Source organism: Cinclus cinclus, chromosome 3 (assembly GCF_963662255.1).
Source record: "Cinclus cinclus chromosome 3, bCinCin1.1, whole genome shotgun sequence".
Taxonomy (NCBI): Eukaryota; Metazoa; Chordata; class Aves; order Passeriformes; family Cinclidae; genus Cinclus; species Cinclus cinclus.
The window spans coordinates 9525159-9669337 of record NC_085048.1 but is presented as its reverse complement, the minus strand read 5'-3'; the positions used below and the strand labels follow the sequence as shown (position 1 = coordinate 9669337).

Here is a 144179-nt window from a genome sequence, read left to right as displayed (position 1 = left end):
CAGAACACCTTCCAGCAGCTGCTCAAAACAGGATGAGAGCTCTTAGGATCTATTCCACTATGGGCAGAACAAAACAGACTGTAGACTGCCCACTGTTCACTAGGCTTTGATTCTCCTTTTCTTCAAGCTGTAGGAGCATACCCTGATCCTTTGCACAAGATGCACTGGCCAAGGATGAGCATCCAGCTACTCCACAGGCAGAGCAGCCAGTGTCACAATGCTTCCAGAGGCTCCACACTATTGCCCAATCAGCTTCACATTTTCTCCTGAGAGTGACAGGGCAAGTTTTTTAATTAAGTAGGGCAGAAACACAGTAATCAACATGCCAAGAGCAAAAATGAACCAGCCTGTCGCCATCAGGTTGAGTTTCACACTGTACAGAAGGGCCCTTTTAACTCCCACCTCCCACAAGAACATGTCACTTCATGCTTCCTGGACCATCCCCTGCACATCTGTTTGTGCATTCTCATGGTGAACCAGATCAGGGAACTTGTGTTGTTAAAGGAAAAGGAAAAAAAAGCAAAGAAGCTAAAAAACAAACAAACAAACAAACAAGCAAAAATAAATAAAAACTACAAAAAACCCCAAAACAACAAAAAAATAAAACCAAAACCAAAAGAACACTCCAAAGAAAGTAAAAAGAGGATAAAATATCATGCAAAGAATTTTCCAGCAGGACCAGTTATCCCAATCTACTCAGTGCATGAATGCACAAGTGTTTGTGTTGGCACAGGGCAGAGTGTGGCAGCCAAGGCTACTCAAGCATTCACACGGGCTCCCAGCCTGCGTCCTGGGATGCTGACACTCATTCCCCAGCCCGCCATGCATTATGGAAATGCACATCACCAGACTGCAGGCAACATGCAAATCACAGGCTGACTCAGAGGGCCACACAGGTTCATACAAAAACGAGCAAGGACAGGGGCTGTGGGGAGAGTTCTCCTCTGCAGTGTTTGCTCACGATGGATGTCTGTTCCAAGGTCTGACAGCAGTGCTTTTGAGTCCTCCCACCCCTCCTGGGAGTAAGAATACACAGTACCAAAGGCTAGACAGAATGGGAGCAGTTCCGCTTTCATCCTGGGCAACCTTAACTTTACAGGAGGCCCAGTGAAATTGCCATCTATTCCTGACAAAGAATACACTGAACATCCTTTATCAGAGAGGGCTGAGCAAAGCTGGAGTAGCTGGAGTCCCAGAGGGCTGTGGATTCCTCAGCTGGGGAAGCTCATGGCCCTTCACGTGGCAGCAGGGACAACACCCCAGCTGTGCATGGGAGTCCTCTGTGCCAGATGTGATGCAGAAGAGCTCAGCTGCATCTCAACTCCCTCTCAGCCAGCTCCACTAGAAGCCTGCTCAGTCCCTCAGCAATACAGAGAAGCAAGTTAGAGCCTGTGCTCCTGCTTTTCCACCTGGACAATATATCAAACAATTACTGCACACTTCTTTCACTCACACCAACCTGCTCCCTCCAGCCAAGCAATGCAGTCCAGGCCAAAGACTGAACCTCACAGCAGATCAACACATCCACAGACATGGCACACTAAAGGCACAACTTAACTCTGTATCAGTGACAGGCTGTCACAATATAGCCACAAGTGGGGTCCCTTTTGTCTCCCACGTTCAAGGCAGCCCATGCTTTGAAGATGCAGACTAATGAGAAAGCTCGTTTCCCTGCAGCTAATCTCATGAGAAGCAGCCAGTTCAATTTTATAGTATAAACCACTTTTCTTTAAAGATCCTTCCCTGCAGCTCTTTACCATATTTGATAGCTCAGGCATTTGTTTCTTGAGCTAGCACAAGCAAGCCACAGCCATTGTATAAGCCCAAAGGGTTGTGCAAAGTAGGTGCAGCTCACTGAGGCCATCTATCCTGGGAACTTAATTTCAATCTATTTAAGATGGCTTGAGAGATAGAGCAGTGACCTGCCTAAGTTAAGACTGGGCAAACCTAGCTTGTCTTAAAATCCTCTGACTGAAAGTCACCAGCACTTCTTACTTCCTAGTGTAGCAAAACCAGCAGAGAAGATAATCAGATAACTCAGATAACCAGAGAATTCTTACAGCAACAGCCACTTCCTCTGCTTGTTTAGTAAGGAACAGACCAAGAATTGCTTGGTTTCAGCAGAGGCTAGAGTTGGGCCACCAATCCCTGAAACCTGACAAAGTAAGGCTAAAGAGGGGAACATGCTGGCAGGCAGAAAATCTTTATGAAATGGAAACCTATTCAGCAGAGGAATCCAGCAGCCCAAACCACATTACCCATGCATACTGGTAACTACAGCACAGATAAACTTGACCCTCTTGCCAGCAGAAGAAATTACAAGTGACAGTATCTAAATACCTGTTGCCTCCTGCTGTGGAATTCAGGTGAGAAAGAGCAACTCACCTCACACAAGGTATCAGCAGACACAGCCACTTTAAATAAGAGACTGGAGTTTATATGTGCTGGAGATAACACTGCAAACACTCTGAGCTTATGGCTTCGGCATTCTTTGCCAATTATTTCCAACCAGCTGACCTGTGGTGGAGGCAAATTCCTTTCCTTGCCTCATGTCTTGACACCCACTCACCCTGTTTAGTGATCAGCTGAACAGCTGAGGATGTCATTGCAGTTAAACCTGCCACAGAACCAGAGTTTCTGACAAGTGCAACAGTGGGCTTCAGATTGCCTGATGATCCTTAACAGCATGTGTGGGCTAGAGAAGCCAGTGTCCTCTCTGCACACACCTCAGAAACCACCCAGCTCCCAGTGAAGCAGACCAGCTGGCACTGCAGCCCTAAGGCTGCTGAACGGAGTCCAAAGCTGGGTTTGGGAAGAGCTGCAAGTGGTGAGTGCCCCCATTTGTTCCATTTGGGACTGGCCTCTCTCTCCCTGAGAGCTCCACATGGCCAGTGTGGGGCTGTCAGCCACATGCCAGGACACCAAGAGGCTCCTGCACCTATACAGGTGTGGCTATAGGAGAGCAAGATGTGGTCTGTGGCATCTCCCATCTTCAAATTAAGGTGGTGGCACCCTGTGCATCGCTGATGCCTCTCAGCAGCACTAGAATATGTGTTCCTCTGGTCCAGGGAAGCTGTTTCCTGGAGACAAATGCTGTGCAATTAAGCTGGTGGAACTACTACCCATTTCAAATGGCCTCCATGCCAGCTTCTATGTGATCAGCAAACTACCACAAGCAGTGCTACAGCTGCACAAGTGCTGTGACCTGAGCAGATGTGGTCCCAGAAGTCAAAAACCACCTCATCATTATGCTACACAGTATTCTGAGGGGGAAAGAAGCTGTTCTGCTTTGCCTGAGGATGGGAAGCCAACATGCTGCCAGAACAATTGTCAGAGAAGAGTAAATGCAGCAACCTTCAGTGTCCAAATACACAGATAGGAAAAGACTCAGGTTCTTACCTCAAGAGCTTCCCTCTTCTCCACCCTGAAGTCCAGCAATTACTTAATGTGAGATATGCCAAGGAGCCAGGAGACAAAGCTCTAAGACTTCTTGAAGGACCACAGAAGCATTTTCAGTCTATTACTGATACATACATGTTTCTAATTTGAGCAAATTGCTTGCAGTACTATACTAAATTAGTGAAATCCAAGTTTCAGACAAAAGTCCCTAGTGTACCAAACTAAGAGCTTGTACTTAGAGCAGGACTTGTGGTTCCTAGCAGCTAGGATGTTGTTTAAACCTCAGCAAAAAACTGAGCTTGCAACCCTGGAGTACCAAAGGTCTCAGCTAAAGCCATTGGTAAACTTAAGAGAGACTACTTAGTCTTACAAATACTTGGCCTTACAACAACAAAACAGCTGATCAGGTGTTCCAATTAGTTACACAGAGTTACAGTGGAACTACCCAGATAATGTTTTATAAGAGGAAATATCCTACAGCAACCGGATATGCACAAGACAACAGAAGTTACTTTCTATTTGCTTACACCACAGTGACAGAAACACCTGCCAGCTGCAAGGCCTGTTGCTATCAAACTCTGCTTTATCTTCCCAGCTGATCTGCTCACAGCCTAATTTACAGAACTTACATCAGCTTCTTCATATCATAACAGCCCAAGACAAGGCCTTCTTGACTACTTTTGTGAAAATTCCACATTTTCTTCAGAGGGATGCACAATGAAGTCACCAATGCTTGTGAAATTGTTTTTTGCTAACAATCTGTGTTTTCCATACACACATCCCAGACATGTGTTCCCTTGGAATGCTGCATTTCACTATAAATCTCACACTCAACTTCTCAGTTGCAGCATCACCACCAGCCCTTCCAACCCCCACTGAAGAGCTGATGGATCAGGGAATTGGAAGCCTGTCTTGAACAGGCACCAATGCAATCTCTCTCATATATGCACACCAGATGGCAGGACCAGGAACATCCCAAAGCCTGATCCCTTGGCGCTGCTACTTGTCAGTCTGGTACAAGACCTTGACTATTTGCAAGGGAGCTACAGAAGCGAAACTTGGGCAGCAAAATGAGCCAAGAGCTGGCATTCCACAGCACCCTTCTGATCTGGTCATAGCTAAGCTCCAGCCAGTTCTAAGGCACTCTGTTCTTGCACAGCAGGGCTCACCAGTCTGTTAAGAATGAACTCAATCAACAGCCAGTGGCTGGACTCACACAGACCATGCAGGCAACTTTAATTTTGGGTTTGACCCAATGCAAGGCAGTTCCTGCATCTTGGCAGGTTCTTACACTAGCACACAGCAGACTCAATGATCCTTGTGGGGCTCCAACTCGGTATATTCTACAACTCTTGGTGTTCTTTTCATGGTTGTTTCTAAGGCTAACCATTGCCAGCTCAGATCTGATGAAATCAAGTCTCTCCCCACATTATGAGGCATGCTATCACATTTGTTTTATCCACAGGATCTCAGTGTTGACTAACCCAAGGTGGTTTATAATGCAGAAGTCATCCCTGCTAACAGATGCAGTTATGCCACCATAATTAAGCCATTCACTGAAGGACTGAAACATCTCCACCACATGCAGGAGGCACATTTCAGATCAGGAATACCCTGTTCCCCTATCCCAAGAATCTTCCCAAAGACACACACTCACCATTACCCCCTCCTTCCACAACAGTCTAGCATCTCCTAAAGAAAAGCATAATGCAAGTTTTGGGTGCTACTGGTCTCCTTGGAATAAGCAGCAGTATCTCAGATGGTCTTTGGGCACAGGCTGGACCACACTTCACTGAGTTATTCTAAAGCAGAACACAGTTCAGACTGCATGGATTCCCTTTGATACATGCTCACAACCATTGGAGCACACAGCCAAGGATCTGCCCACACGAAATGGCACAGATCAAACTCACAGTGCTTCCTACTCTGACACTAATGGTCTCTGTGCTCAGGTTTACAAAAGCACTGCTAATCCTGCACTTACTACAAAGTTCTAACAGCAGTTGCTTACTGACAGTAGCTGCCCCATTCACAGTTAAATTATGCAACACCTCAGTGAGATTATGAGAGCTTCCATGCTGAGTCACAAGGGTGTTGAAGTATCATTTCAGTGATGAAGCACCAAATTAAATCCTCCCATCAGAAACAGACTTAAAAAAACCTGCCACTTCAATTGTGCTCCAGTCACCTATTGTTCCACTCATTTAATTAATGGACATTAGGCATTTCTTTATCAAACACCTACTGGATTAAACTCTGACCTAGTCACCCAGTTAACACAGTTTCATATCACATCTGTACAGCAGAGCCCTGAATAATGGACTGTTACAAAGGCAAGACAAATCAGAGCTTCTTTTTGATCTCAGCCGTTATCCAAGTCTCACCTGATGCTGTCATTTTTGGGTATACAGCTTGTTCACTTGCCTTCTCCATGGCCTTCTTTCAGAGCATCCACCAAATCAGTTGGGGAGGTTTAAGTTTAGTGGGAGATGCTACCATGTTTGTGCACTCTGGAAGCTCTCCTGCCTCCAATGGGTGACTGTAAGATTTTAAGTTGTGATTTGGACACTCCTATGTTTTACACATCTATATTGTGAAGAGACACCACTAATGCCACTGCTGATAGATTGACAGGCACCACAACAAGTCAATAAAACAGTGCTAAAATTGCAAGGCAAGGTGAATGCCTTACTACCAAGTTACTAGGGGACAGCATGTCCCCTAGTTCAAACCATTTTCTGTCAAGAGGTACCATCAGCCTAGCCAAGATGTGACATAACAGATAAAACTTGTGAGACACTACTCAAACATCATTAGCTTGAAGATATTCCATATATATTAATAAACTTCTGGGTTTACTCACTGACTACCTACTCTAGACAGCACATTATCCCTCTAAATAAAACAGTGCTTGAAATGCTGAAGGGTCACTTTATGGGCCAAGTCTAAAAGCACAGGCTGAACCACTGGCATGTACCAGCACCATCACAACACTACTGAATGCTGTCTCAGGTATGTAGTATTCACCTTGTAATCCTCAGATGATGGCTTACACAGGACTTCTCACACAACTCTACTGGCTCATCTCTCTGAAGTATCCAAAACAGGCTCAGTTTCCAACAGAAGAGTTGTGATCTTCTATGGTGAACTTTCACTTTCTTTGACTGGATACTGCAGTTTTCTCAACTACATTATATTCTGGGCCTGCAGCCAGAGACCCACTGGCTACATTATACTAGTAAATCAATTAATATCAGAGAACATCCCCAGGCACTAGAACACAACCAATACCATCACACTATTAGAATAAGGTATGGCATGGTTGTGAGCCTTGACAACCAGTATGCCCCCAAATAAGCACAGGAAGGCTCTCAACAAGCAGTCTAGTGAGGGGGGTATATTACAGAATAGGCCAGAAAATTAGATTTCCTACACAAATGTGACTCTAGCATTTAAGCTGGTTTCAAGACACCTGGTGTCTAACGTGCTTTACTGTACTGGGTTTGTGTGGTAAGGTTTTGGTAGCAGGGGAACTACAGGGGAGGCTTCTCTAACAAGACAGAACTTCTCCCATGCCTGACAGAGCCAGTGCTAGCCAGCCAGAACAGATCCACTGCTGGCCAAGGCTGAGACCATCAGTGACAGTAGCAGTGCCTCTGGGAAAACACAGTCTAGAAGGGGAAAGAAGTTATTGCACAGGAGGAAGAGAAAGGGAAGAGGAAGAGTGAGAATATGTGAGAGTAGCAACCCTGCAGACCCCAGGGTCAGTGCAGAAGGAGGGGCAGGAGATGCTCCAGGCACTGGAGCAGAGATTCCCCTGGTGCAGCCCCTGCAGCCCACAGAGGTCCACAGTGGAGGAGAGATCCACCTGCAGCCCGTAGAGGATCCCATGGCAGAGCAGGGAAGCTGTGACCCCATGGGAAGCCCACACTGGAAGAAGCTCCTGGCAGGACCTCTAGCCCCCATTGAGAGAGGAGCCCACAGTAGACCAAGTTTGCTGACAGGACCTGTGACCCGGTGGGGGACCCAAGCTGGAGCAGACTGTTCCTGAAGGACTGCACCCCATGGAAAGGATCCAGACCGGAGCAGTTGATTCAGATCTGCAGCCCATGGGAAGGACTCATCACACTGGAGAAGTTTGTGGAGACTATCAATTGTTCAAGAGACTCCACACTGGAGCAGGGGAAGACTGTGAGGAATCCTTACTCTGAGGAGGGAGGAGCAGCAGAGACAACGTGTGATGAACTGACCACAGTCCCCATTCCCCATCCCCTTGAACTCCTGGGGAGAAAAGCTGGAGGATTTGGATTAAAGTTAAGCCAAAAAAGGAGGGGAAAATGAGGACAAAGTGTTTTTCAGATTTGGGTTTACTTCTCACTATCCTACTCTGAGTTGACTGGTAATAAATTCAATTCATTTCTCCAAGCCAAGTCTGTTTTGCCTGCCATGGTCACTGGCGAGGGATCTCTCCCTGTCCTTATCTCAACCCACAAGTCTTTTGTTATAACAATTTTCTCTCCCTGCCCAGCTGAGAAGGGCAATGACAGAGCAACTTCAGTGGGCACCTGGTGCCCTGCCAGGGTCAACCCACCACATTTACTTACAAGCACCAGTTTAGGAACATTTGGTCAATCTTTTTATCCCCTTCTGGCTGCAAGCTGGGTGAGGGGAGGGCACACTGAGCATTTAGCACTTTTCAGCTACTAAAGTAATAACTTCTAATTATCCTTAATCGTATCTTGCAACTTGTATAGAAAGAAGCTCACCAGAGTTTCACAGCTCAGTGCAACTACAGATGCAGACTGGGGAACTTTTTGCAGGTTGAACACACTTCAGAGGGAGCCGGTGCTGCTGCAGGATTAAGCCAGCAGCTTTCTTCTGCAGGCCATGAGTCAGGCGATGCGAGCACTCGATAGCACAGCACTCCTTGCCACTGCCCAGACATGCCAGAGTCAGCCTCTTTTGTTCTGTGCTTTGTTCACTGATGGGAAAGCAGTCACGATCTAGATGATTCCTCCTCCGTTAGGACAGAAAGAGATTTAGAAGTCAAAGCTGTCTAGCTGCAGGCTGTTAGGCAAGTTTCGATGCAAGCCTCACCACCACTTTTCCACTGCACGTAGGTGCCACTCACATGCTGCTAGAGCCAGTAAGGTGGACAAATCTCATTTGTCCATCAAATCTGCTGGTGTGAGAGTCTCTATCACAGTTTGATAAGCAACAGAGCACAGAGTGAAGAACATTGCATATATTGGCATCGGTGTTGGACATGAATTCAAGCAAGCTTTGTGGTTCCTCTAGTTCGGACTTTTACCCATCAGCTTCCCGACTGAAGAAAACCTGGACTCTGCCCCTAAAGAAGATTCCTATCAGCTGGTCAGTGGGATAACAGGTTCTGTCCTCTGCAGATGCTTTTACCAGAGACTGATGTTTTGGTAGATCAACAGGCTGCTCTGAGCTCCTGTGCTTGTGCAGAGCCTAGGTATCAAATCTCCCAGATCACCCTGCTAGGGCCAGGGCACACAGCCTCCAAACTCTGCTGTCAGCTGGATAGCAAGTAGCACATGACAACTACAGATGTCTCTCTCTATAAATATATACATACCTATATTTGTATTTCTCCTCTCTTCTGGTCTCAAAGCACAGAAAAAGGCAGCATGGGATCCTGTTCTGGGACAGGAAAGAGCCAGGTAGTCTCTTCCTACAGCACTGTAGCTGCCAGCTCTGATCCCCAGAGAATATACAAAGGCTTCCTACTAGCACAGCCACAGCAGCACCACTGCTAGGACATGGAGCTTCACAAGAGCTCTCATCTGGAACTCATTACATTAATCACCACTTGCTCTCTAGAAAGCAGACTGGCTCCACTCACCCCTGCCCACCTCTGGCTTCAATCTACAGTCTGCTCCTCCAATAATCCCTGTATGCAAGGGGCTGGACCTGAGCTGATGCCTGGCTCTGACCAGGATGCATACAGCCACCAGCATTGGAAACTAATTAGCAAGAGCTTTCCTTCGTAACAGCACAGGACAATCATGCCCAGAAAGCATTCAGCACGCTCCCCTTCCAAGTGGAATGGAGTTCAAGTTTCCTTACATTTTAAAGAGGCAATAAGCTCCTCATCACGTGGCAGAGGCAGACAAAGAGCAACCCCCCATCCCCAGCCATGGTTTGTGTGTGCTCAGGTGATGGAGCCAGGGCACTCTGAGGAGTCCTGTGAACTGGCTGTACACTGCAGAAGGTTGGCTGACAGGACTGCGTGCCTGGGACTGCCCACAGCCAAAAATCAACACTGTCAGCCTTTGCTTCTATGAGTGGCAACCAAGGTATTGACATTACTGGACAGGCAGTGTAGAAAAGCTACACAGAGGAGTATGACAGCACAGAGCCCCTGTGCTAGGCAGGATACCATGAGTATTTTAAACTGGTTGGCAGGCAGTTTCCTATGTTATATCAGCAGCATTGATTTAGTCAGGAGTTGTTCTGCAAGAGCAATCCAGAAGACCTTTCAGTAATTAGAAAAACTTGAACACCAAGACACAAAATGAGTGGCCATTAAAGAGAACCACGTAGCAAAAATACAGGGTATGGAGAAGATAGTTCTGCCAGACAGCAGAGCAGCAAGACACAGAGGTGAGAAGCAGTGAGAGTTCTTCAACTGATAATACCCCAAGGAGTTTCTAAGCAGAAGTCTAGCAGGGAAAGCCGTGACTTACAACACCTCCATGACTCAGTTGTTACTGCAGCTCCAGTGACTCAACGGGAAGTTCTATTGCCAACTCCATCCAAATCCCACTAACACACTGGTTCCCATCCAGCAGAGCAAGCCTCACTGGTGAGACTGGTCTCAGCAGCAAGATACAAACATTACAGTCAAGCATGGCAAGGAGCCCAAGCTAACAGACTCCATTGGACCCGTGCCGGTTCCACAAGACCCAGAACACCAACTGCAGCCAAGCACTGCTTGAGAAACAGAGAGCTTGGGAAACCACCACATTAGAAGATGCTGCCCCACAAGAGCTGCTTGTAGGAGGTCCAAACGTTATCTCACCTTGAGGTGAGGCTTCACAGAGCGGTAACTCTTCCATTAGCATCCCAGCATTTCCACAGCAGACAGTGCACTGTCCCAGGTTTCTCACCAGGCCACATGAGGCTCCTTGCTGCGGTACACCAGTAGCCAGCAGAGCAGAAGTTCAAGTGAAGTACACTCATCAGCCCCAACTTAGAGACCTGTTAACAGAGCTGACACTCAGCACTCCAAAAGAGGCACCACATGCCTTCTGCATTTAAGAGTACCTTCTCAGCTCAGAAGCACATCTGTAAGAAACATCAGAAGTCCTTGCACTGTTGGTGAAAACAACTTCCCCACTCTAAGTTCATTGCCTATATCAAAGCCTAGGGAGTAACAATAGCTCCTCATGTCTAATCCACAAATAAACAGTGTCTTTAAATACTACAACACTCTGATGCCTACTCAATAGCTCACAACCATCCCCCCAAATACAATCACTTACGTTTCCACTCATATATATTCTGCTCACTTCAGAATGCTGAGACAGGACCCAGCTATAATCCCTAATTTCTTCCACAACCTTTAGCAGAGCAAGGCTACAGTTACACTAGAACAGGAGAGAGCTGCTGTTCTAGCCAACAGCTGATGCTCCCCACTGCTTTGCTAGTTCTCTTGGCAGGAACAACACCGGTCCAGTCTGTTTATTTATAGAGAGAGTTACCATCAATTTCCACAGATAAGAAGTCCATCACTGTGAGCTAAATCACTTTCAGATAAAGGCACCAGAAAAAGGTGTCTGTGTTCCTCTTATAGACAACTTGGGATCTAACCAATAAAGCCCTGACAAAGCAACTCACATAGGAGCAGACATGCAGGGGCTGGTCAGATAATCACACCTTGACTCTAATGAGGGCTTAAGCACCCAGCATACACAGACACCTACATTTAGGTGCCTCAGCATCAACTGAACGCTGTCCTGAGGGACTAGTGCCATTTGAACACATCAATATTCAGCTGTCATGGAGTGCTGTATTAGATGTGTTCTACTCTTTATTATCTCAAAGCTATTAGGATGAAAATACTAACGCTGCAATGCTGAAGCACTGCAATTTTATAATTGGCAGCACCTACACAGGAAAAGGCTCTATCTTCTCTCTCCCAAGAGCTCCCTCCTCCCTGTAAGGAGGGCCTAAAAATCCCAGCTCCTCAGACGCCAGAAACAAGCGTGGAATGTCCCTCTCAGGGGTATTTGCATGGTTCTTGGACACAGGAATCACTTCAAACAAAGTTAGGGCAAAGTGCTGATATACAGACCACCTGGAAACATCTGAGTACAGGCAATGCAAAACACATACTTAAAATGGACCAATTTTGCTGCTAAAACAGCAGCCTACATTTCAGGTTTGTGCACTAACTTAATTTTAGAAGGCTTACAGGTTTCTTGCACTTGCTGTAACTTGTCTCAGGTTGTTAAGAAAGGATTGTTTGTTTCCAGAAATTTCAGAGCGCTGCCATTAAAAATGTTAGCTCTTCTCACCACTTGAAACTGAGAGAAACGTGGAACAAAGACTACAAAACTGCACCAGAGCCCCCTTACACCATACAAACCCCAGCTCATGTGCCAGTGCTCTACTCAGAACTGACCAGTTACAGCAGTCACCATTTCACCGGGAGATGGCCACCAGCAAGTCAGTGTTCAGACAGAGAAGCTCTGTTTACAATGCTACATGAATATTGTGACACTGCTCTGTGCATACTTTAGAAGAAAGTGTTTCCTCCTTATCCACTGCCTGCATGTTTACTTAACAAGCAAGCTGGACTACCTAATTTCTTCTAATTAGTTTACATTCAGATAGGAATGAGATCACCCTTGGAAAAAGGGTTGGCCTGCTCTGCTAAGCTTGTGTCAACCACCAGCATGCACCTACACCAGAGCTAACAATTAGAACCCTCCTTCTCTCACCATGCAGGCTGGACTGCCCACTGCCCTCCTGGAGCGGGACATGCACCTTAGCTCAGCTGGCTTCAGGCAGAGTTATACTGTGTAAAAGTTTCTATTTTAGAGAACAACAAGGTTAAACTGTTAAAATGGTAAGGTGTATCAGCCTTCTTATTTCAAGGAAGTCCATGCCCCCATCATAACAGAGGGCAATTACTCTCTTAAAGAGTGTTTCAAGCAATAAAGCGTCACCTTGAAGGACACCCAGTCATTCCTGCAGACAAGAGTACTCAGGAAGAAAACAACTATTGTTTGAACACTTTCTTGCTGCTGCTTATTATTCCAATGACAATATGCATAGGTGAGTCAAGTTACACAGCAAGAACCAAGGACCAAGCCATGTGCCAGCAGCAGTGGCATCCATCCCAATGATCGGACCACCAAGAACCCAACAGAGCCATGGCAATGCCCACAGCACTGTAGTCTGGCAGATTCAAAGTACTGAACAAGGTCACTCTGTTTCTGTGCCCAACACAAGAGGTTTTCAGCCACACAATGCAAAAATCATAATTATTCCAGATGGGTGGGAAAGGCAGATTAATCCCTGATATTTTGACAAGGGGAAAAAAAGCCATGTGATCACCAGAAGGGGAACAGCCTCAGTGCTGAGTAACCCCGGAGAGTCCCAAGGACTTCTGCTCCTCTGTGTGCTCACCCTTGAAACCCCTGTATCCACAGTGCCACAGAAGCCTGAGTGTCTCATAGGCACAGGGGAACTCCAGACAAGCATTTGCTCCATGTCCTTATCATTTCTAGTAAGGAATATTCATCACAAGGATATTTATCAATTTTATCCAAATACAGCACAGAGGCTGCAAATTAACTGCAGTTTTCCCACTTCATTAAGCAGGAGCTTACTCGGAAGTTGAGAGCAGAGCCCTCCTCCCATGGAACAGTGCTGCCTACACTCACATGTTTGCAATTTTTAGCTCTCTCATAACGACTCACTGCCATGTGGGCTAGGAGGGTCCACGTCCAGAGCTACAGGCAAAGTTTGCAGACAGAATGGTACAGCAAAAGCAGAGGCATTTTAAGCAGCTCCAATCCCACTGTGCACTTTGTTCTGCCACTCCTTATCCGACTACTGCTGCAGTTCATCCCTAGGCAAGTTTTAAATCAATCATTCCAGAAAGAGAAGAACCTGCCAGTTTTACTTTGATGGCCCTGTCTGCTCAAATTACCTCATGCTCCACTTTTTCCTCCTAACTCATCCAAAGGGGAAGACTCCACAACCGGTGCATGCTCAGGTCTCATGGGGGGAACGTGGGAAGCCAAGAAGCGCATCCCTCATCTCAGAAGAAAGGGATGGGGCTTTGTGCCCCTCGAGGGGCAGCCACAAGGCCTCCTGCCCCGCAGCCTCCGACCGCACACGGGGCTCGACGGCGCCCAGGCTGCGAGCACAGACCCGAAGCAGCGAGCACAGCACTTCAGGGGCTGCGGAGCCAGGTTTCCGCGGAGAGGCGCTGGCAGGCGGGGCGGGAGCGGGAGCAAGGAGCAGAGCCATCATCCCCTGTCCGCGGATGACACCTGGCGGCTGCTGCTGCTGCCGCGGGACCACGGCTCCGGGCTGTCCCGAGAGCCGCTCCCGGGACACGGCGACGGGACGAGCCTCGCCGCCGCGGGGTCACCACGCTCCGGGGAGCGGAGCGCCGGCACCGGGGCGGCCCGGTACGCCCAGCCGGGCAGCACGGGGACCTTTGTTTCAGCGGGCAGAAAGCATAGTCCGGGCGTACCCCGCACGGGGGGCTGGGGGCTCTCAGGCATAAAGGCGGCGGGGTGATACCGACCCGCGCTCCCCGGGGCCGCGCCGGGGCACGGCAGGAGCGTCCCCGCTTCAGGAGTCCCCGTGACTTCGGCCACGGCCGAACCACAAAGGGCCGCACGCCAGCGCTCACCCGGACCCGCGGCTCACCGACACGCCGGAGGGACGGCGGGAGCATCCTCCCCCCCCCCGGCCCTCCCGGGAGCACCGCGGGGTCCCGCGACCGACGGGGGGTGCGGGGAGCGCGGCCCGCCCGCCCCGCGGGCCCCGGGGCGGAGCCGCCGGCGGGTCGGGAGCCGCCGCGGCGGGTCTGGTTTGAATTAAGGCTGCCGGGGCAGCCGGGCTGGAGCCCGCCGCCAGCACAAAGGCCACCGCAGCCCTCCACCCCGGGCAGGGCTGGGCACCGCTGCGCTCCCCTGCGGAAACCCGTCGAAGCGGGGAGCCGGACGGTCCCCCCAGCCCGGCCCGGCCCGGCCCACCCCACCCCACCCGGGCCCCACCGCCCCACGTGCGCCGCGCCCGCCGCGCTCCGCTCGGCTCACCGGGACAGCAGCCTGGAAGCAAAGGGCCACCAGCCACACGGACACCACGTTCATCATCCTTCCTCCTCGCCGGGCCTCGGGAGCGCGTAGCCTGCCCCTGCTTCCCGCCGTCTCCAACGCCGCTCCTGCTCCACTCCTCTTAGAATTGTTTTAAGTAGCTGCGAGTTCGCTCTCTTTTCTGTTTAGTTTTTTTTATTTTTTGCTTGTTTCTTTTTGTTTGGTTTTTTTTTTTAATATCCCTCCTTTTCCCCCTTCGCACGCAGCCGAACCAACCTCCAAGCAGCGTTCTGCGATGGCGAGGAGTTGAACTCTGTCTTTTAATGAACCCACTGCAACAACCTTCACCTTACGGCCACCCCCCGGCCGGCCCCGCCTCCGCTCCCCTCCCCTCGGCTCGGCTCAGCCCGGCCCGGATCCCCAGCCCCAGCTCGGCACGCCCTGCCCCGCCGCCCGCCCCCGCTTCCTGCCCGGTACCTGCGCCGGTGCCCCCTCCCCGGCCGCTCTCCCCCGCTCCTCCGGCGGCCGCCGCTTCCCTTCCACTGCATTCCCAGATTTCCTCTCTGACCGAGGCATTGCTCCCGCCGAGCTTCCTTCCCTTTCTCTAAAAATAATAATTCTAAATAATAATAATAATAATGATACTGTTAAAAGCCCTCCCTTCCCGTTTCACTGTGGGAAAAGCCCGGCCGTCTCCCCGCGGCGCCGCTCCGGAGAGAGGGGCGGGAGCGCTCCCCGGTGGCCCCGCACCCGGGGCATCCCTCCGAGCTCCCGGTCACCTCCGGAAAATACGTGTTTAGGGAAGTGAGGTGTCTTCCCTCCTGCCCGCGGGTCCCCCGGGACCGGCCCCATAGCCTCTGCCCGTGCCTTCGTGCACACGTTTTTCGGCCTCTCGGAACAGCATTTTTGGCAGCGTAAAATGCTGCGAGAGGTTTGCGGCAAAAAATGCCGCTTTGAAAGAAGCGCCCTCCTACAACTCGCCTTTTTTTTTTTTTTTTTTTTTACTTCTCGAGTTAAAAGCGACTTCAGCGCTGCTGCGGCTTGGTCTTCGCACGTCCCGCCGAGGATGGCAAAAATGAGGCAACAACCATCCAGCAAAAACACACCGCGGGACGAATTGTATCACCCTTCCACAGGGTCAGGGCTGGAGTGCCTGTTCCAGTCCATTCATTTGTCTTATTTTATTTTCTCTGCTTGTGCCAGCACATGTTGAAATGTTTGCTATAAACAATGAAGCTGAATGTGTGTGCAAATGTTATTTAAAAAAAAAAAAAAAGGCATTTTTTAGGAATTTTTGCAGCTGCTGGAAGCTGTAGCAGCACACATACTGACCACATGGCCATGGGCACAGCATGGTCGTGGGGCAGCTGGATGGATGAGGGATGTGGTTAAGGCTCCAGCCATTGGGCCCTGCTGCCCTGGAGCTGCTTGGGACAGGGGTAACCAGAAAAGAGCCTTCACTGCTGTTTCTGGGTTGCTCTGGAGACTCTCAGTGGGTGTTGGTCAATCTGTGCCAGACCCAGGATCCTTTCCCACAGCTGTGGCCTGAAGGCTTCATAGACCTAATTGGATATTCAATGTGGCTAAAACTGTTGAGATTTTATCACGTATTTAATTAGCTTGCTTTCTTTCCCTCTCTCTTAAATTACTCATGCAGCTCCTACCACCCCGCCTTTCCCTCACATGAGCCGTGGCCACCATGTTCTTCTTCCTGCCGTGTCTTGAACCTGGTGCAACCAGAACATTGGAGATGAGACTTTTAGGACAGGGCTTGGGCCAGAGGAGCTCGGTGCTGGGGCCTGCAGAACACGAGGCTGAAAATGTCACCCAGACTCGGTGGGCAGGTGGTGACATGCATCTGCATGGTCATCACTGGGAATCAGGAAATGCATGCCAGGCACAGCCAGCCGTCTCAGCAGATTTTGATGGAGCAGGGGTCAGTTTGGCCAAGGCTGCATCTGGTGGACCCTGGCAGCACGGAGGAGGGAGGGAACACTTCCACAGCACTCCTGGGAGCAGTGGCGAGGCACTGCTGGGGTTGAGTGCCTCATGGGTTTCATGCCAGTGTGGGCCTGTGTGCATCTTCGATCAAATAGAGCTGTGGTGCTTCTTGTTGGATTGGCCAGAAAACGTTTAGAGCTTGATCAGGATGTTCTGGTCGGGATCTGTGAATGGGGTGAGAGAAGAACAATGCAGCGTTTGGGAGCCAAGCGTTTTCAGTGACATTCCAGTGCCCTCCGCTTGATCACTGAAGCATGTTAAGTATTGTGGTTTCAGTCAAAAGAACTCCATGCTGAAAAGCCAGATGAGACTTGTATGGAGAGGAGTTTCTTGGCAGCCCGGAGCTCAGAGGATCGCAGGAGTTGGTTGCCTCTGCCCAGTGCAGTGGAGCTGTGGGGATTTCCCAGAATTGGATCAAGGGCTTCCAGCAGTGCAGCCCAATTGAACTCAGTCTCCTTGGGGAAGAGGAGCTGGTTTGAGCTGTGTGTTGCCGTAGGAAGAGGGGAAACACAGCCACGGGAGGAATCCAGCCCACTGCTTCCTCTACCACCAGAGGCGAGCTGGAGCACGGATGGCAACTGTTGCTTTTGGGCAACCACCACCCTTCTGCACCAGGTCATGGAACAGAAGCCATCGTTCCCTGCCCTCGATGAATGCGAGTATCACAGCAGCAGGAGCTGCCTGCCTGGCTTTCCAGGTGTCAGACCCACCCACAGCAGTGTGTGAGGATGTGCCACTGTCACTCTGTGTCCATCAGCAGCAGTGCAGCCTGCAGACCAGATAAACCATCGATTACTCCTGAAGCCTGGTGCCATGTGTCCTTAAAGGGTTCATTAATGGACTGTGACCAGGTGGGGTAGAGTTAGCAAAAGGGTTAGATTCTGCTTTGAGTTCCTTAACAAGGGCTGGATTGTACTTGTGGCATCAAGCTGGACAGACTCACACATCACATCTCAATGATTTCATCAGCTGACAAACTTGTTTATGTATGCTACAGCCTGATATCCTGAGATGGAGAAGAGAAATATATTCCCTAACACACAGTGGGAGGTTAGAGTAGGTGCAAATATTGATTTTGCTCTAAGTGTCCAGGCTGCCCACCTATGGGGTTGACAGCTCACTGCTCACATGTGCTATTTCTGGTTGGCTCCTGGTAGCTGGCTTCCAAGGTGATAATTACCATTTTCTCGGTTATTTCTTTCATGACAGAGAAAAAAGTCTGTTTTTCCCCCTATGTGGTAGCTCAGTTGTCTAAAGGTGGTTTGTAAGAACAGGAAACCCACAGCTCTTGTGTATCACTTCTCAGGCATAATGTACAGGCAAGGCTTTAAGTGAAACCCTTAAGTGAAAGTGTGTGGTCTTTACTGAACAGGACAGAGAGGAAAGAGGGTGCTTCTGGACACATGGGGCAGTAACAGGATATTAAATATATTTAGTTAAATGCATTCAGATTCAATCTGCCCTAGAAACTTCTTGGAATTAGGTGGGAGATGCACCCAAAAAATAAAAGGGATGGTGTCTGGAAGAGGTGAAGTACTGTCACTGACAGTCCCTTTGACTTCAGGGTTTTCCCCGTGGATGGTGCCTCAGATTGGTGAGCTGACAACAAGAAGCTTTGATCAGTGAGCTCAAACCTGCAGATGGAAGAGGAAGGATTGTCCTGACAGGAGTAGTTTAGGACAGTAGTTAGAGTGGCTGGTGGCCTACTTAGAGACTGTGTAGACCAGGAAGATTTGCAAAGTTTCATTTGCTGCTAGCCTGGAGCTTCTCTTCTTCCCCTTTCAAGTTCCTCAGGCCAGTGCCTCTGTTATCCATGGCCCACACCACATCATTCTCTTCCTAACTCCATGCAGTAACAAAGGAGCAATCTGCCCACTCATTAAACCAATACAAGTATTAAGAATGAGTTTGAAGAGGAAGCAAGCTGGACCTTCAGCCTCAGATTACCAAGTGCTTGTCTGTCAGCATGCAACATTTGGCATCCAGCCACTGTGCTACTCATCTTTTGGGTCCCCAGACACAGGGCTTCCCTATTCACCAGGCCATTTCTCTTTTTTCAGGTTGGTGGCACCAAACACTTTTCCTAACTCCTTGCATGCCTTGGCAAATCCTTTGCGGTTTGATTTAGGTGTCCTTTTGTACTGATGTAGAAATAATTGATTCTGACCCTTTCACATGCAGCTGTGACTTGCAGCAGGATCACCTGAACACACCCAGTTTGCTTGCACAGTGATATCTGATTTTGCTTGTTCTGTCCAGCCACCTTTGCAGTGAGTCAGACATCTCTGAGTAACTCCATCTGCCTCCTGGCTTTCAGTCCCAGGAAGTGAGAGACCAAAGGAGACTCCCCTGTGGCCCACCCTAAGGTGTGGAATGTGAAGTTAGCCCGAGGCAATGTCTGCTCTCATCTCCTTTCTTCTCCCCAGTGTAATGCTCCCATGGAAAGGATGGCCTTGCTTCCTTGGAAGACTAAGACAAGACTAAGCCTTCCTGTAAAAAATCGGAGGTTGGGTTTTTTTTCCCACTTAACAATTCGAAGTGTAATGGTCCAGGTGTCAGGGTATCTGTAGGCTTTATAGTTGCTAAGTGAATCAACTTGGCTGCCTCTCCCAGGACTTTGGTGACCTTTTTCCTCTATCCCCTTTCCTTGTGTTTTGCTAGTGAGAGCTTCTGTGTGGACACCAAAAACTACATATAAATATGTCTGTGCCACTAACCAAGTAATTCTTGACCTAATTAAGCAGGGCTTCCTTTGGCAAAAGCTCAGCTGGCAGTGGCATGCCGCTTTTGTGATAGTTTTCATAAACAGCTGTAATAAAAGCAGCTACATTGCTTTGATGCTGCGTGTGGGGGCCTGGTAGAATCCTGCATGCTCATTACAGGGAGCCTCAGAGCTGGATTTTGGGGGCTGGTGCACGGAAACCTACGGAGGGGTTTCCCATTAGCCTGAAGTTCCACAGGTGCTGCCCACAAGAAAAGACTGACTCGCTGTCTCTTAGCGAGGCCTTTTCCTGTAGTACTGCTTTCACTGTTCAACAATTTTGGCCCACCACTTTCAGAGCTTGTGGACTAGGCAGGTATTTCTGAAAGCATTCACCTGAATAACCACCTTTTTGTTGTTGTTCTTTCCCTTGCCCAGGGAGGTGCTCTGCTGCTTTTCTGTGATGCACTTACCCCGTGGTCAGCCCAGGGCAGCTCAGTCATGGTGACTCATGCTGGCTTGCAGTGTGTGATCCCTCGACCTGTGTGACCCTAAATAATTTGAGCACAGAGTGGGATTTGCCCTGGCATGAAAATGAGCATGGAGAGAAGGGTATCGCGACTCCCAGGAACATACAGGCAGGGTCTGCTGGAAGCTTTGGAGAAAAGGCAAGCAGCACAGGGAGGACAGATCTATCCTGTTTCCACAGCACTCCCTGCTTGGTGCCTGATGCCTTGCCCTCTGGCAGCCACCCCGCTCCTCCAGGGGAGGTTTCCATTGATCCTCTGGTCCCCCTGGAGACAGCAGCTTTCTTCAGTGCATTCAGTGGGAAGTGCTGAAAAGTTTTGTGGATTGCCTGAGTTGCAAACCCTCTGACCATGTACTCTGCATGGCTGCCTGCCACCCTGCAAAATAGGAACTATGATACTTGGTGCCTTTAGAGTACCTCAGTATGTGGTGTGACAATAAAATGTATATATTTTTAATCCTACATCTGGCTCTGCCAGTGTCACAGAGACCCATTATTTGCTTGGGAGAGATGGGCATTCAGACTGAATGAGGTATAATCACTTGTCAAAGGCCTCCTATATTTTCTCTGTATTCCTTTATTGTCCTGATTTGTGATAGAGGATTATGCTCTATCTTATGATAGGTTATGCTTGGATAACTTGCACAAAACTTTAATAACAGTTTTCCTTGTGGAATGTAGTCCCTGCTCCTCTCTGACCATACCCGATATACAACATAATCCTGGATGTCAACTAGCAGTGTTTGCATAAACCAGAGCTCTACTGCTGATTAAAAGGTTCCAAACGAAGGAGAAAATGGAAGTGTTTTAACCAAAATACAGAAGTATTCAGTCCACATGAAACATGTTGACTGTAAGTTTCAAGACTGTCACCTTTAAACAGCCAAGTGTCTTGAGTTAGGTGTTTCTGCTACATGGAGAATTTGAGTAAGCACATCTAACTCCAGGAATTCTGCCAAAGCAGGTTTAATACTCCTACATATGCAAAAAAGCTGGTCTTGGGAGAAGCAGATGCTGCAGCAGAGCAGTTGTGAGAGCAGGGCTAGGCTGCATCAGAGATTTTAGTTCCATGTCAGTAACAGCTGCTTAGAACAGATATTTGGAACATTGTTAAAAATAGTGGGGGTTTTTTTATGTATTAATCAAGCTGAGGTGATCTGGACCCCAGACTGGCTGAGGGTCTTTGAGGAATGATGGCTGTGGGGCCAGCCACAGTTTTTACCATTTCCTCTTGCTAGCAATTGTGACTATGCTGTGAAGTTGATATGACACAATGTACAGGTTTTCTTCCTGATTAACCAAACGGATGCATTTTGCTGCAATTACCACCCTTCATTAAGCATTTCAAGGCCACTTACCCCCTTCCGCAGCCATTGATGGCTCAGTGCAGTCACTCCTGGCCGAACCCTCCAGGAGGTGCAAGTGCCTCCCAGCCCAGCTGTCAGAGCCTTGATTCACCCACCGATCCCACCCATCGTGTCTCATCCCTCACCCTGGCCCTTCTCACGCATTCATTAGGAGAACGCCTTTCCCCAGCTCCTGGGAGTGGGGATGCCCCCGCCCCGGGTGGGTTGGTGCTCGTGTGCCCAGGGCTGAAGCAGAGACCAAGCTGTGCTCCAGGGTCTGCCTGTCAGCACCTTCCTGGTGGTGAACCACCCCCATGGGAGCATCTGCCCCCGTGGGAGGCACAGCACCAGAGGGAGGAGGGCAGGGGCACAGCAAGGCACATACATGGGTGAGGAGCTGGAGGGAAGGAGGGGAGCAGGGACTGTGACCCTGCTTGGGCAGTGGGGGTTCCTGTGCTGCTGATCTACATGTCTGTGGGCAAGAGAAAGCTGAGTGTTTAAACTTACTGTGGCATGTGTGCCTGATGCCTGCTCCACTTTGGCAGGGTAAACACAGGTATTTTAATTGCTTCATATTTTATGCTCTTTTGTTTCCTTTTTTCTTAGTTTGATTTCTTTTTAGGTGACTGTGAAATTAGCTATACTTCACAGGGAGGCCTGAAATGAAGGTTTTGCAATGCATCAAGCACCTTTTTAGTATTACTACTGCATTATGGACTTTTTAAAAACACCATTTAGTTTTCAAGGTGCTCCTTCTGCCTTCCCCTCCCCTTCTTCCATTATTTGTAATCCAAAAGGTCCTTATGGTTGTTCATTGCACTGTGGTTACCATAGCTTTATGTGTGTGTGCATGTAGGTGATTTATTTTGCCCCATCCCATCCCATCCCATCCCATCCCATCCCATCCCATCCCATCCCATCCCATCCCATCCCATCCCATCCCATCCCATCCCATCCCATCCCATTCTTCAGTATAAAGTTGTTCTCACTCCCACCCCGAACAAAGCCTTTGGGCCTAGTCTTCCCTTCCCTTCCCTTCCCTTCCCTTCCCTTCCCTTCCCTTCCCTTCCCTTCCCTTCCCTTCCCTTCCCTTCCCTTCCCTTCCCTTCCCTTCCCTTCCCTTCCCTTCCCTTCCCTTCCCTTCCCTTCCCTTCCCTTCCCTTCCCTTCCCTTCCCTTCCCTTCCCTTCCCTTCCCTTCCCTTCCCTTCCCTTCCCACCACTGATTTATAAAATGTTGCTTTCTGGTACCTGCTAGCTGAAGAGACCACTGTGTCTGTTAAGGTGTTCAGTGCCATTTAAGACAAATTCTGGAATAGAAAGTTTGGCTGAGGCAGGCTCCTAGGGAATGTTTCCCTGCTCTGCCCAGGTGTCCTGGATGCTCAAGGGTCCCTCCAATGGTACCAGATCCCTAAGTATGCAACAAGATCTCTTCTCAGTGTATGAGTCTGCCTGGATATGTCCACATTTAAACAGAAGGTTTTAAACTGGGATGGCATTTCCCCCATAGCCTCGCTGGTGGGGTGTAGCTGCATGGCCCTTGTGGGGCTATCCCTTCTCCAAGTGGCCAGGGGGGGCTGTGCAGCACTTCACAGAAATGTGGGGTGGGTCACCTTGAACACCCTGATCAGACCTCTGGACTTTTGGTTCCCTGCATGTGGAGGGGGTGGCACGTGGGGTAGAGCTGCATGATAGACCCTTTCCCAGCAGGATGTGAACTTGTATGACTCCCAAACTGAGATGAATAATCAAACCCTCAGTTTTCATGAGACACATGATGTTTCAAGGAAACAGGAGGTATCATGTGAATTTTGGAATACTTAAGATGGTGAGTTTTCATACAAAAAGGCTTTTTAGAGCCAAATGGCCCACTTGAAAGAGATCAGTGTATAGCTTGGAGCTCTGATAGGGTTGAACTCTGCTCCACTCATCCCATCCTTCCATGGAAGGGGTTGGAATTGACTGTGATTTTCACAGAGTTTGCCTATCTTCAGCTCCACAGCCCAGGTTCAGCCCTCTGATTCTTGTATACTGAGTGATTGCTCTGACTGTTGAACCAGCCTCTGGATCCAGTTCACACACAGGTGTGGAGCAAGGAACAGCATCTCGGAAGACCCACCAAACCCGAGCCCAGGCAACGGGGCTGAATCATTCTCCAAGATCCAGCCTGTATGAGCAGATGGCCTCCCAAAATCTCTCCTCCTGAACTGATCCTGTGTGAGGAGAAATGGAAGTACTTTCTTATGCTGTATTTTAGCTCTCTTAGAGAAAGGGAGGTAAGAATTACACAGGGGAGGAAAGAGAGGTCTTCATTCCCACCAGGGAGCCTCTAATTTTTGATCCTCCAGTTTAGACAAGGAATAGGATGCCTATATTTGGGAGACAATAATATAATATGGCTGTGAAATGTGCTGTCGTCATCTCCCTTGCTAGCCAGGCTGGCTAGTGCCTTCTGCCATCACCCACGTGCTTCTGCCACCACCTGTGTGTGTTCCCTTGCTACAACGCTTCCCTTCTTAGTTTCCATTAGCCCTCAGTAAGCACTTGTATGTCTTTGGAGGTCTTTACTTTGGGACCTGACACCTGCAGCTCTCTGATTCCCCAGCACTGAGGAAAGCCCTTTGAGAGGAGCAGACAGTGGCCTTGCAGCCTGAGAAGGCACAGACATGACCTGGAAGGAGAGGCACCTCAGCAGGCTTGGCCAATCCCTCCCCAGTCCCCACCAGTGACATTCCTCTGTGGCAGTCGGGTACTGGGAGAGCTCTGTGCTTCTGTGGGCACGATCTGGAGCCAGTCCTTGGAGCGAGTGTTTGTGAAGCTGAAGTGTGTGAACCTGCCCTGTGATCAGCAGACAAGAAGGCAGCCTTCCCCACAGCCTCCATCTCCTGAGCACTGCTGTGCTGGGGAAGGGCTGCCTCGCTCCCTGAGGCTGGCCTGGGAAAAGATCCAGCAGCCAGGCTGAGGAAGGGCTGTGGTGCTGTGCGGCTGCCAGGAAATCTGAACCCTCCAGGCAGGTCTGAAGCTCAAACGAAGCTCATTAGGGCTCAGCTATATAAGGGGTTTCTCCCTGTCTGATGGTCTTGTACACCAGCTGTACACCTGCAATGTGCCCTGGCTCTTGTTTGTAGATCTGAGGAGTTTAGGGTTGGGTAGGCACTGTGCAAGCAGAAGAGGAAGAGCCAGACAACCTCCTGTGTCCAGAGTACTGATGCTGGTGAGACGGTGAACATTTCATTCCAGTGTTTGCTCTTATTAATGAAAGGAAGAGGGTCTTTAGAATAGGTCTTCCTGCATTTCAGCTGCTTTTTAGAAAACCTCTGGAAAATTTCCAGTCTGATACGATGGGGGAATGCTGCTCCCAAGATGTATTTTGCATAAGTGAGTCTGGGAGAATCGAGGTGGAGACAAGGATCTCAGGTGCAGAACCTGCCAACTCCCACCTGCGTGCTTTAGGAGTCATGCTCCATCTTGTGCTCTTTGTGATGCAGTGAATGGCTCAAGCTGTGCTTAAAGCCCAGCCCAAATTCAGGAGTAGAAAGTAAACCCGCCCAGCTCCCTGCGGTTAGGAAAATGCCTGTGAGGTGAGGGGGGTGGGTTCAAAACCCTGAGGCTGGTAATGGAAACTAATTCAAGCATCTCGTTTGCTGGGCAAGTTCCCTAACCACAGAGGGAAGCTGCAGAGGGAGCAGGCTCCGTCCAACAGAGGAAATGCTCGTGCACCACCTCACTAAGGAGCACCAGCAGCTCAGTTAAATCCCTAAGCTTGGTCTTCCCTACCCCTCCCTGCCTCGATGCAGGGTCGCTCCCCTACCCCACAGCCTCTGTGTTCTGACACCTAACGTGTGATGTTGTGAATGTCTGGTTCATTCTCCTGGCTAAAGCAGTTACCTCCTTTCCTGTACCAGCTCAGGAAAGCCCATGTCCTGTATCGGCTCTGGAGTACTATCAACACTGGATGGACTGACATCCCTTCATCCTTTCCATGTGTGACTCTCCGTGGCAACGGGGCTGGTTTTTAACCCCTTCTGATGACGGAGTTGGGGAGGCTTCGGCTGCTCTGCCGCACAGGAGAGCAAACACCCCAGGCTCACTCTGCAGCATCTCAGATTGCCTCTTCCTGGGTGGCAGGGTCCACACTTGCCAAGTTCTCCCACACCTCCCTAGCCCAACATCAGGAACCACGCAGAGCCCCAAGAGGGATATAGCCCTGACAGGAACCAAGCTTCCTCATTCCCAAGCCAGGAGGTGCTTGAATCAGTATCCTTTGGGCACAAATAGTGCTTGTGTATCCGAAACCATTTGGGCCGAGTAAAGCAAAGCCTGTAGCTCGTCACAACATCGGTGCTGCCCACGGACGGATGACTGCAGGTGGTACCGGCAGCTTGGTACGATGTGAATGGCTGCGTTAACAAACTAACAGCCACTCCTGCCCTGCCTGGGCTGCGACAGCCCAGCTCAGACCGCTCATGGTGCTCCCCTTTCCTTCCTCAAGCAGCAGCAGAGGACTATCACCACGTGGGCAGGATGTGTAGCTCTCAGGACAAGCAATGTTCAGGCACCGCTCCATGCAGAATTCCGCGCTGGAGCACTGTGGCTGCCCTGACTGCAGGGGCAATGTGCTGCTCTCTACTTCGCCCCGAGTTTCCCCCCCAGATACATGACTTATGTGCAATCTGCACTTTCAATGACCAGTTGGGTAGGTATTAAAATACTTTTGCATTCTCTCAGCTTTACCTCCCCAAATGACGTGGTGGGAGTTGCCACCCCACTGTTAACCCACTTTCCAAGTTACTGGAATGCTGAGCATCAGTCTGATGGAGCCCAACCCCACTGCTGTGCTACTATGCCGTGGTGAGCCATAAGCATCTCTTCAAACGCATGTTCCTTAGCAAAGAGAGAACAGTGACGAAATTGGTTTCTGAATTTGTATCAGCACTTGAAAACGTCTAAGCATTATGACCCCAATGCTCTGATGGAAAAGTCAAGGATGGAGGGATGGGCATTATGACTGTTCTATCCACAGGGGCCCCTTAGGTGAGTTATTTCCCACTAGGCTCATTTCCTGTGCTGTCAGTCCGCTTCACTCCACACCTTCAGCTAAAAACGGTCTTTTGAAAAACCTCCTGGGCAGTAACAGAAATGAGTGTGGATCCAGGGATGCCACAGAGAGCTAACAATTTCTTCTCTCATTTGAAAGCTAACCCTCTCAAATGCTCCAGGACTCATCCTGGATCCAAGGATGTACAAAAAAACCCCTGTCACCGTGCTGTAGCCTTAACTAGTCATAAGTAAAGGGCTTGTACAAACCAGAAAGGTTTAGCTGCTCAAAACTGCCCTCCAAAAATTTAATAATCTAAGCCAGGGTTCTTCAATAATTGCCCAATTCCCATTAGAACAAGTGAGTGAGCACCTTCCCAAAACTGAGCTCCACAGACAAGTAAGTCACATAACTGAGAATATAGCTGGTTTCCTACAGGAAAAACACAAGACCAGATATATTTCACACAGTGTTATTCACACATTTTCATTTTGATTTTTACAGTATATACACGTGAACATTACATTATTCAATACGAGCCACCTGGAGTCAAACCTAATCAAACTGGTCCGTAAACAATCTATATCAAAAAGCAATACTTGAGCAAAAAGTCTAGTGGTTCTACCCAAACCCTAAAATAGTTGAAAGGAAATCCAGTGATTTTCATGTTCCTGGATAGAATTTGTGCACAAATGACCTCAGGAGAGCAAGTGGAAGATTATACTCAAGATATTGAAAGCACCAAAGATGACAGTTACAGGACTGTTTAAATTCAACCATGGCATGAGTGCTGCAGGGACAAAGTACAGGGACATGAAGAGTTTGTGCCTGGACATCCCCGAAAGCCTGACGTACTGTCTTACACGTTGAAGGAATGACGGCTCTGTGGATTGTAACACACAGCACAGGTACACAGGGTAAAGACAAAGATAGTCACTGAGGAGAATTGATGTGTCCAAGGAAGTGGCTCAAAGTCATCCTTTGGGTGACTAGGGGAAAGCTCTGGCTCCAATGACAGGGCTGGTACCTCTGGGGAGGAATTCTGTGAACTGCCATGCAAAAACTACTTGGCAATTAGAATTGTGCTTACTCAAAATAACGAGGCCTACTACTTCACTTCATGCAGGCACTGGAAGTAGGCCAGAAGAAACTTTCCCATTTGCCTATTAAAGTTATCACTACCATTAGAAACGCAGCGCCTCAGATGTCTGCTTCAGTAACAGTTATGTAACCCTGGTATCAACAGTAACATGACAGAATTCCTCATACAAGTTTATACCACTACTATTTTCTTTCTCATGATCACACCCCTACCAAAACAGCCTTTTATTTGATCAATGCTCAAGACGTCGTTTCCAAACTACCACGTTGATCAAAACTTTAGGTTAAGCCATCCAAATGAACATTTTACACAAAATACTTACTTCAACAACATACAAAGCACTTTCTTTATCTTTCAGAAACTGAATATACAAAGTAAGCTTTTTCCAAAATATTTCCATAGGCAAAGGATTAAAAAGGATTTTAATTATACACATATGGTCACAATTCTGCCTTAAAAAGATCATTGGGAAATGTACATAAGGCCGCTTGTATATGTACATCATCTTTATGTTACTGTTACAATGTCTTATGTCCAGAGAAAAAAATCGACAGTATCATACATATTTGCTTTATGCTGCGAGAAGGCTATTCAAAAATACAGTACTCTTCTGTACAAAAAATTCATGCCACATTTATTAAGATGGAAGAAGCATTGGTTTCTGTGATAACCAAGTATTTCAGTCCACTTCTTACTATGCTTATTTATCCTGATTTAAAATTTGAACAGATTGATTTCCCAAAGTGTCCATATGAACAGATTCAACAGCTATGTTATAAACAAAACATAATGTTTCTCACAATAGATAAAAAGAAAACCGGTTCATATTTTTGAAACCATATAAAGATAGAATTTTAAAAAAATCACTCTTGATTTGCTGAAATAAATTTACATTATACAACACTATATGCCAGGGGGAAAGGAGGGAATGGGGATATGAATATACACTAAAATGCAAATTTTTGTCCCAAAAAGGAGTAAAACAAATTACATTTACAGCATGAAGGTTTACAAATGTACATCTGTACAACCAAGGTAAGCATCACTACTAAATTAGCAAGGCTTTGTAATAAACATCGAAACGAGAGATTTGTTTTCAAACTGTAAACTTACACCTATTAACTACACGTATACAATGCATATATTTATAGGAAGCAAAAAGCTATCTGAATATTTAATCAATCATGCTTAAATGTTGAGCTATCAAGTTTACCTTTCAGTGGCCCCTTCTCTGTATCATTACCTATTTTTTGCATCTACAGTGAGAAAGCAAAATAAATGCTCAACACTTTCAAATCCTTACAATTCTATATGCAAAATAAAAAAATACATATCTCTACTCTTCCTGCATTGTAAAACTGACTGTAAAGTTAATACAGGGTTCACTCCTTCTGCAACAGAGTACTTTGCTGAATGGAAGTACCACCACCATTTTAATCCCTCTACCTTGTACAACAATTAAATATATAAGTATATACAGCACTTTATTTTTAATACATCGCTAGAGAAAAACTTAGGGCATGATTTAAAAAAACCTGTATCCACAGCAAGTGCCAAAAGCTAGTCTTTTAAAGTTTCCATCGTTTTGTTCTTCCCTACTTTAATTTGCTGTGCCCTGTTTGTTATTTGGATAGGATGTTGTGAACCACCAAAATACAACTTAACTTTTCAACATGTTAAATAATGTTTATGCAGTTGATCAATTTTAATCTGGTATAAAAGACTTCACACAAAAGGGAAAAATAAGGATTAATTCTATATACAACTCTATAAACCTGTTGTGCTATGATGCTGGGTAGACCTACCAGATTGCAAGCCAGGGTTTTAAAAGAATACTGTACTTTTTCCCTTTAAAAACTATTTCAGTGACTTTACAAGGTAAAAATTTACAAAATATGTGACAGCTATTTTGATACAATTACATCATATACAGGCATTCTGTGCTTTGCCAGCCATCCAATCTGATAGGTCTCTGGATCAGGGCTGGAGATATTTTTTTCTTTTTTTTTTTAACAATTCACTCCCCAAAAATATACACAAGAATAAAAATTTTACAAATGGATGAACAAAGTCAATAAATAGATTTAAAAAAATCAGAACATTTAGAGTTAAGTTGTAGGTTTTGATAATTCACAATTTCATTTTTCTTCCATTGCTCTTTGTCTTTTACAGCATCCCATTTGGTGGTCCACCAATTGGCCCCAGATCAGCACTGTTCTTCAGGTAATACTTTTCCAGCTTGGCCAGAATGTGTTTGCCATAGGTGTATTTACGCAGAGTCGTGATGTGGGGTCGAATCTGTAATAAGAAACACGTTTGGGTTTTTTTTAACATCCACACTTTTAAACAGAGGTGACTACGCTTTGAAAAAATTACGCAAAGAGATGCCAGAAGCCTGTATTTCATAGCGCTGGAAGTTTCTAGAAAGATGTAAAACTGGTGATCTTGACTCATCAAATAACTGATGTTCCTGTTGCAGGAAAAGTGAGGCAGTACTTTGTGGGAGAGCCCTGTTGGTGAGCGGGGGAAGCAGAGCTCCTGCAGGAGTAACCTGGGCCCTGTGTTAAATAGCCTCGGGCCATTACAGCAACAGCACATTTCTTCGTGTCTGGATATTCTTAAGTAGAAATGTGCCTGCATGCTAGGAAGCGTGGGAATGTCTTTTGAGGGAACTGCAGAGTGGATTTATACCCACAACCAGGAAACAAAAAGAGAAACCCATAATTCTTCTGTTATATTAATACTGATGACAGATACTACATTTTCCTGTTAAAAGTATTTTCACATAAAAGCTGGCACAAAGACAGGAGATGAAATCCAACTATTGAAACCTTCCCTTTTTAGCTGAACGCTCAGAGACCTGAATGTTTCCTGCTTTACCAAGCCCCAGCGAATGTCATGGTTATACATCAAGTTCTGGATGACAGAAGTGTTGAGTTTTACATCTGCAGGGAAAGGTGCTCTGGAGAGCAGCTCGCACAGACACATTTTCGAATGACTACAGTATGCACACACATACCTTGTGCATTATGATCTTCCTCTGGGCGGGCTCGGCCATGTCGATCATCTTCTGCACGACGTAGTTGGCGTACTGGTCCTTCATCATGGTGTATAAGGCACTGTGAGGGCCGTCGTTCTGGCAGCACACCTCATCGATCAGCAGCGCTCGCTCCGCGCGCGACGCGTGGGTCACGCACTTCTCTACCACGTTGCTGAAAAATAAGGCAGGTCCGTGATGGGACTGGAGGTGTAACATTCCTTCAGGTAACAATTATCAATTTATCTGGAAGCTTATCAGTTCTTCAGGGTTCTCAACGCCAGTAAAAAGCATATTGGAAACCAAGAATTTCTCATTTCCAAATCTCCAGTCTAATGACTGAGGAAGTTACAGAATTATATATCCCTATTACTTCACCCATGTGAAAAGGTTATCTTCTGATTATTTTGTAGGAAAGACTTTTCCACCGAACCCACAGAGGTATAGTGGACTTCAGGCTGCAGATGTGTTCTAGCACATCTATTTTGGTAGTGGGCCCTTTGAAGACACAACGGAGAAAGCCAGATACGATGATTCTTGTGTTTTGAATAAATGCACTTTTGAGGAGTATGCCTACATCAGAGATTCCATCAAATATTATCTTGTAGAGCAAGTCTCTGACTTTCCAGTTTATTTCAGAAGCTGGAAAGGCCATCAAAGCTTGTAACACAGCAAAATGATCCTGGTCCTAAATTTGTGCTTTAGAAATTAAGGAAGTTAGAGAGTTACAAAGAGCTCTATTCAGGCAAAGAAAAATAAAATTCAAATAAACAAGTTTGCTAGCAACTTTAAAAAAAATGCCCCCATAATGTCACTGCCTTTCTACTTCATTTTGATGACAAGCTAAGTCTCACTGCATCACCTAGAATGAATTTAGAGGTGCATTTTTCCTTTGCAAGAGGCACATAAAACATATTTCAGCAAAAAACATGAAAAGCAGAGTTTTAGGTTCTAATTTCAGAATAGTTCATGCTTCCTACAGCAGTCTTTCAGACTTCCTAAGGCAGAAAAATCTTTGTCACACTGAACTACTTTTTTTTAAAGCTAGCCTTGTTATACTTGCAAATTGCTAGACTGGATTCAGAGTCAGCAAGTCCCATCTTACTGTCATCAGCACATCACTCAAGTTCCAGCAGAGCTTTTCACCTGGCTCTGGGCATCTTCAGAAGAAAACTTGGAACCTGCTCCCTGCACTTGCACAAAGTGAACAAAAGCCATCCCATAAACCAACAGAACCTCCTTTGTTTTGCTACAGAACATATATGTCTTCAATTCCTCAAATCTAGTATAAAATATCACTATCATTCATCTCTATGAAAATATGGAATTTCAGGAGGTAAGATAACAAGAAAAAAAATTACTGTATCCCTTTTATAAGACAAAAAACTACAACTTCACAAGGTTTATGAGTCTTTAGTATATCAAAGTTAGGCAATACCTGGCAAATTTGTGCTGACTCAAAGCTAGAACTTTTCCTCTTATTTCTGAAACGATTTTGCTTTTGTCTTCAGGACGACCATGCTCCAGTACGTGTTGAATAACGTAATTTCCATACTGATCCTGAAAATAAGATGACTTCAATTTTCTTCTGTGTTCATACCAAGTGATAAATACAGACAGCTCTTGTACATCAGCATAAAGTATGAAATGACTGTTTGCATGGATGTAAGGAAAATACAATAATGGCAACATTACAGAAACAAAGCGATGCAAGAAATACTCAGTCAAGAATTACTTAATGGACCACAAATTTTACATGAAAAATGTAAATAATCTGCAAAACCAGTGCTTGGCTAGAGTAGCTTTTATCCTCTTAATGAAGTCCTCAAATGTAAGATCATACTTTTTTAACAGCTGTAATATTCCCCTGAACACCAAGCTACAGTCAAAAGTGTAAGAAAAACGCTTTTTATATCTTCTTTGCCTCCCAACTTCCAAATTCATTTTCATTAAAACTATGGAAGGAAAGAAAAACAAAAGATCAATGTCTACAAAACTAAAAAGAGGCAAATGCATTTAAACTAGGATACAGGAGTAAACGACGGTAACAACAAAAACCTCTAAAGTGCATTAAAAATGAGCATACATGCACTAACCTGCACTAGCTGTTCTGTGTGTTGGTGCAGTTCTTCTAAGATTGGCAAAGTCTGCTCAGCAGTGCAGTGCTCCAGAATGCGCTGAATTACTCTACAACCATATGGATGAGTTGAAAGCACAAATACCTTGAAAACAGGATTTCAAACTGAAGTTAAACCAACTGAAGCTCACATCTATTGCAGTATTGCTGCATTCAAAATGGAACTGAACATACCAACTACTATTAAAAAAAAGTTTTGCCTGCCAAGACCAGAATTCCATTTCTAGCAAAAGCAAGAAAATATGAAAAAGCAGGTTTTTGTGTGTCAAGGACTTCAGAAAAATATACAACTAAGAACCCAAGCGTTCATTACGTTTCTAGCCCACATAGCTGCAAAGGAAAGCCTGGAAGTATGACCCTTAGTTAAGTGCTGTTCAATTTCCAAGCTTTCCTTTTTACTTTATTTTCAAATTTTAAGACTTTGACACTTCTAAAAAGGAATTCAATAACGGTGGGTGATTTTCATCAATTTCATGTTCCAGCATATATAATTGGCTTCCAATTACAGATACAAAGTTTGTAAATAACTACTCAAAACATACAACGAAATCTTGCTTATTCCTTCTGCTTGCTTCTCCTGAAGCTACATTTATCGTTTGGGGATTAATTCCAGAAATTTCAGTGTTGGTCAGGACTGAACACAGAATCTTCTATGATTAGGCATCAACTCAAATGATGCAGGCAGTAGAAAATAAGTATTATCAAAGTGTGTAGTTTTTCATTTGCCATTTCATATTACCTACTATTTTCTATACGTAATTACTTGGTGCTTGGGATGGATGTTCAGTAAATAAAAAAACCCTCACTTTAGTCAAGGGGCTCTATTTACAGATTAAAAAATGCATCTCATGTACTTCATACACACTTTGTGGTGTAAAGAGACTGAACTCTAGAAACCTTGGTATGCAGTTTAGTACTGTGGGCAACAATAATTCAGGTATTGCTGTTGTGCAAAATGAGAAAGATATTGTAGATTTTATTAGGAAATACATTTGGCCATCCATTAAAATCTTATAGCCAAGTTAGTAAGACTTTTACAATTCTTCTCAAGACGATAAAAGTATGCGCTTGTCTCAGAGGATTAAAATGTTATTTAGCTGCAGCACATTCACTAGCCTGCAGCACAATATTAATCTTACAGTAAAAAAATAAAGTTTGGAAACAAAACAAAAACTCTTATCTGAAGTAAACAAATTCCACACCCCCTTCACTCCACTCTAGTCCATATGTAGGGAACAGACTAGTGAATTTCATCACTGCAGTTCCTTAAGGACTGACAGTCATTGGGAAACACTGAAAGACACATGTGCAACACAAGAAACAGGAGAAAAAGTAATTTTTAATGAAAAATACATACTATAGAGCACATACTTTATTATATATCAAAAATGGCCCTGCCAAGGGTTGTGAAGGAAATGTGAAATGATGTTATCACAAAACACAAAGCCTGGGCATGCAAAGTCCCTTTTATGTATCTATATTCCATAAATATTTATTATTGTTTATAATACATCCAAACATGTCTTTCTAGAGCCTCCTCTCCAACAAATTAATCTTTTTACAGCATATTAACTGTCTCTCCAACAGCTTTTCCTTGTCATCAGCCCCTTTTTCATTCTATCTAATATAAGCTGAGTGCAAAGTGGCAAAGGCTATCCTGTACATGCTAATGATGGACAAAGACCTGCAAATCTTTTTCTGTGAAACCTAAGCAACCTGCAAAGACGAAATGAACCACTGACACTACCTGTCCTTTGAATGCATCAATGATGAACTGGAGTGACTGGGGCTGAACACACTCAATGCATTTTTGTACGACGTGGTTTCCATTTTGATCCTTCACGCATTTCAGAACATGGCCATCCAGCTCTTTCACCATTTCATTCTGGAAAAACAAAGGTTATCCTTGTCTTTATTATGATATTCCCCCCCATCTTAAACAGGAAAAAATTTCATTTCATCCTGACTCCAACCTTCATACTCACTGGTGTTAATTATGTACCTCAGTACTTTCATTTAAACAACTATTTTAGTCCCTAGGATATTTCATGATGAAGGGAATAATCAACAATTTAATTGAGTAAAAAGAGGGATACAATAAAAATAAATTTTAAAAGTTTAAAAAGCATTGCTCTGACTTACAATTACCTGCTGGTCAGGTGAGATTGACTCAAGTGCTTTCTGGATAACACGGCAGCCATACATCTGGAGGGCCAATGGCAGAACATGACCACGGATGCGTGTTGCTAGGGCTAACTTTTGATCCAGGCTTCCAAACTAAAAGAAAATAAATATGCTGTTAAAAATGAAAATATATTGCAGCATGCTGGAATTTACATGTCAGAGTAAGCATTTTCAAGATATTTGCAATATATCTTGACTGTAATAATTGAATAATTTTTCACCGCTTTGTATTTTGGTGGGGATATTTACCAGAAGCTTTTCTTTTCTAAACACAACATTTTGTAATATTGCACATCCAGTTCACATACCTGCTATCAAACGCATGACCTTGAAAGACAACAGAAGAAATCAATATAGTTTATATTTGTCTATCTGTAGGAATATTTAAGTGCAATAAACCACTTTTTCAAATAAATTATACCAGCAAAATGATCACAGGTCACTATTATGTGTGAATCCAAATCAGATTTTCCATCTCAAAACTTATACAGTGTAGCTCACATCTTGTAAGAGAGGACACAGAAGTGACCACCTGGACAATCACCTATATAGTGAACTGAGGTCCCCTATTACACACAAGGCCTTGTGCACTTTTTTCTTGAGAACTGTTCTACAGAATTTAGATGAAAACATTAAACTAACAACGATTAACTGTATATTCATCCAGCTTAACATTACAGAAAAAATAGCGACTGTTAAGCAATATCAAGATCTGATAGATATTATATGTTGGTGACACTTTACAGAAGATATTTTGATTGGTTAATAAAAAAGAAGTAAAAAAGTGAGCACATTGTTTTAGATTATTAAATATGACATTCTTCTTTACAGCAAGTATCTAATTTCTTACTAGACATTTTGCAGTGTCACCCTCTCTCCGCCACTTTGACATAGCCCTTGATTTAAAGTACACTACACTAGATACCCTTCCTACATGAAAATTTTCCCAGGGCACAGGTATTTTTTCTTCTCTCTGCAGCCAAATCTTGTAATTCTTTGATAAAGCCTTCTTTCTTTTTTTGTTAACTATAGAGTTTTTAAGAGAAAACAAATCTGTTTTAAATACTGGTTGCAGAAGTATTGGATGTATCTTATGATAGATACCCCTTACTCAAAATTCTTCTGCCTCAATAAATTTTATGGGAATATCCTCATAGCACCACATGAAGTCCACACAGCTCTCCGAGTGCAAAGGCATTTTCCAGACCCACTCTGTACCATGATGCAGTAACCAATAAAAAGCATCTTTCAAATATTTATGCTTCCCTTCATCTGCTGAAAGTCTCTGTAAGTTATGCTCAGAGGTTTGTGAAGCCTCAATGTGCAGCCTGTGCATTCACTAGTGTTCACCAACACATGCACCACCAACATAAGGAGAAACGTGTCCATTATGGCAAAAAACACTGGGTACAGAACAGAAAACGTCTATGCAGAGTTGCACACTTGGGTTCTGTGGAAGTCATGTAGAATTCTGATATGGTGCTAAGGAAAAGACCAGTTAAATTTAACCAGATTTACAGCACTTCATTTACATGTCCATCCATACATTTAGTGCTATGCTTACCTCAAAGAACTTCTGTATTACATAGTTTCCAAACACATCAGTCATCAATTGATAGGCTGCTTGCAGGATCTCATTAAATACCATCTGGCGCTCAGCTGGAGTAGCTCGCTCAAGCTTTTGCTGTATAAATCTAAGTGCAAAAAAAGGTATATAATGCTTTGCATTAACAACAGGAAAACCTCTTAAACACTGTTTCCATAAGACACCTCAACACTCTAAAGAAAGCAGTCAACATTTATAAAATTTATTAAAATGAAAGCAGTGCCTTTGCATATAAAATAATATATTTTAGTAAAATTAAGACTTGCAAACTTTCATTTGAAAAGTATTAAAGATTAAAAGAATAACAGTAACTAAGTACCTGATGATGTACTGACAAAAAATAGTTCTACATTCCAGATGCCACATATTTTATTTTCTTAAGCAACACTTCTTTGATACTTTAATACTAGAGTTTACAGATGTAGTTATGAGCTATTTCTACACTAAGAACTTCTACAGGCAGCTAAATTAATACTACTTTTACGATGAAATTTCCTAGAGAATGTCAGCCTAAGAGTGTGTGCTCCAATTAAGATGCTTTGAATCAAGACGACAAGCACCTCATCCAAAAGTTTGACGTTAATAAAACAGTACCAAAGCAGTGAAATATTACTAACTACTCCTATAATAATTACCTAGAACCATGCTGGTCTTGGGAAAATTCAACGATATGTCCAACAAGGTCCCTTAGTTGAAGATTAGGGAAACGATTGTTTCTGAAATCCTCCAGCAACCGGCTGCGTCCGGAAGGCATAATGTCAGACCTGCTGTAGCGGAGGCGCGAGGGAGGGAAGAGCTGGCTGGTGGAGCTAAAGAGACTGGAGGTGCTCGCTGCACTGCGGTACTTGGCTTCGGCTCCGGGGGCTGCAGAAATATAGCGACCACTACCATTTGTCAGTCCTCCTACAAGGAAGCAGCTCTGTCAGTATCAGCCGTGAGGAAAATAAGCAACAGCAAAACAGCAAGTGAAACTAAAACTACGGATACACCCTGGAGCCAAAGAAAACAACAGTGTTGTCTCGTTATTTTTATTTACCTCGTTATGGTTGGAGGAGTTAGATAGCTTTATCTTGCAATAAGTAAACCCATTCTCCTCCATATTTTATCTGAAGGGCACCAGGAAAAGAAATGTCATTAGAAGAATATCAAGGCAGGTAAAGTGAGCACCCACTCAGCCTTACAGAAACTTTAGAACTGGGTGGGCCTTAAGCTTAGTGGGCAAATTTCCACTTCACGAGTCATACTGGCTTATACCCTTGTTAGTAGTCTTGAAGTTAGCCAATTGTGTCAAAATAGACCATGAAATCTGAACTACCCTTCAGTCCCTAGTGAGATACCTTTCCAGCTCACAGCATGTTAAGGGCATTGCTGGGGAGGCACGTGTAGTGCCTCTTGTCAAGCTGTACCTGTCCTGCAGGTTACTTGATGACTTCAGCATCCCAAGCTTTCAGTCCGGTACCTCTCCTCTTCTCAGCACTAAATATGTCAAATTTCAAACCAGGTAACTAAGAATGCTCTATTTAATTATCAATAAACCACAGATATATCAAACTGAAGCTCCTTTTAGAAACATGAAGTCCCTTCCTTGCTGCACACTCATCGTTCTCACTTCATCCTTCCTTACTTTCTAAGAACTGAAGTGCCTTCCTGTGTTTAGGTCATACTCCTGTTTGCTAGTGATTCCACCTACAGCTCCTGTCACTCTACAGTCCTGTGCATTTGTCCTCACACCCTGCTCTCTGATCAGTTTGTGTCACTCTGAACTCCTCCAGCAGGCCTCTCCCCTCAACTTTACAACAGGCAGCAATTATCATAAAAAGCATCCAAAGCATCTTTCCCAACTGCTGTATGATTTTTTAAAGGGATACTCTTACTATACTGCAAGCAGAAATACTCAAAGACCATTTCCACATAGAAACCTCAATTCTATTACTAAAACCAAACTAAGAAAAAAAACAAACTACAGAAAGAAAAAAACAAACGCTTCCTAAAAGTATTGACTATGAATTGGAAAAGGAAAGCATTTTTTCTCCCTGTCTAGAAAGTGACATTGCAATTAAAGCCCGTTCAAAGTCAACAGAATAAACATCTACATTTGAATTTGAAACAAATTGCAGTATGTGCTGTTTGAATGATGCTCTATTACAAACTTAAGAAAAAAAAAGGGGGGGGGAACCCAAACCAAACAAAAAAAACCCCAAAAAACAAAACAAAGCAAAATTAAAAAAAAAAAAAAAAAAAAAAAAACAAAAACAATCAAAAACCCCAAAACAGCTGACTGTGCCCCAGCCAAGCTTTCCTTTGGTTCCCAGTATTTATAAGGCCAGGCAACAAGTGTTACAGTGGACTGGCAGTGTTTTAATGGCAAAGTTATTTTTCTCAAAAGGTCAAATTCTAGTACCAGAATCTGAGATGTTAGTGCTCTGCAAGACACATCAAGCATCACATTTATTGCACTGTATAGTATTATGCTCTAAAATAGAAATAATATTTACTTTATAATTAGTCTTCAAAATTTTGTGATAAACATCAATAAATACCTTATGCCCCACAATACCTTTTAAAAAACCCCGAGTTTTATTTTAAATTAAAGACTCTTAATTCTCTACAGCCAAGAAAATCAAAGTTTTGTAACTATCATTTTTAGTTTCTATTAACAAACACTATGGTACTAACAAACAAAAGGAAAAAACAAACCCCAACATTCTGCAGGTGAAGCAGAATGATGCTCTGCCATGATTTCTCCTTTAGGAATGGACTTCTAAAGAACAAAATGCAGGTGAAATGATGGTATTTCTCATCTGGACTATGTAAATACAACAGTGGAACCCTGGTTTCCCTGTACTGTGCAGTAACACAATTTGACATCACGAGAGGGCACCAGAGCCCATCTGAATGGAAATCTAGGCTAGTTTCCTGCTTCAACATCTCTACAACTCCACTGATCACATGCTCAATTCTGTGCCAAAAACTAATAGGGCAGTTTTGATCATATGCTCACAGTCAACACACACAGTCATAGAATTGCACATGTGAATCAGGAATTGTCTCAGCTTTTTTTTTTTTTTTTTAACTGAGCCTTCATCTCTATAAATTAAATGCAACAATTCATCCAGCAACTAAAATAGAAATTAAGAAACTTGGTAGCTTTTAACAAATACGCTATATATGTGTAATATACATTTCCTGCTCAGAATTATTAAGTCTTTTTTCAGTTTAATTTGGGAACCATCACTTTTTTTAAGACTTGTAAGACAACTATGCTGCAACTGGGAGGCTCCTGTCTAGCCTGTGAGCCTATTTCAGACAATCATGTTCAGCAGGAATACAGGAAGGCTGTATTAAGAAAGCACATCCACTGTGCCTAGAAGAACCTGTGGTACTCAGAACCTTGTAAAACACTGGACACTATTATATATAAAAAAGATTAATTTAATTAGTAATTAGCTTTTATTTTCACACAAGCTTTAATTACATCAATGTTATGGCTCAGTGGCAACTCTGCAGATTTGAAAAACGGTAAAACTCCCAAAATAAAGGCATATTGTCTTAGGTACTTGTTACGTGCAGCCATAATTGTGAGTACAGTGGCCTATTTTCTTCACCAAACTAGGAAAGTAACAACCTATGTCTTGAAAGTTATTTGGGGAACATACCCTACTGAATAAAGTACTGAAAAATTAAAGTACTTATTAGACATCAGTATAGCCACACAATTCCAAACTCTTGGTGAATGAAGTGTTCTTCATTCTTCAGATAATCAATTAGCTATCACTTCTGATCTCATAAAACAAAGACCTCCAAAGCACTGAGAAATATTAAAGTTGTTTCACAGTTTAATCAAACCTAAACCCCATGGCTAATCCATAAGGAGGATAAGGTAGAGATATGAAGGGGCTATAGATCATCTAAATCAGAGCCTAAGTTTCAAGAACACAAAGCATGTTAAATTAATGACTCCTTAAGATATTTAATATTAAGGAGAACATGAAAAAACATTAAAAACTAAATCCAGGTACATTTATTTTGACAGCATTAGTCTGTTAGTATTTATCAAAGTATTTTTTCAATTATTTCTAATAAAGACAAAAACTTATCTACTGCAGAGTTACTTATTTACATGTGTCAGCAGTATTTTCTAGTCACACACACATACATGTATATAAATCCTTTAAACTTAACTTCTATGAAGTACTTGTTCATCTGTAAAAAAGTAGCTTCATCTCATCCTAAACTAAATGCTTCAACTCTGTATATTTTAGGAATCAATGCATGTGTTTATTATGACCGGGTTACTGCAGCCCTACAGAGGAGGGACACAGCACAGGCAATGCAAAGTTCCCCATACTGCCTTGCCAAGGGGCCTTTACTCTTACCCACAATGACCATCTCTGAAGGTGAAACATCAATCCCAACTGCTAACAAGCTTGGCTCACAACACTCAGGAAATAAGTACCTCCAAAGCCCAGATTTTAGAAATCCTTCTCTACACCAAAACTCTACTCTTAAAATGCTGCAATGTACCATCAAATAGGGTAAGGACTACCAATCTCAAAGGATTTTTTTATGACAATGGAAAAACACTTCCTCTTGCAGCTCCTTGTACTCGGGAGTGAAAGGGTAGTTCAAATTCATGACCTTACTGCTCCAACTGATTACAGTAAAGAAGCAGTTATAGACAACTGACAAATCCCTTCAAATACAGGAAAACTGAAACTAGCACAAAGTCATCAACACATTCCTATTTTAGGATGTTGGATAGAAGTTGGTGAGAAGAGATAAAAGCAGTAAAATATCACAAATTTCTTGTAAAAGGGAAATTGTTCTTTTAAGCTACAAATTGCAGCAGTGTCTGACAAAGGGGTTATAAAACCATGCACCCTTTTCCCAGTGTTGTGCTCTAGATTCTGGTGGCTGAAACAGGAGCAACTGAGTTTGATGCCCATTTTAAAACAAGAGTTAAACTTAGCTGCACCTGTTGATACGAGCAGGCAGGACAAGTTTGGAAGGTGGAGGGAGAGCTGCATTTGACAGGCATTATCAGAATACCAATGGAAACTGCATGCAGACATGATCTTACAATGTTGTTCTACTCTGAAAAGTGACTATATGATAACCATACCCTTCTTAAAATACACTCCCTGTTTGATTTCAGTTATAACTTCTCACTTGGTGAGAAAGGCTTGATTTTTTTTTTTATTTTTATTTTTTGTATGTGAGAACAAAACAAGAGTAGTTGATGAACACACCAGAATAAATATAACAAGACAGACAATTAACTGAAGAAATAGTCTTAAACTCTGAGATGATGCACTTAGAATGCAACTGTGCAAAAATATGGCACAGGGCAGAAAGGCTGAAAAAAAAATACTGTATTTTTCTGCCTTTTTTGTGGAAGCAAGTGTCCCAAAGACCTCCATTTCCAAATTTCAGGCTGATTTTGTAAAATAACAAAAAGTTTATCAGTAATCAAGGTCCACTTCACTTGGAGGATGAAGAGGACACATGGAAGCCAACAAAGTTGTGTCAATTTTCAGAGTACAACTGTATATTTTGGCAGTTACACACTGATCTAGTACATGATTTTAACAAGCTATTGGCTTAGTTCACACTGCCAAACAGTTCAAAATGGGTCAAAATCAGTATTTAGCAATTTCTGTAGATAGAGGCAATCCTCTATACTGATCAAAGCCTATTTTCTCAGAACTGAAAAAAAAAAAAAGTCTTAAACATTTATTAAATGTGAAACAAACAAAACTTTGAATGCTTTAAATTTTAGATAATGCCTTCCAAAATTTGGTTTAAGTATAGTTTTCAGCAATATGAAAACTATGGTGAGAGTACTTTGAAAAGAAAGAAAGAAAAAGATTTCCATGATAACCCCATTGTCAGATGTTCAGAACTTTCTCAAAAGCCTCCATTTGGGCTGAAACTTTCCATGCTTGGTCTCAGCCCAAAGGTGCACTTTGTAGACCTGAAAAAGGAAAAAAGGTAAGTAAAAAAAAATAAAATGTGCTGAAACATCCCCTTGCCCAGTTTTATTTCGGGTATTCAGCACTTAACCTTGAAGGGGATACTGTACTGCAAATGTAATATATTTTATTTAACCTTGTTATACAAATCACTCACACATTTCTCACACAAGGTGTATCCTAGTAGGCATTTAATTTTTTTTTCCTTTTTTATTTAATTTTTTTTTCCCTACACTAAGGAGTCTAGGGGATTATGCTGCCTATTGCAAGCATGGAACTGGAGCAGCTGGCAACTCGATCTTGAATTACATCCAGTTTCACTGTATGATTTTAGCATCCAAATTAAATGACTGCAAATATTTGCAGCAGAAAAGAAAAACTGTATTAGTTAACCTCAGGTTAGAGGCATTATCTTCTAAATATACTGTATACTCTCGTGAGGTTTCTTTAGATCGTTTATTTTAATTTTTTTTTAAGAAAGGTTGAGCTCCCATGTCATCTTATTGGCCAAAAATTCTGAGAAATTATTTTCAGCATTCCTGAAAAAATACTTCCAATAACAGAGAGCCACCACTAACAATGCCTTTGCTACTTTTTTGACAAATGCTTTTCTTTTGTCTCCTTCCATCAGCCTGGTGATAAACTACTGTTTTCCTGGCAAAGCATCTGGGCCATGAGATTGACCGATTCAAAAATGACCCTTTAATACATTTTGCATTGAGAGAGAGCACTGCTCACTTTTCTACTTTATCATGGCAAGGGGCATTAATGAAAGTCACTTCACTGTTAAACACATTATCTAAAATGTCCTTAAAGTGGAGGAGAAACAAAAATAATGCACCTTTGCTTGTCCTACTGTGGAAATATTAATAGAAAAAAGGACCAATAATTCTTACTGGGCTTTTTACTGGGCTTCTGCAAGGGAAGAAAAATCAGTTGTAGGCCCAATACTGCCAAAAGCTGAATGCCCTCCACTGTCACATCAGTGAGCATCTGAACATGCTCTTCACCTTTCAGGAATGGCCCCTCTTCATTACAAAACTGTTTAACAGCAAAGGTAATGTGACATCTCTTATGCAACATATATTTTACACATAGAAATACATACACACATACAAACAAAAAGTGTTTTTTTGGTTTTTTGTTTTTGTTTTTTTTACCTAAATGCAAACTGGATGAGGATCCATGTGATGAAAGTGATGGCGGTGGCGTAAGTGAATGTCCTGGCGTTTGGCTTGGCAGAGGCATGCCTATTGGACTTGGAGAGGAGGAAAATCCCAGACTATTGTAAAATGGCTGCCCTATGGGTGCTAGGCTGCTACTAGATCTTTTGTACAAGTCAGAGCTAGTAGATAGAGAATCTCTCCTTGTGGCACTACTACTTGAAGAACTGCCAACTGAAGAAGAAATAAAAAGACCCTAATTACACAGTGTCAACTGAATAAAACCTATCCCAAACTACAGCTGGGCAACAACAGATGCGATCACAATAATTACAGCAATCGTTATGACAAAGACAATTACTGCGATAACCATACATGCTTTTAAGTAAATCTAAGTGGGTATAAACATACCACTGGCAAGTAATTTCACCAACATCCGTGTCTTTCAACATTTCACACTAGACTTCTCACAGTAACATTACAGTACTCTGTTTTAAATGCCTGACTTCAGGCTTTGGGACAAATATGGAATTTATAAGATTAGATTACACTGTCACTTTATAGAAATAAATGATTCTAAAAATATTGCCACTAAATTATTTGATAATTTTTTTCCACCATAAATTATTAGTCAGACAGTGACACTCATTTCAGGAAAAACTCTAGAGGAAATTAGTTGTTCTTTAAGGGTTCACAAAATAATTTATATTGCTGTTCAGCTGTTTCTGAACTTCCTCGTTTGTGAACCCCTCACCTGTAGGGAAGAAATTACTACTTTAAATTCCCTGTGAGAATTATGGCTCTCAAAGAAGTGTTTTGAAAAGATATAAAGAGGGAATAGGTCAAGAAAGAAGATGAGCAGCACAGCAGAGATAGGAAAATTAGGTGAGAATTAAAAACGTGCTTTTACTGCTATCAGTGTAAATACTTGCTAGTATTTCTGCAAGTCAAATTAGACTAGAGGCTTTGGATAACAGTATATTAGTGAAGGACTGGTTATCCTGCACCGCATCGTTGAGCAGGGCGATGAGCAGTCTAGGACAAATTAGGAGAACAATAAAAAGTTTTTAGAAATGTTAAATTCTAATATCTGCTGCATACTAGTGAAGTATTAAACTAGAGTGCCTGTTTTAAACTCTGAACATTATTACATTCATGAACCAAAACAAGATTATGGGTATTTTAATAACAAGTATCTTAGGCTGAATTTGGGAAATTGATTACTACTACTGACTACTTCAACTTAAAAAGGTCAGAATTTTTACTTCCATCACCTTTATCCTTTTCAAGTACCTTCCTATTAAAGCTGGCAGCATGGCACAATATAAAGGCCGCCTGAAACTTCCCATTTTAAGACACTAATTTGTTTTCTCATAACATTAACAACTTAGCTAATATTTTTCATGGCAGGAAGTTGCTTGGCCAAATTTTTTAATACAAGTCCTGTATGAACACTGCCATTTCAGAAATACTGGTAAAGAAAGATGCTTTATCCTTACCAAAATAATTTAGCTACCTCTTTGTGAGGTTGATGCTTTCATGTACTCAAGACCAAATATGCCAGCAACAGGAGACCTTTATTTTCACACCCTCAGACTGAATTAAAAATCTTTGTAAAATCACAGTTCATCCAAGGCCAGCACAGATCTGCTACAGACTCATAGCTGGAAACTTAAACTCCTGACCATACTCAGCAATGAGTAACAACTGCGATGGTTGATTTAGGTTGTGCCTGCAATTGAACTTCAGTGTGCCATGTCAAAAACAGACTTTGAAACTGCTGTCCAAGATTTCATCTTGTGTTGGAAACGGCCATGAGGCAATGCAGAAAGGAAGTTTTCTATTTCAAGTGCAGGGGAGACAAAAGCCAAACACAAGAAGTAGACTACTAGGTGGGGGGGGAAGAGAAAAAAAGAAGCCAGAAGGAAGAAGAAAGAAAGGTAAGACAAAGGAGCCAACAAAGAGACTGCAAGAAAAACTGGCAAGCACTTTCAGTGGGACTGAGGATGAGAAGAAAGCAGATCTGAAGAAAAGTTAGGCTGTAGAAGGTGTATGTGACTGTGGGGCAAAAAGACTGGAATAGTAAGCTGATGATAAGAACATCACACAGTACAAGTAGAAACAGAAACATACTTAGGAGGGGGAGGAAAGTGGGAGATAAATGTTGCCTAGAAACTGGGAAGGAAGACATACTAGAGGAGAAACCAGAAGGAAAAGATACTGAACTAACTAGGCAAGGAGATTGAGAATAAGAAACCAGAAGAGCAAATTAAGGCAACAGTTAAAAGAAATCTCAAGCTTTGAGACCAGCTCTACAGGCTCTGGCTCAGTGAACCATATAAACGTTAATACAATGCTACACAATGGATTGTTATTTTTCCATCTTTCAGGGTTTCTTACTCAGCTAAATTACTGCAGCTTAACAAGTTACCACAAACCAGCTGAGCTGCATTTTCACACACGCAAGCAAATCTCCCAAAACCCAGAAGGTAATTTGCATTAGCTTACTTCTCTTCTCCCCTCTCTAAACTAATCCGATTCCTTCACAGTCATTACAAGCCAGAAGGCAGCATCTGGAAAGCAGCCATAGTTGATCTAATTCTTGGCTACCTGTTAAGCTGCAGTAACTTATCATCATGTACCTAAACCTTTAAAATTGAGTATGAATAACTTTATTATAAAAGAACAGAGACTGTAAGCACATAGTCATTTATATGGTATGTTTGCTGCTTTCAGTTGTTACTTTGTTCAGTCATTCAAGCTAGAACATGCTCACCTTTGAATTTTTTCAACTATTTTTGCCCCCTGCAAAAAACTGAAGATGTAAGGGCAAAATGTGTTTTACCATCTATAAGTCTTCATGGCTATATTTTAACTGAAATTCAACCTTTTCAACACAGTGATGGGAGTCACAAATAAGTTGAAACCTTGGCACATAAAAAAATCAACTTGTTTTCAATTTGCCTCAATATGCATGAATACCACTTGTTTAAGTGCTCATCTGTGTAATTCAATTCATATATACATACAGGTCAGAACTCTAAAAAAATAAATAAATAACCAGGAAACATTTTTAAAGTGGCTATTAGAGCAAATACAGTTTATACTTGGCAGAAGGGCACTTTCAATGTACTTTTATTCCAATAATACTACTAAAAAATATTTCAGGTTTAGATAGCACCTTTCATCAGCACTACTCAAACTGCAAAAGCATAGGGTTGCTGCTTTCCTGTGCAAACTACCATACTAATTAAATCACCCTGGATACTGCTGCAAGATTTCAGCATGTGCTCTCTGTGCTGAGGGCTTTAGACAAAGCACTGGAACTGACCTTTGCTACAAGAAAAAGGCTTTATCTCCTGTGCCAGAAAAACCAATGCTGATTGTCTTAAATAGATACACAACTAAAATTTGTGTTCTATGGAGGTTCTTCAGATAATGCAGGATAAAAACTTTTATGACTTAAACCTATTCTAACTAGAGACCTTAAATAGTTGCACTGTATTATATGTATTTATTATCACTATCTACCACTGCAATGAAACTATCTAGAGTGAAGCACAGCTGCTAAGGATTCACTGAAATCCTACAAAGAGCTCAGGACAAGTTGTATTACATAATAAACGCTTGGATAGCAAATTTCGTAAATAAAATTTACTTGCTGTGGCATTAATGAAAATTAAGAAAACCTAAGCTACTGAGCAGCCTTGATTTTATTTATTTTTTTTTATTTGAACACGGGATGTTTTGAGTGTCCTCTTTAAAATCAAATACTGGACAGGATCAAGTGTAAAAACATGGTTTTGGACTTCCTAGCCTAAGTTTTGTGGAATTAAATAGTTTTTCTGATCATTGTATGCAAAACACAGAAGAACTGTGTTGATATGCAGTATATTTGATGCCACTACTCACCCTTAGTAACCAAATAACAACTACCATGTCTTAACATTGAAGGGTGTGCTTTTCCTTCTGTTTTTTCTCCCCCATATAATTAAGCCATTTTGTAATTTTTTTTTAAAATTACTTTCTTTAGCGCTGATTTCCTTAATTTTGAAAAGAATACCATTAGAGCATACAATTCCCCCAGTTTCTACCCATCTGCAAGATATGCAAGATTAAACATGCTCCCCTGATTTCATTAAAATAATATTAGTAATAAGTAATTCAGTGCCATAAACTTAGAGATTAATAGCAAAAAGGAAATACGCTTTAAAAAAATGTTTCTCTTGCCTTACTAAAACTGAATCTGAAATACAAGAAAACCTACCTTGCATGTTTAAAAACTGCAAATATGAAATTTGCTTTAGAGCAGAAATGTGACAGAATTATTTTATTTTTTTTAATACAAACAGGTTTGTAATATTTAGGAGTATCTGCTGAAATAATTAAAGGCCCCAGACGTGCACAAAACTATTTAGGCTTAAGTATATCTAAGATTAAACCTGACAGAGTTAACAAGGACAGTTCTTGGGTATTAAGTATTTTTGTTTTATAAATCCTTTAAAAATGTTACGGAAACAAGCACTTCAATATTAGATCAAATTTAGAAAGTCATATGCTGTTTAATTTGTTTGAAAAAAATAGGGTTTTTTTTCTGATATGATAATTAAAACCAAAGAATGTGTATCTTCATTATCATCAACTGTTACTTTAATGACAGAATGAAGACTTCCCTGAAAACAACAGCAGCTAATTGAAAAACAGTTACAAACTCCTGGGGCAGAGTAGAGTGATCAGTATGGAAAAGTATTTTGGAGATACCTGTGACTACAGGATATTGCTAAAAAATGCATCTCGTATACAGAAACCCAAGCGAATTTTAAAAACTTTATTCCCCTACAATTTGTTTTAAACTTGAATAACCTAATTTTACACTCTTTCTGGAAATGTACGTCTATATATGATGCCTGACACAGATACATTTTTTTGCTTAGCACAAACGTCTCACAGAATGTCCTCACTATATTAACAACCTACCTGATGAGCCAAATCCACCAAGTGCAGAGCCGATAGCTGCTCCTAAAGAGCTGCTACTTCCAAAGCCAAGAGATGTGCTTCCTGGTTGGCCAGGACCATGTGAAAAAAGGGAACTGCTCTGGGAGTTATTGGTCAAAGAATTACTGCCATAAAATGAATTGGATTGTAGGCTACTATTTGTTTGCTGTTGCTGTTGTTGTGGCTGGGCACCAAGTGGCCGAAATAGACCGTTCGTGGCTCCCGCGAGATTGTTTGCTGTTCCTCCAGCTGAAGCAGCTGCAGCTGTAAAACACATGTTTTCAATCATAATTACTCTCTCAAACATTTCTGACTGAAAATGGATTATTCAGCACTAAATTGTATTTTCTTGAAGCCCTCTTAAAACAAGCAGAAATTCACGTATTCCAAGACTAAGAGACTTAGTACTATTACACAATTACTCAAGGAAGAAAGGTGAAGAGAGCACATGTTTTAGGCTAATCAAGGCTGCAGCATTGTTAATGTCATTGAGGGAATTTTCAGTGCACACATGTAAGACATTACTGTTTACTGAACTTTTTATATCCAAAGTTGCAGTAGCAGAGTTGCAGGTAAGAGTCATTCAAAGACATCTTCAGCTACTGCCAGAAGTGAGTTTTGCATAGAGAAAGAAGCTAACAGATTAACTTAAAATCTAATTTTCTGAACAGATCAAGTTAATTAATCCAGGGTTAATATTCTGGATTTTAATTTAAAAAATGCAATAAATGGTTCAGTAAAGTAATACTAGATCTGACAACTGGTAAAAAAGGAAGAAACTAGAGCTATAACTTTTGATATAACTAATTCTCTTCTTTTACTTTCCGTTCTATACATAACTTTCTCCTTGCCACATATTTCAGGAGAAAATAAGTTTAATGAGTAAAGCATAGCAAGGCTCCAGAGCAGTCCATCTTCTGCCAGGCCGAAGCAATGAAATGATGCTTCCTAGAGGACACCATTTAGGGGACTGATGAGAAGTGCATGTTACAATGCATGGGGAGAGGAAGGAGAAAATGTTCCTATCTGACAAGTAACATTTGCAGAAACATGCTCGTGTATGTATGGGAAGAAGACTGTAAATTCCAATTAATAATGGAAAACCCCATCTGTGAGAAAGAACAGCCTCAGAGAACAGGAGGAGAGAGAATAATAAAGCAAGCATGCACACTATATCCTTCGTAACTAGAAAATTTCACGGATGCACAGAAAACATTCAATGATGTCAAATAGTAATCAACATTACTGTTAAGATTCAGCAGAGAAGTGAAAGAAACCTCTGTGCAGGATTAAATATTTACCTGCTTGTGCTGCTGCAGAACTGATTAGAACAGGAGTTGAGGCCACCAATCTGACTGGTGCACCAAGGCCAGTTCTTGCTCCAGGGCCTACTACTAAGGCACCAGTCTGATCATAATAGGCAGTGGGAGCCAGCACTTGGTAGCCTACACAACACAGGAGACAAGGATTAGTGGCACAGAGAGTCTCACACAGTCAGCATTTCCTCTCTCCTTGAAATACTCTAACCACAAACTGCAAACCAGTATTTCTGCCACAGTCTTTGAACATCAATTGGACATCAAAGAAAAAGCAGTAAACATCATAAAACACTGGAACAAAATCAGATTTAGAAATGCTTCAAGTAATTTTTTTTACAACTAAAATAACTTCAAAAATCAGTTGTCTAAAGTAGAACTTACTGTCAAGGTAGAAGTTTCTAACACCATAGTGAGAAGGTACAGGTACAGCACAACAACAGCAGTACTTCGATCATTACAAAACCAATTTCTTTCAGGAGTTTTAAATACTCTACATTTCTCTTGTACTCCTTTGTGCAGGGAGAAGCTATTGAGACGTGCACAATTAAAGGGCTGAGTTAATGCAAGTCTGGTAATTCCACACATTACCTAGCCACACTTAAAAGTCCATCTGCAAAAAACACATTAGGAAAGGAATGCTGTGTGTGCAGGAATACCTTGGACCAGTCAGTTTCACAGGAATAAAAAAAAAAGACTGTAATCCAAGCGTAACACTTCATTCAGTTGAGAATTGGAATTGATGCAGAAAAGGAGGAGTTGAAAAAGGAGAAAAGCAAGCAGTAGGAAGGAATACAGGATACAATATATGAATGAAGAACAGCAGAAAATACAAATCCAAGCAAAAACCCCCTTTATTTAGAACAAGAGCAAGAGAATTAATTTTAAAGCTCTTGACATGTTACAGTGAAGTAGATGAACTGGAATCCCTAAAGAAGAATCCCTAAAAATGGAAGACAAGCTACGATAATCTAAGAAAGGGTGCTGATATTTAAAACATAATGATTTCTAATTGTTAGGTTGACTGCTCTTATGAAGCAATAAAACAAAACCCAATGGAATTTCAATATTCCTCCCATGTTCAAATATAAACTAACACTATTACGAAAAAAGACAAGATTGCAAAAGTCACACATCTATTTTTGTACATGTAAGAACAAAAATTTTGCATTCTGTTTTAAGTCAGTTGTTCCAATTAGTTGCCTTGTATGTTCAGAACTAGGTCTAGCAGAGATCTCGCTGAAATACATATGGACCTGAACATAACTGGACCTCTGATTTAAGCTAAGTACCACAATCACCAGCCTTCTCAGTCATATTTTCTCCTCCTCAATTTCTAAAACATCTCTGTAATCTCTTCTGCCTAGATACACTCCAAAAAAAGAGCTGGAAACATCATCTGCCTTCTGGCCTGGTGGATACAGTGCTCTGCAGAGAAGCTGGTTTCACAGGTCCAAATTCTCACATACTAAGAAAACATGAAGATACAAAGGAGACTCAGGTAGCACTGAAGAGAATATGAACAATGGAAATCCAGATCTTTAGGTTCAATTCACAGTTCTGGAGGTATTCACCTCCATTATACTTATGAAACATCATCACTGCTATCATTCTAAACTTGTTTTTTTCTCACTGCTCTTCATTCCAGACACATTTACCTTCTCTTTCCCACCAACAGCACAAGAATACAGTTGTACTCTACATAATTTGTCTGAAAATCTGGCTAGTTAAAACCAACCAAAACAGGCTCTTACACTTGAACTGGTTAGAAAACATTTGCTAGAGGTGCCACTGCCTCTTTGACCTACAAAAATGTGCTCTGCTCTACCCCTTTACCAGTAAGAAAGGTTGCTACGTTCCCAAGGCAGGGAAAGGAGACAAACTGTTATCTGTTTTACTGTAGTTCTGTAGATAACAAAGAAGATTAATTAGTGACACAATAGGAAAGCTCATTATAACAACATGTGTTCCTGTACACATTAACAATGTTTAATTACTAGTACCTACATAATTCCTGCTTTTATTCATAGCAGGTTCAACTGATAATACCATGTTGGTTCTGTGGTTTGTTCCTGCTGTATCATATAAACCCACTTTTTCAGAATTCAGAATTGGCTAATGCTTACCAGTATTAACTCTGCCCACCCACCCTCTTCAAATGCACAAACCCATGGATAATACTGTAACTGTTAAATATAACTGCATAAAACCCCCACTGATTCCATGTTTACACCCTTGTGCTCATCTAAAACTAATACACCATTTTTTATATGACATAAGGCCCACGATGTAAACAAATTTATTTTCCAATGCAAAATACTTGGAGGGGGGCAGGTGAGATAACTTACATTTTGCATAAATTAAATTTCCCAAAATTAATACTAATGCAGTTGAATACATTAATATTAGATTTTCTAAAATAATTTACTCATATGACTGCTAAACTTAAAAAAGAAGCAAATTGTCCTTGCTCTTTACATTACAAGATGCCCAAGCCCTCTTGACACTTCCCTGACATTACCCAAACCTGTGATCCACCCATAGACAGTACATTTAAAATAAGTAATGATAAGCTAGGTCAATAGAATCCAGATATTGTCACAGAAGGTTCAAGCTATGAATGAGAACTGATGGGTTCATCCCTGTTTCCAATTTCTGAAATACATTCCGAGCCAAAATAGGCTCAGCCTTCTACTTAAATCACTACAACAAAATAACATAGGACTGACAATTTGTGAAATTGCTAAAACCTTGATAAGTGCATCTACAGCCTCAAAGGTATAAAATATTTTGGGTTTATGTCAAAAATAAAATTTCAAAGAAACCATCTAAGATGAGCTTGTATAACTGAAGAACAGCTCTCACAGCAAAACTTAAATCTTCTCCTTTCCATTATTCCACAAATTGTGCCTCATGCCTGAAAGGTGAGCACAAATCCAGAAACTACCTCTACCTTCTCTCTTATGAGAGAGCAGGTGGGGACTTGGAAGATTTCTCTAATTCCCTCTCTTCCTGTTTCAGTTTTTATTACCTTCCATCACATCGTCTCTCTCTGTGGCTCCTCAAAAATTAACAATTATCAAAGCTCACTTCAGTGCCTTCACATTCAAGTTCACTGTGGTGTTCCCATACAGTCAGAAAACTAAAACATACTGTTTCCTAATCAGTTCCTAGTCACACCTTTTATTTTAAGAGTTCAATTGCTCTATCTACACTTACTGTCTTGGTATCATCGGGGAATGTGAAAGTAAACAATCTAGTTTACCAATATGGTGTTTTGCTGAAATTATTTCTAAATGTCTCTAAAAACCAGACTCTGAAAAACTTTCTGATTCTTACCGCACAAACCTTGAATATACCTAAAGAATGAGAGGAAATGAAACCTGTTCTCTTGGCTTATGCAGCTCATCCTTAGCATTGCACTTACCCATCCAGTAATGCAACTTCCCTCAGTGATGACATCTGAATGTATGCCTCTTTGCCACTTCTCTCTACACAATTTAACAGATGTGACACTCCTTACTGCCAACTCAATTATCTGCCTCTTTTAAAAATGCCATCCTCTCCCCTCCCCAACTTTCTCCAAAACCTGACCCCTACAACTTCGTGCATGTTGTGCTGAAGACATGCTCAGTCTTATCTCTGCACATCCTCTCACAAATCAAAGTTCAGAACTTACTATCCAGGCAGTAGCCCATTTATACTTTCTATAACCACTTTAACTTTACCTATACTCTGTATCTGTCATAATGAAATTTGATTGCTATTTCATACTACCCACTGCAATGTCACAGTTCAAATTCATCTAGGTAATAAAACCAAAAGCCAGTGGGTAGAAATTGTTGATTTTAATGCTTTATACATGGGCATTTTTTCCAGAGTACTCAGTTTACATGTCCACCTGCAAGCCAGATGCACCGTGACAGCTTTATTGTGTGAGCTCCATAAAACTAAGTTGTATTTGACCTAGTCAGTGCAGTCAGTGGAGCCTCTGGAGGGATTTGGCTGACCTGCTGCTATAGACATCTATTTTAGGGTAACCTGAGGAGCTCTGCAGTCGCTTTACAGAACTGCACAAGGGAGATCTCCACTGAGCACAATCACTCCTTAGATCACTGAAGTCTCAAGTAGACTCCAGACTTTGGATGATTTAGCCAAGCCCAGAAGTTGCCTATGATGAGTACTGGTTTTATTCTTAAGAAGAATGTATACTGATTATCCTATGAAATTGGGAAAACCCTTTGACACTCTCTTGCACATATATTCAGGCACAAACACTCTGTTTTCAAAGAATCTTTGTTACTGAATGACTTGCTCAATTAGGATAGGAAGAACTTAAAATGGAATTGCATAACTCCAATGCAAAATGCTTTTCACATTCAGTGGTTTTAAAAAAGAACCCAAAATTTTATCAGCCTTCCAGTACCCAGAGGGGCCTACAGGAAGGCTGAAGACTTTTTACAAGAGCACAGAACAAGATGGAATGGCATCCAACTGAAAGAGTGTAGCTTTGCATTGGATATTAGGAACAAATTCTTTACTATGAGAGTGGTGAGTCACTGGAACAAGTTGCCCAGAGAGGCTGTTGCCACCTCACCCCTGGAGGTGTCCAAGACCAGGGTGGATGGGCTCCGAGAAACCTGGTCTAGTGGAAGATTCCCTGTCCATGTCAAGGGGTTAGAATGAGATGATCTGTAAGGCCAAGCCAAACCATTCTATTATTCTATGATTTTCTGAAAGGAGACTTAACACTCTTATGTGAAGAGTAACCTGGATTTCAGGCACTTTCTCTCTGCATGTAGAATGACATATGTATCTTAAGCAACACAGGAATATACCTTCCTAAACAGGTAACAAAGAAACACCTGAAATAGCAAATTTCAAAATAAAGCCATGAAATAGTTGGGATAACATAATTATATCCAACACGAAGGCTATGACAAGAAGAAAGCAGCTCAAATAATTTCAGGACAGCAGCATGGACAAGCTGAACAATATCCTCTCACTTACTAGCTCACAGTGAAGCCAAACTACAAACACTGTAAAGAGAATTTAAAACCTTGAAACTCAAGCTTTTGGACCTTCACTTTGTCTTATAGAACATCTTAGTCCATTGAAACATGAATTCCACACTTCTTAATCTTGCTAATTACTTTACATGTGTTACTCAGTGGTTGCTGTCTGGGATTCACTGAATGACATCTTGGTATCTAGATATTATTTAGTCATCTTGACTCAATTTTATAGTAAGGTAATAAAAAAAGACATCTCTAAAGCCAAACTCGCTTTATCCCAAATCAGGAAACTAAAATAGAGGTGGACAAATCAAGAGTAAATTGAACAAATCAAGTTCTTATTTCTCTTTGCTTGCTATAAATGGAGCCCAAGTATCCCTCTCAAATACAGATACCAAATCCAGTAACAAGATTCCTATATAGAAAGACATGCATTCATTTCCTCAGCCTAAATTCTTCTTACTCTAAAAAGAGGAATCACCAGCACTCCCTATGACTCACTACAAACCCATATGATGATGGCTGAAAAAATAAATTTCTTTCCTTATATTTTGAGCCTTATTCCCTGTTATAGTGTGGTTGGTAAAGCTGAAGTCAGTTGCACACAATTCCTATTACAGAACAGTTTGAAATATATTCACAAGAATCAAGCTCTTCTCTGATGATGCAGGTTTGCAGCATCAGATGGGATAAACCAAGAACTTATAATGGAAACTGAATAAAAAGGCTCCTGCCCTCCTGGAAAACCTTTTGGGACTTGTGGAAGAGGAAAAGAATGTCTTCAAGTACCTTCTTCAAAGGACAGGCTCTTGCACTGCTGAGGTTATGTATTTGACCACTCAGTATTACTTTCCATCAGCCACCTGGAGGGTGGGGGAAGAGTGGATGGGCTCTATGGGTTTTAAGAGCTAGTCTTAAGATAGCTACTCCAGATCCAAAGAACTGATATATAACTATAAACAAATGTACATCACACCCCCTCCCAAAAAACCCAAAACAAAAAACAAAAAAAAAAACAAAAAAAAAAAACAAAAAAACCCACCAAAAACAAACAAACAAACAAAAAAAACAACAAAAAACCCCAACAACAACAAAAAACCCACACAAACAAAACAAAAAAACCAAGAAACAAAAAACCAAAAGCTGAAGTTAAGCCTTTGAGACTTGTGCAAAGATGCTTATAACATCTCTCACATGCCTCACTGTTTGTAAGCCTTATCCACTGCTTTGGTGAGGTGCAGAAGTACAGCTTGGCAGGTGCCAGGACAGCACCTTGCTGATTCCTCATTTTAGGAGAAAGATGTTAAAAGCTGAAGATAACTACTGCATGAGAAGAAATAGAAACTGCAGTTATAAAAGAAAATAGACAAGAAAAACACAATAGCTAGTCAGCTCTGCAGATTTCGAATCTAAAATGTGCTCATGGGAAGCAAAGTGCACAGTACAGCCCCAGAACATGCAGCAAACAACTCTGGCTCCAGACTGCAAGGCATCTCACAGTGGTGTTGACCAAGGAGAGAACTTGTACTGGTCTAAGGAATACATCAACATTATCTAACTTAACTATGTAAAAACTCTAACTTTCATACTGCAAAACAGCCAAGTACACTGAAATTCCTCTTGCTCAGGTAACTGTACCAAAGACTTAGAACTTCAAAGACGTTGAACTTCAAGCTAACCACTCCCCAACACATAAACCATTTCTCAGGAAGTCAGAAGCCATGTACACTGAAAGAATCTGAGGCTCCAAACTCTGGAGTGCTTCCAAGCATTTTGTGATCTTCAGATATGCTCAAGCAGTAATTTTATTTTAAATGTCTTAATTTTGGATTCTGAATTTTAGATATTATTATGTCCCAAATAGAAGTCATTCTAGTAAAACTTAATACCTCCTGTTGCAGAGGAACCAGAGAACACATGATTTTTAAAGACAGCATGTAGTTGCTTTATTATATATGAAATTATCTTGAAAAATCCATCATATTCCTTGTGCATACATTTGTAACAGCAAATACAGAGAAAATGCTCCCAATAATACATGTTACAGGAGTTTCTTGTGCTCTAAAAATATTGTGCCAGTATTTTAAACCAACTGAATAACATAAAACTAGAAAACTCAATTCTAAGCAGCTTATCATAAATGTAACAGGACCTTGTTAATCTGTTACCTAGTAACACCAATACTATTACTTTCAGTGAATCTCTTAATCCACTGGTAACATACATACCTGGCATGCCTGTAGCAAGACCCTGACCAAAAGCCAAAGCTGGATTTGCTGCTGCAGCTGCTGCAAGTGACTCTGCCTGTTGCCCTTGCTGCCCCTGGTTGGGAGTGAGCGGGCGCTGAGTTGCTCCAGCTCGCAGGACCTGCAAAAGGCCAACACAACACCCCTTCTTTAAAAGGTAAGGAAGCCAATCTATTATGTGCTAACAAAGGTCTAGAACAGTTGCTGTAATTATTTTATGTCTCTCTGCCCTGATTTTCATTTTGAGAATTCTGCACTGTAGCAGAGATGAATCCCTCTGCAAACAGCCCTGGACGGCCCCCTGGAACCTCCTCTGAGATAAGAAAAACTACTTGCTTTGAATGACTCATGTTAGAAAAATGTAAGCTCTTCTTATCCTTTTAGAACATTATTGGTTAGGTTTGGTTCTTTATAATTGGTTGTCCCAAACAAAGAAAGATAATGTAACCTGTTTTCCATTGGTTTACTTGTGATCCCCCCAAACCCTACAAAAGTACATGTGTGATCCCCCATCTTTAGATTTGTAGCCTGACCCCTTCACAGACAATAATAAAGCCTGTGGAAAAAGTAAAAAGAAAGTTACACTGCACCTTGTTGGTCTCAAGAATAGACACATATAAAGAATAAAAGGTAGATACCATTTTGCTGACAAACATGACCATAAAATATCTGCCATGCTCTGGACAGCAGGGCTGATGTATGTTCCATCAACGGTAATGAGTATAAAGGAAGGAAGAAAATCTGTAAGTGATACATTTTATGCTCTACATTACTTATTAACTGAACACCTGACCTTCAAATGTGTTCATAAACACATTTGTTTACATTACTTAAAGGCAGCTGAATGATGTAAATCTGAGTCTCTCAGCACTTGTAGTAACTTGTCTAAATAATTAACATTCCACTGCCAACAGTGCTGTAAATAATGCACCCACTGAGTTTTAAACATTCACATAACACTCCATCACCATGCAATGCAGGTGTATTTTATTATGTTCTGACAGCGAATCTCTGGGAATCTGACTGAAAAGCAATCTAAATTCTTGCAACTACTCTATTTCTCTTGGTTAAAATCAACTTTTTCAAGTCTGAAATAAGGGAGAAATACAGCTCACAATATATTCCCACAAAGAACTGTATATGTTATTTGCATAAATCAGTATTAATTTTACAGAGAAAACAAAAAGACACTGCAGAGACAATACACATTCAGTTACCAATGCAGGTCACTGATAAAAACAACCAGCAGAAAGAAATATCCACCTGAATATAAAAAACAGCGATGAAACCCCTCGAACTACATGGCATATTAGACTTATAATATTACATTTCTAAGAATGGCATTGAAATTAACCACACTGCTGGTAAGAAATTTGAAATGCTTACATTCATTCAAGTATAAAGTTATTGTAAAATTTGGGCTTTTCCTTTGTCAAAATTGCCATTCATTTATATTGAAAACGCATACAATAGTTTAAAAATGTATCCAGAGCAACAATAGAAAATTAGCATTTTTTTTTAAAAGTACTTAAATGGAATTTTCAACAAGTTCTTAATAACGCTTCACCAAAGGCAAAACACCATATGGCACATGGTGATGTTGTAACACAACAATGTCAAAGAAAAATAAGTTGGGCATTCCTTCCTGTGAAGCAACAAAACTACTGCTAACACCTTTATTTTCCCACTTTTCCCCCTACTTTTTGAAGGGATGGAAAAATGTGACAGCTAATTTATGAAAACACAGATGGATTTTTTTCCCAAGCTTAAAAGAAAAAAATATCCTCCTAAAATTGCCTGAGTGTATCTTTTCATTCCCTTATGTCAGTTTTCCAGATTAAACTTGACAATAATTTACTACACAGGAAGCAGTACCTACACACACAATAGCATAGCAACCTGAAAAAAGAACAATTTTTAATGCTTATTATCTTAAGAGATGAGACTGTAAAATAACAGGGTGTGAGACAGTGACAATCAGTAAGGAAATAGAGAGTTTTTAACATTAATTTATTATACAGTAAAACGCAATATCTGAATTATGTAACATTTTCTGGCAGCTGACCATCACACACTGGAATGTTAAGGTAAGGCACCTCTGCTTTTCATGCTGAACATACCGGTTGCTGTCCCTGCTGTGCCTGGGAAGCTGCTTGCTGATTTGCTGTGGTATTTGCTGCTGCAGCTTGCTGCTGGAATAAATTGGCTGGATACACCCCCCACGGAACACCATAATACTGAGGTGGAACCACAGCAGGACCTAAAACCAGAAAGCAGGATTATTCCATCTAGTGCAGCTGCTTAAAACACTGTTTGTAGCATCCCTCATTGATCCATCTTCTCAGTTTCAGAAGAGAAATTGGTATTAAAAGAGAGAATTCCCATATTTTTTAATATGACACATGAATACAAATGGGTTAATTTAAAAAATTCACACCCTATCTTCTCTCTGAAAAAAAATGAATACCCTTTCTGAGACTCAGATGACAAAGAAAAAACCTTAAAGCATTCTGCATTTAAAGAGTCTGTGTACCAAAGAACATTCAAAATCAGTTTTCATGTGTGGAAGAAAGATCATTTCAGAATATCATAGAATGAACAAAATTTATCCTCCTGATAGTGATGTGCTGAGACTTTGATCATCTGTGATTCCTCCTTTCCGTATGATGCCCCTGCTCATAAACACAGCTATTGCCTGTGCCTCCCCTGCATATACGTGATGCTCTTCAAAGAGGGCACACTTAACTCTTCTGGTCTAGTGATGAAAAACCTGTAGAAGAATAATCTCTCTGTATCATGGCATTGTACATACAAACCATTATGTATACATGTCTTACTTTTTTCTACTGCCTTCCCTGTGAAATACCATACGGAAGCAAAGGAGATGCTTTTTTAAATGTTATATTCAAGCCTGAGCACTAGCTGGGACTTGAATACTCAGTCATGTTGTTTCACAGTGATATCTAGTAACTATTTAAGAGATTTTCCTGGGTTTCTCTGTTGTCTAGGCCTTTTAACATGCTGAAGACCATCTTTATTCTCATACCCACTGGGAATGAAAAAAGCTGGAATTTGAAAATTAATGCACTGAGTAAAAACATACAAGGAAAGGTTAGCTGTTTCATCTTTTCAAAATAAAACATACTGTCAATGTCAGATGCACCTCATTAAACACTTTCAGAACAGATAAAAAGGCCTAATTTTTGTATATGAAAGTCCAGTGACAAGAGAAACTTGGAATCCATATATAACAAAGTGAAATCCTTTTTCCTTGAGTAAAGATTTTCAGAATGGCAGTATTAATTTTCCCACAAGTCTCTCCTTCCTAGAACTACATGTGCATAGAATAAACAGGACCAATTTCCCTTTTTCTTCTCTTTTCATTTGGTGGAACTATCAAGACAGACATTTCCAGTGTTGAGTTACCTGCTAGGGTAGCTGCTGCAGCTAATCCAGCTGCAGTGTACGGGTCAGTCCCTGGAGGAGCAGCACTGATAATATACGGGTTTGGCACAAAAGCAGCTGGGGCCAAGCCTGCAGAGAATACGCCTGCTGCAGTAACAAACAGAGTTTCATTACAGCCAACATTCTTAGCAAGCATCATCATTTTCACAACACCCAAATCATACAGTCTATCTGTTAAAATCAGAACTGTTTGTACATTGGAACCTCTTAAGAGCAGGTAATTACAGAAATCAACACTTCAGTGTCTTCTCATCAGTCCTTCCTTACTAATCCCAAGGCCTAACAGCTTTGTTTTGTTGGATCTATGGACTCCAAGGAGATTTACCTCATATGTGTCTATCCATCCTTACACAGAAGGGATTATTCAAAGTGGAATGTATCTTGCCCAATTTCAACAATCTGAAAGCTAAACTAGTCTTGCAAGGAAATCTGTAGCAGACAAGTCATCAAGTGTCTGAAGTGAATTAGCCAGATGAAATGAACCACCCGCTAGAGACAAAAATCTCTCTTCACTGACAATTAAGAAAATATTTAACCAGTTTCAGTCAGATACCTAGCTTTTAAACAACCAGTTATGAGATGCTAACTTTACTTCCCAAGAATCCGAATTTGATATAAGAATTGCAATGGAAGGAGACAACTGCAGAAATTCTGGCAAACAAAGCATCGCTACCCAGAGTTCCCCCTGTCAGCTGGGTTCTCGTGCTTTATCCAACACTGAGTCAGCACCTGTTGCAGCAAGTAAAGCACATCAACCTATGTCCCTCCTTCCAAATATTTCTTGATAAATTTCTATTAATGTGCACATGAGAAGGGACTGCATTTTAATGAGGAAAATTTAAGTCAGCACTTCATACAAAGTAGAGGCTTCTCCAAAGTTCAGAAGTCAAAGACAGGACCTGTGGACTCACACAAACATCTCAATCTGCCATCCTTCCAGCTCTCAGCCTGTATTTGTAAGCTGTAACACTAAAGACCTGTTACTTTTCAATCCCAGCTATAGGCTGCTGATCCCTGTCTGAGTGGACATCCCAACCTATCTAAACAAGCTGGCAGAAAAACTTATTTGCAGGAAAGCACTGACACAAGTCACTGGAGATGCTTACTTCTGCCTGCCTGAGAATCCTTCTTCTCTCACAGAGGAAAGACATTTGTGCACACACAGCCCAACAGCCCAGTGGAACTGGAGAGGAATCCCGATTATCTCCCTTCCTTAAACAAGGAATTGCTTCCATTGTGTTCCAACCTCCCTCCCCTAAACACCGACAGCTTCCTCAGACTGGAAGATAAAATCGTTGCCACTGAAATAAAGGCTCCTTGTTGGGTTGCAGCACACAAAGAACTTGATGTAGTTAAGTAACTCACTGAACTAAAGGCACTGAAAAAATGCATGCTAAAGAATTAGCTCTATGACAGGGGCACCTGCAAGTAGAAAGAGCTGTTTAAATAGTGCCATTAACAAAGAAAAATTAAAACTTAGTCAACGCAACAATAGGATTTCAAAATTATACTCTACAATGGTTTTTAACTGGATTACTAAAATACTAACCTGCAACAGAATCTTACAACTGCATATTGGTTTTCAGTATATAAAGCTAGTGTTTCTATTACTGCTTATAACAGTAAGCATTTTTAACTCTTATGCCCATCAACATTCAACTACTATGCTACAGAAGCAAATATAAGTTTTATTTCTTTGTATACAGCTGCCCAAAGGGGAAAATTTACAACAGAAAACCTCCACACTAAGGACAGTACAGACACAGACAGTCATTCTGAGTTTTCATGAGAACCACTGCAACGGGCCAAGTGATCAGTATCTATTTGAATGAGAAGACTAGGTAAATTGAAAGGATTCTATCAAAGCAACACACCCACTTTTGCCAGGGACACTTACTGTACTGTACAGAAACCTCACCTATGTGTGGCTGCTGAGCTGCAGCCAGTGCATATTGCTGCTGCTGGGCTGCTGTCAACTGCTGAACAGTCAGAGCATTAGTCCTCTGGAAAAGCTATTTGAAAAAAAAAAAAAGCATTTCAGTTTTCAAAAGTCAGAGCTATAATATACTTGGATTTGCTTACAAAACAAGGAAGTCAAACCAAGCTTCTGTAATAGCAAGTTACTAAACCAGAAAATTATGCAAAAATATTCTTTTAGATTAATTATACAATTATTTGCCCTTGACTAAGTCACAGACAAAATAATATTGGAGTGCATGTTGAAATGACTGATTATCAAGAGGATAATCAACTTAAAGGATCAATTTGCCACAGTCCATTACTAACCTGCTGCTGAGAATTGTAGTCAAAAAGTCCTACAGTAGCTCCTGAAGAGTCCATTTGTACCTGATTGCCAGGATAGTCAAACTGGAGAGAATCAAGACCAACTTGTTCCATGGCATCTAGATTCTGATTTTCTGGATTTGAAAATTCTTCTACCAGAGGCTTATGGGCTGTAGGATTGGGAAGTGGACCTAATCCTTCTGTGGTGCTAGGATTGGGGCCCAGGCGTTCAGCTACTTCTGTTGGGGAGGCTTGTCGACTTCCAGGGGTACGACTGTTCAGAAGAAATTTAAGACAGACTCTTCAATCTTAAATAAAGCTGTCCACAGGCATAGCATAGGATTTCTACTTTCAAAGCAGCTCTGAACTCAAGAGACTTTACAAAGGGAAGCAGACTCATTTTAACATTTTCAACCAGCATGCACTGATGGTTCAAGACAAAGAATGCATTTAACTCTAAAGCATAATTTTGGGGTTTTTTTTTTAAGTTTAAGACTGACTAGAGAGCCCTTCAAATCACTTGTGAGGAAAATAAACTGATCTGTGAGGCTGTTTTGAGTGGAGTGACTTGTGGTCACCTATGAATTTTGGGATGTCTCTATTGTATTTTGGTAGTGACATGAAACATACTCAAGAGAAAACTTAAAAAGAAGCAATGGCTAAGGGCATTTTACGCCAAAGAACAGAATCACACAGCAACATTTCAACTGCAAAAGACAAACATACACTATAGTAACAATTTTTGATATCTGAAAAGCAAGCAATATATTTTTACCTTGAGTAAAATTAACCACTTGATTTAGCATGTGACTAAAACATTTCCTACACAACTCATTTAATAGACTATCCTACACTGATGATTGGTGGGGAAAAAGTGCTCCTAACATAACCCTGAATAGAATATACAATATCATAGATACAGTATTATAGATAAAAGCTGGATTGCTCTCTCATTTGGCAGTATTAGTCACACTCCCACTGACTAGAGGGGACTTTCTGTACACCTATAAACACCTACAGGCAAACAGATGAAGTGAGGTGTCAACAGAGTGACATCCTAAAGATATTCCCAACACTATTTGGTTAGATTTAGGATACCTTAATTTGGAATGCTACCTCACACACTGGGGGAGGCCATATTGTTTAGACTATCAATTTTTACTAGCAAAAATCAAAAACTACTAGGAAAGAGTTGTGTGAGAAAATAACATTATTGCATTGGCAGAACTTTATGATTATATATTGTTTCTCAGGAAATGTAAAACTTCTAGTTAAGTTTGCTTCACTTGTGAGAACTGGGCTCAAATACCAAATGCTATCTTGAGGGAAGAACCTATGTTTATTCCAGCAGTACAGTGCCAGACCAGTATGCTGTACTGCTACTTCTAGGTCAGACACACAGCCTTAGTACTACCTGTTCTGCTTCCTCTTCAGGGCTCCAAAGCCAAAGTATCTGCTCCTCACTGAAGCACATGACTAATGCAAAGAAATCTACTAGTACTTATGTCATGGCTGATAACAACACTTAAGTCTGTACAGCTAGAAATCAGCCTTTTAGGGAGTTAAATGTATGATTTATTACTCTGGACAAAATATGTCTAGGAAAGGAGGAGTGTTTCGACTAGAGGTTTTTTTAATGTAACAAGCAACCTCATGGTGATTGCATATAAAACACTGGCTTACCATCTAAATAACCTAGCAAGCAACCATGTCTTATTCAAAACGTGAGTTTAAAGCAGTTTAATATTCCTTATTTTTCCCAAGTGAAATACAGCATCAACAAAGTGAAGAACAAAAGGAAAAAAGGCAGTTATTTTAGTACATACTTAGTTTAAAAATGCTACAAGTACAATAAAAATACAAGGAGGAGGACAGGATGAAGTTCCTTTGTTAATACTTATGGTTAGCTAACACAGGTTGCTGTTCTAGTGCTGTTCTGTTGCTATAGTTAAAGTTGTGTCAATACTTCAATTATAAACCTCTGTTTGGAGGGCTCTATACCACCACTTTATATGGCCCATTCCATTTAGATGGCCTTATTTTTTTTTTTTTGAGAGGTTTACTGGCTTTGGATGCTTTTTTGCATTTGTTTATTTTTTAATAACTTCTCTCTTTAAACAATATAGAGGGTACTTTACAAACACCTATTTCAAAATTGAAATAGATACTGGTAAAGAAAAGCAGGACACAAGTTATTCTGTATTTGTGATGGGTAACAATGAAGGTAACTTTGTTTATTGTGCTTATTGCAGCAGGCATCCCAGAGGAGCCAATGTGAGCTCTCTGGTATGCTTGGTATTGTATTATTTTCAATGATACATCTTGAAAAACAGACTTGAAGAATCCCTCCTTAGCCTCAGGTAAATACATTTTTTTAAGGGTAGGAAATACTTACATATGGGATTCAAACATGCATTTTAATATACTTGTTCAGTAATGAACTAATGAAACCACAACTATCTAGTAGTCATGTTCATCACATTAATACAAATTTATGTGCAGCACTCTAGTTCTCTTTTTAATTCTTCTTTATGACACTTACAAATGCATTGCAGTCATTCAAGAAAGAAGGATCAGCCCTTTAAAAATACCCAATTTAAAATGCAGTTTAGTATTAGGAAAAAAAAACCAGACTGGCTGTGCTGTCATATAAGAAGGGTTCACTGTTCAAAAGCTTAAGCTTGGTCCAATCTGTTTTTCCCTACAAAAACAACCAAACCACAACACCATTCCATAGGTGACATTTAATTATATGAGTAAGAAAATACCTTGCTCCACCTTAGTCAAAGATATGGCTTCTATAAAGACTTATGGGGAAATGATTAGCTGTGTTAGGCTGTGGTATCCACTAGCAAAATCAGAAGGAAAGTTAAAATTCTGTAGGACTTACTCTCTACAAGAACACTCAGGTGCAAAAGAGCATTAAAAAGAAGCAGAGAGAGAAAGAAATTTAGTTTGACATTAAAAGGGTTAAAGTTTTCATCCCTTTTTAATTCACCACACTCAGAAAGTACCCATTTACTTTTAATAGTTACTATGTTAAGATGAATTTGTCTCATGAGAAGTGACACACACATTAATGACATCCTAAGAAACATGTGGCACGGTGGGAAAGGGAGGACTTGAGAGGGAAGAATCAGTCTGCAGCTGGTAATGTTTAAAGCTGACACACAAACCAGAACTGTAATAATGCCCTTAAGAGACATGCTCGTCTTCTTGAGAAACAGTTAAAAGCTTACTTAAAATCTTTGCAATCGGCATCCATTCCATTTGGCAAACCTCTGCCATTTATTTTAGTAACATCCTCATCATCTCCTTGTTTAAGATCTCTGTTTTTGTCCTCCTCAAATGGAGAAGCCTTGCCTTTCTGATCTCCTTTCTCAGGTCCATCTGTTTCAGCATCTCTAGTGCCCTGAGGAAAAAGAATCTGTTTGATTCTGAATATTGAACAGAACACAATAGGAGCACCACAAGGTGACCTAATTCTACACTACAGTGCACGTAAACAATACAAACAGTTTGTTGTCAATGAAATTGCATTTGGTGGGTAACTTGGTTATCAAGTTTCAACCACATGCAATTAATAACTGCCAAAATGTGAAAAGGAATGCCAAGATTTATAATGGAAGAGCTAACTCAACCTTAACTATAGCGGTGCTGTTAAAGCAGTAACACTTTGAATTAGATAAAAGTTTATTTTATACAATTAAAACATCCAGTTACAAAACAAACCCGCATGAAAACATACAACAGGAAGATCTACAATAAAACTCACCACACATTTTAAATTAAGCTATTTGCAGTCTTTTTCCTACCTTTAAATAAAGTTTTTAGGAAAGCACTTTAAGACAGCTATTCAGTTAAGATTCCCAAACCACTCCCCTCTTTTGCCCCTCCAACCAAGGAAGACAGACAAACAGCAACTACACACTTCCTTCTAAAGAAAAGAATTAAACAATAAAAACTGATTAAGAGAACAGAAAATAAAACCATGTAACAAAGACCATAGCAGGTAACCAGGCAAGCTTAACACACTGCATTACTTACAAAAGCTCCCTTCCTAAACCGGGAATCCAATTTATCAGCTGGAGAGGAACTTAACACATATTCTACCATGCTCACTCCAAGGCCACCACTTTCTGATCGTGGAGACAATACAGCATTTACTTCACTGTTTCCATGAAAACCCTGTCCAGGCTTTCTCTGTACCATAATAGGCTGGGACATAGAATGGTCTGTTAAAAACAAATAAATAAATAAAACTATGGTATTTTTAAAAATACAACTTGCAGTGTTATCGCATTTCATTACAACAGCAATATGAAGACAAAAATTTAATTAAATAAAAAATTCCAAATCACAGTTTAAAAAAGCGTTATGAAAACACAATCACAACGCAGTATACATTTTCACAACTAAAATGAAAGGAAAATAAAATTCAATATACAGTTTAAAATTTGCTTTGAAATAACATTCAGTAATCATGACTGATTTTTCAGTAAATATACAACAACCACTTACGAGGAGTTCCCCATGCAGTCTCTCTCCACTCGTCACCAAGGAATATCCCTTTTTGTCCATCTTTTGCAGAATCATCAGGTTCCCAAAACTTTTTGGCAGGTAAAAGCTGTTAGAAAAGATGATGATGGTTTTATTTAAATATGCTTAGAGATGAGCAAAAATAGCAATACTTTTAAGAGGATATGCAAGTAATTAGTTTTACATCATGGAATCATAGAATGGTTTGTGGTGGAAGGGATCTTAAAGATCATTTAATTCCAACTTCCCTGCCATGGGCAGGATCGCCACTTACTAGAGCAGGTTACTCAGGGCCTCATCCAACCTGGTCTTGAACACTTCCATGGATAGGCAGCACAACTTCTCTGAACAACCTGTTCCAGTGCCTCACCACCCACACAGTAAGGAATTTCTTCCTTGTATCTAATCAAAAATCTCTCCTCTTTTAATTTAAAACCACTTCCCCTCATTCTACCACCATCTGCCCTTGTAAAAATCTGCTCTGCCTTTTTTTTTGTAAGCCTCCTTCAAGTACCATAAGGCTGCAATGAGTTCTCTTTTCCATGCTGAACCACATCAGCTCTCTTTGTCTATCCTCTCCATTGCACCAGCAGAGCTGTTCCAGCCCTCTGATCGTTGTGGCTTCCTCTGGACCCACTCTAACAAGTTCACATCTTTCCTATGCTGAGGACTGATACAAAACTCAGCTTTCACTAAAGCAATGCACATTGCTGAGGAAATCCTAACACTTGAAGTCTGCTTTCTGTTACTGAAGTTAATGTTGTAAAAAGGGGTTACTAAAACGACTCAAACAGGATTGAGATTCTGAAGTCATGAGGAAGAAATACAGAATATAGAAGCAGCTGTGAAAAAAAGCAAGTTAAATTAATCCCTGTGTTAAATCAAGACAATCTTCTCAGAAACTTTAACAAACAGGGCCTTCCTGCCAAAGACTCAGAAGCTTGGCTGTTAACTAATACTGTGATAACCAGAAAGAGCAGCAGCTCATTTGTAAAGTTTCCTTCACTTGGAAATGCATCATGTTCCAAATTTTAGGAAGTGACTAATACACATGGTAGCAAGTCAGCTCCTTTCGACCATAGAGCTGTTAAAAATCTGTGACATTCATATGTGAAGTTTCACATACCAACACTGTTATTTAGATGTATGTTTTTTTTCATTCCTACTTGTAAAACAGGAAGTGTCATGTTAGATCAGTATCACTTTTTGTACTGTCTTCAAGGACAGACAGACTTAAGTGTGACATGACAGATGTACCACACAAACAAGAAATCCTCAAATACTAGCATCCCTTTTGCTTTGATTTTACTACTTTATTCCTGTACCTTTTCCCATCAGTAACAATACAACTGCCAAACTCTACAGGTCATATTTTCTCTATATGTAACTTAAAAAAAAAATAACAAAATGTATTCTCAGACAGAATAGGTACTTCACAAGGCACATCAACAGAAACTAAAGTGAAAACAACTTGCAAAATTTAGGGAAGAAGAGCGCTGCACAATCCATCAGATTTATCAGATTCTGCAAAATGAAATGCTGTATTTATAATTTTAAATTTTGCAAAATTAGGAAAAGGCAAACATAATTTGATGAAGCTGTTTGCAATAAATGAGTACATTCTGGAAATTTGCTTCATCTGTAATTTAAGCGACTAAAAAATGCTTCTGAACTTCACAGTTGGTTAGTATGAGTCTTGATGAAACCACTAACAGGAGTGAGTATATAATATAGATATTAGTGTGACACTGAAAGCACTTGTGAAAAAAGCCTCAAGAGGAGGTGGCTAAGATTGCCACTGGTAGGCCCCAGTATTAACACTGCAACAGAGGTGACAAGAACTCCCCTGGACAAACTTAAGGATTGTTGGGTGTTTTGTGTTGCCCAGAGCGCTTACCAGAAATGAAGGCATTTGACTGGTTAACCTCAAATCTCTGGCTTCCTTATAGAAATTCATTAACAGAGAAGGGTTCAGGTGGGAGGATGATAAACAACCAAAGCTCAATAGGACATACAGGAAAATGTTATGCTTGCAAGAGGTGCTGTACTGTTGTGATCTGCCCTGACAGAGATGCCCACTCTCAAATGTATTGTAGAATCACCACCAGGTGTCAACCAAACATACTTTGTGAGCAGCAGGATATTAAGTTTACCCCAAATTTAAGGGTTGATATTAGCCATCTGAAGGCAGAGAAATAGATTAATGGAATCTTACAACTGCATTTCAACTGAAAGCAGAGGATGTCAAAAATCAGATCTGCCTACGCACGTAATTTTTAGCTTTCTATTTGTAACAGGTTTGCAATACTAAATTTTCATTTTATAGGAGAGTGGTAGAACAGAAACCAATGACTTAATGTTATCTACAAAATCCTGGTTTAGAGAATCACACTTTATTTTAAATGCTGTCTAAGTCAATTTCAAATATGTGTCCAGCTGAGGGGTTTGAAACATGTAAGGGAATGTGTCACCACCTAACACAACCTTGTCAGAATAAAACAGATCTAATAATGTCTTGGGTGTCATAAAATGAGAATTACCTGAAGTATGCTTACCCTGAAATTAGTAAATTCCACTATGGGACAGGTGTGTTCACACAACTCAGTGTTAGGAATAAGCAAATTCAGAGCAGAACACACTCTAATACTGGTTTTGATATCAAAACTCATTCAAGCTATCTGTATAAGAAGGAAAACTCTGGTAGTTAGAAGCACTAATCCTCACTGCAAAAATGCAAGTTGTTTTTGGGGGGATTTTACTGCTGTGATGCTTTAAGGTTTGTTCTGGTTTTTTTTGGTTTTCCTTTTTTTGAGGTTAGCTCTTTTTTTTAAACTACTTACTCTCAAACTGCAAACAGATAAATTCAACTGCTTTCTGTCTTCATGTACTTTGGTACACAAAGAATATAAAATATCTTTAATGCAAAACAATGCATCATCCATACCGAAAGGCTAAATTTAAACTACTGAAGATTAAACAGATTTACTGAAATCGTTTTTGTATATTTTCTACACAACAAAATCTATCAAATAAATAAATGCAATTTTACAAAGCTAACACTAGTGCAGTTCCCTGAGAGCCACTGATTTAGATTCATTATTTACTTTGACAGATGGATATGACATACACTATGGTCTTTTCAAATGAATATATTAGCTCTTGGATTGTCAAATAAGCAGCCCTATCAATTGCCAAATCTTTTAATTGTAGAATTCAAATAAAATAATTACTTTTCAGAAAAACAAAACACGTATTCTTCTTTGACAGGCAGGAAAAACAATGTGCTTGATTAGTTCTACCAAAAAAGACTTCACCTAGAAGTCATCTCAAATCAATACAGGTGCTTTAAATCATTCTGATTTCCTCAATATTCTCTGCATTTAGTGTAACAAAACACAAACTTTACAAAGACACATCCAATTGTAAGTAAAAATAATGGAGAAGGTTGTCGTATTTCTTACTAAACTCTCCCAAAAGCTCATTAAGTGCATCATTTTCAGTATCAGCACTGATCCCTGTTAGGTGTCTACCAGATGAACAAAGCCCTTTACTACACACAAATGATAACAACCAGTTATGCTAATGCTGCCTCCTAACCAGCTCTCTGATAGGAAACTGCATGGTCTCCATCACTGTCTCATGAATTAAGGATTTTTAAATTATTTTTAAGATTGGAAGTTATTCCTACAGAGCTCAATGAACACCTCAGCTGAATTTCTCTGAATGAAGTTCTGACACTAGAAATGAATACTTTGTTCCTAAAACCAACACTGTGCACTTTGACCCTGTAAATTAAAGCAACAGACGTTATCAAAATAAGACTTAATTTTCTGTTCTGTCTGGCAGTAAGTTTTGTGTGGCTGTACTGGGTTACACTAAAAGTCCTGCAGCCCACTCTGGTACACCCTGATACAGCAAACAGATGCCTAGAGAGATCCATGCATTCTTATTTCTTCACAATATTAACCAGCTCCAGCTCACTTTATAAGGACTTTTCCCTTAATATTCTAGAAGGCTATAATCAAGAAGATTAAAACAGCCATGGAATGCATCCCAGAACTACTTCATTGTGGTGCAATACATCAAGAAAATTAGTGAGTGAGTCAGCCTAGCTATGTGAACCTGTATTACCTCAAGATACCTGGAAGACACCATTGAAACAAAAGACAGAATAACCTGGTGAGTGCAGGGTCACGATATAATATCAATTGCTGATGCTACAGTACTGTATCAAAACTCTGACTCTGTGTGTGGTTTTTTAAAACATCTTTATAAATCCACTGAATGCCATGAAAACAAACCAAAGGAATCCTAATCATGCAGAAATACATTCCCCCATCTGAGATAACTAAAATGGGGACTGGTATGAACAGTCATATACATTATAATTTAATTCCCAGGCATTTGTGCCATCCTTCACTTTCACTGCTTTCAATCTTTGTAGAGTACTTTGTGGGTGTCAGAAGACCAAATACCATAATGAGTTTTAACCATCCACTCTATCACACTGCTAGTACTATCACAGATACTTCACTAACACTTTTACTTTTCAAAAAGAATTTTAAGAGCTGGGAGAGGAGCAGTGTGGCTGCTCAGGTTTCTAAAGAACAGGGCTTCATCCGTTACTGCTTTTCTCAAATGGGAGATGATTGAAAGACAACCCTGGATGAAGCAAAAATTGCTGAAAAGCCAAGTGACTGCTTGAATGCTTCATTAAAATAAAATAATCAAGTAGGAATGGCCACATGTCAGCTCAGAAACATTCAGGAACTAGAACACAGCACATCTTTTTCATCAGTAAGTTATGGTTTCCATAAAGACTCCTACCATCATTTTAAGAAAGTCAGGCTGCAATATTGCCACTGGTTCAACTATCAACCGAATTAGGTAAATACCCAGCAAGACAAAAGGATCCACATTTGAAATCTTAGCTCAACACGAATTTCTTCACCAGGTCCTGTCAGGGCAAATAACCCTAATACTTGTCAATTACCTTCTAAACAGCTCATGGAACTGCTTTTGAAGGAGCCAAGTCATCCTTCATGTTAAATTCCTTTCCCCAGCCTTTAAGTACACTGACTTAAAAAAACCCAAACAAATCAAATCAGTCAAAAGAAACAGTCCTTCTTCCCTCCAGCTAAATTACATAACAGCACTCTTCAGCCTAGTTAAAATCTTTTAAGGAGTAATTACCAGTGAAAAAAATATTAAATTACCACACACTTCTGCTGGGTATGCCAGTTCACTTTTATTGGAGCCAAACATGTTTTTTTTCAAATCCCAGTCTCCCTGGCTTCTCAGGAGTAGCAAGCAATTGTTCCACTAGCTTAGAAACAGTGAGACTGAAGACATGCCTCCTTTCATAGAACTGTACACTCTTAAAAAAATTACCCTTTCACTTCCCTAGAACTATCACTCATCTAACAAGAATGGCGCAGACACAACAGAACCAGTCAATAACAATCCCAACACTCTTTTAATGTACTTGGTTTCTCTTCACCTTACACAGAAATAATAAACTTGTTCTTAAAAGAAGCTCTTTGCTTCACGTTGAATTATTTAGACTTCTTAGACTATATCAACATTTCCAAATCAACTGGATTTCCAGCCCTCAAAAATTACCTCTCCCATTCCCCGAGATTCTAGGGCAAGAGCTTGAAACTCATGATTCATCTCATCCACAGATCGAACCTGTAGAGGGAAAACCAAAAGAAAAATACATTAGTCACATATCTTTTGAAAAGTAAGAGTCTTCAATACTTCAGAAGATTTCTGAATATTGAAAGCACACAAAAAAATGTGCTTCTCAATTTAGTCTGAAGGTAAGTCTAGGCTTCATGAACAGATTAGAGCTAGTTACCAATTTAATGTACCCTGCTAATATAATAATATGCAAGAAATTCCAAGAGACTTAAACAGTTTAATCTCCACATACCTGTAAAGATATTACTCACTATAGAAACAATAGCCAATATTACATTTGCAATGAATGTGAAAAAAAAGAAGTGAAATTGAAGATTTGGGCATATAAAATCCTGAGTGAGAAGAACTGTTGCACACTGTTACTGAGTACACCTGGCAGCAAACAAAGAAAAAGCTCACAAGGCAGGTTTCAAAACCTACTAGCAATGTGTTACTTTTAAAATATAGTAGCTGCATAAATACAGTAAATATCTCACTGCATTATCACAATTCCTCAGGCTTTCTTTCAGGAAATAGAATTTTTCCTCCTCTGCAGGTTGTTTTTTTTTTGTTTTGTTGTAAATATGAAAGGCATTTTACTAAAGGAAGAGTTGCTGCTGCAACAAACCACCTCCTCTTTCCATGGCACAAATACAATGCCCTGGGCTCATTCTTTTCTGAGAAAATGGTTTCCATAAGGACTTTTCAAAGCCAGGATATGCTTAGCAAAACAGATTAAAAATGGAAATTCAGAGTTGTTTCTTTCCCTTCCCTTCTCTCCTAATAGTGACATGCAGCAGGTAAATTTACTCAAGTTCAAAGTAAAATTAGTTGTGCTCCCAACACCAGTCCCTCTTGAGGAGTTACTTTCACCAGTAAATCCATCTGTTTACACCAGCCAATAATTCAAAATGAAGTTACTCCACACAGCTGGTAACACATAACTAATACTTTTCAATAGATCCTCAAATACTAGGCAAAGAAACAATCTGGTGCTTTCAACATTCTGGCACAAACAACTAACTCTGCTTTAGCACTGGAAAAGTGGCCAACAGATGCTCCATACTCAAAATTCTACTCCCAAACTACTGTTATTGCCTCAATCATTCTAAGCCATTAACTTCTGAGGTTGAGTGTTTCTGTGCTTTTGACAAAGAACTTTCACAGCTCAAAGAAATATTCCCTCAAGAAGAACAATATTTTAGTTAAGATGGAGTCTGAAATCACTTCCCAGCAATTTCACTGATAGTGAAGAGCAAATTTAGTTTCAGACTGAATTATGGGGTAGGCACATTAGTATACTGGCCTTATTCCAGTAATGCTGACACTTAAGTTAATTAGGCTGATTTTATTCTTTTAAAAACTGAAAGCAGATTTTAACATATCCTTAAAAAAGCTAAAGACATTTTTCTTAAAATTAATATTTTAAAAATATTAAGAAAATATTCATACATTATGCAAAAACTTTTATTAGTTCCAAGGAATGATCAAATATTTGTGCATGGACATAGAAAATATAAGGGAAGAAGAGCAATTATTTAAAAAAACAAATCAGAAACTCAAACCTTGAAGACTTCTGAATTTGATTATTACAGTTTCTGAAAACAATGTCTTCTACAGATTGCTGAGAGAGCTGATTATCTTACCTAGGCCTGTTCCTGTCGAGGTCGTGTGCTTTAGTTTCAATTACAAAACATTATTAATTTAGGTACTTCTGTCTCAATATGTAGTTTTGATCTAATGATCTCTAAACAAATTTGCAGGTAAAGCTTATACCATAGGCTAAAGTATATTTACCATAAACACTACCCAAATCACTGTTACATAACAAACAACCAAGCCTGGAAGAGGCATAATTTTTTTGGTTGTGGTGGTTTTTGGGTGGGTTCTTTGGGGCTTGCTGTTTGGATTTTTGTTGGTTTTAACTTTCAGCTTAGTGGTGATTTGTTTGCATATTTTGTCTGTGTTGCAGGACCCAATAATAAAAGATTGTATTCACAATTCAGTGAAGTCCAAAACCATGGCCATGCCTCCTTCCATGTCTCTAAGAAAAGATAACCCAAGAAGGAGGGTAACAGCACAGCTAACTCCTTTTTTGTTCTAAGCAGTTCAGAGAACATTATAAGAAACAGAAGTTTTATAAAACTCTAAATATGTTTTAGCACAACTAACATTAATTTTTCTCACTGGCCTCTTTCTCAAAAATTTAAAATTTAAGTTAGCATTATCTACTGCTACCAGCAGCAAAAGAAAAAATACAGTCCTTTTTTTCCATTGAAAACAAGAGCCCAAAAGATCCTGCCCCATATCATAAAATTCACAGATCGTTTGCAAACTGGAGAAAACACAGGCAGCACCAGTATCTTCATCGCTTTCTTCAACACTAACCACTAACACTAGCCCTACCATTACAACAGAAGAAAACACCCAGAATGTGTGACATCTGGCTGGACCTCCTATGTATAAAGTCATGCCCTTTTCCCCAAAGAAGAAACTTCAACTGGGATTATCTGTATCAGCAAAGCATTTTATTTTCTCCAATTCAATACCAGCATTAATCTAATTCATAGGTTCCAGAAATAAACATTTTAATACTTTTTTAACACAAATTCAGAACATTAAAAAAACCCCACCTTTTTCTATTTTTATTCATACCCTGTCATACAGAATAATTCATAAGTCAAAAAGAGACCTGTGGAACATAGTGCTCAACATTTACAAGGTTTTTTGGTTTTGTTTGATTACATCACTGCCTCATCCCTGGAACTGCTCAAGGCCAGGCTGGACAGGGCTCTGAGCAACCAGGTCTAATGGAAGGTGTCCCTGCCCACGGCAGGGGGTTGGACAATGGTTGCAAACTTCTAATACACAGCAGATCATTCCACAGGTCCCCCAGATTACATACAAGCAGATATTACACACTGAGCTGTCTTTAGGTAAAACAGTTCCTCACATGTCACAAGCATTCATGATTTCTTCCCCCCTAACACACCAACAGAAAATTCTCATCTTCTTCCCCTTCTACAAGCTCTAGATACAACATGTGACAATGTTTAAGTCCATTTTTCACTGCAGCATTAAGAATGAGATTTTAACACAAAATTTCTGTTTAGAAACAAAGTTATGTTTTAGCAGACTCTTTCTTCCTAAAGTCTACACTTCCTCTCTCTCCTTTAAATTTAAAATATTTTCCATAAATCTAGAGGCCTACGCATAACCCGTTTCTTTACTCTATTAAGACTGTGTAGAGGACAGTCCTGCCACCCTTCACTCAACAGCTTTTACCACTCCCCTGAATAAACTTGGTACTGTTTGATTCACAAGGCTTTTTTGTTCCTTTTCCATGCGTGAGAATTTCACCAGATCATCCAGCTAAACTGGGTAAAACACCACAGAGAGACCACCAACCACTGTGTTTGACTTGGGGACAGCAACAAGGACAGGCTGGGGCAGAGCAAGGTGGGACAGGAGAATCCACTCAGCACCGGCTGCAAGCAACTCAAGCCCTGTAATGAAACCCTGCCTCGGGCAGAGTTCGGGAGGTAGACTCTTCACTGGAAATCATCTAGGACTACCACATGAAACACTGCTCGCAGTAAAATCCATTTCTGGAATCCAGACATCCAGATCCTGGGACAACTACTCTCTCAAATAATCCTGAATCTTGCCAGAAATAAGCTTGTAACCATTTTTCTTGCAAAAGCAATGAACAGCCCCTTCTCTGAAAAAAGGCCTGTGAAAAGTAATAACAAAAGAATAAAGTATTAAAGAGAAAGATATGATTTTATTTTATACATCAAAAGTGGTTAAAACAGATGACCAGAAAGAATGAAACCTACTTTTACTGCATTAAGAAATTCCAAATCCCATCCCTCTCCTCTCAGGAGAATACCCAAACCACTGTGACAAAGAAGACATATTTTACAGTTGAAGTTGTGTCCTAGGCCAGAAATTCAACACAAAACACATAGTTATTACATCACTGGGACTGGAAAGAAAGGGAAGCTGCTATATACACTGTAGATGCTTGTGCTTTTTTCTTGATTTTACTGAATGACTTCAATGCACGATACCCTTCCAGCAGTTTTCTACAGGGGTGGCTCTTCTGTACCATTTATGTAAGATATATGCTTATGGCAGAGACTTAACATCATGAGCAACCTAAACTATTTTGAAAACCCAACACATAACAATTCTGCCAGTACTCCATTAAATTAAACACTGTATTGTAAAACCACGTCAGACACTTGAAAAGACATTTTTAAAACTTCCATAAAGATAACCCACCAAAATTACTAAAACAGAAATAGTATTTTTAAATACAAATATTAGACAGAAATCTAGAACAGACTAGTAACAAAGGACAAGAAAGGAAAACTATACAACCAGTCTAAACTGCACATCTCCAAACCTGTTATGCCATACTGCAGCGAGGGTCTGTATATAGGGATTTCAGTAACACAACTGAAACTTTGACAAAACATTCCAAAATGTCCAGGCTCCTTACGCAGTCCAAATAAAGAAGGTGTTAGGCACTTCTGACAAAAGATTTAGGCAACCAGTTTTAAGTTCTAACAAATATTTCTACGGTTACAATCTCAAAAGTACATCTTCCTCCAGAGTAAGCACTTAATTTTCACTATGTTAAAACAGTGTTCTAAAACTAACTAAAACTTTTGCAGGGAAGTGAATCATTCTTCAGTTGCAATATTTTTGGCTTCTTAACTCACTCTCGGACTGAGCAGTACTATACTTCTGCACTCTATGACCCTTGTACACCCAAATATTCTAAGAAAACCAAATCTCTCAATTTACTTGGCTTGGCCCAGCAACCACTCTGGATCTTAATGTTCTTGTGCTTTATTTCCTTGTGAGCTTTGTATTGCAGTTTGAGAAGCAATCCCAGCAGCACTGAGAATGTTGACAGTGACAGAAGAGAGCAGACTCTGAGGTGGGGTTTCTGCAGCACATTAAAGGGGCAGGGGAATACACTCAGCAAAAGCAGAGTCTAGTCTTCTTAAAAAGCCAACTCACATCCTTTGCTTGCTTGTTTTCAATAGGAATATCAATAACCTCAAAGCCTGCATAGAGGAGAAATTAATTTTCTAGGTTTTTATCAACAGCATGTATAAATATGCATACAAGTTATATATATGTCAAAGTATGCCTGATAGTACCTCACAAGTCACCAAGTTTGGAAAATACTAATTTACTTGCATAGTCTTCTGCCAACAGGTAACACAGAGAAATTATTATGTCATCACTATCCACAAAGAAAAGCTGAGGAAAATGATGGACATCTTGCCCCCTCGTTTCAGAACTACATCATGGTTCATTGGCCTAAAAAAGCTAGCTACGGACTCTAAAAAATTGCTCCCCCTAAAAATGAACTCTTGCATCACGTAAGAAACTTGCCTCTTCATTGCATGGGCTTTCATGAGTGTCTTTCCCACCCAATCAGTTCAAGCTTTGCCTTAAGACTGGCAGAACTGTTTGTACAAGTTTTCCTAAACTACTGTCAAATGTCCTCAAGCTCAGGACTTTAATCTGTTCAGCCAAATACTGGCAGAGCTACCAGGCTCACATAAATTAATGTGTTTGTACTGAAACCAGATTTCATACCTATTTATAACAATTACACTGTTTGCACCATTTGAAAAGCTGAAGTGATATATTCCTACATATAGTTTGGACTAAATAACTTTAGCAGGTTTCACAGTTTTTCAATTGTGTAAGAAGTTATCCATTCAAAAGAGCTTCTAAGAAATATACAGCACAGCAGGGAAAGTAACAGAAGGTTGCAAAACAAAAATCCAGAAACGTGATAAAAAGTATATAATATAATTTTACAAAATAGAAGAAAAACCCATAAAAAATTGTCCAGTGAGAGCTTCTGTAAACAGGAAATTATTTTAAAAAAAATACAATTGATTAAAATAATAATTCCCATACACTTTCTAGCTTATTTAAATGAGCTACAGAAAAAGTAATTTTTAAAATAAGGGGCTGACTGGTCCTTTACTGTTCAGAAATCAAACATTTTTCATTCAAGAAAATTTTTTCATACAGGTTTAATCTTCAATACAAAATAGTTTAGGTACAAATCCCATGTTGTTTGATGAGACTCTTCACCTTCCTCTGCTACACACATTATTCTGCAACTTGCACTCCAATGTTCCTCCATAAATATACCAGAAACAAAACAAGGAAGACACTAAATATATTCAGAAATTTGAAAAACAAAGCTGTAAAAGGAAATATGAGTTGCAGTTTCAGTCTAAACATACTTAATTTAATTGGTGCTTACTTATATGCATGTAACTAAACTTTTCTTTGAATTTTAAATATCTACACTTGTTAAGCTGGTTACTCAGCGTCACCTTTCTGGTAGCAAGTGTTACTAGTGGTGTAACAGAAGTTTAGAGGAATTCAAGAGCCAAATTTCTAACCATTAATATCCTGTTCTACACAGAAAAGCTTGGTCAGTGAGTAATAACTATACAGCTACTCTTGTAACAGAAGCGTGACATTAAATTGATGTGCTGCTGGTTTGAGATGTCAATCTTCATTACTTCATCATTTGCTCTCATTCAAAAAAATTTATTAAGTAAATGAAAAATCTTTGAGTGCTTTCTAGGCAATATACTACTAAAAAGGCTTAAAACTTTGCCTTTTCTGAAGCTGAAAACTGTATAAACCCTAAACATATCTACACACAAGCAGAACTAGGGACGATTTATTTCAATGTAATGATTAATGGAACCTGACTTTCATTCTAATAGAGTAAATCAGCTTTTCTTAAATGTGTTAACAAGAATTGGAATACTGGAATCCCCAGGCCTTGAATCAAGTAAAACTTTCTATAAATTAATTTTCTATATTGTAATCAATACTCTTTTTGCTTATGTGTTTTCTTTAGAAATTTCAACTGTCTTCGTTTTTCTGTCTACAACCAAGGAATCTGAAACAGAACATCTCCCCTATACAGATGTCTGAAAAGTATAAAAAAAACCCAAAAAAACCACAAAAAACCCCAAAAAACAAACAAACAAGCAAAAACAACAACAACAACAAAAAAAAAAAAAAAAAAAACACCAAACCAAACAGACTTTAAATTTCTGTTTGACAAATTATGGGGTTTTGAGACCATCTTAAAAACAATGTGGTCCTTTATAAACAATATCATTTATTTGAAGAAAATTATTTCATATGTATGTACATACACACAGACCCCATCCCTACTGAAAGTGGGGCTGTGGGAATTCCAGAAGTCACTCAAACAGATTTCCAGGAAACAGTTTTATTTTGTGTTACTGTGGAGCTGGTATCACAAACATTCCTCCCATCCCCAGCAACTGATATGTAACAAACCCCTTCTTCAGAGCATTTATTTCATTTTGTTTACTCCACAATATGGACGATGCATTTGCCGCACGAAATATTAATTTCTCAAGCATTTAGTTTTCAGCAACACTGCATGGAAAAACTGAAGTTCTCCCAGTAATTTTCCTGCTCAGAAGTTTTGAGCATCATGAATTCTTCTCCCTCATGATCCAGTACCATTTGAACAAGCTGTTGGACTTTCAGTTCTGCTTTTAATTTTTTTCCCTCCTGAGCAGGCAAGAAGAAACTAGGGAATACCAAAATAGTCTGATCTTCTCAAAGTGGGTGCTACAGAGATGAAACTACTTAGTTCCTTTCAATTAATTGAACAGCTGAATAGTTAAAAAAAAAAAGTAAAAAAATCAGAATTTTTAGACCTCTCATGACTCCTCATTCCACTACAAATAACTAGCTTTTGCAAAGAAAGGTTCTGACGCAACACAACAACTTCTCTGTATCCCCAGCAAAAAATAACAGTGAAAAAACCCAAATTTTCAAGTATATGTCAGTCTGCTTCAAAATCCACCTTAAATTTTTTTGAGCTTTTAAACGCTGCATAACCTCAAGGAGAGCCAGGGAATATTTATTTTAAGGGTGCTTTTTAATTCCTCCTTTGCTACAGGGAAGCATATGTGTTTTCTATTTATCTGTCTACAACAGGTGAACGGACATTTAAAGAAATTGCTGTTATCAATTATTTCAGCTGTTTTCTAAGGATGTTCTCTTTGGACAACATGTATTTAAACTACCCATTGATTTCTACAATTACCTAAAAGCTGAAAAAAACAGCCGATTCTAAAAAAAACCAACCAAACAAAAAAAAAAACAACAACAAAAAAAACAAACCAAAAAAACAAACAAAAAAAAAAAAAACCCAAACAAACAAACAAAAAAAAACAAAACAAAAAACTAGAGACTGCTTCTAACTCAGTACGCCTCACTTCTAATTCACTAAGTTGCAGCCTAGCTTTGGACATTAATATCTCAGAAATGCTGGCTGGCATAGTCCTTTAAAGAAGTAAATGACAGTCTAAAGTAACACCAAACACTTTATACCAATGACAGTAAACAAAAGTAAAAAAAAATAGATATAGAATTAAAATTGAAGTGACAAAAGCTTTTTAACAAAAATTAGTTCAAAGACTGATATTGATGTATATGTGATTCAATGGATTTAAAACCAAATATTTCAACTTTTTCATTTGAAAGCCAAAACTTTAAGAGCAGTTACACGCAAAAGCTGCTATTTGTACACAAACAGGCACAGTACATAGGGCAGGCAAAAGCAGGAACTGTGGATTAAATCAAGCTACATTTGAATTATCCTTTAAAAAAAAAAATCAGATGGTAATTTTATGGCCAAAATCTGTGGTTAGATGTCTAAATTCCATGTTATTCATCCTCACACACAGTATTCCCTGAAATCATTTACCCAACTACGTGCTTCCCCTCACTATTTATCCACTTTGCTTTTCCCCTCGTCTTTACACTGAAGAGAAAAAAGCTTTCACATAACTCTTCATGAAGACACACAAGGGCCTTCTTCACCCTGAATTTAATGTAATTGGTACCAAATCAGGGTAGTTCAGAAAGCTAAATGCAGCTCCTTTGTGCAATACAGCAGTGCTATATTTTCAAAACTACCGATTTTAAATCACATTTTAAAAAAGGCAAACAGATAAGAACTTAGATTAAGCAAAAGAACTAATGCTAACCCATCTTTTTATTTTCTTGACACCATGAATTATGTAAGGAAATGAGTAAGAATATATCAAGAAATTTGCTGCAAATACCAAATGCTTGAATGCCTATATGCAGTTATTTTTAGCCAAGTTTACTGGCTCCCACAACCTAGATGTCATGTAAAACTCTCCTAGAATGCCTAAAGCAAGTTTTAACGTTACGACAAAACTCCACATCCAAAAAATAACCATATTTAGAACAAGGCCTCACTCACAGTCTCACCTAGAAGCTGGAGCACATGGGAATGAATGCAAAAAAACTCCAGCTGGCTCCATATACCACCAGCTCAGGTCTCGGGTTCCTACTCTGGTGCTCCAAGGCTCCTCCCAGCCCACATTCCCTCTGGAATAGCACTACTGTTCAGGTTTATGCTGCTGTCAGCTATTCCTCACAGACCTGAATGCATTCTGTGCAAAGCCACTGCTGCACAAGCACACACCATAGTTTATCTATATGTAAATCCAAGATAATACACAGCTGACCACACGCTATTTGTTTGCTGTAAATATCAAACGAGGCTCTCTCTACGGTAATTAATGAATAAGCACTAAAGTATGAAGGACTCTGCCTCAAAGACCTGAGTGTAAGACATATTACAAAGAACAACAAGAAACCAAATTGGTAAAGTGAGAATAAAGCAGCCATTCATGTGAAGACATTCAACAACGCTTGCCAGGCATCTGGAGACATCAAAGCAGGTGGAAATATAAAGCATACAGTATGTTAGCACAAGGACACTGGTCCTTGTGACATTAATACAATATTAATAAGATATTTAATAAAGACACAACTAATACAAAGTCCACATGCCGGGGGTACCAGTTCACCACTTGAGGCCACATGAGACAATATGCAGTGGGGGGGCAGGGGACTGGTCAAAGTTCCTCACTGGCCAAAACCATCACCTGCTCAAAATGCTGGTGAAAAGGTCAGAAACTGTGCAGACACACAGAAACAGCAAATGTGATTGGAATGAGTAATTAAGAAAACGTGTCTCTAAAGAATAGAAGTCACACAGAACAAACTTGCTTGCACAGTCAGGTGACTGAAATTATTGTCCTTTTCCCTGCCCTGATGACAGTTCACATTAAGCTGCCTATTCCATGCACTACATGCTGGAAAATAGTAAAAATACAAACCAAGTGTCTGCAAAAATCAATGCTGTAATTTTCTTCTCTCTGTCTAGGGAAGTGCTTTAAAGCACTAAAGACTGAAAACTTCTCAGTGTTTTTCTTTCAGTCCTATTACATGAAACCACGCTGCAATACATCACAAAATACTCCTTTTTCAGCTACTTCAAATCCAGTTATGTCTGCTATCAGAACTGAGAGTCGTCACAAGCAGGCAATAAGGTGATATCTCACTAAGCAAGTTGCAAGACATCTAATAATTTTTAACAGAAGAAAAGACCCCACCTTACAATTCACTCGAAAAACTCACAGTATTTCCCCCATCTCATACAGCACTACTGTGACACAAAAATCTCACCAGCAACTTATTAAACAAGATGTTTTAACAGGGAACAGATTTTCCAAAACAGGAATCAAATGCCCTCCCCCTCAGCTCTCCTCTAGGCACAATGGAAAATTCTGTCAATCTAAGATTTCTTTTCCTAGTTTGTGAGGCTTGAAAAGTTTTAGTTATTTGCAAGTTTGAGAAGCTGCCTAAATCGTACATTCAACAACCATAATCTGGGTGTCTAGTTTGGTGGAACTAAATGCTACTGGAACTATGTGATGACAACAGCAAACTCAAAATTTAACCAGAGCAAACCCAAGCACAGAAATATAATACTTACACAAAAAAAGTTATTAGAGAACTTGTTGCTTGCAGAAACAGAAAGAAATTATTTTCAGAACAGATTCAGAGTGATGTCAACTTTACAGGGAGAACAGCCCCATCAATCAGCTAAGATAAAACTTGAGCTATTACAATGAAAATCTAGCAATTAAAGTATTTATTTATATAAAGTGTTGTATAGGTGATTAACACTTGAAAAAGTCTTAAAATATCTGTTTAGGAAAATTATTTTGAAATCACTTTAAAATATTGTATTTCACAACCACACTTCTAAGCTGAACTAAAATTTGCAAAGAAAGATGGGAAATAAAAATGGACTGCAAGCATATTTAGATTTCTAGGGACAGTTTTAAGTAAAATCTATAAAAGGAAGAACCAATGATTGAAGATTCCCACTGTAAGGTCAGGAAACACATTAAGTTGTTCTCAATTTGAATGAAGAGATTATGTTCATTGTTTCAAGGGATGGCTACATGACTGTGAGGTCTCATATGGGAAAATGATTTCCCAATTCCTATTGCACAAACATATTAGTCTATCTCATTTGAACAACAAACAAAATAATCTTATTAAAACCAAGGCAGACTTTTTGCTACAAATTGTCTGTTTCATCCTGTTAAGTATTTGCACATTTTGGTAATTTAATAGCATCTATACATTTTCTTATGACTATATTAGTTCTAACAGACCCCACAGAAGTCAGATGGCTACTTACAAAAACTGAAACTAATAGCTTCTCCTCCAGACCACAGAAGTGTCAAAAAGCTCTTGAACTCAGTAAGACTCTTCCCTTTGTTCTCTCCTCTTTCCCTCCAAGGAAGGGTTTTTCTTTGTTACAGCAGCTACTCACAAAACTTTGAGATGTTTGTCAATTCTAACACAAACGAGTTGCAGCAACTGCAGCTCAACTGAAACTTTGTGTAAAGACATAATTTATGTTCTTTTGTTTATAGCACCACTACCCTTTGGATTTTGGAGAATGCTGCTAAAGCCTAAGTTTTTCTCTTGTTAGTCTTGCTTATCAACTCTTGTTTCTTCAAAAGCAAGAAGCAAAGACACACAGGTCATGTTAAAATTCACAACCGAAAATAATTAGATTGAACTAATGACGTGTTTAACTACCTTTGTCATGAGGGAGGGAAGTACATGGAGATGAACTCAGAACAGATGGGACAAGTAGCCTGGGCAGTACCACACTGCTGTAGCTGTTTGCTTCAGCATGTGGGAAGAGCATCCACAGGTAGTCCCAATATCCTAAAAAATATATCCTGACTTTACAAAAAACTTCTTCTCTGTAACTCCAAATATTACATACTGATTGACGATCACTAAGCCTTTCTATCCTAGACAATTCTTCATTTCTGAAATTATGTAAATTGATGACAAACAGATCACTAACCTATCTGCGACCCGATGGGGAAGTGAACAAAAGGATGACGCCACAGCACACAGCAGTCATCTTCAAATGCTCTGCTACCAGAGACTGGTGTTGAAGGAAAGAAAAATTTGTTTTTGGTGTTGAGGGAAATTAAAAAATGTCAAAATTTCAAGTGAAATAGTTTTCATACTTAGTTCATTATCCCTTATAACTCTTTTCACTGTTAAACATTTTAAAGAAATGCTTATGAGAATCAGGGATGATTATCTCTAGATTAAGGAGTTTATACTTAACCTTGTCAGTGACTGGATGGTCACCACTGTTTTAATATGGAAGGTGACAATGGTGGTGTGCTGACTCAAATGAACGGTGCTGGCTTTGGCACCTTGTAGTGAGGAGCTGTGCATGTACTACTATTCAGCTGAGTGTCCAAAGATTTTTAGCTATCACCTCTCATGCAAGGCATGCTCCTCCAGCCTCTGTTGACTTCTACGCTGTAAATTATTGCTTAGAGACTCCCACTCAACCTGCAAAGTAGTTCAAGTCTCTCAAGTGTTGGCCATCAGTAACTGTTGACAACAGTAACTGTTGTCCACCACTTAAATTTTTATTGCTGCAGCTGGAGCAGATAAAGAACAGACTGAGAATATTAATGATTTGTGTGTTTCTGTGCCTCTTATGGGTTCTGTAAGACGATGATGTTAGTTCTGAGGCAGTGATTGGTTAATTTGGACACCAGTGTGTCAAATGTACACTTAGCATAAGGAATTCTCCATTTCAACCAAATGTTGAATCCAGTTCCATGCGGTGTGTTTGAATTTCCTGCTCTTCTCTTGAATGTGTGTGCTACCTTGAGTTCTTCCATTAGCCTTGATAATTTCCAAATTAGAGTACATTAAGCCTCAATACTACATGGATCTCCGGGATAACCCACTAGATCTTTCCCTGGGCTATCAAAGGCCTCCAATACTACTGTCAATTAACATACAATAGAATAGTTCAGCTGGAAGGAATCATCTGATCCAACTACTTGATTGCTTCAGGGCTGACCAAAAGTTAAAGCATCTTATTAATGGCATGAACTGCCTACCAACTACTGACACTGCATTGATAATTCCCACAGTTCATTCCTCAATAACCCCTTATCAGGGCCACTGACAAGAAATTCCCCAGTCTTTAACCACAAATTAAAAAATTAAATATGCTACTAGACAAATCATAATCTTTAATAAAGACGTTGTCTTGCCTTATGTTCAGTTCTTTTGAAGATATTTCATACAGTTTTCAGAAGACCAAGCTAATGTTTTACTGGTCTTCCCAGGAATTCATTGCTTGCAATTAATGAGGTATATTTATCAACTTCTTATTCTCTTACTGAGATCCTTTAGCACTTAACTAATTTGAAGATTCTTCCCAATCCATTAGTTACTCCAGCCAAGCTGATCTGTTTGTCTTACTGCTCTCAACGACTCTTTCAACTCGCTTCTCTGTATCACCCAATGTCAGTTAAAAAGTATCACCTATCTTCACATATGAAAGTAGACACAAGGTTTTTCCACATCCTGTATTTACTTGAAATAACCAGTTAAGGCCTTAAGCTCCCGGGACTTACTTGACAGAGAACTACCCCTAGAAAACTGGATGGAGCACAATGCTGGGGAGAAGCTCTTGGGGTTTTGGTGGAGAGCTGGGGGCTCAGCCTGGAGAAGAGAAGGCTCCAAGGAGACCTTTACCATGAGGATGCTGAGGCATAAATTGTCCAGAGAAGCTGTGGCTGCCCTATCCTTGGAAGTGTTCACGGCCAGGCTGGATGGGGCTTTGAGCAACCTGATCTAGGGGAATGTCTCCCTCCCATGGCAGGGTGGGAGCTTGGAAGGTCCCTTCCAACCCAAACCATTCAGCAAAAGCAAAACAAAACCTCCAACAACAACAACAAATAACCACCCCTCAAAAAAAACAAACAAAACAAAAGACCCAAAACATCTCCAACAAAACAGTAACCTCCAAATAATCTAAACCCCAAAGAACACTGGTACACGGAACTCAAAGAATTTAAATGGACAAGTCCCCTGATCTGTCCTTGATTTCTGCTGGTTTATATTGCTATGAAAGACTGAGAGCAAATGAGTCAAAAAATGGCACAACAGTAACATGATGATTACAGTAAGCTGAAAACTACTATTGTCACATGGATAATGCACAGCAAAGAGCAGCTTCCCCTTCACCAAATCTTCCTAAGGCATAGAACCACCTCAAAAGCACTTTGAAAATCAAGAGTAGTTCCTCTGCTTCCCCCATTCATGTTACCAGAAAACACACGAGATTCATGACATTCACCTTTGAAAGGAATCCAGAAGTATTTGGATGGACCTAACTGAACTAAACAAAGCTGCTGATAAAGGCATGGCTCTGATCACTGGGGATGGAAAGCAGGAGGCAGAAGGGAGATGCAACTCCTATTCAGCATTTATTTATCTGTGAATAATTTTACCTACACAACATATTAGCCTTGAGAAATGCTAGTGAAAATCAGCACCATTACCTGTGCAACTTCCTCTAGTGAGAAAAAACTCATCATCCTCATTTTCAGGAAGTGCATCCAAATGGACAAATAAAATATTGCAGAATTTTAGATTTACAAAACTGCTTTATGGCTTCTGCACAAGTACTAAAGAATGTGATACAGCAGGAAGCAGGATGTCAGGTAAAAGGTTTTCTATTTTGTTATGTAGGTCAATATAAGTGGAAGAAAATAGTAAAACAGAGAGCCAGAAACAAAATGCCTAAAGAAATTACAGAATGAGAAAGAACAGGTGACAAAAAAGGCGAAGACACAACAGGCATTCCTGCTTGTAAAGTCAGCAAATTTTATTTATTTACATTTGCTCCAATACTTACTACATTTTTTGAGTACAGTCCCTATGTCCTTGGGCTTGAGAAGGTGCAAAAAGTTCCTTGTGGACCTAAACTGTGGCACACTACCAAAATCCTGTGGGGGAAAGTAATTCCTACCTTCAAATCCAAACAAAAGTTTTTAAAAGAAACTTGGGAAACTATATCAAACATTTAAGGGCAAAAGGCTTCAAACTGGATTTTTTTTTTCTTTTAGGTTACCATATGCAAAAGGAGTTACATTTTAATCTACACTTCATTCTACTTCTATTTCACCTAAATAAAACATTCTTACCTCTAAGTGTGACAACTAAGACTCAGTACTAAATGCCTATTACTTCTCATAAAACCTACCAAGAGTAAGTACCTTGTCAAACTGAACCAACTGCTTTGCATAAATTCAAAACTAATTGTTTTATCATATTCTGATAAAAAATAGGCACTCAGAAATATGATATGCTTATGCAAGTTAAACAAACGGTTCCAAATGAACATTCCAGAATGAGTTTATGCCATTTCATGTACAACTGCTTTAACAAAATTAATGGCAAGTTTTAGATTGTATTATTACAGCCTTGAAAAACCAGCTTAATTCACACATAATTTTCTTAAAGTTGTGGATTTGACACAAAACACAGCAACTGTTCCAGTGAAAAGCAAATCAATGACCTACTGTATCACCTATATGAGCCCCTATCTCCTGTGGGCCAGCAGTGTTTGCCAGACACACTGGCAACCAGACAAAGTGGCTGCCCTCCAGCCTGCTACTGGAAAAAATTCCAACTGTGGCATGGAGAACATCAACTGATGGGCACCTGGATACTGGAAGCACATGACACTACAGTTACAGGGATGGTGTGAGGAGTGTTTCCACCTGAACTGGGCCCTGATGTTAGTGAAGCTACTGCTCCAGCTGGGGCAATACCTACTCCAACCCCACTGGCTTCCAGACCAATGTTCACACACATCGTGTCTCTGATCTCCAACCAGGACACTTCATCCATGGCTGGGAGAACACACGAAATGCTCATTCCACAGAGAAAGCTTAAAAGAAAAGCTCTTGAGAACATAAAAGGCTCTCCAACATATCTTTAGATAGACAGTTCTTATAATTAGAACCAAAAAAACCAAAACAAACAACAACAAAAAAAACACAACAAAGTCCAGGCAAGAACAATACTTACAGGGAAATATGTTCACCAATTTAAACTTTAAATTTTAAATGCCACTGCCAAACTAGAACTTTAAAGGAAACAAAAAAAAAGCATCACAAGTTTTTCCAAAAAAAAAAAATATTTAAATGGTAGAGCCCAATACATTATATATGCTAGCCCACATATTTCCTTGCTAAAAAAATCAAACTATAATTTTCAATCACAAAGGCAGCAGTTTCTTTTACATTATTACTCAGCACGACGTGTAAAACCACTGATTCTGTTATACTGCTAATGTCTGATTCTATAATTAGTAGACTATGTAACAAAGTAGCACAGAAAACTAACTTCTCTATCTGAACTACATCTCACTCTTACATCCCAGCCTCAGTTGTTCTCTCAAATGTGTTAAGCCACATCACATTCTAACATAGTAATTCACATTAAACATCTAACCCGCACAAGAGTACAGGTGGGGGTCTTCACAAAATAAAGATTTCAGACTCATATTAAAATTAAATTCATCAGCTCACTTTTGAAACATTTAAAACTTGGCTTAAAAGCATTATAAATGACAACAGCAAAACACTCAGGTATCAAAAAAGTCCTCTCAGGAAAAAAACACCTGTCCCTGCCTGAACAACCACACTCAATGACCTCCATGCATTCCTAATCTACCATAACTGACATATTATCAACTTTTTAGTATGTGAATGGACATAAATAAAACCCAAAATACCACCTACAATATAAAATAAGTACTTTTTAAGGGAGAAAAAATATATTCAAGTCCAAGAAATGTCTTATTTTTCATTCTAAAGGAAAGTGGTAAATCTAATTAAAATCTAACATGTGGATAGATATTAAACCAGACTACAACAATTAGATCTCAAATACAGACAAAATAAACCAATCCTTTAATCCCTCTACACAATTCTACCTTATCCACTGAGTCTTACAGACTACCAAATGTCACATCTTTAAGGAAAAATACAATATATAGAAAGTTATATGGCAGTAGTACTTTTTAAATAATCTTGAACAGTCTTGGTTTTGTGAGTAATGCAAGATCTAAAGCTACTTTGTCTTCTCAGTACTGTTACAATAGGTATTTGCTCATTGTCAAAATACTGTAGTAGCTTGAGTTCTGCAACTTCTTCAGACTACATGACTAACTCATCACTGTACCATGACCATGGACCACTGTACCAACTAAAATTGAAACAATATATATCACGGAGGAGACATACTTGAAAAATATGAGTCAAGCCAGACTCCTTATTTTTAGATCAACTACACTGTCATTTCCAGCAAGTCTAGCTTTGTATTTAATCAATGCACACACGTGAAGAGTTACAGAACTTAATGCAGCTTTTAAAAACTCACTTCCTCTTTGAAGAGATTTATGATCTAATTCTACATGAAACTTCATATCAGCCGTGCAAAATGACTATATGACTAGTTCAATCCATCACTCAAAACTCTTCTTAAAAAACCATGGATGAAATCCAATAGCAAAGATATGAACATATAGCTCTGACATGACTCCATGTATGTTCACCTGGATTTACATCCTGGAAGCATTATATGGAAAAACAGACAACCACACCTATTACCTGAGACTTTTGACAATATCTTAATGAAAAATCACCACAACTACAAAACATACACCAGATTACTTAGTCCAAGGCACACAAATATTTGTTGTCAGAAAATAAGCCTGCCTAGAAGGGCTGCAGATGTGTTTTTAGCATAGTCTGCAGAGGACAGATCATGTCACCACTGGAGTTTAGCACTAATGATGCATATACAGAGAACCAGCAAAAAAGTCAAACATGGATTATTACTGAGATGCTTTTGCTATAGAGCTTTGCATTTCCTTTTTAACTCCTAAGATGGTTGTCATAACCTCCTCAGAATGGCTCTTAAGTAACCATGTTTAGAAAAAGCATCTGTTAAGCAATAATGACATATAATCCTTAGAGATAAGTGGTCTTTATTTGTAAGCTAAACACTTCACATATCAGCTCTTGCCTCCTATTTTAAAAGCCACAGCAGATACTCCCAGTGAGATCCAAACTAAATCTTGCTGCAAAGTTTCAGCATGCAAGCCATTGCATAAATTTTACACAACTTGTTTGGAATGACACGAGAGCAGACAGAAGCGGATCCTTTACATGTTTTGATGTAATTTAAAATGCTTTTCCACTATATGTCTGTGAAATGCCTCCAACTTCATTACTAGCAACACTATACAATTAGTATTAAATCTTACAGGAGGTTTTAAAGGAAAAATTTCTTTCCTCATTCCCAAGACAAAGGCCTGGGCACTGGCTTATGTAGAATAAGTAAGTCAACAGTAACGTTATGGGTGGGGAAATCCCAATTAAATGAGGCAAACACTTTCACTTAAATTACCTGACCAGAAAGAAGACTAATAACTCTCTTAATACCTAAACTTTTGATACATACAATGAGAAGCATTTATAAATCATGTCTACTGTCTTATGTTGTTTCTTCTGTAGAGTTTCTATCAAACTTTTTAAAAAGAAAATACAATGCATTTTACAGGAGATTCTCAACACAGAATTTAACATTCAAGAGAATTTAGGCTTCTTTTTAGTGCAAGACAGCAAATTTTCATGTAATTCCACATCCAAAAAAAAAAGCAGAAAGACATACAAGCAGGAATTCAAACCCTCTACTGGCTTACTTGCCTGTGTATAAAAACGTGGTCTAATAATTTTGGTATTTTGTAAACCACTGTACAAAGAAAGATTAAATTATCAAGGAGAGTGCTTCTTCACATGCTGATTATTCAATGCACACTCAGATATCACTAAATCAAGGAGAAGGGGCAACATCTAAAAGTGAATTACAAAGCACTGTTTAAAATCATACCTAGTTCACAGAATTCAGCAAGCTGATGCTCTGTTAACACACTGGCCCTAAACATCCTCAACATCTGACCCACTGAGAACAGTGCAGAGAAATACCCAAGGAAAACAGCTACACAAAGCCTTCAGTGCACTCCACAATCCAGTGTAAGATTTAATATAAACTGTCATAAGAAGAGGCACCTTCTCATAAAAAGACAGGCAAGCTCTTTCAGCCAACTGCTTGCACTATTAGCTCAATCACGATACCAGATACAACTACAATTGCCTCAGCACTGTGCCAGCATCCTTAACACAGAAGATTCGGTACTACACAGTGATACTACAAGAAAAAAAAATAAAACCAAACCATTCTTATCAATGCAGAAAAATAGTATTCAAATAAGATGGACTTTCCTATGTACAACATCCACATAATAAACTGCAGAATGTGCATTATCAAGCAGTTTCTCACATGCATTTGCCTACTAACCACTCTGCTGGGCCAAATTCCAAATTTTCAACTCTGAACACTTCAGAAAACTGTCAGGTGATTTGGTGTCATTTCCACACATATAACCCAAACTACATCACCACTGAATTAGCATTTTCCTTTTTATTCGAGTTTCCTTCTCCCACTTCCCTAGCATATTTATATTCGTGTTGACACAGAGTTGTTGAGCAAAGTAGGCAAGATTTCCCTCAGCTTCTCAACAAAACTGCGACTGTTGCTAACATCTCTTTTTAAACCTAGACGTGACTATATGTAACAAAAAAAACCATGCTTTATGTTAAAAATGGTAACATGGCATAGTAATTATGCTTCAAATACATTCATATCCCACATACCTGAAGAGCTTCACCATCAGCTCATTGAAACTATGAAGGCCTGATCTCCCAGTGGAGACGCAACAAAGAGAAAGTAAAATAAACCTCAAAGTATTTTGTTAACATGTAGCATATAAGTGAGTATTAGGCGAATTAAGAGTTTTACCGATTCTCATTGCTCATACACACCTAAATGCTCAGAAAAAAAGCATCCCGAAATCAGGTGGTAAGAACCTCTTTATCACATCTCAAACACGCTGCACATTTGGATATTAAGTCATCACGCTACAAACTGCAAACCAGAAGAATATAAACACTCCCAAAAACCAGTAATTTTCTCTCAAGGAAATAAGCGTCTGGCTTTAGGAAACACACAAAAGAAAAAAATGCCAAAACAAAACCCAAAAATCTTTGCACAATAACTGCCCCGGAGATTAACCCCAAACTGCTCGCTGTACGCACGATCCACTCAGGACAGGAGGCATTTTCCTCAACTTTTTGTTATCGTAGTCTGCCCAGGCACGTTTCAAGCAGAATCAAACCCTATCGCTTCATTGTGTGCTATCAGCTACCAAAGGCATTTGGCCTTCTCGCTGCACGCTCAGGAAGCGGTTATTATCTTTAAGAGCACTAAAAAAATAACACAAGTTTTTCGTACATTCGAACAAAGCCCGTGTGATCCCGGCCACGCAATGGCCCGTGGGGTCCGAGCGCCGCCCCCGTCTCCGCTTCCCCCGAGCCGGAGCCCATTGTAGCCCCAGCGCTGCGTCCGCCCCCGCCTGTCCCGGGCCCCCGACGCTTTCCCGGGCACCAACCCGGCCCCGCACACCCCGCCGGGCCGGGGCCGGCTCCCCCCGAGCCCTTCCGAGCGCACAATGCCGCCCCTCCCTCCCTCGCCCGCTCTCCCGGCGCCGCCGCCCCTCACGGCGCTCACTCCGTCCCCACCTCGGCGCCGCTCCCGGGCGGACACAAAGGCGGCGAGGCCGCCGCGCAGGCCCCGCGCCGCCCGGTGACCTGCCACAACATGGCCCCCTCCTCCTCCTCCACCTCCACCCTCCTCCTCCCCTCCCTCTCCCCTCCCTCGGCGCGCAGCCGAGCCCGCAGACAAAAGGGGGCTGGAGCAAGGGGGGCCAGCCTGCCCGCTCCGCCCGCCCGCGGCCTTCCCAGCGCGGCGCCGGCCCCCCGGGGGTACTCACGGGCTGGCTGGCGGCGATGGAGCCGGAGCGGCCGCTGGGACACGCCTGCCCGCCCGCCGGCCCCTTCCTCCTCCTCCTCCTCCTCCTCCTGCCGCTCCCGCTGGGCGCCGCTCCTTCCTGCCTCCCCTCCCGCCCGCCTGGGGCTCACAACAACATGGCGCGGAGGGACAGGGACAGCGAGAGCGCGGCTGAACCTCCCCGGCCGCTCCCCCCGGCCGCCGCCGCCGCTCGGCCCCGCCGCCCCTGCCCGCCCCGGCCCCACCGCGCCTGCGCGCCCCGGCCCGGCCCGCGGAGAGGCGGAGGGAGGAGGCGGCGGCCCCCGGCCCCTTCCGCCGCGCATGCGCCGCCCGCCGCCCCTCAGCGCGGGCACGGCGGGAGGGGCACGTCCCCATCAGTGTCCTTCCCGCCTCGGCACGGCGCTGGCGCTGGGCTGGGCGTGTTTGTGCTCACGTTCATTTACTGCGTCCGGGTCTGGGCTCCTCCGTGCAAGAGGGACGAGGAACTACTGGAGAGGATCCAGCGGAAGCGACAAAGACGATGTGGGGTCAGGAGCATCTCCCTTATGATAAGACACTGGGAGCTGGGCCTGTTCAGTCAAGAGAAAACAGAGAAGGGATGTCATTAATGCATATAAGAATATCGAAGGCAGATGCCAAGAGGATCATAGAATCACAGAATTTGCTGAGATGGAAGGGACCCATCAGGATCAAGAAGTCCAATTCCTGGCCCTGCACAGGGCATCCCAAGAGTCACACCATGTGCCTTAAAACGTTGTCCAAGCCCTTCTTGAACTCTCTTAGGCTTGGGGCTGTGACTGCTGTCCTGGGTCAGCCTTTTCCAGTGTCCAGCCAACCTCTGGGTGAAAAACCTTTTCCTGATATGTAACCTAAACATCCCCTGACCCAGCTCCAAGCCACTCCCTTGGATCCTGTCACTGTCACTAGAGAGAAGAGATTGCTACTTGCCCCTCCACTTCCCTCAGGAGGATGTTGAAGACTGAAATGAAGTCTCCCCTCAGCCCCTTCCAGCCTGAAGTGCCTGGCTGGTGCCAGACTTTTAAGGGGTGCCCAGTGACAGGAGCAGTGGCAATGAACTAAAACAAGAAGTTCCACCTCAACATGAGGAAGAACTTCACATTGAGGGTGGCAGAGCAGTGGAAAAGGCTGCCCAGGGAGGTTGTGGAATTTTCATCTCCAGAGACATTCAAAACCCACCTAGACACATTCCTGTGACACCCTGCCTTGGCAGGGGCTGGACTAGATGATCTCCAGAGATCTCTTCCAACCCTAACAATTATGTGATTCTGTGATTTTAGACCTTTCAGGAAGTGTGGCAATGGGAGGTGGTGTCCACCTGAGGGCCTGGGAGACAAAGAGGTGAGACCTGTTTGAGGGGTCCCCAGTGGTCCCTGGTGACTCCCAAAGTCCCCACACCCAGCACCACCTGTGGGATGTGCCATTTGCATATGTGTTACACCAAACAAAAATGCATCTCAGCAGTTACTAATTTACGAGTTAACTGCTGTGCTAATAGTTATTGTGTGGTGATTTTGGGCAAAGAGCCAATTATTCCCGTCCCCTGAGAGACCTGAGGATGGGATCACTGGTACAGGAGGGTGGTGCTGTTGATAAATACAGTTCTGGTGTTGGTAGTCATTGCCAGTGCTGCATCTTGATAACTTCATTCAATATGAGCATAAATTCTGCATCTTCAGAAGACTCTGAAAATGAGAGGGATCTCTGCATGTCAGAAACATTTTAAAACACACATTTCACAAGAAAATCGGCTATTTTGTCTTTTTACCCATTCTTCAAGAGCCTGGTTAGAGAGAGCTCCATTGCAGAAAACAGTGACAGATGCCATCTGCCGATCAAGCCTTCAGACAAAACCTGGCTCTCGGTCCTGTGGGCACTGCACAGTCGCTGCTGCTGCCGACCTCTTGATGTGTAGGCAGGGAGGAGTCAGGCCCTGCCTGTCGCAGTGACTCCAGGCGAGCTGGGCTGCAGGAATAGCACCTGTAATGGTGCTACTGCTGGCACAGCAGTTGTGTGGATGAGATGTCTGTGACTACCAACTGTGTTCTTAAAAATAGAGATGTCTCAAAGGAGAAAATCCTCGCTGTTTTCAGTATTTATAGACATGGCTAAGAACATAAAAGTTCCCAGCTCCTGATAAAGATAGAAACATTTCTGCAAGAAATGAAAATGATTTATTGAGCCTAATACTAGTCAGCTAAATACTCAGATGTCTACAGCCTGCTGCCATTCACATTGCTAATCTCTGTGATCCCCAGTGTCCCATCCCACTGCCACCTGGGGCTGTCTCCAGGGAGGCTGCAGGGTTGAAAAGCCAATTCCTGTGCTTAGTGGGGAGGGAAGCCCTCTAAGTCACAGCCTCCGTGCCAGCCTTTCCCTTCATGCAGACCAGCTGGGACTGAAGGAAGCCCTGTTATGATCTTGGCATCCTGAACACTTACAGCAGCTGGTCTACGTTACACCAGCTCTCTAGCTCTGACCCTTCTGGAGACCCTGTTTGTCCTCAATAATTCTAATCAGTGTTTGTATAAAGCATCAAATCTTCACAAAGAGCAGGCATTTAATAAGCATAAGGTCATATGATTTCCACATCAGTGTACTTCTCAGTGTGCTTTTTCTCAGAAAAACCCAACCTGATCATGAAAAAGAAAAATGTTTAAGTACAATCAGTTTGGAATTTGATCTGATAAATACAATTATTTGATTATTTTCTAAAGTATTTTGCTAAAAAAAAGAAGAAAACAATTCCACCACCATACATCTCACTATTTAGTAATTGCACTAAAGTTTTTGACTCATGCTAAAATAGTTGAAAAAATGCCTTTCTCTCTTACCTTTGTTCTGAGTGGAAGCTTTAAAAATGCTTAATGCTTTAGATAGTTTTATGTGATATCAGTCCATTACAAAATGTTTTTCCTAGCTATTCCTCTTTTTAAGGATGTGCTAACAGCTGAGTGAGCTCTGCTTACACTCCAGATGTTTCAGATAAACTCCTTTAACACAGTTATGCTTTGTTTTTTTTCTATGAATAGGTATCTTCAATGAAAAATACTAAACAAATGCACAGTCTGCAGTTTAAGGCAGTAGCCGAGGATATGGAAAGCCTGGATGTCTTTGCCTTCCTCCACAGTCTTCCTCTGACGCCTTGGGTAAGGCACTTAACTGAGGAGCACTCACAGAAACTGAAAGCAGCCCTAACCACCCCCACTCAGCTAATGCCTAATCATGAAGAGGTCTACATTCTCTAAAGCCACAAACTTCAGGACCTAAAGCTCTGGACATAAACAGAATTTATCCTGCTGTGCCATGATATTCATGTCCCTCAGCAGCTGACAAGCTGTGTTGTCGGTTCTATCAGGGTAGCAAATAATTAACATGTATTAGTTAAAAACAAAGGTATTCCTCCATGAAAATTAAACAGCTAGGTGTGGTAGACACTCTCAAACCATCTCACAAAAAATGAAGGTACCTGCAAAAGCTTGCACTCTTTCAAAACAAAGAGTGTGTGACATCCTTCACTCCCAGGACAGGGGAGCACCCAGATTTGATTCCTTTGCTCAAGATTTAGAGGCATGACTTCCTTGGACAGAGTCCCCAAAGTCAGCAGCCTACTTTGGCTGCCCTCTGTTGCATCTGGGCTGTTCTGCAGGGAAGAAGTCAATATCTTCATCTCAGATCTTCTGCTTAATGGCTTTGTTGGCCTTCGGTCAGAGAAGCATAGAGCTGTTTGGGTTGGAAGGGATTTGATGACCCTCTAGTCCAAACCCCAAGTCTAACTATCCCCTGTCTAATCCCCAGTCTAGCTGTCATTCTACAGTTTAAGAGGGGCAGTCATGGATGTGTGAATCTCTGAGTTCTCTGAAACAACAGTTGCAGTTAACTACCTACACCTTCACTGAGGGACAGACCTGCAGCTTGGAAGCCATTGGAGCTCTCTGTCCAAGTTCCAGAGCAGGGCCTTGGAATGGTGGTTTATATCCTTAGCATGTCCCTTGTGAGCTACATCTTGGTAAAAGATGCTGACCTGTATGTACTTTCATGCATTTGCAGGAGCAGATCCTATCCTGAAATTAACTCTCCCACATCACCACTGCATACCAAATCGAGGCACCCAATGCATCGTGTTCTCCATTCCATTTTGTCAAGAGACTTAAAATTAATTAATAAAATCAATGAGTCTGAAATGCTGCAGTCACTAGACATGCTGCTAGATGCATGCTGTAGGAATTAGTTTGTATTTCATGTTTTAGCTGGCAATGACCGTAATACATGCAGTAAGAGCTCTGTCCCAGTGAGCCAAGGCTCCCCCTTAGCTAATCTGTTCCCAGAACCCCAGAGAAACAGGTTTAGGAGCTGCAGACTCTTCTCACAGTGGGACTTCCCCATTCACACATCCTTTTGCCCCACCATTGCTTCATATGCACAGCCTTTCCCTGCCATTCATGTGCTAAGGCAGGGCTGATCTGTTCCATTGCTTTTGACCACTAACCTGTTTATTAACTCAGTCTCTGCAGCTTCTCCTTGTACTGGTACTGTTGTCTGAATTCCCTCAATCTTCACAGCCTGTCTGAACCCTCTCTTCTGGTATGGAAGCATTTGACCCACATTATGCAACTGCATTCATTGTCAAGTTTCAGTGTTTAAATACACGTTTTAAGCTTTTTTATCCCACATGTGGGAAGAACTCAGAAGAGTAACTTATCCTTCAAACTTCCCATTTAACACAAAAACTGATACTAAAAGGCCTTCCCCTAGTACTATACCCATAAACCTATTTGATAACAGCCAGCCTCTCAGCATGCTAAAAAGGCCAGTCTTCTCTATTCCTCAAAATTGTGGTATTATTTCCATTTGTTTCCCCCTACCTGTATGTGCACCTGTAAATTTCTTCAAGGAAGGCTGCATATTCTGGCTTTTTTATGGACTAGATAGCAACTGGACAACATACTGAGCTAGTGGACATGAGTTTAGCATCAACAGAAAATATAGAATTGTATTGTAGTAAATTTTGTCACTGTTTTTGTCACTACATTACTATACTACTGTTCTAAAATTCTGACTTGCCATGTAGTTTCATACATGATCATTGCTCCTGTGGACATTATCAGCAAGATAATAATTCTACAAGAACAAGAACAAGATGTTTAAAGGAAATGCATGAGAGGAGGTGTCAGTGAGTGGAGTGCACAGCCCTGCAGCACAGATCATCATGAACTTGTCCCAAGAAAGAGATGTCCCTCTTGTAAGTGCTTTGCTAAGTAAGTCTATGCTATAATGGTGAAGGAGGTGTCAGCCGAAGACTTGCTTCTCTTGCAGGATGGCTTTGGTCCCCAAGGCATTGATCCCCTCACAATCAGCTGAGGTCCGAACAAACTTCATATCTCAGAGTCACTGCCACCAAAGACTGCCATTATAAGACAACAAGTCACTGATGGCATGGCCTCTCATACATGAATGAAAGTGATTAGCTGTGGAGAGCAAAGCCAGACATAATGCCAGTTTGTTTTTATATTCACATTCACTTTGCCAACAAAGTGGTATCAGTGCTTATCTTTTTTAAAAAAGGCTGCGTGTCTCAATAGAAGTATATTTTTCTTTCTAGTGGAGAATTAAGTTCCAGGAACTCTCCATGAGAGAGGCAGGCTGTGGATCTTAGAGCTGAAGATTGCATATGATACTCAGTACAAAGAAGGAAACCTCAGAGTTAGGCATCAAATTAATTGTCATTCATTAAGCAGTAAGAAGTAAACATTCTAATTTCTAAAAGGGGAAAAAAGTTCGAAGAAATATCTGAGGCAATGGAAGCAAGCACAAGAATTCTGAATAATATTTTTTTTTGTTTGTTTGTTTTTGGCACACTTAGGATGACATAATTCAGCCATATCAGAACAAGGAAGAGTGGGAAGAATGCTTTTTTTTTTTCTCTCCTAGGGAAACACATTATAAGAACCCTAAGAACATATCCGAGGCTTGAATTTTTTTGCATAAAGTTTCACCAACTTGCATGAACAAAAACTTCTCTGTATCTTCAAGAATGAGAAGTATTAGTGCAAAGATAAACTAGAAGAAAGATCTACAACAGTACTTTGACTTACGTAATTTCATGTCTTAAGTTCATTGACACTCTTCTACCTCTTGCTGTATCAAATACTGATCCTCCCCATTGCCAAAGGTTCTTGCGAAGCAGCAGTCTTGACTCCAAGTGGACTTTGCTTAGGGTAACATTTGGACATCTGCAGTCATCTCTGCTCTTCTGGTGTAATCACTAGGCTATAATTTTTTCTTCTATCTTAACTGCACCTGAAGCTCGCCAGAATTTCCTGTTCTTATACATGTCAAGGGGCCCAACCGAAAGCAACAAGATGACTGGACACGTTATTTAAATACCAAAATGGAGCACAGCTGTATTAGCTCAGAGCTAGTTCAGACCTCTGTTCTGACTCATCATTATAGCATGAAGACATACCCACTGGCCCCCATTTCCACACAGAGAACCCAAGCATGCCTTCAGAAGAGCAACAATGCACAGCACAGTGAGTACAGAATACCAGACACAGACTGAGAAAGGGAAATTCCATCTTGCTTCCTGAGCACAAACAAAGTGGTTGAGCACTGTAATACTGAATAGTAGGTGCCAATGTTCTGTACATATTACATAAATAATAACAGTGTATTCATACCTCTGTGGGCTTACCTTTAATTATATCTGCACGTTTTACAGACTTTTAAAGTACTTCTCTTGTTTCTGATGCATCCTTCTTCCTAGGTTAGTCAAACACAGAATGAAGGAAGAAATTCATTGAGCTGAAACAATGAATTTTTAAATATTGCAAAATTCAAGTTCTTTTTGTGAGCCAGCTCTCCCTCTCTTGCAGTACAGGATCCTTGTCTTCAGCTAATCTATTATCAGGGCCCAGCAGCCGTTTGTGCATCCGCACCCCCTGTGCTGGGGTGGGGACCCAAGGGTGAGCCAGCATTTGGAGCAGAAAATGGAAAAGGCAGGGTGAGAGGGAAGAGAATTGCTTTGTTTTCCTGTGGGACCTGCTGGGGAAGGAACCTACCACCCAGCCAGCTATACCTTTGCTGTCTATGTGACACTAGAGCAAAGAGCTTTGCAAGTGGGAAGCAGAGATTAGCTCTTCAAATGGGAACAATCAATTCCCATTTCCCTGGCACAAGAAAAGTAGGCACGAGACCACACCCTGCGGCCTGTGGCTTGCTTTGCCTACTGGCTTGAGCTGGCTCCAGACAGAAATCCAGTTGGGCTGGAAAACTTCTTCCCTTGTAATACATCCTATTAGTGGATTGCAAATCAGGAAGTTTGTATGTGTAAGTAAGAGTGCCTTTCCACTCAATTTGGCTAAGGACTAAGAATTAGAGGACATCATCCGTAGATACATCCAATTTCCATTCAAGAGAACAATACTACTTAAGAGTGATTCCTGTGCATCCATGTTACATCATGCTGGCTGCATCACTGACAAGGGTGATTAAGGAGCGATGATCCCTAGACCAGAAAGAGTCCTCCAAACCTTTTAGCACAATTCTTTTCTTCATACAATCTCAAGTGAAAATGAATGAAAACCTGGTTCCCATCTCCCATGCATACTTCCCCTGGAAAGCCAAGTAAAGATGCCTAATCAATTTCATCCTTCCTTTTATTTATATCTATTTTTAGCTTTAACCAAAGCATACAGATGGGAGGAATTAGTCTCAACACATCACTCTCTTCGCAAGATCATTAACTTTTCTGTTGGTAAAAATGCACAAGATGAAGCATTAATGCATGTTTGTTGCAACTTCATTAGCACTAGCCAGAGATGTTAAAGAGCGTTATAACTTACGGGAGTTTTCCAGGCAAACACTGGTTTTTCCTTTATATTTGGCAGAGTCTAAGTGATGTTACAGTTAAACAGCATTAAAATTACCCCCTTGTCCTAGCTCTGTGAGAAGCTAGGCAGTAACTGGTTTGGAGATTGGCTGAGCCTCTTGACCCTGGCTAAGCTTATCCCAGGAGGTCAACTTCACAGGGCTGGAAGCATGGATGGCCCAGAGCTCATCGCACAGCTTGTAGCCACACCACAAAGAAAACATTTTGGGCATGTAGGGGCAAACCCTGCTCCCATGCTGGCCCTGACTGCGAGCTGAAGCACATCCCACCCCTGCGTGGGGGGAGAGCAGTGGGAGGGTGATCTCTCTCACGCGTGTTGACAGCAGCAGTGCCAGGCAGGGATAAGATACCCAGCCCCACCCTGCGCTCCCGACTGTGGCCCAGGGAAAGCAAAGAGGCGGAGGCAACTCACAAGACTTTCACCAGCTGCTGCAAGCAACATTACCATATTTTCCTTCCTGGCTGTTGTTCTCCATGTGCTTTTCTTAGTCCCCTAGCTGTAGGGCAGGTCCTCTGCTGTGCCACACAGCACAAAGCTGGTGCTTGCCTCATTTTTGTGGTTAAAAAGAAGAAAAGAGGCAGGTGGGGAAACAGCCTTTCAGTTTTCAGGGTTTTTGGGATGACGTCGTGGCTACAGTGGGGCAGGCTGGGGAAGGGAGCTGCCTTCTGCGGGCCCTCAATGTCACTTCTGGTCCAGGGTTTCATTCAAAAATAAGGATCAGTTTTTGTGAACTTTTTAAGGAATCTATTTTATTACCTGCAGTTACCATGTCCCCTTTTGACCAGAGAAAAACTGGAATTATTTGGGTCAATGTTATTATGATGCTTCTGACAGGAGTTGTACAGAGGAAACTATTTTACTGTATAATGTTACCTAACAGAGTGAATATGGATTTACAAGTTAAGCTCTAAGCATGTGTTATAAAAGTTTATTTTAAAAATAATAACACTATCTTGTGTTATTGAAGGTATTATTGTGCATCTACTCTGAAATGTAGGAATGCACTTCAGTGATTAAATAGAATTTTGGCATATTTAAGTTATATTTTTTATCTTGTGTGGTAGATGGTTTTCATGAAAATGTTATTTGTATTCTGGTAATGACAGCATTCATTTGATAATGATTCTGCAAAGCAGACTTTGTATAGGACAAGATAATCTAATATTGAATTAAACTTAATAAATGAAAACATAATTCCAGCATTTAAAATGAGTTCTTAAGAGTACAAACAAATGCAAATAAATTATTAAGGCCAATTTAAGGTATTGCTAGGAAAAGAAAACAGATTGTGTATATATATATTTATATATATATATACAGACATACACACACATTGTATACGTATATATATAGCTATAAGCTATAAACCCAGGAAGTACAGAATGAAGGAAGACATTTACATAATTTCTCTCAGTTGCTGAAAGAAAAAGTACCAATTGCCCTTGATAGATTAACTCGATCTGTGCAAGAAGTGGTGGGATCAGTACTGTTCCCAAGTTGTAATTATTTCTTTTCAGCTGTTTTTTTTTGTGGTTCTCATTTCATCAGTGTTTCATCTTACTCCATCAGTATCTTTTAGAGCAGCTAGTATCATAGAATTATTAAGGTTGGACCTCAAAGACCATCAAGTCCAACCTTTGACCAAATATCACCATGCCAACTAAACCTTAGCACTAAATGCCATGACCAGTTGTTTCTTAAACACCACCAGGGACAGTGACTCCACCACTTCCCTCTGCAGCTCATTCTAATGCTTAACCACCTTTTTGAAAAAAGGGTGAAAAAATTCTTTCTGGTATCCAACATGAACCTTCCCTGGTGCAGCTTGAGGCCATTTCCTCTCATCCTCCACACTCTTTTAATATCTTTCACAGTAGTGGCTGGATTGAGTTCTAACTGAGCTTTCACCTTTCTGATTTTCTGTCTACATGACCCAATGACATCCTTGTATTCTTCCTTAGTTGCCTGCCCCTTCTTCCAAAGGTCATAAACTCAATTTTTTTTTCCCCCCGAGTTTCAGCAAAACCTCCCTCTTCAGTCAGGCTGGTTTTATTTCCCACTGACTCATCTTTTGGCACATAGGAACAGCCTGCTCCTGAGACTTTGAGATTTCCTTCTACCTGGATCCCATTGTTTTTAAGGGGTGCAGTATGACACTAGCAGCTTCCTCTTGAACACAGTAAGATAACTAAACAAAATATTCAGTATCTAATTGGAAACATGGGATACCAAATACATTTTAATTTAATTAAGAATATCTATAAAACAAAAGCAAGTCTTTCAAAGTTTAATAGTTGCAGAACCAGAATATGCTGAGCCCTTGCTGAGCAGGAACAGGGAGGCTCAAGCTCAGCTGCAGGCTGTCTGCAGACCCAGACAGGGAGCACTAACTCAGCTCATGGTAAATTACTTGCTTTAAGATTCATTCTTAATCCCCCCAACTTCAAATATGCTATCGTAAAATGACAGAGAAAGGCAGATACTCTAATTATAAAGAAGCTCAGTTTTAGTTTCTTATTGTCAAGCCTAGGGCTGTCCTGCATCCTTAGAAATGTCATTTCCACCCAACCATCCTACTCCCAGTAGCCCAAGCTCTGTTTTTGTTTGGTTAGCTGTAGCTCACATTGCCATTTTTAAAATCCCAGCCAGAGCTCTGCTGCACAAGGGTCCTGTTTTTCGTGCCAGGGGCACTGTTGCCTTGGGGGCAACCACACAGTGCTGGCCCCTGGGCTCAACATGAAAGAAGCTGGTGGGTCCAGGCCACCTCCAGTGGGGTGGAGGCTCAAAGCTGCTGTCTTTCAAGGCTCAGATGTGAGAAGAGCCAGGATGCACTGGGCATGTAAAGCCTTAGAGTCAAACACATGGGGCACCAGTTCCCCAGGCAGATACCTCTCAGCCCTCTTTCCTTTGTCTGTTTTCACACAGGACATCTGAGGTGTGTTGTCTCTCTGCCCTGATTTTTCTTCTAGGCTCAAGATGTATTTCAGAGTTCCACTTTCCTGGCCTTTATTTCCTCTCTGTTTTCACTCAGGTATCTTATATGGCAAGCACAGGCATCAAGATCTGCCTGCAACTGCAGTTCAAATCTTGCTTTTTGGAGGTGAGAGTGTTCAAGCTGAATTTGTGAGTTTCCACATTCTTAAGTAGAGAAGGCCATCAAACCCACATCTTATGTTCTGGATGAATTCTCTAATGATTAGTACCTCTCATACAACTTGATGTTTGTTATTTAGTGTGTTTTTAAAATAAAAAAAAAATAAAAAATCTCAAACCCTGCGCAATTTTATAAGTATAATATTGGTGTCTACCTCCAAAGGAAGTTATGGGCAACGGTTTTGGCCTCTCCACTCTCAGATTACAGGTTATTTTTAATCCCATCCAGAGATTTGTAAATATTTTCCAAGCATGGGACAGGGAAACCAAGCCCATAACTATGTTCCAAATAACACTCCTGGGACCTAAAATTAAATATTGCTAAATATTTGCCCACATGTTTTGCCTAGTTTTTACCACTGTCATTGACCTTTTCTTTAAATTAGTTTTCTCTAGTCTTCGTAGTAACTCCTGAGATAAAAACAACCATAAGGACATTTAAAAGAGAGTTTTCACTCACAACTTGAATATAGTCTATTTGTGCTATCTTGATGTTGAAGAAGTAACACTTACAGTAGCTTTCTTTTCAGCCAGGAATGCAAAATGCCAAACCCAAATGCGGACTGAGCCATTTCGCATTATTGCTCGGGACCAGTAGATGGCAACCACCCATTGCCGTGTCAAAGTGAGAATTGTTCAGGGAGGGGATTTATTAGGTGACAGCTTGAGCAGAAAAGCTCTGCTATTCCACAGGAGGAGAAAGCAGAACTTGTATTTTTTATTCCTTCATATACCTCTCCCTTTTGGAAGGGAGGAATGACTTGACCTTTTACATACTCAGTTTTGACAAATTATAATTGTGTCAATTCATTTGACTAAAATATCTTCTGGCTGCTCTTTACTGCTAATATCAGTCAAAAAAAGAACAAGACAATGGAAGAAAAATCCAAAGCAATCAGACTGCCTTAGCTTCTGCAGGAATAGCCTCAAGTTATTATCATTATTAATTAGATTCCTTATTACTTTAGGTGGAAGCAGTTAGAACTGAGTAACAAAAAGTCTGAGATCCGAAATAGACTTCCCTCTAGGGATTGACCGAGGCTATTGATATACCAGTTAATTAATTCTGGTTATATAGGGGCCTTACAGAAATTTTTTTGACGTGATCAAGTTTGAAGAAATTCTATTTTTTTTTCTACAACATTAGATTAAAAGTTACTCATTTCTAGGAGCAAGTACAGTAAGGGTTTCAAAAAATCCCCTCCAAGACCCTTGAATTTAGACTTCAGAAGTTCCATCATTAAAACGGGAGAAGAGTTAGAGTAATCTATCTACAGCCTTACTAGAAGGATACTTAACGACCTGTAGTCAAATGAAATTTTCCTTTGGCGTTGATTTAACCACATTTTGTGCCTTTGTTTTCAATAAGGATTGGTATACATAATACATGTATTGATGCACACAAAAGTAGAGTGTCAGTAGTGCAGGAAAAAAAACCCCAGACCTTTGGACCCGGAAGGATTTCAGCCTCACCTTACAGTGTCATTTGCAATTTAAAGAAGAATACACTACAAATAGTTTAACCAGACAAGAAGAATACTGTAACTTAGTAAAAGCAAACCAAAATACTCTGCATTACTCTGGATGCCTCCTTCCAAGTTCTCAACCACTTTGCAAACCATTAACTTGAAATGTGTTAATTTGCATCCGTGCAGTACAAGGTGTATGTTTATTCTCAGAACTCACACCTTTGCTAGGAAAGCTTAAAAAAACCTGCTTGGCAGATAAGTTTTCCCTTTTGTTACAGCTACCCCTTGATCAGCTGTGAACTTCCAGAAGAGCCTTTGAAATTAGGAGAAAACTAGCTGGCATCCATTTCCTAGTGAACACTAGAGGGGTGATATTAGGATATTATTTCCTTAATCTAATAATAACTTTTATACTCTAAACTCCTCTACTTTTTAATTAAATTTGAGGGGTTTTTTTTCTTCTTTAGTGAACTTAAAGTCCTTCAACCTGATAAAATTTGAGCAACTTTATTTGTCTTAGCATGAGAAATTATGCAACTTGTATGCTTTGTTTTTCTTGTGGACCCACGAGTTTTGTTAAGGGTCCAAGAGTTACCCTGGACTCTTCTTGCAGAGAACTGCAAAGCTAGTTAGATTTTTTTTTTTTTAACAAAAAGCAAAGAAAGACAGGTCTAAATGATTTAGAAGAAATTTTTATCAAAACAATAGAAATACTGCTCTATTTATAGTCACGCCTTTTTTAGCTCAAATGTTTGGAAAGGACAAGATAGTTTTAAAGATTCAAGGTCTGTGGTTGCCATGAAGGGCAGAGAAAAGTCTCACTTCTAGTACTTATCCCAACAGAAGTTTGCAAGAGACCTCCAAGGACAGTAACTCTCCAGTAAAGTTTAGTTCATGTTCAAAGAAATCCGTGTGGAAGTTCCCTTCCACTCAATATTTCATACACATCACAGGTCACAAATTACATCCTCATGCACTGTAATTGTCATATTTATAGCAGAACCTGCCTCAGGGTCTGGAATTTTATGTGCTGGATATCTAAGTAAGGGTCAGGGGTATCTTAAAAACCTGTGTTTCTGTTGTGTATGCATTGACATGTGTGTTCGATGAGCTGTGACAAAGTGCTGTGAAGATTGTGGTCTGGTAGGAATGTGCGCACCTTAAGTACAATGGTGAAAAGGTCCTGGAAAAATGTAACTGTAGCCTTCTCACACTTCTCCTCTTGCACTTCCTAAAATTGGAAAAAGCCCATATTGCCCCCTACTACTGTGCAGTAAGAGTCTCTGGAATGTTTTTACCAAAACACTTTTGTTTTTTTGATCAAGACACTGGAAGTGTTCATTTTTGAGCAAAGCCTTAGCATGTTGGCCAGCAGATTTGTTTGTTTGATGATACTATGGTGAAGAATGAAAATATGATTGAGCACTGAAGTGAGTGCTTGAACATTGACTTTTAAGCAAAGAATAAAGTACAGATTTGCAGTGGGACTTTGCTTACCTGATCGTTATTTCAGATGCTGTTTGAAGCATGATTTAAAGGAGAGATAACCAGGATCACAGTCCAGTCATATGCTGAGTGATTTCGAGGTGGTGCTGGATACTATCCATTACCATTGCTTGAAATACCAGGGATAATCAAACTCGGTGTAATAAATTATCAAGATAAGATGGACCATGAAAGAATGCAAAATGCAGGAGATAAGTTTGTGATTATCAACAGTTCAGTGTGACTTTTTTAATTATTAACTAAACCTTTAAGACTAAGGTAGTCCTTATTCAAATGCCTTAATCCTTTTTCAGATTCTCTCCTTAGAACATCTCCTCACATTTCCACAATGAGGGAAAGGAAGACAACAGATCCACTCAATTCAACAGATCCACTTCATTCATCCACAGATCTGAGTGAAGGGAAGGAGAAGTTAAGACTGAAACAAGAGGTCGGTCTGATTAGCGGCGTGTCATTAATTGCAGGCACCATGATAGGCTCGGGGATCTTTATGTCCCCTGAGTGGGTACTACATCACATGGGGACCCCTGCCAGCAGCCTCCTGATCTGGGCAGCATGTGGTCTCCTGGCCATGTTTGGAGCCTTGTCATATGCTGAGCTTGGAACAATAATTAAAGAGTCTGGAGGAGAATATATTTACATTTTGAGGATTTTTGGTTCTTTTCCTGCTTTCCTTTTCGCCTACACTTCTGTCATCCTGGTGAGACCAGCTGGTTTGGCAGCTGTCTGTCTGAGCTTTGCTGAGTACGCCATTGCGCCGTTCTACCCAGGATGCTCATCTCCGCAGGTAGCCATCAAATGTACAGCTGCTGCCTGCATCCTGATTTTAACTATCATCAACTGTCTCAACGTGAGGCTGGCGACATCTGTCATGAACATTTTTACAGCTGCCAAACTCTTGGCTTTGTTTGTGATTGTGGTGGGTGGGTTGGTGCTCCTTGCCAAGGGACAAACTCAGAGTTTCCAGAATGGTTTTCAAGGCACAACTGCAGGTATTGGGACAGTTGGAGTGGCATTTTACCAGGGACTCTGGTCCTATGACGGATGGAACAACCTAAATTATGTAACTGAGGAACTGAAGAAGCCTGAGGTAGGTGAGTGAGTGAGTGAGTGAGTGAGTGAGTGAGTGAGTGAGCGAGCGAGCTAGGTTTTACTGACCTAATCCTGCTGTTAATATGTTTGATTCTATCTGTGGTTGTGTTAAGAGTAGTAATCAAGGGATTTACAGTGAGGGTGGTGAGACACTGACACAAGAGACATTGTGGATGCCCCATCTCCAGAAGTGTTCAAAGCCAGCTTGTGTGGGGCTTCCACTGGTGTAGTGGAAGGAACCCCTGCTCTAACCCCCTTGCATGGGGGTTAGAACTACATAATCTTTAAGGTATCTTCAAATCCAAACCATCATGTGGTCCTATGAAATTCCTAAAATAACCCATTGGCCAGACAGAAATTATTAGGCAGCACTTGGATGCTTTGGGGATGAAGTTTTGTCTTAGTGTTTAGAGGATCTCACTGTAGATACCTAGATTTATTCAGAAAATCACTCCCTACTAAAATCCATAGAGGATTCTTAGCACCATATATTTCCTTAAAGATGTGATCCATAATCTATGCTTTAGAAAACTACTTTATGTCTCCCTTTTGCCTCAAGGGGCAACTTCAGAGCAAGCCAAGCCTCACTGGAAAGGGAATCTAACTCTGTGAATGATCCCTGTCTTTAAACAGCTATATTTTGACATTGTGCAGTCCATGCTGTAGGCACTGAAGTAGCTCACCTGCATCTCACATCAGCCTTCTCTGTGCCCTATTACTCCTTTTCCCAGATCAAACACTGCAACAGTGAACAACTCTTATTTTGCAAGGGTTGCATGAGTGCAGAATTTATAGAGAGTGCTTTTTAACAGCACACAAGATCCTACATATTAAACGAAAATACACAGTTAAATATTAACCTAAATGGCAGCAAAGATCCCAGGGCCACTCTCTCCCACATGATCATGAGCACTGATATTCAGGCCCTTCTAGAGTGGAGGCACCACTGTTAGGAATTGCTGTATCTTGTCCTGTGTTGAGCCTGGGGAATGCAGAAATTGATATTTCAGGTTCTTAGATGCATACAGTTACCATTTCCCAGTATTTTCAGTTGCATAAGACACTGTGGATTTTATTTAGTCTTAAAATGATCCTGTGGTGTTCTAAGACACAATCCTGCCACTAAGAAAAAAGAAATATTTCCTTCCTAGAGCAAATCCCCTTTGAGATTTTGAGATCAATCCCCTGTTTTGATTTAAACTGTGGAGTAGTTAAACATGCTGCAAAACACGCTGGAACATTGTCCATGGCAGTGTGGTGTTTATGGGAAGATGCAGCACACCAGGAGACATAACACACTGATAACAAATAACTAAATCAATACTAAAATAATCAAGAGCTATGCAAAAGGCATCTTGGTCAGCTATAAACCAAAATCTCTTTAATAAGATTTGGTCAGCTATTTTTTTGTTTGATTTATTTTGTTTGGTTGGTTGTGGGGTTTTTTAGATAAACTTTGGAATTACAAGACTGGTGTGAAAATTGCTATGTGAATCTGGATCTCAGTCATGTTCTGAGGAAAAGCTTAGGGAGTGGAGGAATTTGAATGAGAGATGTGGGTGGTGGCAAAAAAAAAACAAACAAAAAAGAGCACAGTGCAGTCATAAATGTGCTACACCTAACACTGCTGTCATCCCTTTTCCAGGTAACCCTTCCCAGAGCTCTGATGATTGCCATTCCTTTGGTTACGTGCCTGTATGTGCTGGTAAACGTGAGCTACTTGGCAGCCATGACTCCCTCTGAACTGCTGTCTTCAGGAGCTGTGGCTGTCACCTGGGGGTGAGCTCTGCATGGGCCAACATGGGCAATGCAGCCCTGAGAAACACTGGTTCTCTCCTGAGTTTCAGGAGATTTGAATGTTATTCCCAGAGGGAATGGCAGCACTGCATTGGTCAGAACAGGAGGACCTGAGAGAAGAAGAGGGTGACAAAGATGCTCAGAGGGCTGAAACACACTGCTGTCTGAGAGAGCTGGGGCTGTTCAGCCTGGGGGAGAGAAAGATCCAGGGAGACCTTATAGGAGAGAGCTGGAAAGGAAGCTTTTTAATTTCTTTCTTTTTCTTTTTTTTTTTTTTTGTAGAAATAGGACAAGCAGGAATTGCTTCAAAGTGATAGAGTAGGTTTAGCTTAGACATAAGGAAGAAATTCTTTACTGTGAGGGTGGTGAGGCACTGGCATAGGTTGCCCAGAGAAGCTGTGCATACCTTATCCCTGGAAACATTCAACGTCATGTTGGAGGGGGTTTTGAGCAACCTGGTCTAGTGGAAGGTGTCCCTACCAATGGCAGGGGCTTGGAAGAGGATGATCTTCAAGGTCCATTCCAAACTGTTCTATGATTCTGTAATTCTGTGGTTCTATGAGGCCAAGGCTGACCAGTTCCATCTGGCCATGGTCTCCACGGTGCATCTAGGCTGCCAAAATGGCACATTCCTTACTCCCCATTCCCTTGGTTTACACTGGGAACCTGTAGCTCCCCCCAGCTCATGTTTCACCTCATGGAAAGTGTTCATAAAGCAGAGATGAAGGTCACACCAGGAGCATCTGCCCACAGGCACTGGGAATGCAGCGAGGGTACATATCCAGACTTGGGGACTGAGAAATGACCCATGTTTTAGATATTTCCAGGGAAATGGAGAGGGCAATGTACTGCCCTGCTAATGCAGAAAGAATGGGTTGGGAGTGAGACAGGAGTCAAACAGGTGAATCCTGTCTACTTGGCACATGGAATTTAGAGCAGACCAGAGTCTTTTGTCTCAGTTTCTCCATCTGTGAGGAAATGGAAAATGGCATTGATCTCAACAACACCTTTGAGAGGTGTTATACACAGGTTGGGCAGCCTTTGGTAACTGTAACTTTGATTGGCTTTTTTTTTCAGTGCTGCACAGAAACAATTTCTACCTCTCATCAACCTGAAGTATTCTGTGAGATTAAACAGTTTCTGTGCAAAACAAGGGATTTAGGAAGAGAAGGAAGGGATCACCATGAGAGGTATAGACACCATCAGTGATCTTCCACCAGAACATCCAGCTTTAGTCTAAATATTTCCAAAGACGCAGAATCCCTGATAGAACTAAATGAGTTGTCTGGCAGAAATGATGACATGGTGTACCCACAGATTATGTACTGCTCATGCTCTTCCTAAAAATTCAGCAGCAGCTTTGCTTCTGTGTGCATTTCACAAGATCTCCCATTTGAAGATCTGACTGAGCTCTTGCTGGATGTGTTCTCTAATAGCCTTTCACATCACTATGAGTAGGAGCTTTTAAAGGTCTAGGGCTTTTTTTTTTTTGAGCATGTCACAAAGCCTCACCAAGCTGCACTATCATGAACTTTCCCTGCACTTCCTTTCCCATCACTCCTAATTGATAAGTTATTCGTGAGCTTCCTCCTTTGCAACACATCTCATTTTCCTGCCTGATTAAGCTTTTCACCTAAGAGAGCAATTCAGAAAGAAATATTGAACTAGTGACAGGAAAGCTGTCCCCAGCACTCAAAGGCTGGGGAACAGGTAGGGAGCCAGTCTGAAGAGGGGGTGAAGGTTGTGGCTCACAAGCAAGAGATGCAGCTATTCAGGCCATTAAGAAAGAATGGAAGGAGTATAAAGAAGCCAGAGGAGGACTTGTCACATTTAAATGCATTTATTCCCTATATAAGAGGAAAACTGCCAGTTCACTGTTCGGTGGTGAGAGGTGCAGCCACAAAAGGAGCTCAGGAAACTCTTCCCAGCGTTTCTTTGATGACACTTATTTAACAGCAACTACAGGTTTCAGTTTGTTTGTAAATAAAGTGGTCTAAAAAACATTTGAGTTTTGGATTTTTGCTAGTGAGATAAACAGAGTGTTTGTGTATGCGATAATTACCCCAAACACCAGCATTTATTACTCAATTAATACTATTAATGCTGCTTCATTCCAGAAGACAATCTTCACTTTTAGTTGAGAAAATTACCATTCCTTCTAGATGTTTACCTTGAACTCTGTAACTCTGCTACTTCTTCTGTCAAGGAGAAAGTGAACCGGAAATGTCTGAAATTGTTGTAGAACCAAACATCTGGAATTCAAACCATTGCTTTGGCTTAAGTCTGGTTCACAGAAGAGCAGTAATAGGTGCATGTGGGATTAAAGGGTTAAAATCCATATAAAATGCATATTCAGAAAGAGATTGTAATGCAGAATATTTCTTCCAGTGTGATGGGAACAGGTTTTGTGTGATTTCCAAGCTAGCATTAATGGTTGTGGTAGCAGTATCTTCAGGTGTTTTGCCACAGCATCGGTACACAAAATAGGTGCTTTTGCCTGTTGCAACAGCTTTGTACACCACTGTAGTGTGGACAGAATATGTATAGCAGGAAGAAAAAGCTGGCAGACAAGACAAACTTACTAGTCACTAAATATTATGGGAATTGCAAAACTTTAAATTATTAGAAAGACTTCAGAAAAAAATTCAGTAAAACACAGAAATAATGGAGGGATGAAACATGTCTGGTTTGACCATGGCTATTCATTACACCTACGAACTGCATCTTATGCTGTGAACTCTCTCCCACCTCAGGGACAAAGTCCTTGGCAGCTGGGCATGGCTCATCTCCCTGTCGGTGGCCCTGTCTACTTTTGGTTCATCCAATGGCACCTTCTTCAGCGGGGGCCGTGTGTGCTACATTGCTGCCAGGGAGGGCCATATGGTAAGCACAAAGAAACGAGTCTGGCTTGCTTTGAGCAACTTCACCTTCTTGTGACACTAAAGCAGAGAGGAAAACCCCGTGTGTGTTCAAATGGCAGAGTGATAGCTCTTCAAGGGGTTTGCTCCTTGCTCAAAGACTTTAATCCCCATCTTTTTCAACTGTAAGATATATGTTGTCTCTGGGCTTTCTTCTTCAGTCAGGTACTTTCAAAAAGATACATATTCACATGTAGCCTGACTTTTAAGAACAGTCTTGAAATGAACGACTCAAATATTGGAGCATTGGAGCACCAGACACAGGCTGTGGTGTGACTTAGTCAATATACCTGCCAGGGAAGGGGAACCTGGCCATGCTTGTGTGCAGTAAGGCACCTTTGCTTGCCCTGGGAAGGTAGCCTAGCACCAGCCAGCTGCCTTTGCATGTTATACTGACTACACAGGTAGTCTCAGTAGTCTCAGGGGTGTTCCAGCCTTCTCATGGGTAGTCCAGCTCAGATGCACCATAGGATAGCACTGCTCTTCGAGCTTCATAGCAATTACAAGGTGAGACCAAGCCTTACATCTCTCCTAGCTTGGATTTATCATTGGTTTTGTTAGGTGGGCCAAATCTGGTAACCCAGTGGAGGTCAGGCTGTTGCAGCTCACTCCTCCCTGGTCCAACCAGTAAGTCCAGCATTTATTCCCAGTAGCCACACACATGCACACACAGGTATGAAACATATTTATATACATACATACATACATACATGTATAGCTGTATATATATATGTACAGAGACAGTAGAGAACATAGAGCTGCACATACAGACATATCTGGGGCTCATACAAACACCAGCACTAACAACACCAGGGGCCTTTCATTCCCTCTCTGACTGATCAAGGGTCTATTAGTGAGAAATATATGTAGAAACATGTACAGTGTGTGTCCCTCCAGCAGCTGGACTCAGATACTCAGCCCCAGATCCCAGTCTCTCCAGTTGCTGGTACCTGGCCATACAAGCCCCCAAGGTTGCTGCCACATCCCAGCTGCTGATGCAGACCCCCTCACTCACAGCTACACCTCCACACACACTTAACCACACTGCTCCACAAAGAGGAGAAAAAAGGCTGAGCTGCATTTGTCCTCTGCTTTGAGCAGGCCTCTTGTGTTCCTCCTGAATATCTCTGCTTTTTTTTGGTCCTTCCCACCTACAACATCTGGCATTTCTGTCCTCAGGCGTGAAGGCACTGAAATAGGTTGCACAGAGAGGTTGTGGATGCCCAATCCCTGGAAGTTCGAGGCCAGACTTGATGGGCTTCTGAGCAGCCTGGTCTAGTGAAAGGTGTCCCTGCCTACAGTAGGAATGTTGGAACTAGATGAACTTCAAGGTCCCTTCCAACCCAAATCATTCTACAAATATATGACTCCACATCAGCTCTGCTCCTGGTTCATAGCGGGGAATCTTTTGTACATATGAATGACCAAGTTGGTGGAGATGACTGGACCAGTGGTTGCTGGTTTTGGTGGTTACTGGTTCCTCAACTTCTCTCTCTAAGGACAGTGCCTGCTCTATCATGGCAATCTCTGTGCTGAGAAGTGCACAGATGGTCTGAATCTGACCATACCAGACTATGAGCTAAATGCTTATGCCATTTCTCAGACACTCATCTCTAGCAAAAGCCCTTGCATGATATTTTGGATGGGAATTCAAAATAAAATACAATCAAATAAATTTTAAAACCAGTCTTTATCATTAAACTTACCCAATTAAATAAACAGTAAGGAGGCTACTAATCCTGAAATAAATCCTGGTTCAATTTGTATTTACATAAATGTTTCAGGAGTAGTCCTTGGCTCATTTTCCTGTCATCCCAAGAGAAGTTAAATCGCAGAGAGACATGACAGAGGGCAGAAGAATGGGTCCATGGCAGAAGGTCCTGATGGTGGTCAGGAAAGCTCTAATTTGACTCATTCTGTCACATCAGTAGTTTGAAAACCTCATTTTGCCTGCTCAACCTGAGCATATTTGATGTGAAACCAGCGAGACACAATAAAAATACCCTTGAAGGAGTTTTCTGTACTTACACTCCTCAGTGTTGGTCTGGTTTTTATATGATGATTATTTGCTGATTAGGAGTGGCTTTGGCTGCAGGCGAAGCTCCCAACAGCAGCTGAGAGGGATGAGTAAGGACCTCTGAGTCCATGATATGATACAATGTTTTGCTTTGTTTTTCAGCCAGATATTCTGTCCATGGCTCACGTGCGATGCCTCACGCCCTCCCCTGCTCTGCTGTTTACGTCTGCAATGTCTTTAATAATGATAATATCAGGAAACTTCACCAGTATCGTGAACTTTTTCAGGTGTGTGTGTGTGTGTGTGTGTGTGTGTGTGTGTGTGTGTGTGTGTGTGTGTAGGGTTTCTGTTTGCATCCCCTGTGCTGCTGGGTTTTACATTGTTTATAACTATTTTCTTGCATTATCTTTTTGAGCCTGGGCCGTTGCTTTCTACTGGGGAGAGGAGGAGGAGGGAAGAAAGAAAAGGAAAAGATTGGGAGCCAGCACCTTTGCAATGCATGAATGCTCCTGCCACTAGAGATTTAACTGAATATGATTCATCTCCATTGAATCAGTAATGTTCAGATAATTCTAAAGTTCTCATTGTTTGTGCTAAAAAGGAAATTAATGGAAGAAATACTAAATTTATATCAATATTCACCTTTTTAATTGGAGAGGTGAACATCTGGGATCTGCAAGGCAGGACTGACATTCCTGGGTGATCTTACCCCAAGTTTAATGCTGTCTTAATGTTTTTCTTTTCTTCGAGTTTTATGGCATGGTTTTTCTATGGAATGACTATTTCTGGGCTCCTGTATTTAAAAATCAAGAAACCAGAACTGCCAAGATCTTACAAGGTAAAGTAATAACATAAAACCCTCAAATATTTTCCTATATTTTTGAAATGACTAAGAAAACATTTAGAGAAAAGAGTGAGCACTGGTGGCTTACAGATTTAATGTGGTTATCCTTCCTTTTTTAATTTCAAGTTTTATGTTAGCAAAGCCAACAAGGGGTGAGATAGTGCAAACATACAGGCATAAGTCAAGGCTGAATTTTCTGTCTTGATAGCTAATAATGCCCTACCTTCACACTATGAAAATATATCTACCTTATCCTCTTTTTTTCTAAAAGATTTAACTGGTAAATGAAGGACGATTCTGATCAACATTGTAATCATCTGTTTATGCTTGCGGACTTTGGGCAAATTCCTTGGAGGGTAGCCCAGGTGTAAGAGCCTTGCAGAGGAAAAAATAACTTAGGTGGAGTAACCTAAGTTTTTTGAGATGACATGAAGACAGGTTTGTTCCCTACAAAACAGATAAAAGGAAGGAAGTCAGGAGTCGTGTTCTTCCCCTGATTCCATGACTGAGCTGATCTGCAGTGCTTCCTCAGTGACTGAGGTTTATTAATGAATGCACAAGCCCCCTTCCTTTGAGGAAGGGTGGCTTCAAATTGAAATTTAAATGCTTTCTGACCAGGGTTACAGAAATTGCCTCTGAGATTGCCTGTCCACTTGTCTGTCAACACATGGATTATACTTTTTGTGCAAGGGTGCTAAGGTACCGTTGATTTGAATACAATTGCCTGTGTTTTGTCTACAGCTTGGCTTTAAATGCGAGGTAGTAGGGAAGAGCAAGAACAGATCTGGCACTAAACCCATCATTTTGCATCTTCAGGTCTAGGAGGGCAGGAAAGACCTGGGTAAAGGTGTGATGTGGTGGTACAGCTCTTGCAGGGATGTTCAGCCTTGGAGTGGGGGTAGACTGGGAAATGGGATGTCTGAATTAATTGATATTTATAAGTAATACCTCGGGTTGCAGAAAGGTTTCATCTAAAAAGCCTTCTGCAGAAGTTCCAGGATTGTCCAGACACACAAATACCTAGAATTACATGTCTCCTTATGCTGATGTTTTGCTTTCACAGGTCCCAATTATCATCCCCATAATTGTGCTGCTGGCAGCTGTGTACCTGGTGTTAGCTCCCATCATTGATCAACCCCAAATAGAGATCCTCTACATCGTCCTGTTCATTTTCAGTGGCATAATTTTTTATTTCCCACTGGTTCGCTTTAAGTACCACCCTCGCTTCTTACAGACAGTCACTTTATACCTCCAGTTGTTGCTGGAAGTTGCTCCAACTACCAGGGATGCAAACTGAAATATAACATCCTGCCTTCATGTGGCTGCCTGCACCTCCTGGTTTATCCCAGCACCTTGGTTTTCAAGGCTCAGAAAGTATTCTTCTGTAAAGAGCAATGAGTAGAATGTGAGTGACACTGTGTCCAGGTGAGATGGACTACAGCTATGATTCATCATGTTTCCCTAAAATTCTGGGGTTATGTTTTTGTCCTTTTCAGCTCTCCCTTGGCATTACATATATGTGCTTTTGTATTTTTCATCACAAAAAAGGGGCTGTTTCTCAGGATCTTATCTCATATTTCAAGATAAAAGAAAGCAAAAGATAGATAATGAAATATTCCTATAGCAGGCTGGGTCCCATAGCCATTCCTGGCAATGCCTTTAATTAGTTCTGCCCACTGTAACCTAGTTCTGCCCACTGTGACTGCAGAACTTCTCAAATCAATAAAGCAAGGGCTTACCATGGCCACAAGAAATAAACCCTTCTTCACTCAGGTATTCATTCTGGGAAGCTTATGCTTCTTCCATTTCCAGGTGCACAATCACAAGAGTCCTTTCTCTGTCTCAGAAATCATTCATCTCCCACAGAAAACCCTCTGACATGAGACAAGAAATGCTTTAAAGTTCTGTCAGTTTACTCAGTTGAGAATGCATTTGTCATCTGGGATCCATCCATTCATGATGAGGACACAAGGAGCATCACTCAAGTACCAACATTCACCCATGTGCTTCCTGTGATCCCCCTGAAGACAAATAACTCATTTTTTTTGGCAAAGTGAGGGAAAAAATTCCAACCAAAAAACCCTAGAGCATATGTGCCAACAAGATCCTCTGAATAGGAATTAAACAACATACTGGGCTACATTAGGAGAAGTGTGGCCAGCAGAGCAAGGAAACAGTCTGTCTCTTTGGACTCAACACCTGAAATCATGCATCCAGTGTTGGGCTCTGGTGTTCAAGGTGGAGTTTTGAGGACTACCTGGGTCCTTCTTTGTAATGGCAAATCAGAGCTATGGTCACAAGGTGTGGCTTGAGATGTTCAGGCTGGACTTGAAGGAAATGTGCCCCATGAGGGCAGTGCAGCCTTGGAGCAGTGAGCAGAAGGGTGGTGAGATTTCAGTTCTCTTACATTTTCTACCACAGCCATTTCCACCAATTTCTATGATTCTAAAGGCACAACACGGAAGTCACAGTCTGTGCTCTCACCCATACCTAACACACTGAAGTCACTGTTGTTTCCCATTATCCTGAGATGCAACTGTTTTGGTTTTTTTTTTCCTGCTCTAGGGGAAGTAGAGTTATTATAAGTTGCTTTCTTCATATTTTTCAGATGATTCTAGGATGATACCTGTCCTGTCATAGAAAGGTCTAGGAATTAGTCCCTGAAATGTCTTGTTAAAGTACTGGAAGTTAACTTTCTGTCAGCATTCTTCTATAGAACCTGCTACAATCCTGCTACCTTTTACCTAACCTGCTACAATCCTAGAATACAGGTCACTTGGTCCTCCAGGACTTTTCCAGCCCATCTCAGAGCTGTGTATCTGATTACAATCTCATTCTGCAATGTCACCCCTTCTGTTCCTCTCAGTAGTGATATGAGCAGCTACAGGGATGTACCAACAGTCTGTTTTTCCAAGTGTTGGGTATGATAATGCATAGGCCAGATGCCACTCATCCAAATCCTTAGCTTAAACAGTGTTTAGGAGGATTTCCTTCCACTGATTTTTACTAAAGTTGCCAACAAAGGCCAATGTGGGAACAATTTTTCCTCCTGACTCCCTTGACAACATAAAATTCTTGGGATGTGTCTCTTAAAGGAGAGGTTCTTCTTAAAAGGACTGATGAGGTTAGGAGCTCTAGGTTACCTTCCCCCCACTCCCCCAGGCTTTTCATCTGATGTCAGGGAAACTTCTCAAAGGAGCTGCATCTCAACTACTTACCTAAAAAATAGAATGATACAATTTCCCTGATTATAATTTTTTTTTGAAACAATATTTTTCCTACCTATTTTTGAGGCCTATCACACGGGACTGTGCTCTAATAAAGAGCATGAAAAGACTTAGCACTTTGAATAAATAGCCTTTATATGTTTTTGCTTTGTGTATGGATATAGGGGAACTGGAAAGCTGCAATTATCATATTTTGCACCAATCTCATTTTCTATAGATATTATTGTAACAAGATATTATTTTTCTTATGTTGCCTAGGATTTGCAGGTGTTTATAATGCCAAAACAAGATGCTGAAAGCTCAGAGAATGGCAAGATAATTACAATAAAATGGGCATTACAATGAAGTGAGTTAATGTGTTTGTTTCTGTTTTTCATCCAAGAAAAACAATTCCAGAGAAATTTTACTGCATGATCATAAACAATCAGCATCAGGCTTATCTCTCCTTGGTCAGAAGGTTTAACAACATGCGTGGGTGTTTACACACGTTATGTTATGTGCTACACTCATTTTTCAAAATGATTGCTTATCTATTCAACCCCAGGATATGTAAATTGGAATCTCTTTTTCCTTCATGAGGCATTTACAATAGAAGTGCCAGGAAGAGGCAACACATCCTTACCCATTTATTCCTGCAGCACAGTTATAATGTGACAGTGGACAGAGCTCTGTACCTGCAGCTTGTACAGGTTATACTACAAGATCTTGTTGGTCCTGTCTGTTTCCAAAGCACCAGATCTCTGTGACCCGTGCTTAAACCCTTTCTTCAAGGGCTCAGAGGAGAAATGGACTATCAGCATTGATCTCAAGATAATCATAAGATCTCTACTTCACCTCAAGACCCTGAGTATAATTGAGTCCCATCCTTCAGTCAACAGCCTGCAACAACCAGTTGGGAGTTTTCCCTTGGTGCACAAAGCTGAATTCTGGGCTTTTTCCTGATTTCCTCAGAAGCATCAGAGATGGACTAGACCTGGGGACAGTAAAGGACAGTCTAGTGTGTGAGAGAGCGCAGAAAATCCTCCTTTGGTGGTTTTCTAGTCAGGCATGCTCATATGCCCAAGTTCAAGTGATTGCCATAATTTGTGATGAATTTTCAATTGGGTGGGACAGAGCAGAATTCACAAGAACTTTAATTTTCCTCTGTTCAAGAAACGCAGTTCACCCACTTAGACTGTCTGTGTTTATCTGAACAGTTCTCAGCCAGGGCAGAGGGTTTGGTGTTTAGTCTCTCCTGCTCTTTGCTGGGACATAGAGAGTAAAAGATATCTCACTGGACTCTCTCAGCAGTGTTAACTTGCTCTCCAGGTCATCACACTTAGGGGATCTTCTCCCTTCAGAGATTAAACAAATACAGTCAGTTCTGGGAATCACAGACCATACCTGTGTGGGTTGGAACTGAGCTCTGGAGGTCTCTTGTCCAACTTCCTTCTTGAAGCAGGACTATTATCATGTAAAGCAGGTTATCTGTGCCTCTGTCTCCTCATGTTTTGGAAAACACTGAGGATGGACAGCCCACCATCTCTTGGCACCACTCTCTGGATAAAGAAATTTTGCTGAAGTTCAATCTGAACATCTCAAGCTGCAGCTTGTGGCTGTTGCCCTTCCCTGTATCATCTTCTACTGTCAAAGTGGTTGGTTACATGCTTTTTGTAACTCTCCTTCACTGAGCTGTAGATTACTGTTATGTTGCCTCTTTTTATTTTTGCCAGACTCAATAAGCCCAACTCAAGAAGCTTCTTCATGTAGGCAAAGTGCTCTGGACCTCTGTCGTGGGAGCTCTTTGCTGAACTCTCCCCAGTTCCTCTGCTTTCCTTTTGAACTGGGAAGGGTCAGAAAATTGAATGCAATATTCCCAGTGTGCACCTCTACAGGCACCAACTCTACAGAGACACTGACATCCCTTGGTTTGCTTAAGTACCTTTCCTAATGCAGGCCACTATGTGTAATCCTTCCAGTCAGTCACTTCTAAGAGCTGCAGCTGACTTAGTTGATGGCTGCAGAAAACCCTTATTTTGTACAGTTGCTGCTCTTATTAGAAATTTTGTCTAGGCTGTTGATAAATCCAGCATCAGGATGACTCAGTCTAGCAGTGCAGGGGGATCTACATCTTGCACTTTACCATTTATTGATTAGTTAGTTGGATACTGTCAGGGTCTTTGTCTATGTGACTCATTCCTCATGAAGGAGTGCTTTTGCTAAAAAAGGATGCACACCCACGGTCATACAATAAATGGATGGTTTTAAGTTTGTGAAATTTAGTAGTGAGATTAATGGCTAGTGAAACAGCCCATCTGTTTTTAGATTCAAGCTACCATGTCATGTTTGTCCTCAGAGACAATGAACCCTATGGCTTGAGTGTCTGGCAGGTAAATGATCATCTTTTCCTTCTGAAGTTTGGTCATCACTTGTTATTGTTTAATTTCATGGACTATGGACTGGTTTCCATGCAGTGACATGAAAGGCAACAGGGGAGCTGAGAATAGGGAAAATGAGAAATAGCTTGAAAGAGAATTACTGTACATGCAAGTCTTGGCTTGTCTGTCTGAATTACCTGTGTAAAACCCAGACATGGAAAACACCCAAACAGCAAAGATGTGTCCCCAGAATTTTTGAAATGACAGATTTTTTTTAATTTTTTTTTTTTTTGCTACACAGTAATTGATTTCTGTTTGTACATTCTAGGTCTGTTCTTCAGTTCACAATCTGTTTTTTCCCACAGCATAGCTGTGTCATTAGCAAAGTAGTTAGTTCAGCCTTTTTCATTGCTCAGTTTGTAGTTGCCAAACATCATCAACAGGTCATGATTCCTTTGAAGAGATGGCACCAAGAATGCACACAGATTTCCAGCAGAAGGTCCAGGTCCTGGCACAAGGAGCAGCATCAGTTCCTGAATTAGTAATCCAGAGATGTCCCCAGGATCTCTAGGGGTAATGGAACTGCTGTCCCCCTCCCTTTGCTGTGGCTTTTCTCCAGGGCTCTGAATGCTGAGTTTTCCACTCACCTCCCACCCTGTTTAAAATTGGGTTAATGAGATTTCAGCCTGTCAGAACTGGTGTGAATCTTAGTTAATTTATATTTGTAAATAAAAGGAAATAATCCCATCTCACTGAAGAGGAAGTAGGAGGATCAAATGATGCTAATATTCTTCTTTCTTCCTAGGCCAAGCAGTCCCTCTAAGCTATAGTTTTACAATCTATATTAAGTGTGCAGAGGCTACAGAAAATATGGAGAGTTTCATTCTGGCTGAAGGGCCACTCTGGTAAGTTGTTCCAGCTGAGCTGCCCTCTTGGTGTCCCTGGATGGCTCCCAGTCCACTGGGGCCAAGTGGGCACTCTGCAGACAGGAGCCGTACCTCATGCACAGCAAGAAAGTACAGAGGAGTGTGGATGTATTTGAGCACACCCAGCTGTTGCTGCAAACTACACCATGGACCCTGGGATCCCCAAAACTTGCAGAGAGCTGTGCCTCCTGAAGCAAGACAAAAAGCTTGGACCAGATCCTGCTGCAGGTTCCTACCAGGATTCTTATGTACCAGGCACAAGCATGGCCATGGGTAAAGAGACATATGGTGACTTTTCATCCCCTTGGAGCTGCCTGGACTCCAGGCCACTGTGGAAGCAGAAATCGTCCTTAAAAATCCCCTGCAGTCTTTGTCAGATTCCCAAAGGGTCCTCTCACCCCATGTACCCTAGGATTAAGCTTTCCTGCCCTGAGGGCTGTCCTGCCAACCTGCCCAGCAAGCCCCTGCCTGTTTTTCCACTCTCATTTAGTTTACTTTGCGCTAAAAGTAGCATTCCTCAGATTTACAATGCAAAATGCCCCTCAGACAACACCAAAATACTTTACTCAGGAGTCTTGAATATGGGGAATATTGGGATTGGGGGATTTGGAATAGACATTGGCCCAGATGGGAATGATGGGGAAGGCATTGCACAGTTGGGGCTGAAACCTCAACGTTGGCTTCCTTAAAATCACAGAATCATTTCGGTAGGAAAAGACCTTTACGTCCAGCTATTAACCCAGCATGGCCAAGCCACCACTAAACCACGTCCCTAAGCACCACATCTACACTTCTAAAAAAACATCCCTCCAGGGATGACGATTCCACCACATCCCCGGGCAACCTGTTTCAATGCTTGATAACCCTTTCAGTGAAGAAATATTTCCTAAACCTTCGCTGGAGCAACTTGAGGCCATTTCCTGTCATTCTGTTGCTTGTTACTTGAAAGAAGATATTCACAGCTCATTACAACTCCTCTCAGGTAGTTGTAGAGAGCCGCAAGGTCTCCCCCGAGCTCAGACAAGCTCCCACGTCTGCTGTGTCCAAGGCAGGTGAGAGGGTCCTGGGAGCTTAGGGGCAGGGAGGTGACATCGCAGCGGACTGTGGGGCTGGCAGGTGGCAGTGGCAGTCAGGTGATGGAGCAGCATCAGTCTCTTCCCGCCCCTGCGGCTGGGCAGGACAAAGAGCTGAGGCCGAGGAATGGGATCGGTCGTGCCCGGGGAGTTGTTTCACTGTGCTGCGATGGACAGCTGCGTGCAGTCCCTGCCCACCCAGAGCCGGCTTCCTCCACTGACAACAGAAAAGCTCCTTTAGGGGCAGGAGAGGGGGATAAAACCGCTCTGCTCGCAGTCAGACAGATGCCAGCTCTGGAGCAAGGGAGAGGGCAGTCCTGGGGCTGGAAGTGAAATGATAAAAGGGAACAAGTCCTGCCCTCTGCAGTAGTGACCTCCTGGCTCCTGTGTGCATCTGTCCCTGTGTCTGTACCCCAGGCACCCACAATATAGCACCCACCAGAGCCACCTGCTGAACAGCACTGGGGATACTTCTCTTGGGTCCTGGGACGGGGAATTCTCCCAAGGGCCATGGCTTTTTTTTCTTGAAGTAGTAGTGGTTAGAAAGGAAGGCAGATTTCAGGCTGAAATCAGGATGAGTCCGTGTGAAGTCAGGCAAATACATGAAAACTGAATTATTCATCACTGTATTCAAAACATATCCATCTTCCTGCCATTTTGGAAATCCAGATTAAATGCTTTTGTGCTGGAGTTGGATACCCCCAGAGGTACTTTTGTAGTGCATTTTAAAAACTTGGCTCTTTGTCTTGTCAATCAAAGCTGATTGGGAAGCAGGAGCTGCCTCCAGGAACAGGCAGGACCTTGCCTTGCTGAGCTCAAGGCTTGCTGGAAACCCACAGAGTAAAACTCAAGGTTCAAGTTGTGTAACTAAGCACGAAGTGAATTTGGCTTTTTCATTATCCATAGTGAGTGCAAACAGAAAAACACAGGGGGAAGGGTTAATTACATACATTTTTTCAGCAGATGGAGTTTGGGTGGAAAAATATTATAATTTATTTAAGATGTATTGGTTCCTTACACAAGTTGTAGCTGTGAGTTAGGACCTGCATTTTGCTGTACATACACAAAAGCTCCCTCAAAATTAAACCATTTGCCAGAGACCATCTCAGCATAACTCTGCTATACAATGCCTGAACTGTGCAGAAGAAACAGATTCATGTTTACAGTAGATGCAGTTTATACCCTGGAACCCCAATTACTGTGAAGTTCAACGGGCTTTGCAAAGTGTGACCCCTGGAAATGCTTTGTGGGACAGTGCTCCCTTCAGAAGAGGTGGGACTGGCAAGCAAACTCAGTTTTCCTTTTCCAGCATTCCTCAGATAAGAGAGCAAGGGAGCACAATTCTCCTTGGGCAGAAGAAAAATAGAGCTATCAGTCCACCATCTGGGCTTGTCCACAAGGATGTAACTCCCCTGCATCCCCTGTAGGGAATACCTGGATGCATACTCATGATGTGTCAGCAGCCACAGAGATGTTTTATATGGATTTAAGCAGAAATGGAGATATCTAGCCCATATCATAAATCTTGCAAAGGAAAGAGTACATGTAAAGAACTGCACCTGCTCTAGCTTGTAAGAGGTTATAGAAAATAAAGCTCAGAAGGGCAAAAACTTTGGCTGATGGCTCTGACAATGTCCCAGGCAGATATAGTCAGTCACATGGCATATTAAATTCTAAAAGCACTTTGAATATTAGCAGGTTGCTTCAAAAGTTGCCTCTTTGTTACTACTCAGAGAAGCAATTCCCCAGGATTATTTTAGGTTCCATTATCTGGCTTTTCTCAAGCCAGTGTCCTGAGACCCAAGCTGCCCTTGAGATAAACTCACCATCCTTTCCAAGGGAGGATCCACACTGTCCAGAACACTATCTTAGTATTTTGTGGGGGTGGCTTTGGCTTAGACTGGCTGTGGGTGTAAGGGAGGAAACAGGCACAGCCACCAGTAAAGCAAGAAAATCAACCTGATATAAAACCTGTATCATTAAGCACAAAGCCTTAAAATCGCCCCCATCCCCCACTGTTACAGAAGTGCCATACTGGAGGCAGATGTTGCCAAACTGCCCCTCACTTCCTGCTGAGGTTCTTCCAAAGCCCAGTGCAAGAGACACACAGGTCTCTCTGAGCTCCTTCCCCCAGGTGAATTTCACCCCTGGTCACATCCCAGACTTTAGTCCATGAAAACACAGCCAGATCTAGCTCTTGTCTCTCACAGGCTGGCTGGGTCACCAGGAGCTTTCAAACAGTCTGATACATCTCCAGAGATGGTAGACAACAAATGGGATCCAGATGTGTCCTGCAGCACAAGGCCTTGCTTTCGGAAAGAATTTCCCCAGATCTTTCCCCAGATTTTGCCCTTGGGGTTTCTTTCATAGAATGTACAACTGCCTGGCTTCCCTCCAGCTGCCAGTCATCAGCATTGGTTTCCCAGAGGTGAAGGCATGGTCAAAATTTTGCCTCCTCCTTTCCATTGCCACAGTCTGCTGCTTGTCCATCCCCTACACCCAGGTAGTGGAACACTCTGAACTGTCCTGGATACCCCACACCACTTCAGAAAATCAACCACATCCTGGGATGCATCCAAAGCTGAGCAGGACAGGGAGGGGATTCTGCCCCTTTGCTCTGCTCTGGTGAGACCTCAAACCCACTTCTCCTTCCAGCTCTGGGGTCTCCAGCACAGGAAGGCCATCAGCCTGTTGGAGTGAGGCCAGAAGAGGCCAGAAAAATAATCAGAGGACTCAAACACCTCTCCAGTCTGAGATAGTTGGGGTTGTTCAGCCTGGAGAAGAGAAGGTTCCAGAGAGGCCTACTAGCAACCTCCAGTACCTAAAGGGTACAGGAAGATGAGGACAAAGTTTTCAGTAGGGGCTTGTTGCAATGGGACAAAGGGCAATAGTTTAAAACCAAATGAGGATCAATTCAGCTATAAGGAAAAGTTTTTACAATGAGATGTTGAGAAACACTGGCATGGCTTGCCCACAGAAGTGGTAGGTGCCCTATTCCTGGAAACAAGGTCAAGCTGAACAGCAAGAGTTGCTCTGAGTGACCTGATCTAGTTGAAGGTGTCCCTGCTCATGGCAGGTGGGGTTGGACTAGATGGCTTTTAAAGGCTCCTTCCAGTCCAAACTGCACTGAGTCTGATTCTTCCTTGGGAGTACACAGCACACCCCCTTCATTTCGTGAAGAAAACAGGGCACTGAGTCCTGCTGTATTGACATGAAATGAAGATTAAAGCTCACAGAGAGCAGACAGTGGAGCCAAGAATGAAGCCTGGGCTCCTTAAAGCCTCCCTGCACCAGAAATGATGATGAAACATTTATTGATTGCAATGAAGCATTGCTGCACTGAGAGAGCTAAGGCAGGAGTCCATACGGCTCAGTGGTTCAAATCCTTTGCCTCGATATTTTTCCAGCTACAAAAATGTATGTATTTTTTCTCACAGGCAGACATTTGGCAGCAGAGTTAAGTGAACTCTAAGGGACATTATAACTTAGACCCATCTTTGGGAACCCAGTGATGCATGAGAAAGAACTCTTTCTTTACAAACTCCTTCCTAAAAGCACATATGAGTGCTGCATACTGCTTTTCCATTGAGACTTACAGACAAGTTCCAGCAGGATCACGGGTTGGGTTGTGGGCAGCCTAACATCAGTGCTGTGTCATCTTGTCTGTTTATTTGGTGAATTCTGATTTTCATATTTAATGCAGTAGAGAAATTCAACAGAGAATTCACTTGGGGGAAGGAAATATGTCTGGGACTCCGAGGTTGTGGCAATTTAAAACAAACTCTCTTTCAATAACAGCAACCTATTAAGTGCCTCTTGATTATCTATTTGAATATTTCAATTTAAAATGCTAGTTAAAAAAGTAAATAAAATATACTTCAGTTCTGCAAATTAAATTTATCCTCAGTTAAAGTCCACTGAGAGATACCCCCAGGGTGAATTTTCCCAACATCTCATTTCTGCCCTGGGGTGTTTTCATAGCAGTCTGAGTCACCCAAAGCTCCCAAGCTGAATTAATTTCTGAATCTCATAGTTGATATCACACAGCCAAACCACGTCTGTGATTCAGAAAAGCGCTGATTAATGCGGGGCAGGAGGAAGTCGGGCACTACCCCTGCTCATTTTCCCCAGCTCGCTACCCCAGCCCGCTGGACCCAGCCTGGCTCTCTGCAGGTCCCACATGATGCTGGCACGGGGGAATGCAGAGACTGGGCAGACTGGATGGGAAGCCACAGCAGTGGTGTGAGGGTCCTGCCCCATCCCTTCCCCATCCCAGCAGCTGGGCAGCAGCTGCATTTTTAGCATATCCCCAGAGGCAGCAGCCAGGACTTCTGCTGCAGCGATATCCTGTGAGCTAAGCCAGAGTTCCTTTTTTCATGCTGCAGATTGTCATCTGCTCCATCCTTTCCTGGAGTTTGGCTCCAGCCTCTCCAGCCTGTCCTGGCTCTGCACAGAAGGTTCTCTCACAGCTTCTTGCTCCTGTCTGCTGGAGCAGCACTGACCTGGGTTAGGAGGATGAGGAAGAAGAGACCCTTCCTCGCAGGGCAGGTGGGGCACGCACCAGAACCTCATATGGTGACAAGTGATAGTCCATAGCCAGTGAGCTCTGCCACGGGATTTCTCCATCCTCTGCATGTTAACGAGGCGCTGAGGAGCTGCATGCACCCGCAGGGATGCCTCAGGCATCTGGAATTTTCAAGCACTTCTGACTCCTCTGTTTTTCCTGTGAACATTCAGCTGGTTTTGGGCACGAGGCAGAGGCACTGCCCCCAGACATGGAACAGAAATACTGAGGAGACATGACAGAGTCCTCCATGAGCTCTGCACTCCCAGTCCCCACATCCTGCTGTGCCTTGAGCCGGGTTGGTTTCAAATGCAGTGAGAGGTGCAATCCCAGCTGTGCCAGGGCTCTGCAGCCACTGGGAGCGTCGGTGGCTGGCCCTCAGGCAGGGTGGCTCTTTGCTGCAGTTTGGTAGATGGGCAGATGGTGCCATCAGGATGATTAACAGCACCGAAGCCAGTTTGCCAAGAGCCTATTGATTTTCCAGAAGGTTGACAAATCTTCTCCTTATGTACCGACACTTAGACTGAAGTAATCTGCTTACAGAACGAGGGAAGTCGGTTTTCAGCATTATTTAGGGATGGCTAGGTTGCATCCAGACACATACCAATATGGTCTTTCCTGAGTGCTGTTACACATTGGCTTAATAATTAATTAGAGACAAATAACATTTATGCTTTACTCTAATTTGTAGCTGAGATGGGGCAGCAGACTAAGTGCCAAGACCAGATCCTGCATTGGGTGGATGGCTTCCCAACGAGTCAAAGTGAGTAAAGATTGTCCTGGGGCTCACTCTTTCCCCTGGGGTTTTGGTGGATGATCACAGAGGGAAGCCACTGTGGTAGTGACAATCAATTAATGTCTTTTCTTGACAGCCTGAGAATCTGGGGAGATATCTGGTTAACAGAGATTACCAGATGTGATGATTTGCTGTGGTCTTAAAGCAACTGGGTTGTGGTCAGACATAAGCAAGGGACATCACAAAACACTGTCATCTTCAGGAGCACATCCCTCTCCTCTGGGTTGGTATAACCCCTCATGTTTGGCACTGTACGAACACAAAACACAAGGGCTGTGCTGAGTTTTCAATCTCATCTCTTGATCTGTATGGCAATCATCACAGAATTGTGTCAAAAAAGACTGATAGGTGTTGCCATGAGGCTTTCCATATCTGTGTAATTATAATGGGAATCCAGCTGTCTGGATTGTAGTGGAAGAAAAGAAGAAGCTTGTTTTTGTGATGTTGGATCCTACTCATTCCCAAACCCTCACCCTTTCCTCTGTGGTCCCTGTGTGAGGTTGAAATGTTGATTTAGTGAGAAGGACCATGGTGCTGCTCTGACAACCATGGCAGAGGCTGATCAAATCCTGTGGCTCTTGATCTCCAGCTGTTGGGAAAGAAGCCAGTGTGCTCCTTCCAATAGGAGTGGGATGAAGAGAAGAAAACGTCTGAGCTGCCTCCCTTGTATTTTCAGAGCATCATCAGCTGTTGGCAATTTAGTGCTGATGCAGCATGTACCAGGTTTACAGCAGGTCACTGGAAATGTACCCAGGCCCATTCATTGTTTTTAAAAGCAAAGCAATGCTTAAGTGCAACATTATTTTAGATTTACTTTCCTGCAGAAAACTGGTGGACAGGGAGCCTTCCAAAAGATGTATTTTTATTATCTCTCTCTTCTACCTTCAGCCATTAATAAATATTTACTTAGGTTTTAACCTGCTGTTGAGGGTTAGTTCTTTCCTTTTTTTTTTCCCTCTGTGGAATTTTCCCCATTGTCATGCTAAGATACCTGTTGACTGGGCCCTGGTGACAAGGGGGAGGGGACGGGAGGGAAGAGGAAAAGCCCCGCGAGATTCAAAGAGCCAGAAGAGGAAGCGGAAGGCTGGGCCTCGGCCCATTTCCCCCGCGGAGTTGGGACGAGAAGGACGATCGCCGCCTGTGTCCCATCCCTGCCATCCCAGCGTCGGGAAACCACCATGGGACCCTGCCTGGCTGTCTTCTCGCTGTGAACTACCACCATCCAGCACTCTACTGATCACCGGGACCGACACCGTGAGCGGAGAGCTCTCTCTCCATCTCTCTCTCCCCCTGGGACAGCTCTGCCATCACCCCCAGCCCTCCTGCGGCTCTGCGGGACCCGCCCGCCCCCAGCACCGGGAACTGCAGCTCAGGGAAAAGGTGCCTGCAGCCAAAAAACACTGGGACTGAGTTACTGTTCTGTTTGTGGGTAATTTCATAGCTGTTGTTGTTCTTGTTTGTCGTGTTAGATACACTAGTAAAGAACTGTTATTCCTACCCCCATATCTTTGCCTGAGAGCTCTCTTAATTCCAAAATTATAATAATCGGAAGAATCACGTGGTTTTTTTTTTTTCAGTCCAAAGGGAAGCTTCTGCTTTCCTTAGCAAGCACCTGTCTTTCAAATCAGGACACCTGCCAAAGACATTAAGCACAGCAACATTTCACTTCCCTCCAGGGGAAGTGTTGGCAGGCAGCTGTCCATGATGGACAGAGCCTGTGGCACACCCAAAAGTGTCCTCCAATGGTGTCTGGGGAGTGTGACTGAAGCCTGGCCACAGGAACTTGAGGTCAGAGGTGGTGGGGAGAACACCAGAAACCCCCAGTAGGGGACATGAGCCCTGGTGCAGCCCCTCTGAGAGCTGTCCTGGGGAGTCTCAGCTTGGGGCACACCTGAGCTGAAGGAAAAAGCTGCATGGACCGAGAGGGGTAAGAGATACAGGGCACAGTATGGGACACACAAGGGGAGCAAGTTGGAAGTGCATAAGACTTACTATGGGATCTTTAGAGGAGGAACAATGCAGGGGAAAAGGGAGGGATCTTGGTGGTTTGGAAAGGAATAAAGGTGGGAAAACATAATGACGAGGGGATAAAAGGGGCCAGTGGCATGTCAAAGGTTGGCTGGTTGCTTTATCTGGCTGGCCATACCCTGCACCTGGTCAATAGGGCTTGTCTTCTCACTGAACTCCACCTCAGATGCTTTTTATGGGTGAGAGACTCTGCTCTGTGTGCATATGTGTGTTGGGTGTCTAGGTGAATCACTGGTGAATGTCGGAGTAACAGGTGAGTAGGATAAAAGGCTTGAGGAGACAGATATCATAGCAACCATAAGTCTTGTCTGGATGCTGGAGGCACCAGAGTTCTGTGTATTGGCTACTGGAGGGACCAGGCGGTCCTGGCCAGCTACTGGGGATATTATGGGGCCTGGACGTCAACTGAGAAACCTGACTGTGTGTGTCTGTGCAGGAGCCAGCTGGAGGTGAGAAGGTTCAGGGATCAGCTACAGTGTAGACTTGAGTGTCTCAGGGTAGTGGCTGGAGGGATCCACATTGTTTAGATGTCTGTATACATATATATATATATAATTTATAAATAAATAAATAAATAAATATATTCTATTAATGGGCTTTCGTCATGATCTGCCAGAGAGCAGAACAGGATGAGGCCCTTGGAGCTGGTTGTGTTTGTGTTTGTGTTTGTGTGTGTGTGTGTGTGTGTGTGTGTGTGTGTTGAGCGTTTCTGTGGAACTGATCATTACCCAGACACTGAGTGTTGAGTGTGTTTGTGCTCATGTGCCTACTGGAAACCACACTGAGCCCCACTGCCAGATGGCCCTGGGGACCTGCAACAGCCTTGCCTCTACTGGGCCACTGGATTTGTCAGCCTGTGACAAATGACAGTTTTGTGATCTGTTCACTTGGGCCTGCAGTGGGGTGGGAGCCAAGGATAGTCTCTGCCAAGACTATCCTACTTCCTGAGCAAAAGAGTTGAAAGAGAGAAAATGCTCCTTTAATGTCTTCAAGCTTACAAACTCCCTCTCAGCCAAGGCTGGATGATGACAAGCTGCTAAATCCCCCATTCCCAGCACCTAGGCATATCCACCTTGCAACACTGCTCCTCTCAGCCACACCTGAGCTGGGAAAATTGCTCTCAATGACATCAGACTGCTCAGAAATCAGTCATGGGTGTGATTCATGAATGGAGTGTTTGTCTACCAATCTGTCCCCTCAACAGGCACAGCCTGAGGGATGTGCTGAGACATGTCCCCTCCAAAAGCTGTGTCACCCTGACACAGGAGGTAGCTGACATAAAGCATGTGTTGGGCAACTGAGCAGATTGAAATGTGAACACATCAACAGTGCAGAGGTAGTTTCAGTGACGGACAAGTCCACTAGCAGAGATGAAGCTTTCAAGGCCTTAGGGACACATAAAACTTAGTTTTGGCAAAAACTTGCAGTCTTTCTTATTTTTCATATGCTACTCTGAGTTGCTGTGCAGGAAAATCATGATCCAGCCCTGTATCTCCATCAAAATATAATAATTAATTACAGACTCTTGTGTGCTTCGACATTCTCAGAGTGATTGCCGATAGCAGTACAATATGATGAATTATTTAAAACAGATGCAGTACATTTCAAAAATGAATTTGATTAAATGGCAAGACATTATGAAGAAAAGGGAGACAAAAGCCTAAGAGAATCTATTTTCACAAAATAGAACATGCTTCCTGTCTGAATATAATTTTGAGTAAACAGATGAATTAGTAGGTAGACTGATAGATTGTCCATTAGGAAGACATATTTACATAAGAAGTTATACAAAATGGAGAATGGTCTTGCTAAACAAGACAAATTACCCTCTCTCCACTACAACTGTAAAACAGGCAATGAAAAGGAAAGAACACATGGGGCTTTTTTAGCTCCAAACTGCTCCTCCTTCCAAAGCCCTGTACTGGGTGCTGTGTGGGGAGGTTTTTGCTAAAGCACTGCTGATGCATCACTTTGTAGATGTCTCTGAAGCCTACAGGTTCTTCCTAAATCTCTGTAGAAAACACATTCCAGATTGTCATGGCTTTTGTGACTTATCATGGTCTGTAGAGCTCTGCGGGGGGCAAGTCAGGTCCTTTATCAAATAAGATCTGGAGTAGGTGTTTGAAGACATGACTGGCCAAGAGCTTGTCTGTTTTTTTCCCAACAAAGTCAGCTTGTCTACAAACCTTGCCTTGATGACATTCTTAAGCATGCAGGCTACTACAACACTTCTTCATGGAATGCATTGCATCTTTGCAATGGAAATGGAAAATTGCTCTCACATATTGCTTTCTTATTGTTATGTACTGACTTAATTGATTTATTTATTCTTATTTCTACTGAATACATCAGTATCATTTATTTGCATATTTGCTTTGCTGAAATCTCAAATTGTACTGTATAGCATCATATTCACCTAATATAGTATGAATTCCCCTGCTGTTTCAATTAGACAGCAGGGGTGATGGTGAGCAAATAGTGTATTTCATCTTAGAAATGGCCCAGTTGAATGATATATGAACTTCATTTAATTTCCATCTTCTGTTCCATAGTACTTCTTTCCTTTGTTTTTTTTTTTAATTTTCCTAATAAATACTCATGTTTAATATTTAAATACATAAAAGTAAAAAAAAAAAGTTAATGAAACAGTTTCCTCTCCCTCTCTTTCTCCTCCTTTCCCTTCCAACACTGGCAGTATGACTTATATTAGAGGAGAGCACTTTGGCTCAAGCTTAGCCTGGGTATTGATCCCTGGCAGTTTGTTTCTGTATGGATTTATCATTATTAATTTTTGTTCCAAGCTTAAGATATGGGAATGTATCACTTTCCAAGTATTGGTCTCCTACAGACTTTCTAGCTCCTCAGTGGCTAACACCTGAGTTCTTCCACAGGTAATGTCTGAGCTCTTCACATGAGTGAGCACAATATCCATCCTAGCAGGCCTGTGGGTAGGAGCCCAATATCACATGGCAGGTGTACCTGCACTGGAGTCTGCAGAGGATCCTGGGGACACATCCCTAAGTGGGAAAGGTGAACCAGCACTCCTAGAGATCTGTGCTGCCATGGGATATTGCTTCTTCCCAGCTACTTGGCAGTGCAGACGTGCACAGCCTCTTCTGTACAGGCACAAAGACACAGCCTGAAGTGGAATAGAGAAACAACCCTGGATACAGATGCCTTTGGATAATACACTGGCTGCTGGGATATATCCCCTTCTTTCAGGATTGCAGAACAATGCTAAAATACAGAACTATAGGAAACTATCCAGCCTATATTTCTCCTGGGAGGCAGATGCACTAAAATATGGACTCCAGCCAAATCAATTTCTTAGCCACATAGTAAACATCTTTTAAGAAAGTGCTCTGAGACAGATACAGAGGTGCATCATTGATTTTTTGATAGAAATGGCAAAAAAGATAAATTTATACAGTTTAAGAAAAGATGATGAAAAACCTCCCCTAATTTTCCCTTTTCCAGTTGCAGAGAGTATGCAGAGGAAACAGATTGCCAACTTTCTATTACCCATTAAAAAAAACAATAAAATGGTTAATGTTAAGAAACAGAAACTAAGGTCAATGCAACAACAGTTTAATTCAGAGATATATATAGTGAATACTGGGAGTGAAACCAGTTACCTTTCTCTTGAACAAAACACTCCATCAGGTAGTGTGAGCTCTGATTCACCCAAGTGGTCTGAACTTTCCAAGTAGGGGGAGCAGTCAGTGCTTAGAATCTTTGCAAAACGGCTTCTCTCCAGTTCAGTGCTCCACCTCAGAGGCACCTGAGACACCTGTGCTCTTCAACTTATCTGCAGATTAGTGCTCCCCACCCACACATGCACATACAGGATGGAAATAACAATTTAAACCTATCTATATAAATACAGCTCTTTGAAAGGCTCTATTGATGCTACTACCTGAATCAGGAGAGCACTTATGCACACACACATGACCAAGTTGCATGAGAGAAAGAGTTAAATTTTGGGTACGATATCAGGTTGCATCGAGGGGATTATTATAGATAGAGGGGAGAGGAAATTGAAGTTAAAAATGGCCCAGGAGACAAAAGGGAAAGAGGTGGAAAACAAAAAAAAAAAAAAAAAAAGAAAGCTCCAAGAAGTAGATGATTCACAGTTACTTTAGGCAGTAGTTTAAGTTTCTCTGGTTTGAAGATGGAAATAACACCTACTTATCACCAAGAGATGGGCTGGTAATTCATGTTGAAAAGCACTCAGAGATTCTTGGAAAAAAAGGTATTTTTGGAAATGTCATCCTTGAAACATTTGTTGTTATGGCACAGTGTGATTAAGGACTTCAAACTGCTACCAAAAAGCGATGAAGAAGGAAAGCAGCAATCCTTCCAGTAGGAAATACTTGGCCGGCCCAACATTGCTACCCATGATATCATCAATGGACAAATAATGGTGGGAAGAGTGGGTAAGAAAGAATCTTAAGCGTGTATTTTGCTAGGTCTCTGACCTGGAAAAGCTAATTTGCAAAGTGTACAGCTCCAGGTGCATAATCAGTTTAAAAATTTGATGTTGTTCTCATTTTTGTTTCCTCCTGGGAAACTTTAACCAGGCTGCCAGAGTGATGACACCAGCATCGAGGAAGTCAGCAAAACCAAGTGACAGCCTTCCATGTTCTCCTAGTTCATGACAGTTACACTCAATTAGGGCTGTACCTTTACTTCAGGAACAGAAGGGGTTTACCTTAGAATATTTCTCTGTCCACTTCTGTGTTTCAGCATGTGCCTTCAAACCCTGCAGTCGCATTACTCAACTGCTTCCAGCCTTGCACCTTTAATCTCAGTTCATAACACAGTTCTTTGGGCTGCCAGGACTCAGTGCTTCTCAGAAGGGAGGAATGGGGAGTTGCACCCGAAATCTTTACATTTTGGTCCATCTCTGTGCCTCTCTGAGATGTTCTGCTTAGCTTGACAGTGTGTCTCAGTCTCTTTCCAGATTGTTAATGACTTGCAAAGTTGACAGCATGGCTGCTGGCATTCCCTCTTCTTCACGTCCTCTGCCTGCAAGTACTACGGAAAGACAGAAAAATGTAACATACATTCAGATTATAAAAACAAAGAGCTGTAGAAATTGAAGTCTAGTTTTTTTCTCTACTTTTAAGGTAGGAATTCAATCATAAACTGGACTATCCTAGCCCAGATCCAGGCTGGTTTACCCCAGTTCATTCACCTGTGCCTGAAGAAGAGGTGGAGATAACACTGCCTCCATTGTACTCTATGCTATACATTGCATTCCTGATGCATATATGGAGCCAAGCCTGGGCCAGGTCTACAAATGAATCCTAGAGAAAGTCAGACCTGCTCTGCTGGTCAGAAACCCACTGCTATTAGCACAGCAGACTGTTGGATACATGCATGGTGACGCCCTTCCCTAAGGAAACCCTTGAAGGAAGTGTATGAAAGGAAATTTTGTCAGCACAGCTGTTTGCCACTGAGTCTTGCTACCAGGAACCTGGGATTAGATTCAATAAAACACGTGTTCTTGTGCCTGTCCCACTAGTGCTGGTTTATGTTTCCATCCTAGTCTCTGTGTAACTCCCTTGACCAAAAAACCTCCATGGAGAATGGCGGCTTAGTCATTCCATTTCTCATGACTGGTTCTAGTCTCAAACATCTCAAATCTAGAATTGTTCTCTTTAGCCTGTATTGGAGGTGGAGAAAGAAATAAATCCAGCTTTCAAGTGTGAGGCTTTGCAGATAAGGGATACTTTCCTCCTATAACATATAAGCAGCCTTTACAGCACAACAAAGATATCTGCTTACCTTTCCACACGATAAAATCCAACCACAAAATAATGTTCACTGCTCATAAAATTTGGCAGTGCCTGTAGTGTTTTTTTTTCTCCTCCTTTCCTCATGTAATGCACCTGGTTAATGATCTCCAGGCTTCTATCATCACCATCTTTTGTCTTGGCAGAACAGCCCAGGTAAGCATATGCCCCACTGCTGGCAGCCTAAGTTTTTCCTTCTGTAGTGTTAATTGTCTCCTTGCCTAGAGTAGTTTCTTCTTAATACCTTAATTTTATCTTAGTTCTAGCCACTGGAATAATAGGTATTGTGAGGAAGAACACTTTGACTTCTGGAACCCAAAAATCAAGGATGTTTTGCTATGAGCCAGTCCTGTCCATGAAGAAGCACATTAAAAAGACATATGTAGATGTCTATATCCTTGTGGAGATCTCATTAACCAACTTTTTCTTTCCCTGACACATCCAAGAGAATGAGTTTCATCTCTTCCCCATCTAACTCAGTAGTGTCAGCATTTGCTCATAGGACTTGTGGAGGTGTTCATGGCACAGAGCAAAGGTGAAGCATATTTTACCACAGGGGTGATCTCCAACTACAGCTAACTTTCTCCTAAAGGCAGCCATTCCTTGAAAGTAAAGATGAAGTACAAAATAACATATTCCCAGGGTGTGGGGTTTTTTTTAAGCTTTTGTGAAGGGTAGAATGAGGAGAGGAGAGAAATTCCTATTGTTTGGAATTTCCCTTATCTCTTTTTCTTTTTCTCTCCCATACTTGTGTCTTACCTTTCTTCTCTATTTTTCCCCATTTTAAGTTCAATATCAGAATCTTCTGAAATTGTGACTACCTTGTTCTTGCCTAATATTATAAATTCAAAAATTAAGGTATGAGCCAAATCTGGATGTAACCAAGACTCCTGCAGTACTCTATATTTCTATTTTATCATCTCAGATATTGTTTATGGTCAGTGTTCAGTTCATAACAGATTTATTTTTTTTAGATTGAATGACTTAATTTTGTGAGTGAGATAGAATGTAAAACACTGTATCGAACAACCTTCCAAATCGGTTTTATTGGCATTTTTCCTGCCATGATTTGTTAGTGGGATTCTACAATGGCAATAGCTCTCCTGTGTGCACCCATGCTGCTTCTGCTAATAGATCAGTTATCATGTGGGAATTAAGAAAGTGTTCTGAGTATTCATAGAGTCATGGTTAATTTATATGAAATAGAAGTTTGTTAGACTTACAGGATAGTAATTTCCACCATCAACCACAATTCCACCATCAATTCTCTTAGATCAGTTTCTTCTAATATTGTTGCTGCCTCAGCTTCCTCAGGTCATAGGTTCCCCTGCAGAGAGAACTGACCACCAGACTTCAAAGACCACCATAAAGACCACGGTAATTAAAGGAATAGGTTAATGTACCTTAATATAACAAATCAATCTACAAGGAGAACTGTATGACATCATTGTTTTTAAAGAAATCTACTGGCAATAAAAGTGGAAATTACACAAATCATTAACAAATCACAACATGTTTACTTCAGAAGTTTCCTCATTCCTATTGTGAAAGACTCATCCTGTGCGAGCACTTCAGAGCTGAGTGTGCCAAACTCCCTGATGGAATGTGGGTTGAGAGTGCTGGAGTGTGAAACAGGAGCAGACCTGCCAGAGACCCTCCAAACATCACTTCTCAGATCTGCTGAGGCATCATTAATAAATGATTTGCAGAATCAAAGAATGGATAAGGTGAGGAGGGGTTATCTACTCGACCCTGTCCTGCTCAGAGCAGGATCAACTACAGCAGGTTGCTCAGGACTGACTCCAGTTGGGATTTGAATATGGCCAAGGATGGAGACTCCACAATCTCTGTGGGCAGACTTTTTCAGTGTCTGACCACCCTCAAAGTAGTGGAATGAATCCACTGGAGAGTCTAAAGATAAAGAACTTCCCACTGTTAAGGATATTATCTTGAACTTCAGATAGAGAGACTGAATTCCCTCCTGTCTTGTTGGCATTGGACCAGCATTTTTTACTCTGTCTCAGTTTTCCTGGTAGACAAAGACTGAAAGGTGTCTGCAGTCTGGAAAAACTGAGAACAAAGGGAACCAGAGGGTGATAAGTTTGGTCTCTCTGCAAAGAGAACTGTTTTCAAAGGTATTATTGGTGATGTATATGTAACATGATTAGTATCCATAATAATTATGTGGTCAGCTCATTTATTTCATAGATCTACAGAAGGGTTCTTCAACTGAGATGAGGGGTTGCAGGTCTAAAAGTTCTAGCCTAAGGATGAGGAACTTGTTTTTATCTAATTTGAACTCAGCTGGAGACAAAAGGCCATTTTAATTTTCTGTAGTGGTATAATTTTACTCTGCCAACCCATATTTCCTGAGTCCTATTAAAGTATGGATTTTATAGTCTTGCTATAAGAACTAGAAAAAATTAAAACCAACAGCTTCTGACTGACCTCTCTTATTCCCTGGAAGAGCAATGCCAGTGGATCCCATAGAGCTCTTTAGCCATGAAAGCATTTCTTTTTTGGGATGGTGTGCTTTCATGTGCACTGCACTTAGCATAAATATCTGTATGAAAATACAGAGGTCATTTCACCTTCTCCTGCTGGTCCCTGGCATTCCAGTTTCTAGGTAGATCAGTCTGGCTTGTCTGCTGAGGGCAGAGCCAAGGGGCTCTGAGAGTTAAACTCTCAGGTGCGCTGGAGAGCAATGGACCTGTGGTGACACACAGCAAGTGGTTCCTAAGTGTGCCAGAAATTCTTATCTTGGAGAGATGGATACTAACCAATTTTGCTGGCTCTCTCTCATCTACTCAGAGCTTTCCCACACACTGGCCTGTGAATTGCTCATATTTCACTGCCTCTCGCCTTCCTCACTTTGCTGAGAAGCTTTGCCTGCATGAGGACTGCAGGATGCCAGCATTACAAGCCAGCATCCAGGACTCTGTGTGCCATTAGAGGACACATGGCTCCCTCAGCATGTTATGCCACAGCAGGCAATGTACTTACTTGCCTACTTATTGACGAAAAGAAGATTACCTTCCCCACTGAGCTTTCATGCTTTTGGTACAGATGTACGCTTGAACGAAAACTATCTAAGTTACAGACATGTCCTTTAGAAAATCTGTTTAGCAAGAAGAGCAGGGTGGAATATAATCTGGAAACAATCTCCAGTAATTGACAGGAATTGTCTTCTCAACAAAAAAATGTCACTTGGATTAAACAAAAACAAACAACTACATTAGAGTTTTAATCTCAAAACCATCAGCACAAGCAATAAAAGCAAACAAGTGGTGGCTCTCCTACTTCATGCTTTCTTCATCAATCACACAGAAGTATGTGGTGCAGCAGAACTAATGCTGTGCTTAGAGAGTGCACATTTTGGGATAACTAAAATGAAGATTCAGCTTGCCTAAAGAACTATAGTTCAGCATATCATGCAGATTCATGCAGAAAATATAAAAGCTACAACATAAGTTAAAATTCAGCTCTAAAATACGTGAACTGGATACATTTGGTAAGTACAGATGTGCAATAACCAGAGGGACTTAGATGTTCCCCAAAGAGGCTGTTGCTGGAGTGTACCCCAGAACAGTGAAATGAGTATGATCTCAGCCTGAGTCGGTCACAGGGCTGAGTCTCATGATATAAAGCTTCTGGAAAAAATACTTATAAAGCATTTGAAACCCTTGGTCAAGGAGTTACATTGCCTTTACTGAAGTCTGTCTTGCAAGATGAGAGATGAAACATCAAATGCTTTGCCTTCAGTGCAACTGTGTGGAAGACTAGAGATGTGAGATTTCACTTAAGAATGAAGCAGTTATGGCTCAGACCATAACTGGGTGCTGCAAATATATGTGTACTGCTCAGCTGCAAGAAAAAATCATGCTATGGATTTAACTTGGGTTAGCCGGACATTTGTGGAGTAATTCCTTTGCTCAGTTTGGGAGCTAGAACCAGAAGACAGCTTGAGGATGAGGCCACCCTGCTCTGAAGCCTTGAAAGAGTTAAGCAGTATGCATGTGGGACACGAGGCACACGGGTAATTGCCAGCAGCACTCTGGGCAACAACAGAGCCGTGTGCTTCCAGATGAGCAAGCTGCTTATTTACCTGCCTTCCGTGGCACAGCGCAGATGAGTCGATCAACGTAACTGCTCATTCGCATTATTCCTTTTGTTTTTTAATGAAACCTTTTGCTTCTGAAAAGACAAAACCAAACATTCAGGCACGATTTAAAAGTCAGATACAAGCGGAATCAGAAGTATATTCAAGCAGCACTTCTCACTCCGGATGAAGCACTCGCAGCTTCTCCTGCTGCCGCCGCAGAGGTGGATTTTTCCAGCGGTGGATTTTTCCAGCGGTGGATTTTTCCTGCGGTGGATTTTTCCAGCTGCGGAGCCGCAAGGAGCAGGCGCAGGGCGGTGCAGGGCGCGGAGCCGCCGCCAGAGGGCGCTGGGGCCCCGCCGTCAGCACAGCGCGGCCGAGGGCGGCGGGGAGCTCGTGGGGGTTTACACCGTACAGGGAAAATAAAACAGGCATTCACATCAACATTAAATTCGCCCGCTCTGCCTCTCCGGACGGCCTTAACGTGCTTGGGACTGGGGAGGAAATAGAGAAAAACTGCCAGTGCTCCAGCGTTAGGAGCTGTGTGATTTCCACACAGTTTTGTGAAGAATTTAAGCCTGTGAGCAGTGACAGCAAATTTAAAGGGACTATGTAAGCCAGAAATTTGGCCCGCTCAAAGGCCACAGGTACTAAAGAACATCCATGTCTATATCTACACTTTATATCTGGATTTTAAAAAAAATTTATTATGTTCACGTAAAATATGCTGTACGAACCGCTGTAATATCAAGGTACAAATTGATCTGTCAGCATCTGGGGACATGCTCTTTTGACTGGGAGAAACAGATATTACAAAAATGTCACAGAAAATTAATTTTATTATAATGTCTAGGATTAAGCGAACCTTTTCCCCTGTTGACACCCATCTCTCTTTCACAGTCTGCTCCAAGTAACCTGTCAGGCAATTTGATGTCCTCAGCGATGCATTCGCTCTCCAAGCGGGTATTTTAAGATACAATTTTTAATAACAACAGTATTGTACAAAGCACTAATTTTTCTTCTATTCACTAATGCCAGTGCTGACTAGGAAAACAGGACACTTCGGATGCAACTCCGAGAGGCAGTACCACAGGACATCGTCTGCGTGGGAAAGCTCGCAGGGAAGAAGCTCGGGACACCACCCGGCTGAGCAGCGACAGCGGCAACAGGGAGGGAGCGCGTCGCTGCCGGCGGTGTCCGTGTGCTCCCGGGCACTGCGGCCAGCCCAGCCCAGCCCGGCTCAGCCCAGCCCAAACAGCTGCTCCTATGGAGGGACTCGCACTCTGCTCTCCCAGCAACCCCGCACCACAGAACGCCTCTTTATTTTCCACGTTCATTTCTTCATTGCTGTCACTTCCTACATCCCTGTAAATTGAGACCCAAAGGCCAGTTCAGTTCAAACCTGCTGCTTCTCCCCGTTCACAATTCCTCCGCTCCCTTTCGGCCAAGAGCCGGCGAGAGTCGAACACGATGAATTTTTTAAGGAAGGGAGTCGAGCGCTTTTCCAAGAGCACCCAGCGGACGCTTTTATTTTATTAAACCACCTGCAATACTCTCTGTTCACTTTGCCCGGGCTTTAAAGCAGCACCTGGGACGCAGTGGCGCTGCCCGCTCCTCTCGGCTGCCCGCCCGGACTCTTCGCACCGGCCATCCCGAGCGGTGAGACCGCAGGGGACCGGCCCTGCCCTGCCCTGCCCTGCCCTGCCCTGGCGCCAGGCCGGGCTCCCCCGGGACCGCGAGGGCTCAGGCCGGGCACACGGAGCTCCGCTCCCCGCTGCCCCGGCCCAGCCGCTCCCCCGCCCGCCTCGGCCCCGCCTCCCGCCCGCCGCCGCCCGCCGCCGCCCGCCAATGGCAGCGCTCTCCGCTGGGGATGACCTCACTCCTTGCCTTCCCATTGGCCAGCTATATTAAGAAAGTCGCGAGCGCCTTTAAATAGCGGCGCCGGGCCGCAGCTTGCGGCAGTGGCTGTGCGGAGCTGGTCTCGTCTGAGTGTCCGCGGTCAGGACGAGAGTCGGCGGCACCGCTTCCGCCGCAGGGCTCCGGGATCTCGGCGCTGTCCTGCGGCCGTAGCGCTCCCCCGAGGCAGGGTACGGAGGCGCGGTGCCGGTGCGCAAAGAGAGCAGGGCGCGCCCGCCTGCCTGCGCGGGCCGGCTCGCCACGGTGCCCTGTGAGAAGCGAGAGGGAGCGGGAGGCGGCGGCCGCGGGGAGGAGGGCGCTGCCATCGTCCTGCTGCACGGTAAGGCCAGCTTGGCGAGCCTGGCCATGGCCGCCATCC

General features: G+C 41.7%; 4 protein-coding genes across 17 annotated transcripts in view; 2 read left to right on the top strand and 2 right to left on the bottom strand.

The window, feature by feature from the left end:
* The window catches only part of SDC1 (syndecan 1), a 22546-nt gene extending 9185 nt beyond the window's left edge, over positions 1–13361 (bottom strand). Inside the window, exon 1 of the mRNA XM_062488311.1 lies at positions 13266–13361. Within this exon, the coding sequence (XP_062344295.1) occupies positions 13266–13361 (96 nt within the window). The remainder of the gene's footprint in view (positions 1–13265) is intronic.
* A 14394-nt stretch (positions 13362–27755) lies between these two features.
* On the bottom strand, positions 27756–101217 carry PUM2 (pumilio RNA binding family member 2). Of its 12 annotated transcripts, none has more exons than XM_062489671.1 (23): positions 101043–101217; positions 95901–96342; positions 94764–94899; positions 73004–73072; positions 67364–67469; positions 66890–67077; positions 66082–66254; positions 62846–63116; positions 62478–62571; positions 60521–60646; positions 59215–59354; positions 57077–57215; positions 49819–49962; positions 48500–48781; positions 43520–43756; positions 37023–37290; positions 36346–36475; positions 34740–34874; positions 34345–34482; positions 32557–32682; positions 31899–32020; positions 30443–30635; positions 27756–29721 (listed from the first exon to the last, which is right to left on the bottom strand). In XM_062489671.1, the coding sequence occupies exons 3-23, from the start codon at positions 94767–94769 to the stop codon at positions 29590–29592; spliced, it is 3219 nt and encodes a 1072-aa protein (XP_062345655.1). In that variant the 5' UTR covers positions 94770–94899; positions 95901–96342; positions 101043–101217; the 3' UTR covers positions 27756–29589. The 12 variants fall into 12 exon arrangements, with proteins under 12 accessions (XP_062345655.1, XP_062345657.1, XP_062345656.1 ...); XM_062489673.1 differs by having other exon boundaries at positions 95901–96033; XM_062489672.1 differs by lacking the exon at positions 101043–101217 and having other exon boundaries at positions 95901–96033; positions 96117–96157.
* A 7479-nt stretch (positions 101218–108696) lies between these two features.
* LOC134041600 (b(0,+)-type amino acid transporter 1-like) lies at positions 108697–118333 on the top strand. The gene is made up of 6 exons (XM_062488450.1): positions 108697–109458; positions 111106–111239; positions 114011–114140; positions 116355–116479; positions 116943–117030; positions 118100–118333. The coding sequence occupies exons 1-6, from the start codon at positions 108697–108699 to the stop codon at positions 118331–118333; spliced, it is 1473 nt and encodes a 490-aa protein (XP_062344434.1).
* A 25781-nt stretch (positions 118334–144114) lies between these two features.
* The window catches only part of RHOB (ras homolog family member B), a 680-nt gene continuing 615 nt past the window's right edge, over positions 144115–144179 (top strand). For all 3 annotated transcript variants that reach the window (XM_062488448.1, XM_062488449.1, XM_062488447.1), the window contains exon 1: positions 144115–144179. This exon is cut by the window's right edge. In XM_062488448.1, coding sequence (XP_062344432.1) covers positions 144167–144179 — 13 coding nt within the window. In that variant the 5' untranslated portion in view covers positions 144115–144166.

Coding starts and splice junctions, on each gene's coding strand:
- PUM2 (XM_062489671.1), bottom strand. Junction 59,355..60,520: donor TGCAGCAGCTACCCTAGCAG/GTAACTCAACAC, acceptor TTCTGGTTTTAG/GTCCTGCTGTGGTTCCACCT. Junction 43,757..48,499: donor TGGTGGATTTGGCTCATCAG/GTAGGTTGTTAA, acceptor TTTCTTCTTCAG/TTGGCAGTTCTTCAAGTAGT.
- LOC134041600 (XM_062488450.1), top strand. CDS start 108,697: ATGAGGGAAAGGAAGACAACAGATCCACTCAATTCAACAGATCCACTT. Junction 109,459..111,105: donor AGGAACTGAAGAAGCCTGAG/GTAGGTGAGTGA, acceptor TCCCTTTTCCAG/GTAACCCTTCCCAGAGCTCT. Junction 114,141..116,354: donor CTGCCAGGGAGGGCCATATG/GTAAGCACAAAG, acceptor TTTGTTTTTCAG/CCAGATATTCTGTCCATGGC.